The sequence below is a fragment of the Ranitomeya imitator genome, chromosome 7, assembly GCF_032444005.1.
Source record: "Ranitomeya imitator isolate aRanImi1 chromosome 7, aRanImi1.pri, whole genome shotgun sequence".
Taxonomy (NCBI): domain Eukaryota; kingdom Metazoa; phylum Chordata; class Amphibia; order Anura; family Dendrobatidae; genus Ranitomeya; species Ranitomeya imitator.
In genome coordinates, this window is record NC_091288.1 from 7,229,226 (window position 1) to 7,373,404 (window position 144,179).

The following is a 144,179-nucleotide window of genomic DNA, read 5'->3' on the forward strand; positions in this document are numbered from 1 at the left end:
TTGTATGAGTGTGTACAGTGCGCATGTATACGGTATGTATGTGGTAAGTGTGTACAGTGTGTATGTATATTGTATGAGTGTGTACAGTGTGTATGTATATTGTATGAGTGTGTACAGTGTGTATGTATATTGTATGAGTGTGTACAGTGTGTATGTATATTGTATGAGTGTGTACAGTGTGTATGTATTTTGTATGAGTGTGTACAGTGTGTATGTATACGGTATCTATGTATGTATACGGTAAGTCTATACAGTATGTATGTATATTGTATGAGTGTGTACAGTGCGCATGTATACGGTATGTATGTATGTATACGGTAAGTCTGTACAGTATGTATGTATATTGTATGAGTGTGTACAGTGCGCATGTATACAGTATGTATGTATGTATACGGTAAGTCTGTACAGTATGTATGTATATTGTATGAGTGTGTACAGTGTGCATGTATACGGTATGTATGTGGTAAGTGTGTACAGTGTGTATGTATACGGTATGTATGTATGTATACGGTAAGTCTGTACAGTATGTATGTATATTGTATGAGTGTGTACAGTGTGCATGTATACGGTATGTATGTATGTATACGGTAAGTCTGTACAGTATGTATGTATATTGTATGAGTGTGTACAGTATGTATGTATACGGTATGATTGTGTACAGTGTGTACAGTGTGTATGTATACAGTATGTATGTATGTATACGGTAAGTCTGTACAGTATGTATGTATATTGTATGAGTGTGTACAGTGCGCATGTATACGGTATGATTGTGTACAGTGTGTACAGTGTGTATGTATACAGTATGTATGTATGTATACGGTAAGTCTGTACAGTATGTATGTATATTGTATGAGTGTGTACAGTGTGCATGTATACGGTATGTATGTATGTATACGGTAAGTCTGTACAGTATGTATGTATATTGTATGAGTGTGTACAGTGTGCATGTATACGGTATGTATGTGATAAGTGTGTACAGTGTGTATGTATACGGTATCTATGTATGTATACGGTAAGTCTGTACAGTATGTATGTATATTGTATGAGTGTGTACAGTATGTATGTATACGGTATGATTGTGTACAGTGTGTACAGTGTGTATGTATACAGTATGTATGTATGTATACGGTAAGTCTGTACAGTATGTATGTATATTGTATGAGTGTGTACAGTGCGCATGTATACAGTATGTATGTATGTATACGGTAAGTCTGTACAGTATGTATGTATATTGTATGAGTGTGTACAGTGTGCATGTATACGGTATCTATGTATGTATACGGTAAGTCTGTACAGTATGTATGTATATTGTATGAGTGTGTACAGTATGTACAGTGGGGCAAAAAAGTATTTAGTCAGTCAGCAATAGTGCAAGTTCCACCACTTAAAAAGATGAGAGGCGTCTGTAATTTACATCATAGGTAGACCTCAACTATGGGAGACAAACTGAGAAAAAAAAATCCAGAAAATCACATTGTCTGTTTTTTAACATTTTATTTGCATATTATGGTGGAAAATAAGTATTTGGTCAGAAACAAAATTTCATCTCAATACTTTGTAATATATCCTTTGTTGGCAATGACAGAGGTCAAACGTTTTCTGTAAGTCTTCACAAGGTTGCCACACACTGTTGTTGGTATGTTGGCCCATTCCTCCATGCAGATCTCCTCTAGAGCAGTGATGTTTTTGGCTTTTCGCTTGGCAACACGGACTTTCAACTCTCTCCAAAGGTTTTCTATAGGGTTGAGATCTGGAGACTGGCTAGGCCACTCCAGGACCTTGAAATGCTTCTTACGAAGCCACTCCTTCGTTGCCCTGGCAGTGTGCTTTGGATCATTGTCATGTTGAAAGACCCAACCACGTTTCATATTCAATGCCCTTGCTGATGGAAGGAAGTTTGCACTCAAAATCTCACGATACATGGCCCCATTCATTCTTTCATGTACCCGGATCAGTCGTCCTGGCCCCTTTGCAGAGAAACAGCCCCAAAGCATGATGTTTCCACCACCATGCTTTACAGTAGGTATGGTGTTTGATGGATGCAACTCAGTATTCTTTTTCCTCCAAACACGACAAGTTGTGTTTCTACCAAACAGTTCCAGTTTGGTTTCATCAGACCATAGGACATTCTCCCAAAACTCCTCTGGATCATCCAAATGCTCTCTAGCAAACTTCAGACGGGCCCGGACATGTACTGGCTTAAGCAGTGGGACACGCCTGGCACTGCAGGATCTGAGTCCATGGTGGCGTAGTGTGTTACTTATGGTAGGCCTTGTTACATTGGTCCCAGCTCTCTGCAGTTCATTCACTAGGTCCCCCCGTGTGGTTCTGGGATTTTTGCTCACCGTTCTTGTGATCATTCTGACCCCACGGGGTGGGATTTTGCGTGGAGCCCCAGATCGATGGAGATTATCAGTGGTCTTGTATGTCTTCCATTTTCTAATTATTGCTCCCACTGTTGATTTTTTCACTCCAAGCTGGTTGGCTATTGCAGATTCAGTCTTCCCAGCCTGGTGCAGGGCTACAATTTTGTTTCTGGTGTCCTTTGACAGCTCTTTGGTCTTCACCATAGTGGAGTTTGGAGTCAGACTGTTTGAGGGTGTGCACAGGTGTCTTTTTATACTGATATAACAAGTTTAAACAGGTGCCATTACTACAGGTAATGAGTGGAGGACAGAGGAGCCTCTTAAAGAAGAAGTTACAGGTCTGTGAGAGCCAGAAATCTTGATTGTTTGTTTCTGACCAAATACTTATTTTCCACCATAATATGCAAAAAAAATGATAAAAAAACAGACAATGTGATTTTCTGGATTTTTTTTTCTCAGTTTGTCTCCCATAGTTGAGGTCTACCTATGATGTAAATTACAGACGCCTCTCATCTTTTTAAGTGGTGGAACTTGCACTATTGCTGACTGACTAAATACTTTTTTGCCCCACTGTATGTATACGGTATGATTGTGTACAGTGTGTACAGTGTGTATGTATACAGTATGTATGTATGTATACGGTAAGTGTGTACAGTGTGTATGTATATTGTATGAGTGTGTACAGTGCGCATGTATACGGTATGTATGTATATGCGGGTGTGATGCAGTGCAGATGTGTGATGTCTTCCTAGTCGGAGATTTCACTTTTAAGGCTGGATCTGCCGCCTGACGCTCAGAAACCATTAACATTCTCGTCTCGCCGTCATTCACCTGGCGAATATTATCTTGAAATTGCTCCATTTTTGCCATTCAGCTGCTAAATGATTGCCTGGTGCCTTGGGACGGACGCGGCGTTTGTGGCTACGAGACACCTGTTCATTTACTCTCTGGCTGCGAGATGAGTACACGCCGCCGCTCCTCCCAAAATACTTGTCTTTTATTTAAGCTTGTCACTGCTGAGCCGGCGATAGCAAAGATAATTACCCTCATCTGAGAAGTCTGCATTCTGCTCACATCAAAGAAAGACACAAAATATCAAACCCATCCCGATCACTCTCCGGAGAGCAGCGGCGTCAACCCTGAGCGGAGGGAAAGGTCCGGGACCACCGGGATCACACCATCCCCGAGGACATGGGCAGGACATTATGTGGGGCAGGACACGGGATCAGGCGTGGGCAGGAGAGGCGGCACGATGTACAGGGAAGATGAGCGGCGCCACCGGGGCGCTAATCCTAGGAATAGTGAAGGTCCTGTTATTAGTGCACGATCACATCTCAGGGTCATAGAAAATACTCTGCATCTGGAGAGTTCAGCGTCTCCACATACACACAGCGGGTAATGACTCCATCTTGGCTCATCCCTGTATCATTGGCTGAAACATTTTTAAGATATCTGCATACTTACATTGAGTGGAAACATTAATTCTCAACTACCTGTTCCAGTCATGTATCTCTGTATACAGGGAGCTCCCCCTAGTGGTGGCTGCAGACTGGATCTTATCATGTATCTCTGTATACAGGGAGCTTCCCCTAGTGGTGACTGCAGACAGGATCTTACCATGTATCTCTGTATACAGGGAGCTCCCCCTAGTGGTGGCTGCAGACAGGATCTTATCATGTATCTCTGTATACAGGGAGCTCCCCCTAGTGGTGACTGCAGACAGGATCTTATCATGTATCTCTGTATACAGGGAGCTCCCCCTAGTGGTGGCTGCAGACAGGATCTTATGTATCTCTGTATACAGGGAGCTCCCCCTAGTGGTGACTGCAGACAGGATCTTATCATGTATCTCTGTATACAGGGAGCTCCCCCTAGTGGTGGCTGCAGACAGGATCTTATCATGTATCTCTGTATACAGGGAGCTCCCCCTAGTGGTGGCTGCAGACAGGATCTTATCATGTATCTCTGTATACAGGGAGCTCCCCCTAGTGGTGGCTGCAGACAGGATCTTATCATGTATCTCTATATACAGGGAGCTCCCCCTAGTGGTGACTGCAGACAGGATCTTATCATGTATCTCTGTATACAGGGAGCTCCCCCTAGTGGTGACTGCAGACAGGATCTTATCATGTATCTCTATATACAGGGAGCTTCCCCTAGTGGTGGCTGCAGACAGGATCTTATCACGTATCTCTGTATACAGGGAGCTCCCCCTAGTGGTGACTGCAGACAGGATCTTATCATGTATCTCTGTATACAGGGAGCTCCCCCTAGTGGTGGCTGCAGACAGGATCTTATCATGTATCTCTGTATACAGGGAGCTCCCCCTACTGGTGGCTGCAGACAGGATATTATCATGCATCTCTGTATACAGGGAGCTCCCCCTACTGGTGGCTGCAGACAGGATCTTATCATGTATCTCTGTATACAGGGAGCTCCCCCTAGTGATGGCTGCAGACAGGATCTTATCATGTATCTCTGTATACAGGGAGCTCCCCCTAGTGGTGACTGCAGACAGGATCTTATCATGTATCTCTGTATACAGGGAGCTCCCCCTAGTGGTGACTACAGACAGGATCTTATCATGTATCTCTATATACAGGGAGCTCCTCCTAGTGGTGACTGCAGACAGGATCTTATCATGTATCTCTGTATACAGGGAGCTCCCCCTAGTGGTGGCTGCAGACAGGATCTTATCATGTATCTCTGTATACAGGGAGCTCCCCCTAGTGGTGGCTGCAGACAGGATCTTATCATGTATCTCTGTATACAGGGAGCTCCCCCTAGTGGTGGCTGCAGACAGGATCTTATCATGTATCTCTGTATACAGGGAGCTCCGCCTAGTGGTGGCTGCAGATAGGATCTTCTCATGTATCTCTGTATACAGGGAGCTCCCCCTAGTGGTGACTGCAGACAGGATCTTATCATGTATCTCTGTATACAGGGAGCTCCCCTAGTGGTGGCTGCAGACAGGATCTTATCATGTATCTCTGTATACAGGGAGCTCCCCCTAGTGGTGGCTGCAGACAGGATCTTATCATGTATCTCTGTATACAGGGAGCTCCCCCTACTGGTGGCTGCAGACAGGATATTATCATGCATCTCTGTATACAGGGAGCTCCCCCTAGTGGTGACTGCAGAAAGGATCTTATCATGTATCTCTGTATACAGGGAGCTCCCCCTAGTGGTGGCTGCAGACAGGATCTTATCATGTATCTCTGTATACAGGGAGCTCCCCCTAGTGGTGATTGCAGACAGGATCTTATCATGTATCTCTGTATACAGGGAGCTCCGCCTAGTGGTGGCTGCAGATAGGATCTTATCATGTATCTCTGTATACAGGGAGCTCCCCCTAGTCGTGACTGCAGACAGGATCTTATCATGTATCTCTGTATACAGGGAGCTCCCCCTAGTGGTGGCTGCAGACAGGATCTTATCATGTATCTCTGTATACAGGGAGCTCCCCCTAGTGGTGACTGCAGACAGGATCTTATCATGTATCTCTGTATACAGGGAGCTCCCCCTAGTGATGGCTGCAGACAGGATCTTATCATGTATCTCTGTATACCGGGAGCTCCCCCTAGTGGTGGCTGCAGACAGGATCTTATCATGTATCTCTGTATACAGGGAGCTCCCCCTAGTGGTGGCTGCAGACAGGATCTTATCATGCATCTCTGTATACAGGGAGCTCCCCCTAGTGGTGACTGCAGACAGGATCTTATATATCTCTGTATACAAGGAGCTCCCCCTAGTGGTGACTGCAGACAGGATCTTATCATGTATCTCTGTATACAGGGAGCTCCCCCTAGTGGTGGCTGCAGACAGGATCTTATCATGTATCTCTGTATACAGGGAGCTCCCCCTAGTGGTGGCTGCAGACAGAATCTTATCATGTATCTCTGTATACAGGGAGCTCCCCCTAGTGGTGGCTGCAGACAGGATCTTATCATGTATCTCTGTATACAGGGAGCTCCCCCTAGTGGTGACTGCAGACAGGATCTTATCATGTATCTCTGTATACAGGGAGCTCCGCCTAGTGGTGGCTGCAGATAGGATCTTATCATGTATCTCTGTATACAGGGAGCTCCCCCTAGTGGTGACTGCAGACAGGATCTTATCATGTATCTCTGTATACAGGGAGCTCCCCCTAGTGGTGGCTGCAGACAGGATCTTATCATGTATCTCTGTATACAGGGAGCTCCCCCTAGTGGTGACTGCAGACAGGATCTTATCATGTATCTCTGTATACAGGGAGCTCCCCCTAGTGCTGGCTGCAGACAGGATCTTATCATGTATCTCTGTATACAGGGAGCTCCCCCTAGTGGTGGCTGCAGACAGGATCTTATCATGTATCTCTGTATACAGGGAGCTCCCCCTAGTGGTGGCTGCAGACAGGATCTTATCATGTATCTCTGTATACAGGGAGCTCCCCCTAGTGGTGACTGCAGACAGGATCTTATCATGTATCTCTGTATACCGGGAGCTCCCCCTAGTGCTGGCTGCAGACAGGATCTTATCATGTATCTCTGTATACAGGGAGCTCCCCCTAGTGGTGGCTGCAGACAGGATCTTATCATGTATCTCTGTATACAGGGAGCTCCCCCTAGTGGTGGCTGCAGACAGGATCTTATCATGTATCTCTGTATACAGGGAGCTCCCCCTAGTGGTGGCTGCAGACAGGATCTTATCATGTATCTCTGTATACAGGGAGCTCCCCCTAGTGGTGGCTGCAGACAGAATCTTATCATGTATCTCTGTATACAGGGAGCTCCCCCTAGTGGTGGCTGCAGACAGAATCTTATCATGTATCTCTGTATACAGGGAGCTCCCCCTAGTGGTGGCTGCAGACAGGATCTTATCATGTATCTCTGTATACAGGGAGCTCCCCCTAGTGGTGGCTGCAGACAGGATCTTATCATGTATCTCTGTATACAGGGAGCTCCCTCTAGTGGTGGCTGCAGACCGGATCTTATCATGTATCTCTGTATTCAGGGAGCTCCCCCTAGTGGTGGCTGCAGACAGAATCTTATCATGTATCTCTGTATACAGGGAGCTCCCCCTAGTGGTGGCTGCAGACAGAATCTTATCATGTATCTCTGTATACAGGGAGCTCCCCCTAGTGGTGGCTGCAGAAAGGATCTTATCATGTATCTCTGTATACAGGGAGCTCCCCCTAGTGGTGGCTGCAGACAGAATCTTATCATGTATCTCTGTATACAGGGAGCTCCCCCTAGTGGTGGCTGCAGACAGGATCTTATCATTTATCTCTGTATACAGGGAGCTCCCCTAGTGGTGGCTGCAGATAGGATCTTATCATGTATCTCTGTATACAGGGAGCTCCCCCTAGTGATGGCTGCAGATAGGATCTTATCATGTATCTCTGTATACAGGGAGCTCCCCCTAGTGGTGACTGCAGACAGGATCTTATCATGTATCTCTGTATACAGGGAGCTCCCCCTAGTGGTGGCTACAGACAGGACCTTATCATGTATCTCTGTATACAGGGAGCTCCCCCTAGTGGTGGCTGCAGACAGGATATTATCATGCATCTCTGTATTCAGGGAGCTCCCCCTAGTGGTGGCTACAGACAGGACCTTATCATGTATCTCTGTATACAGGGAGCTCCCCCTAGTGGTGGCTGCAGACAGGATCTTATCATGTATCTCTGTATCCAGGGAGCTCCCCCTAGTGGTGACTGCAGACAGGATGTTCTCATGTATCTCTGTATACAGGGAGCTCCCCCTAGTGGTGGCTGCAGACAGGATCTTATCATGTATCTCTTTATACAGGGAGCTCCCCCTAGTGGTGGCTGCAGGCAGGATCTTATCATGTATCTCTGTATACAGGGAGCTCCCCCTAGTGGTGGCTGCAGACAGGATCTTATCATGTATCTCTGTATACAGGGAGCTCCCCCTAGTGGTGACTGCAGACAGGATCTTATCATGTATCTCTGTATACAGGGAGCTCCCCCTAGTGGTGGCTGCAGGCAGGATCTTATCATGTATCTCTGTATACAGGGAGCTCCCCCTAGTGGTGGCTGCAGACAGGATCTTATCATGTATCTCTGTATACAGGGAGCTCCCCCTAGTGGTGGCTGCAGACAGGATCTTATCATGTATCTCTGTATACAGGGAGCTCCCCCTAGTGGTGGCTGCAGACAGGACCTTATGTATCTCTGTATACAGGGAGCTCCCCCTAGTGGTGACTGCAGACAGGATCTTATCATGTATCTCTGTATACAGGGAGCTCCCCCTAGTGGTGGCTGCAGACAGGATCTTATCATGTATCTGTGTATGCAGGGAGCTCCACCTAGTGGTGGCCGCAGGCAGGATCTTATCATGTATCTCTGTATACAGAGAGCTCCCCCTAGTGGTGGCCGCAGACAGGATCTTATCATGTATCTCTGTATACAGGGAGCTCCCCCTAGTGGTGGCTGCAGACAGGATCTTATCATTTATCTCTGTATACAGGGAGCTCCCCCTAGTGGTGACTGCAGACAGGATCTTATCATGTATCTCTGTATACAGGGAGCTCCCCCTAGTGGTGGCTGCAGACAGAATCTTATCATGTATCTCTGTATACAGAGAGCTCCCCCTAGTGGTGGCTGCAGACAGGATCTTATCATTTATCTCTGTATACAGGGAGCTCCCCCTAGTGATGACTGCAGACAGGATCTTATCATGTATCTCTGTATACAGGGAGCTCCCCCTAGTGGTGGCTGCAGACAGAATCTTATCATGTATCTCTGTATACAGAGAGCTCCCCCTAGTGGTGGCTGCAGACAGGATCTTATCATGTATCTCTGTATACAGGGAGCTCCCCCTAGTGATGACTGCAGACAGGATCTTATCATGTATCTCTGTATACAGGGAGCTCCCCCTAGTGGTGGCTGCAGACAGGATCTTATCTATCTGTGTATACAGGGAGCTCCCCCTAGTGGTGGCTGCAGACAGGATCTTATCATGTATCTCTGTATACAGGGAGCTCCCCCTAGTGGTGGCTGCAGACAGGATCTTATCATGTATCTCTGTATACAGGGAGCTCCCCCTAGTGATGACTGCAGACAGAATTTTATCATGTATCTTTGTATACAGGGAGCTCCCCCTAGTGGTGGCTGCAGACAGGATCTTATCATGTATCTATGTATACAGGGAGCTCCCCCTAGTGGTGGCCGCAGGAAGCACAGTACAATATATTAATTCTCTGAGTCTATGCAGATAATTTGTTATTGTATTTAGGAAAAATGGAGCCATGAAGTCTAGAATGATGTGTGAAGTAATTATCTATCCAAAAGATAAATATAATTAGCTTTAATTTGCCATTTTACAAAATACAGAGCTAACAGGTCAGAGCCACTATAAATGGACCTGGCACCTCCATGTTTTATTTGGGCGAGATGAAAATCCAATAGCTCCTTTTAGAACCATAACAGCAAAGCATGAAGGGTCCTAGCAGCTACAGGGATGGGGGTCTCTCTGTAAGACCAGGGACATACATTGGCACAAGATTTCACTGCTCTATGTGGCTTAGTATCTAAATTCCCTGGCCACGGCAGAGGTAGGTCGGTGACCCGCTGGCAGCCCCTGCAGCTTTTGGTCGGGGCACCCCCTGCTCTGCAGCTGCTCCTTAGTGTTTATGTGTATTTACCAATAGTAGAAAATATCTGACACAGTGTAACAAAAGTTCTGATTAGATGATTGTGTGTCTGCTCAGGTCAGGGCTGTGCTGCCACCTAGTGCCCATTCTGGGTCAGGCGATCCTGCACCTGTCAGCTGCCCAACCCCCTCCCTCTGTATTGGCGCAGTACCTGGCAGCTGAAATAAATGAATGGCATTTATCAAAGTCTCTGCGGGAAAATCTGGGGCAAAGAAGGTTTCTGATTTATCAAAGAAAATCCTCTGAATGCAAAGTGTTCTTCATCTTCACGTCTTTGAAGTTCTTGTGTTTCAGCCTTAAGAAAAGTTCTATGAAAGTGAAGATCCTGAGAACGTTGAAATCAGGAAGGGAACGTGATCCAGAAGAAAAGCGAACGTCTGCCGCGCCGAATCCCTGCCGCCGTCTCCTGCCGCTTCCTTGTGTCGGTTGTTTCAGCGTTATTTCTCATTCTGCAGATAATTACGGATCCATAAAAAGAAAGTCACAGAGATAAATAATCCTCGGATCCGACCTTTACAGGCTTCAGGGATTCCTATGGGATGAATGTGGCCACCGTGCGGCATTTGCTGGAGCGCTGCCTGTACTCACAGAAGTGTCACCTGCTCCATAGACTTCTAGGGGGAATGTTTCACCTCGGGGCGAGCACAAGGCTGGTGCACAGAGACACATAGGCCGGCAGGAGAACGAGAAAGCTGGGTCTCTAGAGCCACCTATGGAGTAGCCGCCCTGTATGCCAATGGTGACCCTAAAATGAGCCCAACCTCTGACTCCAACCACAGCAACATCTTCCCCAAAAGGAAACATTCTCCTTTTACAGACAGGTGTTTCGGGTTCTTTCTTCTCATCAGTGCAAAGTAAGAGACTGGATCCATGGAAAAGCATTGGCCCATTATACAAAGAATTAATATAGATCCCGAATTCTAAAGTGTGGACGGCGCCGATGTCACATAGCATTTGCCAATATATTCAGTGGCTGCACCGGACGTTTGCACCGACGGGGCGATCGAGCATTCTGACGGGCGTGCACTGGAGGCGGACGCCCAGACATTGTAGACTGAATTTTAGGGGATATTCCAATATCAGCAAATAAATGTCACATTTTTGGTCAAATTAAAAGTTTTCCAATTTTCCAATAAACATTTCTCAGAGATTCCTCGTGGGCTTCAGGATCTCTGCTTGCTGCCGGTCTATGAGAACCGTTATCGTTTGCTTCCATTCCGCTCCACGATTGATGTCTTTGTGTTACTTTGACTTCAGTTGGAAGCAGAAGTTGTAATAAGAAAGAATAAAATAAAGTGAAACTTCACAAGCTACAAAGCCGCCGTCATGTCAGGAGGTCTAACTTATATTTTAGAAATACTATTTTTCCTTTTATTTATGTTTCCGCTTTCCACTTTTCGCTTACATTGTATCCAGGCCCTTTATTGTTGCTACTTTATATCCATTTTCATCCTCAGTCTTTACGGTGGGTAGCAGGACCCATGTCGGGGCGCGGAAGAGGCACAAGGTCGCTGGCGCTCTCCCCACCTGGCGCACTCATCAATTTTGCTAAATTAAGTTTCTCATTTGCTAAATATTTTGTTTTAATAAAAGAAAACACAGCTAATGACATTTCAGCCATTAGAAAAATAAAACCCTGGCGTTCTTTGTGCTCGGCTTAATGGGTGCGCGGCTTCCGCTGATGGATTTTATTACACTGATTCCGGCTTTCAACCTCCTGCGACTAAGCCAAATTAATTGAGCCCCCTATCAATCCATTTTGCGTTGATTGAATTTTCTGGATTAGCCTGACCTTTCCACGGCGACATTAACGCAGCTCGGAGGAAAGTCACAGCAGAGAAAGTCAGAGACAGCGAGCGAAGTTCCTTCCCAATTTGTATGTAAAATGTATTGAAATGGTTGTAATTCCACTTAGCTGCTGCAAATGTGCTGAGCAAATGCCAGACGCTGGTGCGGAGTCAGCGCTTGTCACACCGAGAACATCAAATGCCGCCTCATAAAGCTCGGGCAACGGCAAGAGCAGCGCGGATGTGACCACGAGCCACGGGCACATTAACCTCTGCAGGCCTGAAGCTCTCACAGGCTGGATGCCAGGCTGACGCCGTGCATCACTGCGCGTAGGGCCGCTCTTACACAAAGTGGGGCCCCAGATCACTGGAGGACACAGATAGAAAGGGGCCCCAGATCACTGTCGGACACAGAAAAGGGCCCCAGATCACTGTCGGACACAGAAAAGGGCACCAGATCACTGGCGGACACAGATAGAAAGGGCCCCAGATCACTGGCGGACACAGATAGAAAAGGGCACCAGATCACTGGAGGACACAGATAGAAGAGGGCCCCAGAACACTGGAGGACACAGATAGAAAGGGGCCTCAGATCACTGTCGGACACAGATAGAAAAGGGCCCCAGATCACTGGAGGACACAGATAGAAAAGGGCCCCAGATCACTGGAGGACACAGATAGAAAAGGGCCCCAGATCACTGGAGGACACAGATAGAAAAGGGCCCCAGATCACTGGAGGACACAGATAGAAAAGGGCCCCAGATCACTGGAGGACACAGATAGAAAGGGGCCTCAGATCACTGTCGGACACAGATAGAAAAGGGCCCCAGATCACTGGAGGACACAGATAGAAAAGGGCCCCAGATCACTGGAGGACACAGATAGAAAAGGGACCCAGATCACTGGAGGACACAGATAGAAAAGGGCCCCAGATCACTGGAGGACACAGATAGAAAAGGGCCCCAGATCACTGGAGGACACAGATAGAAAAGGGCCCCAGATCACTGGAGGACACAGATAGAAAAGGGACCCAGATCACTGGCGGACACAGAAAAGGGCACCAGATCACTGGCGGACACAGATAGAAAAGGGCCCCAGATCACTGGAGGACACAGATAGAAAGGGGCCCCAGATCACTGTCGGACACAGAAAAGGGCCCCAGATCACTGGCGGACACAGAAAAGGGCCCCAGATCACTGGCGGACACAGATAGAAAAGGGCCCCAGATCACTGGCAGACACAGAAAAGGGCACCAGATCACTGGCGAACACAGATAGAAAAGGGCACCAGATCACTGGAGGACACAGATAGAAAGGGGCCCCAGATCACTGGAGGACACAAATAGAAAGGGGCCCCAGATCACTGGAGGACACAGATAGAAAGGGGCCCCAGATCACTGGAGGACACAGAAAAGGGCCCCCGATCACTGGAGGACACAGAAAAGGGCCCCAGATCACTGGAGGACACAGAAAAGGGCCCCAGATCACTGGCGGACACAGATAGAAAGGGCCCCAGATCACTGGAGGACACAGATAGAAGAGACCCCTGTGCAGGAACAGTGTAAGGGCCCTTTGCAGTCCAATGGCTCCTCATAAGGCACAATCCCTCCTGTTTTGGAGGCGGTCGTGGCCCCCAGACTAAAGATGAGTGAACCTGTTCGGAGAACGTTCGCCGATCTCAATCTCGGCAGTGACGTAGCACATACGGATTTGTGTTCGCTGTCACCAGCTAGGATAGTGGTGCTGCATGATGAGCGGTGGGGTCGGGGGGGACGTGTTTGATGAGGGGACGGGGTGGGGAAAGGTGAGAGGAGCGTCTGAAGAGATCACAGGAGCGGAGCGCACTTTTTTCTTCTGGATCGCCCCCATGGGCCGTGGGGTACTCGGTACCGGGTCCTTCGGTTCACAGGGGGATGTCACAGTGGCTGACCCGGTCCGTGGCCCTGGGACGTCCGTGTAAAAGGGAAAGGTAATTAAGGAGAATGTTCGTGACGCCACCTGTGGTATTTGGTCAGGGTGATCGACGCTGCTTTAAGGGGTCCGCTGGGGTGATGTTATGGCAGCTAGATGGTATACCGCCCCACAGGTGAAGTATGTCCCCAGGGCTTCCCGGTGTGTAGGTGCTGAATGATGAATGGCGCAGTGACGAACGAGGACACAAGGTTGCAGTCTCTTTATCTTTACTGAAGACTTCAGCATCCACAGTCCAGGGCACCAGATCACAGGGCAGGCAGAGTGCGGCCGGTTTGGAGGCAAGTCCAGAGTTCCTTTATCCAGGTGGAAATCAGTAGCCTTCCTTTGCGCTGTGTGGTGTAGTCCCTTACTGCCTATGGCTTCACATAAGGGTCCCACAGATGTTGTGTTTCGTTCTCTCTGTCCCCCATATAGAATAGGACAAAACCCGTATGACTGGCGACTTGAGCCTGATTATAGGGTCTCTTAGATAACCTGGCTCTGTAGGTGTCACCGTGCCTCCTGGGTGTAAGTGCGGACAGGTAACCTGCAATTAGCTGTCCTGCCGGTCTCTGGAATAAAGCATAAAGGTCCTTACTCCCTCAGTGTTCCGGCTACCGGGATGTTGCGCCTCAGAAGGAGACAGCTTGAGCGGGGCTGGTCCCCTTCTGGTATCCACTCCTTTGCTTTGCTTTCATTGCATGCTCACTGCAATACAGTTCTGCCTTTCAACGTCTCTTTCTGGGAGCTGCAGCTCTGAGGGCATGCACAGCTCCTTTAGCCATCTATATGTGGGGAGTGACCTAATAGGGTCAGGAGCTCCCCCTGGTGGCCTGGAGTGAGAAATGTGTTGCATGTTTGTGATACCTGGATGCAGCTAACCTTCTCTGCCTCCGAACGTGACATCACCCTCCCCGAGAGGAAAGTAATACCACTGCAATGACCAGGACCCTGGGGCACTGCTCTCTTCCCCCCTCCCCCCCCTGTTAAATCCAGTACTCCCAGACTGGGAGAAGAAAACAACAGCTACAGGTTAGCAAAAGACATACACTTTTTTTGGAATGCTATAAAACCAATTAATATGAACTGATGCTTCCCTTTATGGGAGGTGAGGACTCTTGAACGTTCCGTAACAAAACATTATTACATTATGGGCCCATTTTAATAAGAGTGGAAAACAATTACTAACTTTGAAATACGATTACCCGTATGGGTATACTATCTTAAAACCTTAAAGTGCAAATCAAGCATTTTCCTTTATTCAAGTCACAGTGCAATGTTTCAACAAACCCCTACGGGTTTACTATATCATCTTCAGCTCATCAAAGTACATCATGTTTAATTCGTTCTTGCTCGTTACAGTAACTCACTATCTGCTATGCAAAAATACAATTCTTGTAACTTCTAGGACACTATCACTCTAGAAAAGTGCAGCAAACAAACATTCCCTTTAAGGGTGAACTCAAGTCTCATTTACTGAGGTAGTGCAAAGTATCAATCACGTTAATATTCAAGTCAGCTAAAACTTTAGAAACAGCAGCAACGATGCGAGGGACCCGTCCTTAACCCTCAACGTTGGTCTTGGGTGGGCTACAAGGCGTGTATCCAGACCTGGAATCCTGCCGCGCCAGACGGGCTTTTCTTCAGGTCTCTGGAAATCAAAACTCTTTCAAGCAACATTATAAGCAGTTTCCTTAGAAGCAGCCTCTTTAAAAGCTTCTTTTGTAAAACCAGTAGGAAGCACCTTTAAGAAGGTGCAACTACAGTATTTAAAAGACAGTTTGTGAATCATTCATCGTCCATGATTCCCATGTTCTTTAAGGCAAAAAAGGCAACTTTGTAAACAAAGGATCCCTTTAAACAGGGGACCCCTTTAAATGGAAACCCTGGTCGGGTTCAATAAACGTTAGCAGCAAAAAGGCAACAATTAACTATTTACAGTCACTTTTCAGATTTCTAATTTACTTTAGGAGTTCCGGAGGTAGTACTGGCGGAGTCAGTCCCTCAGGATATGGGCGGCTACCGGGTACTACATAGGGTGCGTGCGCCTGCACTTCTGATGGGGGTTTGGGTGCCTATTGACCTCTGTTCCACAACAGATTGGGTGCAGGTGATGGCTGGTCCTGTAGCGACTGCAGTCTCTGTAGTGGTAATATTGCACACCATAGTCTTTGTAGTGGTTCAGGCAGGGGTGACGGTAGGAGTGGTGGTAGTTGCAGCTGCTTTAGCACAAGGGGGCGCTGTCACTGCATGTGGAGGCACGGCTGGTGTCTTGGAGCTAGACAGTCTTGTGATGGGGTCTCTGTATTTGTGGACGTTGAGAGGGAACCACCCTTTGGCGCCAAAGTGCCTGGTGTAGGTGACGCAATCTCCTGGGTACAGATCCCTATCCCGGTGTCCTTCCCAAAGCCGGGACTCCACATCCCTCCTCTTAACAAAGACTTCGGCATAGAGTCCCTGCTCTTTGATGAAGCCCCAGCCTCCTTTCAGTTTAAAGGTCACCACTATGCCCTGCTTAAGCCGAGCCTGGTTGACAGAGCAGTCCTTGCGGGCCTGGGCGTTGGCCTGCAGATCCTTTTTGTCAAAGGCTCTGCGCTGTGCCTGGTGCTCTTCCTCCTTTTCCTCCCACCTGCAGGCGAGTTGTTGCTGGTACTCGTCCCAGCTCAGGACTTCTAGGGCTTCCCCCTCTCTTCCTCCACCCAGGGAATCCCATGAGATCAGGTCCAGGATTGACCCAGTGATAAATAGTCTTTTCAGCGGATACCTACCCAGGTAAGTTGGTAGGTTGAATTGGGGTCTTTAAGAACTGCTCCATCCCCGTAGGCTGGTCCCATTGCCCCAGGTTTTGGATCCGGCTAGACCCGCAGGGAGGTGGCGCTGCACCGGGGCCTATCAAGAGTTCATCGGCTATCGGGGCAGGGCTGGCATCCTTACCTGCCGCTGCGGTACCTCCGGTGCCGGTCTTCTCCGTCTGTGTTGGAGGCTGTCTGGACACAAGGCTGCAGTCTCTTTACCTTTACTGAAGGCTTCAGCATCCACAGTCCAGAGCAACGGATCACAGGGCAGGCAGAGTCCGGCCAGTTTGGAGGCAAGTCCAGAGTTCCCTTATCCAGGTGGAAATCAGTAGCCTTCCTTTGCGCTGTGGTGGTGTAGTCCCTTACTGCCTATGGCTTCACATAAGGGTCCCACAGATGTTGTGTTTCGTTCTCTCTGTCCCCCATATAGGATAGGACAAAACCCGTATGACTGGTGACTTGAGCCTGTTGATAGGGTCTCTTAGATAACCCGGCTCTGTAGGTGTCACTGTGCCTCCTGGGTGTAGGGCGGACAGGTAACTTGCAATTAGCTGTCCTGCCGGTCTCTGGAATAAAGCATAAAGGTCCTTACTCCCTCAGTGTTCCGGCTACCGGGATGTTGCGCCTCAGAAGGAGACAGCTTGAGAGGGGCTGGTCCCCTTCTGGTATCCACTCCTTTGCTTTCCTTGCACGCTCACTGCAATACAGTTTTGCCTTTCAACGTCTCTTTCTGGGAGCTGCAGCTCTGAGAGCATGCACAGCTCCTTTAGCCTTCCATCCTCCTCAGACTCTGGACTGGAACTCACTAAGGCTACTTTCACACTAGCGTCGGAATCTCCCCGTCGCAATGCGTCGGGCAGAGATTCCGATGCTAGCGTTTGAGGCACTGCACAACGGGTGCAGCGGATGCATTTCTCCGGCGCATCCGCTGCCCCATTGTGAGGTGCGGGGAGGTGGGGGCGGAGTTCCGGCCGCGCATGCGCGGTCGGAAAAAGCGGTCCGTCAGGAGCAAAAAACGTTACATGGAACGTTTTTTGCTCTCGGCGGTCCGCCACAACAGGGCGCAACTGTCGCACGACGGTTGCGACGTGTGGCAAAGCGTCGCAATGCGTCGTTAATGTTAATCTATGGGGCAAAAACGCATCCTACAAATAACTTTGCAGGATGCGTTTTTTGCCATAAACGACGCATTGCGACGTCTGGCAAAAAACGCCAGTGTGAAAGTAGCCTAACTCTCCCTACAGACTACCAGTTATATATATGTGGGGAGTGACCTAATAAATAGGATCAAGAGCTCCCCCTGGTGGCCTGGAGGGTGAAATGTGTTGCCTGTTTGTGATACCTGGATGCAGTTATCCTTCTTTGCCTCCAAACGTAACATCACTATCCCCGAGAGGAAAGTAATACCACTGCGACGACCAGGACCCTGGGGCGCCGCACTTCCTTATCTTTAAGTTTGTTGATTCAGAAAAAACAATCAAGGCACAGAAACCATCCATAACGTCATGACACAAGGTCTTCTGTGATTGGTTGCCAAAGTCACATGTCCCTGGCCGTATAATAAGCGGACATCTTGTTTTGCTGGCACCATTTGCTCAGTGTCACAGAGCAGAGAGGTCGCTCCTGTTTGTGCTGCTGCTGAAAGTGAGCTTGTCCTGTGTGAAATCGATCTTCCAGCATCGAAGCAGAAGGTTGGGAAACAGCGGGGACAGGAGGGGAAGGGAACATACAACATGAGGGGAAAAAGCGAGGTCCTGGTGGAAGGAGGAATAGGCTCGGTGCTCGACGTGTACGTGTTAGGCTACTTTCACACTAGCGTTTTCTGCAATCCGTCACAATGTGTCGTTTTGCAGAAAAAACGCATTCTGCAAAAGTGCTTGCAGGATGCGTTTTTTCCCCATAGACTTGTATTGACGACGCATTTGCGACGGATTGCCACTCGTCGCATCCGTCGAGCGACAGATGCGTCATGCTTTGGCGGACCGTCGGGAGCAAAAAACGCTACATGTAACGTTTTTTGCTCCTGACGGACCGCTTTTTCCGACCGCGCATGCGCGGCCGGAACTCCGCCCCCACCTTACAATGGGGCAGCGGATGCGCTGGAGAAATGCATCCGCTGCCTCCATTGTGCAGTACGTTAAACGCTAGCGTCGGAATCTCTCCCCGACGCATTGCGACGGGGAGATTCCAATGCTAGTGTGAAAGAAGCCTTAGGTGTTAATGTGAATGAAAGCTCAGCTCACATTAACACCTGAGTGACGGGAACATGTAACAAAATATCAGTAAAGGAGGGAGATTTGTGCTACACTGTAACAAGGCCTCAGCTGTGTGAAGGATAAAGTCTATCCAGGTTTTAAAACTTTTTGCCTCATCTACCAGATGCAGAGTTCTGGACGACTGGACATATTGTGACTTTCAGGATACAGCAGAGATCTCTGAGGTTCTTCATAAAAATCATTTATACTTCCACCTATGATGTAAGGAGCGAGCTGCCACCGCCGGCTTATAAATAATACACTGCCAGCTATAAATTACAGGCGGCGGGAGGGAGGAGGCCGAAGGAGCCGCATTCATTACCAGACACGAGAGTCAGGAATATGAAGACAAGTCAGGCACAATCGGTGACAGACTGGCTCAATCAGCGCTTCTGACACCCGAGCAGGAACGGCGGGCACCATTAATAAGAGATCATATGTACAGCGCCGTCTGCTCCGAGTAAGGTCTCATCCTTCACAAGACGATATCAAGTCACCCACCACAAGTCACAGTCACTGCATACATTACATTACTGATCCTGAGTTACCTCCTGTATTATACTCCAGAGCTGCACTCACTATTCTGCTGGTGGAGTCACTGTGTACATACATTACATTACTGATCCTGAGTTACCTCCTGTATTATACTCCAGAGCTGCACTCACTATTCTGCTGGTGCAGTCACTGTGTACATACATTACTGATCCTGAGTTACCTCCTGTATTATACTCCAGAGCTGCACTCACTATTCTGCTGGTGCAGTCACTGTGTACATACATTACATTACTGATCCTGAGTTACCTCCTGTATTATACTCCAGAGCTGCACTCACTATTCTGCTGGTGCAGTCACTGTGTACATACATTACATTACTGATCCTGAGTTACATCCTGTATTATACTCGAGAGCTGCACTCACTATTCTGCTGGTGCAGTCACTGTGTACATACATTACATTACTGGTCCTGAGTTACATCCTGTATTATACTCCAGAGCTGCACTCACTATTCTGCTGGTGCAGTCACTGAGTACATACATTACTGATCCTGAGTTACATCCTGTATTATATTCCAGAGCTGCACTCACTATTCTGCTGGTGCAGTCACTGTGTACATACATTACATTACTGATCCTGAGTTACCTCCTGTATTATATTCCAGAGCTGCACTCACTATTCTGCTGGTGCAGTCACTGTGTACATACATTACATTACTGATCCTGAGTTACATCCTGTATTATGCTCCAGAGCTGCACTCACTATTCTGCTGGTGCAGTCACTGTGTACATACATTACATTACTGATCCTGAGTTACATCCTGTATTATACTCCAGAGCTGCACTCACTATTCTGCTGGTGCAGTCACTGTGTACATACATTACATTACTGATCCTGAGTTACATCCTGTATTATACCCCAGACCTGCACTCACTATTCTGCTGGTGCAGTCACTGCATACATTACATTACTGATCCTGAGTTACCTCCTGTATTATACGCCAGAGCTGCAATCACTATTCTGCTGGTGCAGTCACTGTGTACATACATTACATTACTGATCCTGAGTTACATCCTGTATTATACTCCAGAGCTGCACTCACTATTCTGCTAGTGCAGTCACTGTGTACATACATTACATTACTGATCCTGAGTTACCTCCTGTATTATACGCCAGAGCTGCAATCACTATTCTGCTGGTGCAGTCACTGTGTACATACATTACATTACTGATCCTCAGTTACATCTGTGTGAAGACTTCCATTGAATGAGAACTCACCACCTCTCGTGGCCGCCTGTTCCACTCATTGATCACCCTCACTGTCAAAAAGTTTTTTCTAATATCTAATGTGTCTCCTCCCATTCAGTTTCATCCCATTGCTTCTAGTCTTTCCTTATGCAAATGAGAATAAAGATGATCCTTCTACAATGTGACAGCCCTTGAGATATTTGTAGACGGCTATTAAGTTTCCTCTCAGTCTTCTTTTTTGCAGCTAAACATTCCTAAATCCTGTAACCGTTCCCCATAGGACATGGTTTGCACACCGGTCACCATCCTGGACGCTCTTCTCTGAACTTGCTCCAGTTTGTTGATGTATTTTTTAAAATGTGGAGCCCCAAACTGGACACATTATTCCAGATGAGGTCTGACCAAAGAAGAGTAAAGGGCAATAATGACTTCACGTGATCTAGACTGTATGCTTCTGTTAATACATCCCAAAATTGCATTTGCCTTTTTGCTGCTGCATCACACTGTTGACTCATGTTTAGTCTGTGATCTATTAGTATACCCAAGTCTTTTTCACATGTGCTGTTGCTTAGCCCTATTCCTCCTTTTCTGTATAACCTTTTTTCATTTTTATTGCCCAGATGTAGTACTTTGCATTTTTTCCTGTTACAAACCATTCTGTTAGTTGCTGCCCACTGCTCCAGTTTATTTATATCTTTTTGAATCCTCTCTCTCTTCTCTAGTATTACCTATCCCTCCTAGGTTTGTGTCATCAGCAAATGTAATCAGTGTAACCTAAATTCCTTCATCTAAATCATTGATTAAGATGTTGAACAATACAGGACCCAGAACAGAGCCCTGTGGTACCCCACTTGAGACATTCTTTCAACTTGATGTGCAGCCTTTTACGACCACTCTTTGGGTCCGATCACTAAGCCAGTTATAAATCCACCTAACAGTTACTTTGTCCATTCCATACTTAGCGATTTTTTCAATAAGGATGGTGTGAGATACTTTGTCAAATGCTTTGCTGAAGTCAAAATATACTATATCTATAGCATTTCCCTGATGTACCCAGTCAGTGATTCTGACATAGAAGGAAATTAAGTTAGTCTGCCATTACTTGTTAGTTACAAACCCATGCTGACTCTGGTTATGGTTAATCACTTCATTCTTATCCAGGTACTTACATACATGTCGTTTAATAATTTGTTCAAAGATCTTTCCTGGTATAGACGTCAGACTCACCTGCCTATATCCACCTTCTTCCCCTTTTGAACATAGGAACAACATTTGCTCTTTTCCAGTCTCCTGGGACTTCACCTGATCTCCAAGAATTTTCCAAGATTATGGAGAGTGGTTCAAAAATTTCTTCTGCTATCTCCTTCAGTACTCTGGGGTGTAATTCATCTGAACCTGGAGACTTGAATTTATTTATGTTAGCTAAGTGTTTCCTCACTATCTTTCTGTTTATAGATATCCTGGATTCTTCTATTCACTTAATAGGACAGTCAAAATCAGTTGATGTTACATTTCCTTTCTGAGAGAAAACAGATGCAAAATTGGAATTTAAAAGTTCTGCCTTCTCAACATCCTTTCTTACCATTTCATCATTTTCATCCTGTAAAAATCCTACAGCATCTTTGACTTTTCTTTTGACCTCTCTGGCAAGCCTTAATTCATTGTCAGCTTTAGCTAATCTGATTCGTGCCCTGCAGGTTCTGCAGACAGCATTATATTCTTCTTTAGATATGCCTCCCTCTTTCCATTTGATAAACATTTCTTTCTTCCTTTTTAGCATGAGTTTAAGTTCTGTGTTCATCCATCCTGGTTTCCTTAAATGCTTCCTATTCTTCCCTCTTTTCTGAATTGTTAACGATTGTGCTTTGAGAATCTCATTTTTCAAGATTTCCCATCCTTCCTGGACATTTTTGTCCTTAGGGTTATCCAGCCATTGGATCCCTCCGATTCGCTTTCTGGGTCCCTTAAAATCTGCCTTTCTGAAATCTAACCTTGATGTCTGAGTCTTCACAGGTCTTCCTCCTCTAGTTATCCAAAATTTTAAAATAGCATGGTCGCTACCTCCTAGGGTCCCAGCCACTCTTACCTCCTCAACTATTTCCTCCCTGTTTACAAGGATTAGATCCAAGGCAGCAGATCCCCTTGTTTTCTCTCCTACCTTTTGGAAGATAAAATTGTCAACAAGAGAGGATAAGAATTTGTTAGTTTTGCCTGAGAGAGATTCCCAACAAATGTCTGGATAGCTGAAATCTCCCATGACCACTATGTCATATTTTTCGGAGAACTTGGCCATTTGATGCATAAAGAGTTCATCCATATCTTCAGAGCTGCACTCACTGTTCTGTTTCTCAGTTTGCCCTACAGATTATTTCAGGATTTGCAGACACTTTGTATCCATGCAGTCTGTAATGTAAAGAGTCGTTTCTTTGCCTTTTTTCATTATGTCCCATTTGCAGTTCTCGGCTTCACATTCGCCGTCTCCGCACCTTGAGGATCAGTCTGATGAATATTACAATTAATGGCTTCACATTACGTCCAGATCCATTTCTGCTGCTCTTGGGCCATTAATTCAGCAATGTCAGCGCGCTCTTCCAGTGACATCAGTCCCGATTAGTGAAGAGGACACTGCCACAACTTGGAAGTCACGAGCTCCGATTAGGAAATTACCACTTTACAAAACAATACATTGCACAGCGGCCAAGAACGCGTCAAATGTGCAAAGGTCGACCCCAGAAATCACTGGGAACACAGGCTCCAGCATCTCCAGGGTTAATACACAGATTTACAGATATGTAACTCGTCATGTCCTTGTTCAGCTGATGGGGAAACATAAGCGGAGCGTTCACCAAGAAACACGCGGTGGCCGCCCCTGATGTCACACTTCCTCCATTCATCAAACTCTGCAGAGAAAAAAAGACTCCTGGCTGCACTCGCTCAAAAGGGGCTTCTACTCAATACTGACCAAAGGGGCGGAAGACTTATGGCCATGGGAGATTTGTTTTTCTTTTTTAATAAATTTGCAAAAATTTCTACATTTGTCTTTTTTTTCAGTCAAGATGGGGTGCAGAGTGCACATTAATGAGGAAAAATGAACATGTTTGAATTTACCAAATGGCTGCAAAGATGCAAATAGTGAAAAAATTAAAGGGGTCTGAATACTTTCCGTACCCACTGTAACTATAGGATTAGTAATGGAGAGGTGTCTTACAGACGCCTCTCCATTACTAACCTGTGTGCTTGATGTCACCTGATAATACAAAGGTGACATCAACCTCACAAATATTACCCCGCTTGCCACCGCTACAGGACAAGAGGAAAGAGAGAGGCTAAGTGCCAGAATTGGCGCTTATATAAGATGCGCCATTTCTGGGGCCGCCGAGAGCTGATGTTTTTAGCCTGGGGACAGAATCCATGGCCCCTTCTCAGGCCATTAATATCAGCCCGCAGTTGTCTGCCTAGCATTTGCTGGTTCAATTTTATAGGGGGACCCCATGTAATTTTTGGGGGGGGTTCCCCTGTAAACTAGCCGGTAAAGGTTAAGCAAACAGCTGTGAGCCGATATTAATAGCTTGGGAACCTTTATGGCGATTGACTCATTCCCAGAATATTAGCATCAGCCCTCAGCGGTTATTAAAATTATGCTGGAGTCTATGCAATTTTTTGATTTTTGAAAAATAAACAGATACTGCATTTCACGTAGATTTCTGACAGTTGCTTTTTTGTTACAGCATATGTAGATTAATTATGCCAATGCTCCTACATAGGCCGGTGTGTGTCTTTACTTAATATTAATGGGGGTATCTGGCTGAAGAGATTGAACAAGGAAATTACAACACATTTTTTTAAATATATCTTTATTTAGCTTACAAAAACGCATTAAAAAAACGCATAAAAACGTTTGGATTTTTTAATGCATTTTTCCACCAAGAGATGCAAAAACCTTGCAGAAATTTCTGCAAGCAAATCCGCAATAAGCGCACATAGCCTTATTCTGCTGGTGCAGTCACTGTGTATATACATTACATTACTGATCCTGAGTTACATCCTGTATTATACCCCAGAGCTGCACTCACTATTCTGCTGGTGCAGTCACTGTGTACATACATTACATTACTGATCCTGAGTTACATCCTGTATTATACCCCAGAGCTGCACTCACTATTCTGCTGGTGCAGTCACTGTGTACATACATTACATTACTGATCCTGAGTTACATCCTGTATTATACTCCAGAGCTGCACTCACTATTCTGCTGGTGCAGTCACTGTGTACATACATTACATTACTGATCCTGAGTTACATCCTGTATTATACCCCAGAGCTGCACTCACTATTCTGCTGGTGCAGTCACTGTGTACATACATTACATTACTGATCCTGAGTTACATCCTGTATTATACCCCAGAGCTGCACTCACTATTCTGCTGGTGCAGTCACTGTGTACATACATTACTGATCCTGAGTTACATCCTGTATTATACCCCAGAGCTGCACTCACTATTCTGCTGGTGCAGTCACTGTGTACATACATTACATTACTGATCCTGAGTTACATCCTGTATTATACTCCAGAGCTGCACTCACTATTCTGCTGGTGCAGTCATTGTATACATACATTCAGGGGTGGATTAAGGGTAGCCAGGGCCCAGGGCTGTTCAGACACTGTGGGCCCCCCCGGTCATGTGACGGGGGTCATGTGACGGGGGTCATGTGATGGGGTCATGTGACGGGGGTCATGTGACGGGGGTCATGTGACATACCCGAGCCAGATTATTCCAGAAAAATGGCCGGGCCCTACTCTACTGTAACCTATTAAATATTTGTTAAAATCTGCAATACAATTTAGGTATATCTTGACCAATAATATCACATACAAGGAACAAATACCACCGCGCCATGTCAAGACCACATATTACCACTTGGTGACCAAATAGCACATACAAGGGACAAATACCACAACACCATTTCCAGACCACATATTACCACCACATAGTCACTGAATAGTACAATACTGATCAGTAATAAAAAACAAACAAAAAAAAAACACAATACTATCACCATAAGTGCCAGTATTCACAGGAGATCTGTACTTAGTATGCAGTGTCTGTGTAGAGGTAATACAGAGATCACTGGTGGTATTATACACAGGAGCTCTGTATATAATGTATATGGAATACAGTGATTACTGGTGACATTGTACACAGGACCTCTGTATATAGTATACAGTGTATAGTGTCAGTGTATAGGTAACACTCACTCACCAGTGACGTCTCTAGGTGAAGTCCTTCATCTTTCATCCAGCAAAGACCGCCATCATTTTTTCCAGCCAGGACTCGTTTCTGCAGGAAATAACACAGTTATCTCGAGCTCCGCTTGCAGAACACATTACTTAATTTTTCCCAATTTCAACATTACACCACATGAAGAAAAAAGGCAATATAGTGTCACTCTGCACAGTAACAGGACCGCCCCCCCATTTAAAACAGTATACTCAAAAAAATAAAATAAATACATCACTGCAGTAATAATATCCCTTAATTAGCCCCTATGGTAATAATATTCCCCACCCTGGCCCCGTGTGTCTCATTCCTGGCTCCAGCCATATGTTCTCCCATCCTGCCCTCATGAGTATCCATTCTACACCATATGATCTCCCCATCCGGCCCCATCTGTCTCCATCGTATCCATCCTGCCCCATGATCCAATCCTGCCCCATGTCTTTCATTCTGCTCCGTGTCTCCAATCATGCCACGTGTCTACATTCTGCCCATGCCTCCAGTCCTGCCCCCAGTGTGTCCAGCAATCTGCCCCAGTGTGTCCAGCATATTACCCCCAGTGTGTCCAGCATATTACCCCCAGTGTGTCCAGCAATCTGCCCCAGTATGTCCAGCATTGCCCCCAGACAGTGTGTCCAGCAATCTGTCCCAGTGTCTGACTCCAGCATATTGCCCCCAGTGTGTCCAGCAATCTGCCCCAGTGTCCAGCATTGTCCCAGACAGTGTGTCCAGCAATCTGCCCCAATGTGTCCAGCAATCTGCCCCAGTATGTCCAGCAATCTGCCCCAGTGTGTCCAGCAATCTGCCCCAGTGTGTCCAGCATATTACCCCCAGTGTGTCCAGCAATCTGCCACAGTATGTCCAGCATTGCCCCCAGACAGTGTCCAGCAATCTGCCCCAGTGTGTTCAGCAATCTGCCCCAGTGTGTCCAGCAATCTGCCCCAGTGTGTCCAGCATATTACCCCCAGTGTGTCCAGCATATTACCCCCAGTGTGTCCAGCATATTACCTCCAGTGTGTCCAGCATATTACCCCCAGTGTGTCCAGCATATTACCCCCAGTGTGTCCAGCAATCTGCCCCAGTGTCCAGCATTGCCCCCAGACAGTGTGTCCAGCAATCTGCCCCAGTGTCCAGCATTGCCCCCAGACAGTGTGTCCAGCAATCTGCCCCAGTGTGTCCAGCAATCTGCCCCAGTGTGTCCAGCAATCTGCCCCAGTGTGTCCAGCATATTACCCCCAGTGTATCCAGCAATCTGCCCAAGTGTGTCCAGCAATCTGCCACAGTATGTCCAGCATTGCCCCCAGACAGTGTCCAGCAATCTGCCCCAGTGTGTCCAGCATATTACCCCCAGTGTGTCCAGCAATCTGCCCCAGTGTGTCCAGCATATTACCCCCAGTGTGTCCAGCAATCTGCCCCAATGTGTCCAGCATATTACCCCCAGTGTGTCCAGCATATTACCCCCAGTGTGTCCAGCATATTACCCCCAGTGTGTCCAGCATATTACCCCCAGTGTGTCCAGCAATCTGCCACAGTATGTCCAGCATTGCCCCCAGTGTCCAGCAATCTGCCCCAGTGTGTCCAGCATATTACCCCCAGTGTGTCCAGCATATTACCCCCAGTGTGTCCAGCATATTACCCCCAGTGTGTCCAGCAATCTGCCCCAGTGTCCAGCATTGCCCCCAGACAGTGTGTCCAGCAATCTGCCCCAGTGTCCAGCATTGCCCCCAGACAGTGTGTCCAGCAATCTGCCCCAGTGTGTCCAGCAATCTGCCCCAGTGTGTCCAGCAATCTGCCCCAGTGTGTTCAGCATATTACCCCCAGTGTGTCCAGCAATCTGCCCCAGTGTGTCCAGCATATTACCCCCAGTGTGTCCAGAAATCTGCCCCAGTGTGTCCAGCAATCTGCCACAGTATGTCCAGCATTGCCCCCAGACAGTGTCCAGCAATCTGCCCCAGTGTGTCCAGCATATTACCCCCAGTGTGTCCAGCATATTACCCCCAGTGTGTCCAGCATATTACCCCCAGTGTGTCCAGCATATTACCCCCAGTGTGTCCAGCATTGCCCCCAGAAAGTGTGTCCAGCAATCTGCCCTAGTGTCTCCAGCATTGCCCCAGTGTCTCCAGCAATCTGCCCCAGTGTCTCCAGCAATCTGCCCCAGAGTCTCCAGTATTGCCCCCAGTGTGTCCTCCAGCAATCTGCCCCATTGTCTCCAGTATTGCTCCCAGTGTGTCCTCCAGCAATCTGCCCCAGTGTCTCCAGTATTGCCCCCAGTGTGTCCTCCAGCAATCTGCCCCAGTGTCTCCAGTATTGCCCCCAGTGTGTCCTCCAGCAATCTGCCCCAGTGTCTCCAGTATTGCCCCCAGTGTGTCCTCCAGCAATCTGCCCCAGTGTCTCCAGTATTGCCCCCAGTGTGTCCTCCAGCATTGCCCCAGTGTGTCCTCCAGCATTGCCCCCCAGTGTGTCCACCGTAACCGTTAGCTTATCAAAAAAAAAAAAAAAAATAGTCTCCTCACCTGTCCGCGCTCCAGGCGGCGAGCTCCTTCCAGCAGCGCACACTCGCCGGCGACTGACAATGACGTCAGACGCCGGCGACGTGTGCGCTGTGGCCGACTTCAGCTGCCAGCCTCCAATTGGCTGGCGGCTGTTGTTGTTAACTATTGATGTGCGGGCGCGCGCCTGAACGTCAATAGGAAATCGCCGCAGCGCCGGAAGGGGCACGGTGAGCAGATGAGAAGGGGCCCAATGCGGGCCCCCTCTCTCTGCCCACCGGATCCGGGCGCCCATACATGCCGGCCCGGCGGTTGGCATTCACAGACGATTAGTGGAGGGTCAATCTGTGCGGTAGCCCAGGGCCCCCCCAGACCACTGGGCCCTGGGCTACCGCCCATATTGACCCTCTGATAATCCGCCCCTGCATACATTACATTACTGATCCTGAGTTACATCCTGTATTATACTCCAGAGCTGCACTCACTATTCTGCTGGTGCAGTCACTGTGTACATACATTACATTACTGATCCTGAGTTACCTCCTGTATTATACTCCACAGCTGCACTCACTATTCTGCTGGTGGAGTCACTGTGTACATACATTACATTACTGATCCTGAGTTACATCCTGTATTATACTCCAGAGCTGCACTCACTATTCTGCTGGTGCAGTCACTGTGTACATACATTACATTACTGATCCTGAGTTACATCCTGTATTATACTCCAGAGCTGCACTCACTATTCTGCTGGTGCAGTCACTGTGTACATACATTACATTACTGATCCTGAGTTACCTCCTGTATTATATCCCAGAGCTGCACTCACTATTCTGCTAGTGCAGTCACTGGGTACATACATTACATTACTGATCCTGAGTTACATCCTATATTATACTCCAGAGCTGCCCTCACTATTCTGCTGGTGCAGTCACTGTGTACATACATTACATTACTGATCCTGAGTTACATCCTGTATTATACCCCAGAGCTGCACTCACTATTCTGCTGGTGCAGTCACTGTGTACATACAGTACATTACTGATCCTGAGTTACATCATGTATTATACCGCAGAGCTGCACTCACTATTCTGCTGGTGCAGTCACTGTGTACATACATTACTGATCCTGAGTTACATCCTGTATTATACCCCAGAGCTGCGCTCACTATTCTGCTGGTGCAGTAACTGTGTACATACATTACTGTTATGTTTGCTAATGACAGGTGTTATGAAGGCAATCCAGAAACACAGTGTGCTTAGCGATCAGAGCGCACACAGTGATCTGACAAATACCCAAAAATACAAGAACGAGCTCTGAGACGTGGAAACTCTGTAGACTGCACACCTGATCCTATCCTAAACACAACTAAAAGCGGCTGTGGATTGCGCCTAACAACTACCTAGGCAACTCGGCACAGCCTAAGAAACTAGCTAGCCTGAAGATAGAAAAATAGGCCTGACTTGCCCCAGAGAAATTCCCCAAAGGAAAAGGCAGCCCCCCACATATAATGACTGTGAGTAAGATGAAAAGACAAAACGTAGGGATGAAATAGATTCAGCAAAGTGGGGCCCGATATTCTAGGACAGAGCGAGGACAGTAAAGCGAACTTTGCAGTCTACAAAAAACCCTAAAGCAAAACCACGCAAAGGGGGGCAAAAAAAAACCACCGTGCCGAACTAACGGCACGGCGGTACACCCTTTGCGTCTCAGAGCTTCCAGCAAAACAAAAGACAAGCTGGACAGAAAAAAAGCAACAAAAACCAAAAAGCACTTAGCTATACAGAGCAGCAGGTCACAGGAACAATCAGGAGAAGCTCAGATCCAACACTGAAACATTGACAAGGAGCAAGGATAGCAGCATAAGGCGGAGTTAAGTAATGAAGCAGTTAACGAGCTCACCAGAACACCTGAAGGAGGAAGCTCAGAAGCTGCAGTACCACTTGTGACCACAGGAGTGAATTCAGCCACAGAATTCACAACAGTACCCCCCCCTTGAGGAGGGGTCACCGAACCCTCACCAGAGCCCCCAGGCCGACCAGGATGAGCCGCATGAAAGGCACGAACAAGATCGGAAGCATGAACATCAGAGGCAAAAACCCAGGAATTATCTTCCTGAGCATAACCCTTCCATTTAACCAGATACTGGAGTTTCCGTCTAGAAACACGAGAATCCAAAATCTTCTCCACAATATACTCCAATTCCCCCTCCACCAAAACCGGGGCAGGAGGCTCAACAGATGGAACCATAGGTGCCACGTATCTCCGCAACAACGACCTATGGAATACATTATGTATGGAAAAGGAGTCTGGGAGGGTCAAACGAAAAGACACAGGATTGAGAACCTCAGAAATCCTATACGGACCAATAAAACGAGGTTTAAATTTAGGAGAGGAAACCTTCATAGGAATATGACGAGAAGATAACCAAACCAGATCCCCAACACGAAGTCGGGGACCCACACGGCGTCTGCGATTAGCGAAAAGTTGAGCTTTCTCCTGGGACAAGATCAAATTGTCCACTACCTGAGTCCAGATCTGCTGCAACCTATCCACCACAGAATCCACACCAGGACAGTCCGAAGACTCAACCTGTCCTGAAGAGAAACGAGGATGGAACCCAGAATTGCAAAAAAATGGAGAAACCAAGGTAGCCGAGCTGGCCCGATTATTAAGGGCGAACTCAGCCAACGGCAAAAAGGACACCCAATCATCCTGGTCTGCAGAAACAAAACATCTCAGATATGTTTCCAAGGTCTGATTGGTTCGTTCGGTCTGGCCATTAGTCTGAGGATGGAAAGCCGAGGAAAAGGATAGGTCAATGCCCATCCTACCACAAAAGGCTCGCCAAAACCTTGAAACAAACTGGGAACCTCTGTCAGAAACAATATTCTCAGGAATGCCATGCAACCGAACCACATGCTGAAAGAACAAAGGTACCAAATCAGAGGAGGAAGGCAATTTAGCCAAGGGCACCAGATGGACCATTTTAGAAAAGCGATCACAGACCACCCAAATGACTGACATCTTTTGAGAAACGGGAAGGTCAGAAATGAAATCCATCGAAATATGTGTCCAAGGCCTCTTTGGGACCGGCAAGGGCAAATGCAACCCACTAGCACGAGAACAGCAGGGCTTAGCCCTAGCACAAATCCCACAGGACTGCACAAAAGTACGTACATCCCGTGACAGAGATGGCCACCAGAAGGATCTAGCCACTAACTCTCTGGTACCAAAGATTCCAGGATGACCAGCCAACACCGAACAATGAAGTTCAGAGATAAGTTTATTAGTCCACCTATCAGGGACGAACAGTTTCTCTGCTGGACAACGATCAGGTTTATTCGCCTGAAATTTTTGCAGCACCCGCCGCAAATCAGGGGAGATGGCAGACACAATGACTCCTTCCTTGAGGATACCCGCTGGCTCAGATAAACCCGGAGAGTCGGGCACAAAACTCCTAGACAGAGCATCCGCCTTCACATTTTTAGAGCCCGGAAGGTACGAAATCACAAAGTCGAAGCGGGCAAAAAATAACGACCAACGGGCCTGTCTAGGATTCAAGCGCTTGGCAGACTCGAGATAAGTCAAGTTCTTATGATCAGTCAATACCACCACGCGATGCTTAGCTCCTTCAAGCCAATGACGCCACTCCTCGAATGCCCACTTCATGGCCAGCAACTCTCGATTGCCCACATCATAATTACACTCAGCGGGCGAAAACTTCCTGGAAAAGAAAGCACATTGTTTCATCACTGAGCAATCAGAACCTCTCTGTGACAAAACCGCCCCTGCTCCAATCTCAGAAGCATCAACCTCGACCTGGAACGGAAGAGAAACATCTGGCTGACACAACACAGGGGCAGAATAAAAACGACGCTTCAACTCCTGAAAAGCTTCCACAGCAGCAGAAGACCAATTAACCAAATCAGCACCCTTCTTGGTCAAATCGGTCAATGGTTTGGCAATGCTAGAAAAATTACAGATGAAGCGACGATAAAAATTAGCAAAGCCCAGGAACTTTTGCAGACTTTTCAGAGATGTCGGCTGAATCCAATCCTGGATGACTTGGACCTTAACTGGATCCATCTCGATAGTAGAAGGGGTAAAGATGAACCCCAAAAATGAAACTTTCTGCACACCGAAGAGACACTTTGATCCCTTCACAAACAAAGAGTTAGCACGCAGGACCTGAAAAACCATTCTGACCTGCTTCACATGAGACTCCCAATCATCTGAGAAGATCAAAATGTCATCCAAGTAAACAATCAGGAATTTATCCAGATACTCACGGAAGATGTCATGCATAAAAGACTGAAACACAGATGGAGCATTGGCAAGTCCGAACGGCATCACTAGATACTCAAAATGACCCTCGGGCGTATTGAATGCAGTTTTCCATTCATCTCCTTGCCTGATTCTCACCAGATTATACGCACCACGAAGATCTATCTTAGTGAACCAACTAGCCCCCTTAATCCGAGCAAACAAGTCAGATAACAATGGCAAGGGATACTGAAATTTCACAGTGATCTTATTAAGAAGGCGGTAATCAATACACGGTCTCAGCGAACCATCCTTCTTGGCTACAAAGAAGAACCCTGCTCCCAGTGGTGATGACGATGGGCGAATATGTCCCTTCTCCAGGGATTCCTTCACATAACTGCGCATAGCGGCGTGTTCGGGCACGGATAAATTAAATAATCGACCTTTAGGGAATTTACTACCAGGAATCAAATTGATAGCACAATCACAATCCCTATGCGGAGGTAGAGCATCGGACTTGGGCTCTTCAAATACATCCTGATAATCAGACAAGAACTCTGGGACCTCAGAAGGGGTGGATGACGAAATCGACAAAAATGGAACATCACCATGTACCCCCTGACAACCCCAGCTGGATACCGACATAGAGTTCCAATCCAATACTGGATTATGGGTTTGTAGCCATGGCAACCCCAACACGACCACATCATGCAGATTATGCAACACCAGAAAGCGAATAACTTCCTGATGTGCAGGAGCCATGCACATGGTCAGCTGGGCCCAGTATTGAGGTTTATTCTTGGCCAAAGGTGTAGCATCAATTCCTCTCAATGGAATAGGACACCGCAAAGGCTCCAAGAAAAACCCACAACGTTTAGCATAATCCAAATCCATCAGATTCAGGGCAGCGCCCGAATCCACAAACGCCATGACAGAAAACGACGACAAAGAGCATATCAAGGTAATGGACAGAAGGAATTTGGACTGTACAGTACCAATGACGGCAGACCTATCGAACCGCTTAGTGCGCTTAGGACAATCAGAAATAGCATGAGTGGAATCACCACAGTAGAAACACAGCCCATTCAGACGTCTGTATTCCTGCCGTTCAACTCTAGTCATAGTCCTATCGCACTGCATAGGCTCAGGTTTAACCTCAGGCAGTACCGCCAAATGGTGCACAGATTTACGCTCGCGCAAGCGTCGACCGATCTGAATGGCCAAAGACAAAGACTCATTCAAACCAGCAGGCATAGGAAATCCCACCATGACATCCTTAAGAGCCTCAGAGAGACCCTTTCTGAACAAAGCTGCCAGCGCAGATTCATTCCACTGAGTGAGTACTGACCATTTCCTAAATTTCTGACAATATACTTCTATATCATCCTGACCCTGGCACAAAGCCAGCAAATTTTTCTCAGCCTGATCCACTGAATTAGGCTCATCGTACAGCAATCCGAGCGCCAGGAAAAACGCATCGACACTACTCAATGCAGGGTCTCCTGGCGCAAGAGAAAATGCCCAGTCTTGAGGGTCGCCGCGCAAAAAAGAAATAATAATCAAAACCTGTTGAATAGGATTACCAGAAGAATGAGGTTTCAAGGCCAGAAATAGCTTACAATTATTTTTGAAACTTAGAAACTTAGTTCTATCTCCAAAAAACAAATCAGGAATAGGAATTCTTGATTCTAACATAGATTTCTGATCAATAGTATCTTGAATTTTTTGTACATTTATAACAAGATTATCCATTGAAGAGCACAGACCCTGAATATCCATGTCCACACCTGTGTCCAGAATCACCCAAATGTCTAGGGGAAAAAAAAAAAAGTGAACACAGAGCAGAAAAAAAAAAAAAAAAAAATGATGTCAGAACTTTTTCTTTCCCTCTATTGAGAATCATTAGTAGGACTCCTTGTACTGTTATGTTTGCTAATGACAGGTGTTATGAAGGCAATCCAGAAACACAGTGTGCTTAGCGATCAGAGCGCACACAGTGATCTGACAAATACCCAAAAATACAAGAACGAGCTCTGAGACGTGGAAACTCTGTAGACTGCACACCTGATCCTATCCTAAACACAACTAAAAGCGGCTGTGGATTGCGCCTAACAACTACCTAGGCAACTCGGCACAGCCTAAGAAACTAGCTAGCCTGAAGATAGAAAAATAGGCCTGACTTGCCCCAGAGAAATTCCCCAAAGGAAAAGGCAGCCCCCCACATATAATGACTGTGAGTAAGATGAAAAGACAAAACGTAGGGATGAAATAGATTCAGCAAAGTGGGGCCCGATATTCTAGGACAGAGCGAGGACAGTAAAGCGAACTTTACAGTCTACAAAAAACCCTAAAGCAAAACCACGCAAAGGGGGGCAAAAAAACCCCCACCGTGCCGAACTAACGGCACGGCGGTACACCCTTTGCGTCTCAGAGCTTCCAGCAAAACAAAAGACAAGCTGGACAGAAAAAAAGCAACAAAAAGCAAAAAGCACTTAGCTATACAGAGCAGCAGGTCACAGGAACAATCAGGAGAAGCTCAGATCCAACACTGAAACATTGACAAGGAGCAAGGATAGCAGCATCAGGCGGAGTTAAGTAATGAAGCAGTTAACGAGCTCACCAGAACACCTGAGGGAGGAAGCTCAGAAGCTGCAGTACCACTTGTGACCACAGGAGTGAATTCAGCCACAGAATTCACAACACATTACATTACTGATCCTGAGTTACATCCTGTATTATACCCCAGAGCTGCACTCACTATTCTGCTGGTGCAGTCACTGTGTACATACATTACTGATCCTGAGTTACATCCTGTATTATACCCCAGAGCTACACTCACTATTCTGCTGGTGCAGTCACTGTGTACATACATACATTGCTGATCCTGAGTTACATCCTGTATTATACCCCAGAGCTGCGCTCACTATTCTGCTGGTGCAGTCACTGTGTACATACATTACATTACTGATCCTGAGTTACATCCTGTATTATACCCCAGAGCTGCGCTCACTATTCTGCTGGTGCAGTCACTGTGTACATACATTACATTACTGATCCTGAGTTACATCCTGTATTATACCCCAGAGCTGCGCTCACTATTCTGCTGGTGCAGTCACTGTGTACATACATTACATTACTGATCCTGAGTTACATCCTGTATTATACCCCAGAGCTGCGCTCACTATTCTGCTGGTGCAGTCACTGTGTACATACATTACATTACTGATCTTGAGTTACATCCTGTATTATCCTCCAGAGCTGCGCTCACTATTCTGCTGTTGCAGTCACTGTGTTTCCCTCTGCAGTCGGAGTGCAGGGTATTGCAGGAAACAACATTTTCACTGACACCGTTTTGCTGCTATCAGGGGCCACATTGTGCAGGAATTTTTTACTTACGGTAATTATATGCAGATTAGACAGGCAAGTGCAATGCTGGGTGTATCGGTGCTGCGCTCCTCGGCTCCTCTCACCCCACTCTGGTAAAATGATGTTCATGTAAATGTTGTATACCGCCCGTGCTGCACTACCTCTGCGAGCGCGGGCACACATTACTTATAATTAACCTTCGTAGGGTAAACGCTGCGGTGTCAGTGACGTCGGAGGACAAGGAGTTGGGATCCGCGACCACACTGTTCACACAATGCACAGTAATCTGCACTGGTCCTGGCTGCTCGCATTTAACCTAGAACTACATAGTGAAGTTGATGAGGTCGGCGTCCCTTTAAGAAGAGGCGATGCAGCAGAGTTTATGATTATTGTGTCTGGTTTTCATGCAAAACAGAATGAAAAAAAAAAAAAAATGATGCAGCAAAAAACAGTGAAATCCATTAGATGTCTGTGTGTTGTGAAAGTGTCACTGGAGGGCAGCATTAACCCATTGTGCTGCAAAATACCATTACAGAATAAATCATATATTTCACAGGTAGAGACTTAATATTAAATGGGGGGAACATAAACCGTTCCCCCACAGAGAGGAGAAGCCCCCACCATAGAAGCGACTCCCCTCTCCCAGCAGGAAATCCCAGCACAACCTCAAATAATCCAGCGTAGCCAATCAGAAGACGGCTATTAAAGACATTTGGAAAACACTGGCAGGAAATAAATCCTTAATACCTAAAAAGTGCAGTGATCCATTTGATTGTTTCTCCACTAAGTAACAATTTTGCAGATTCTAACTTTTAATGTTTTTTTTCCTGCAATCCCTCCACTTGACCATTCACAAGAAACTGCAGGATTTTTCCTCGGCTTCTACTGAGAATCCGGAGCAGGAGTCTAGGACTCAGGGTGGTACAGACTGGGGGGCTTCTGGAACCAGGCTGTCATGTAAACATTTTAGCAACTTTCTCATAAATGTTCAGCTTAACGTCAGTGAGCAAAGTAACAAAACATTCATGGAACTGGAGTGAAAAAGTCGCTTTACAGGGATATTCTCATGTTATTAAATTGCATTAATTAGACAGCATGAAATAAAGTAGGATTACCATTGTCTTACTTTTTTCTATCTGCTGCTCTTCTCCTGCAATGAAAGCTTTTATCTTACATAGTGTACAGCTCGCTTCCATGGAGCTCGGCCACCAGGCTCTGATAGTACCCAGTAGTTGCATTCAACCAGATGAGGTCATTTCTAACATCCCAGCCTCCTCTTTGCAGCCTATTGATTTCTACACAGCTGTTATCTGCTCTACACCCCCCCAGCTCCTGACAAGATGCTGATGTGCATCTTGCAAAATCACCAGTCTGCAGCATCAGCTTTTCCCAGAGCAGATAATCTTCTCACCTCTAACTTTCCTGAGCTGTTGCTTGTTGTAATGCGTTGTCTCTTTGTCTAAATCCAGTGGTAGCAGTGTAGACTCAGAACTATTGATAGCTGACTGTGTGACAGCAGAAGTGTTGCTGAGCTTTATAGTTCTTCTGACACTACATCTCTGCTAGTCACCAGAGCTGCCATTCAAGGAGGAGAGTCGCCCCCCAGAAACCAGGAGGTGAGGAGACCGCAGAGCTGAGAACTGCTCAAGAGACAGGATCTTATCATGTATTTCTTTATACAGGGAGCTTCCCCTAGTGGAGACTGCAGACAGGATCTTATGTATCTGTATACAGGGAGCTCCCCCTAGTGGTGGCTGCAGACAGGATCTTATCATGTATCTCTGTATACAGGGAGCTCCCCCTAGTGGTGGCTGCAGACTGGATCTTATGTATCTGTATACAGGGAGCTCCCCCTAGTGGTGGCTGCAGACAGGATCTTATCATATATCTCTATATACAGGGAGCTCCCCCTAGTGGTGGCTGCAGACAGGATCTTATCATGTATCTCTATATACAGGGAGCTCCCCTGTCATGATAAGGTAATTCAATACCACAATGGACATTGAGGTCAGAGCACATATAGTGACCTGACAATAACCCAAAAACATAGAACGAGCTCTGAGACGTGGGAACTCTGTTGACCGCAATCCCTAATCCTCTCCAACACACTAAAGGCAGCCGTGGATTGCGCCTAACGCTCCCTATGCAACTCGGCACAGCCTGAGAAACTAGCTAGCCTGAAGATAGAAAATAAGCCTACCTTGCCTCAGAGAAATACCCCAAAGGAAAAGGCAGCCCCCACATATAATGACTGTGAGTTAAGAAGAAAAGACAAACGTAGAGATGAAATAGATTTAGCAAAGTGAGGCCCGACTTTCTGAACAGAGCGAGGATAGGAAAGGTAACTTTGCGGTCAACACAAAACCCTACAAAAACCACGCAAAGGGGGCAAAAAGACCCTCCGTACCGAACTAACGGCACGGAGGTACACCCTCTGCGTCCCAGAGCTCCCAGCAAGCAGGAAAAAACAAAATAGACAAGCTGGACAGAAAAAAACAGCAAACAAAATAGCAAAGCGGAACTTAGCTATGCAGAGCAGCAGGCCACAGGAACTATCCAGGAGGAAACAGGTCCAATACTAGAACATTGACTGGAGGCCAGGATCAAAGCACAAGGTGGAGTTAAATAGAGCAGCACCTAACGACTTCACCACATCACCTGAGGAAGGAAACTCAGAAGCCGCAGTACCACTTTCCTCCACCAACGGAAGCTCACAGAGAGAATCAGCCGAAGTACCACTTGTGACCACAGGAGGGAGCTCTGCCACAGAATTCACAACACTCCCCCTAGTGGTGGCTGCAGACAGGATCTTATCATGTATCTCTATATACAGGGAGCTCCCCCTAGTGGTGACTGCAGACAGGATCTTATCATGTATCTCTGTATACAGGGAGCTCCCCCTAGTGGTGGCTGCAGACAGGATCTTATCATGTATCTCTGTATACAGGGAGCTCCCCTAGTGGTGGCTGCAGACAGGATCTTATCATGTATCTCTGTATACAGGGAGCTCCCCCTAGTGGTGGCTGCAGACAGGATCTTATCATGTATCTCTGTATACAGGGAGCTCCCCCTAGTGGTGGCTGCAGACAGGATCTTGTCATGTATCTCTGTATACAGGGAGCTCCCCCTAGTGGTGGCTGCAGACAGGATCTTATCATGTATCTCTGTATACAGGGAGCACCCCTAGTGGTGGCTGCAGACAGGATCTTATCAGGGCAGCACGGTGGCGCAGTGGTTAGCACAGCAGCCTTGCAGCGCTGGGGTCCTGGGTTCTAATCCCACCCAGGACAACATCTGCAAAGAGTTTGTATGTTCTCTCCGTGTTTGCGTGGGTTTCCTCCGGGCACTCCGGTTTCCTCCCACATTCCAAAGACATACTGATAGGAATTCTAGATTGTGAGCCCAATCGGGGACAGTGATGATAATGTGTGCAAACTGTAAAGCGCTGCGGAATGTTAGCGCTATATAAAAAATAAAGATTATTATTATTATGTATCTCTGTATACAGGGAGCTCCCCCTAGTGGTGGCTGCAGACAGGATCTTATCATGTATCTCTATATACAGGGAGCTCCCCCTAGTGGTGGCTGCAGACAGGATCTTATCATGTATCTCTATATACAGGGAGCTCCCCCTAGTGGTGACTGCAGACAGGATCTTATCATGTATCTCTGTATACAGGGAGCTCCCCCTAGTGGTGGCTGCAGACAGGATCTTGTCATGTATCTCTGTATACAGGGAGCTCCCCCTAGTGGTGGCTGCAGACAGGATCTTATCATGTATCTCTGTATACAGGAGCTCCCCCTAGTGGTGGCTGCAGACAGGATCTTATCATATATCTCTGTATACAGGGATCTCCCCCTAGTGGTGGCTGCAGACAGGATCTTATCATATATCTCTGTATACAGGGAGCTCCCCCTAGTGGTGGCCGCAGACAGGATCTTGTCATGTATCTCTGTATACAGGGAGCTCCCCCTAGTGGTGACTGCAGACAGGATCTTATCATGTATCTCTGTATACAGGGAGCTCCCCCTAGTGGTGGCTGCAGACAGGATCTTGTCATATATCTCTGTATACAGGGAGCTCCCCCTAGTGGTGGCTGCAGACAGGATATTGTCATGTATCTCTGTATACAGGGAGCTCCCCCTAGTGGTGACTGCAGACAGGATCTTATCATGTATCTCTGTATACAGGGAGCTCCCCCTAGTGGTGGCTGCAGACAGGATCTTGTCATGTATCTCTGTATACAGGGAGCTCCCCCTAGTGGTGACTGCAGACAGGATCTTATCATGTATCTCAGTATACAGGGAGCTCTCCCTAGTGGTGGCTGCAGACAGGATCTTATCATGTATCTCTATATACAGGGAGCTCCCCCTAGTGGTGACTGCAGACAGGATCTTATCATGTATCTCAGTATACAGGGAGCTCCCCCTAGTGGTGGCTGCAGACAGGATCTTATCATGTATCTCTATATACAGGGAGCTCCCCCTAGTGGTGACTGCAGACAGGATCTTATCATGTATCTCTATATACAGGGAGCTCCCCCTAGTGGTGGCTGCAGACAGGATCTTATCATGTATCTCTATATACAGGAGCTCCCCCTAGTGGTGGCTGCAGCCAGGATCTTATCATGTATCTCTGTATATAGGGAGCTCCCCCTACTGGTGGCTGCAGACAGGATCTTATCATGTGTCTGTATACAGGGAGCTCCCCCTAGTGGTGACTGCAGCCAGGATCTTATCATGTATCTCTATATACAGGAGCTCCCCCTAGTGGTGCCTGCAGACAGGATCTCATATCTCTGTATACAGGGAGCTCCCCCTAGTGGAGGCCTGCAGACAGGATCTTATCATGTATCTCTGTATACAGGGAGCTCCCCCTAGTGGTGACTGCAGACAGAATCTTATCATGTATCTCTATATACAGGAGCTCCCCCTAGTGGTGGCTGCAGACAGGATCTTATGTATCTCTGTATACAGGGAGCTCCCCCTAGTGGTGGCTGCAGACATGATCTTATGTATCTCTGTATACAGGGAGCTCCCCCTAGTGGTGGCTGCAGACAGGATCTTATGTATCTCTGTATACAGGGAGCTCCCCCTAGTGGTGACTGCAGACAGGATCTTATGTGTCTGTATACAGGGAGCTCCCCCTAGTGGTGGCTGCAGACAGGATCTTATCATGTATCTCTGTATATAGGAAGCTCCCCCTACTGGTGGCTGCAGCCAGGATCTTATCATGTGTCTGTATACAGGGAGCTCCACCTAGTGAATTTTACACCTATTTTGATGAAAGGCAAATAATATTGTGTTTTGTACACATCATTGCATCTGGTCTCCCTGAAACAATACTAGTGCTTATCATTACATCTGAGTGCTTTGGGGTGATCGATGGATTTCGGGGTCATCGTCCTGTCGGTTGTCAGACATTTTCAGCACGCTGATGACCCCCGAGATGTACGAGCCGATGATCTTTTGGGCAATTTGAATTTTTCTGTCTCGTTGATTTGTGCGGAGATAAGGACAGGACATGCAGGAATACAAATGAAGACGGTGCAACATTTCAGGGTAAAAATCTAATCAGATGGTGGATTCACCGTCTGTAGTAAATTATTAGCTCGTGGCGTAAAACCCCAGCACACCCCAGAGCTCAATCTATTCTTCATGTCGCCAACCACTGAGCTTCCATAAAAGAGGAGAATATTGTACAGTTTCATCTCAATGACCATCTGTCTCCAGTTAAAGCAAACCTCAGAAGAAGGGAAGATCTTCCTCGCCTTAATGACTCCCATGAACAGGAAAATGAGCGAGTATTTTACAAAGATGAACTTATTGTACAGACAATTAATTCAGCTGAGCAATGAGGAATCTTCATTATGGAAATGCTGCAGTCACGATATAGAGAGGGGCACGCTGCCCCCTACTGGCAGAACTGTGTGTGTGCGGAGAGGACATGCGGAGGATTAGAGGATGAGCGCAGATTCCCAGCATTCTGCATCATCTGCAGTCCAGTGCAATGCACGTGACCTTACACTTCTCACAGCTGAGGGTTTGCTACAAGAGTAAGGACGATACGACCGCCGATCAGTAAACCGCACTTAACGCTCATTCACGATTATCTGTCAGTCTTAATGAAGCTCAAGTCTGGTGGATTCTCAGGGAGTCTCACACTGATACATTGTAGCGTAGTTCATTGCTGTTCTTCAAGAATGAACATATTGTTTGCTATTCTGGAAAAATCCACATCTAAAAACAGCAACTAAAAGATGCTTTTTGACGTGGGATTCATAATTATATCACTGCCGCTATAGTCAGTTTTTTGTGTCATTTTTGTAGAAAAAAAAAACTGCCAAAAACTGGAGCAAAAGGTCGCCGTGTTACTGTGATTTACGTGGGGAAAATAAAGCATTAACAAGATGCTTTTTCTAAGGGAATATTCTACTCTTTTTACAATGTTTTTGAGTCAAATTTCACATTTTAAAAAGCTTTAATCTGCTCGCAATAAGGTTCCCATTGAATAAGAACCTGCACAAACGTTAAAAAAGCATAATATGAATTACTTGGAAAGTCTGCAGCACGTAAATCCATGCAAAGTGCACATTTTTGTTCAGTTTTTGCAGTGAAAAATGGGCCCAAAACATATTATGATTAATATGGAGTTAAAATCCATGCTAAAGAAAACCAACAAGAAAAAGCACCAAAAACACGTCTTTCAGAGATAGCGTTTTTTGTGGATTTTCCGCTAGAAATATCTAAAAAAAAGCCTAAAATGCACTTTAAAAAAAGAAAAAAAAAAGGCTACATGTGCACACTGCACAATACACACACATCGTGGCTGTCAGACCCCGAGTGACACTGCACAATACACACACATCGTGGCTGTCAGACCCCGACTGACACTGCACAATACACACATATCGTGGCTGTCAGACCCCGACTGACACTGCACAATACACACACATCGTGGCTGTCAGACCCCGACTGACACTGCACAATACACACACATCGTGGCTGTCAGACCCCGACTGACACTGTACAATACACACATATCATGGCTGTCAGACCCCGAGTGACACTGCACAATACACACACATCATGGCTGTCAGACCCCGACTGACACTGCACAATACACACATATCGTGGCTGTCAGACCCCGACTGACACTGCACAATACACACACATCATGGCTGTCAGACCCCGACTGACACTGCACAATACACACACATCGTGGCTGTCAGACCCCGACTGACACTGTACAATACACACATATCATGGCTGTCAGACCCCGAGTGACACTGTACAATACACACACATCATGGCTGTCAGACCCCGACTGACACTGCACAATACACACATATCATGGCTGTCAGACCCCGACTGACACTGTACAATACACACACACATCGTGGCTGTCAGACCCCGAGTGACACTGCACAATACACACACATATCATGGCTGTCAGACCCCGACTGACACTGCACAATACACACACATATCATGGCTGTCAGACCCCGACTGACACTGCACAATACACACACATATCATGGCTGTCAGACCCCGACTGACACTGCACAATACACACACGGCTGTCAGACCCCAACTAACACTGCACAATACACACACATCATGGTTGAAGCTGATGTGTTCATTGACACCGTAACTATATGAAACATTGCATGGTACTTTCACCACGGGCCAAACATGCGATATTCTGGGTGATCATCGCCACGGTCTATAACAGCTTCAGATCAATACTTCGCTCTGTGTTATATTCGGACCATTAAACTACAAAATGACCAGGACTGTCAGCTTCACAGCAGGCAGTAAAACAAGATGCTGCTCATGTAGCTGCTCTGCTGACATCTAGTGGCCAAAGTGACAATGACAAGTTCAATCATCAGGACCAGAGAAGATAAAATAAATCCAAATGTAGAGACATCAAATCCTGATCAGACGCTGCTCAGAGACCGTGTTTGAGACATTGCCCCAACTGATAACTGGCTCTGCTCCTGACATTACTGTTGTGCTTACCCTGGTACTTTGCCAGTCCCTGTCAGCAGTGCCCACCACAGGACGGCAGATCACAGAGGTCATATCTGGATCCTGCTGATTGGGGGAATTTATGGGAAGTCCCAGATTGTAGTAATGTCCTTCCGAATACTGGGTCAGAACCTTCAGTCTAAGAGTGATGGATGGAAGGGTTAAAATATTCTGGTTCCCGATCTTTGGAAGTCATCAATTAAAAGGTTCAGTCACTAACGAAGAAATGGCGGGAAGCCAAGAAAGCACTTAACAAATTCCCCTCGTTTTTTTGTGTATTCCCAGGCGTCAAAATTGATCGTCGCAGTCACTTCAGGGGCAACAAAAGAGCCAGAGATTTATCAGCGGGCGGAGGGGCGCAGCGGTGTCCGAGAGCTCAGATAGACGAAATCACACTGCTCCGGACCAGAGAACAGAACGGGAAGAACCAGGAGATGCAAGGACTGTCACACCTAAAAAGTGTATGTATGAATGTACAGTCATGGCCAAAAGTATTGACACCCCTGCAATTCTGTCAGATAATACTCAGTCTCTTCCTGAAAATGATTGCAATCACAAATTCTTTGGTATTATCTTCATTTAATTTGTCTTAAATAAAAAAACACAAAAGAGAATGAAGCAAAAAATTGATAATTTCACACAAAACTCCAAAAATGGGCCAGACAAAAGTATTGGCACCCTCAGCCTAATACTTGGTTGCACAACCTTTAGCCAAAATAACTGCGACCAACCGCTTCCGGTAACCATCAATGAGTTTCTTACGATGCTCTGCTGGAATTTTAGACCATTCTTCTTTGGCAAACTGCTCCGGGTCCCTGATAATTGAAGGCGCCTTCTCCAAACTGCCATTTTTAGATCTCTCCACAGGTGTTCTATGGGATTCAGGTCTGGACTCATTGCTGGCCACCTTAGAAGTCTCCAGTGCTTTCGCTCAAACCATTTTCTAGTGCTTTTTGAAGTGTGTTTTGGGTCATTGTCCTGCTGGAAGACCCATGACCTCTGAGGGAGACCCAGCTTTCTCATACTGGGCCCTACATTATGCTGCAAAATGTGTTGGTAGTCTTCAGACTTCATAATGCCATGCACATGGTCAAGCAGTCCAGTGCCAGAGGCAGCAAAGCAACCCCAAAACATCAGGGAACCTCCGCCATGTTTGACTGTAGGGACTGTGTTCTTTTCTTTGAATGGCTCTTTTTTTCTCCTGTAAACTCTATGTTGATGCCTTTGCCCAAAAAGCTCTACTTTTGTCTCATCTGACCAGAGAACATTCTTCCAAAATGTTTTAGGCTTTTTTCAGGTAAGTTTTGGCAAACTCCAGCCTGGCTTTATGTATCGGGGTAAGAAGTGGGGTCTTCCTGGGTCTCCTACCATACAGTCCCTTTTCATTCAGACGCCGACGGATAGTACGGGTTGACACTGTTGTACCCTCGGACTGCAGGGCAGTTTGAACTTGTTTGTATGTTAGTCGAGGTTCTTTATCCAACATCCGCACAACCTTGCGTTGAAATCTCTTGTCAATTTTTCTTCTCCGTCCACATCTAGGGAGGTTAGCCACAGTGCCATGGGCTTTACACTTCTTGATGACACTGCGCACGGTACACACAGGAACATTCAGGTCTTTGGAGATGGACTTGTAGCCTTGAGATTGCTCATGCTTCCTCACAATTTGGTTTCTCAAGTCCTCAGACAGTTCTTTGGTCTTCTTTCTTTTCTCCATGCTCAATGTGGTCACACAAGGACACAGGACAGAGGTTGAGTCAACTTTAATCCATGTCAACTGGCTGCAAGTGTGATTTAGTTACTGCCAACACCTGTTAGGTGCCACAGGTAAGTTAAAGGTGCTGTTAATTACACTAATTAGGGAAGCATCACATGATTTTTCGAACAGTGTCAATACTTTTGTGCACCCGCTTTTTTATGTTTGGTGTGGAATTATATCGAATTTGGCTTTAGGACAATTCTTTTTGTGTTTTTTTTATTTAAGACAAATTAAATGAAGATAATAATAGCAAACAATTTGTGTTTGCAATCATTTTCAGGACGAAACTGAGTATTATCTGACAGAATTGCAGGGGTGTCAATACTTTTGGCCATGACTGACTGACTGTCTCTGTCTGTCTGTCATTATATATATATATATATATATATATATATATATATATATATATATATATATATATATATATATACACACACACATACATACATACATACATACACACACATACATACATACATACACACACACATTATATACACTGCTCAAAAAAATAAAGGGAACACTAAAATCCCACATCCTAGTGGAAATGAAGCTCAGTAGTTGCATTGTCCTGCATTAGGAGGAACCCAGGGCCAACCGCACAAGCATATGGTCTCACAAGGGGTCTGAGGATCTCATCTCAGTACCTAATGGCAGTCAGGCTACCTCTGGCGAGCACATGGAGGTCTGTGCGGCCCTCCAAAGAAATGCCACCCCACACCATTACTGACCCACTGCCAAACCGGTCATGCTGAAGGATGTTGCAGGCAGATCGCTCTCCACGGCGTCTCCAGACTCTGTCACATCTGTCACATGTGCTCAGTGTGAACCTGCTTTCATCTGTGAAGAGCACAGGGCGCCAGTGGCGAATTTGCCAATCCTGGTGTTCTGTGGCAAATGCCAAGCGTCCTGCACTCACACAATCCTCATGGAGTCGGTTTCTAACCGTTTATGCAGACATATGCACATGTGTGGCCTGCTGGAGGTCATTTTGCAGGGCTCTGGCAATGCTCCTCTTGTTCCTCCTTGCACAAAGGTCCTGCTGCTGGGTTGTTGCTCTCCTATGGCCCATCCACGTCTCCTGGTGTACTGGCCTGTCTCCTGGTAGCACCTCCAGCCTCTGGACACTACGCTGACAGACACAGCAAACCTTCTTGCCACAGCTCGCATTGATGTGCCTTCCTGGATGAGCTGCACTACCTGAGCCACTTGTGTGGGTTGTAGAGTCCGTCTCATGCTACCACGAGTGTGAAAGAACAACCAACATTCAAAAGTGACCATAACATCAGCCAGAAAGCATTGGTACTGAGATGTGGTCTGTGGTCCCCACCTGCAGAACCACTCCATTATTGGGGGGAGTCTTGATAATTGCCAATAATTTCCATCTGTTGTCTATTCCATTTGCACAACAGCATGTGAAATTGATTGTCAATCAGTGTTGCTTCCTAAATGGACAGTTTGATTTCACAGAGGTTTGATGTACTGGGAGTTATATTCTGGTGTTTAAGTGTTCCCTTCATTTTTTTGAGCAATATATATATATATATATATATATATCATACATTGTAAAACAGTACACTCTGCTCCCACATACCCATGTTAGGTTGGGGGTTCTCCAGGTTGAGGACTAACGGGTTGCATTGGCCAATGGTATCACAGGGCTTGCGGACTTTTGTACGGGAGAGTGTCATCCTAGTGAGTAGGGATTTACCCTGTGAGTCCTGTTTTCTTGAGGCTGTGCTTGGTCTATACCCCCAATCTTCACCAGTGTTCCACCCAACCCACTGACGACAATATGTGATAAGTTCCAAAAAAGCTTGTAACTGCTTAGGTCCTTTTGGTAGAGGAATGGTCTTTATAGCAAGTTTCCTTTCATCCGTTAGGTGTTTCAATTTTGGAGAGAGACAATGGCCTAAAAACACGACTTTAGGCTGACACCACTGGACTTTGTTGAGGGACACCTTACAGTTTTGTTGTGCAAGATGAAGAAGAAGACGGAGACTTGACTCTTCAGCGATCGCCTGATTAGGACAGCATAGTAGGAGATCATCCACATATTGAAGGAGAATCTCCACGGCTGTAGACAAGTGGCAAGGGCCTGAGAGAAATGACTTGGTGAGTTCTGTGCTCCTTGTGGTAAGACCGTCCAGATATATTGTGATCCTCTGTAAGTGAAAGCAAACAGGTACCAATCTTCTGGATGCAGTGGTATGCTGAAGAAAGCATTGGCCAGGTCTATGACAGTGAAACGTTCTGCATCTGATGGTATTTCCGACAGCAATGTTTGTGGATTGGGCACAATGGGACTTTCTAGTACAGTTGCTGCGTTAACAGCCCGGAGATCTTGAACCATACGATACTTTGGGGCTTCTCCTTTTAATATCCTCTTCTTTACCTGAAACAAAGGCGTGTTACAGGGAGAGTTACATTTGACTAGTGCCCCGTTCTCCAAGAGAGTCTTGATTTGAGTGGCCAAAGACTCTTCCTGGACAGATTTGAGTGGGTATTGGGGCACCCTAGGAAGTTGAGCTCCAGGTTTAAGAATGACCCGTACCAGGGGCACAGCAAGACGTCCAATATTTTCAGGGCCAGTAGACCATAGAGTAGATGGAACTTGTGACATCACTTCTGGCGGAACACTCGAGCCTGTGTTAGCAGCTTCACCCATCATCATAAGCAGAGGTGCAGCTTGAAGTTGACACTCTTCGTTCGGATCGAGCAGGTCAGTGATGGTGATGGTGAGACCATCTGATGAATAGGCAATGCTTGCTCTCAGCTTTTGGAGAAGGTCTGCTCCCAGAAGGTTGGTAGGACAAGTGGGGGACACCACTAGAGGCATAAACACATCTTCGTATGGTCCAACCTGTATCTTACGGGTGAGCTTGTTAGAAGTAGACTTGCCATCCACTCCCACACATGTCACGGCTTCAGAGGATATCAGATCGGGAAAAGGCAGGTCTTGTAATCTGATAACACTTCTGGCTGCACCTGTATCCACAAGAAACGGTAAGGGTTTGCCTTGAATGTTGATAGAAGCCAAAGTAAGAACAGATACCACTGATGCATATCTTAGAAAAGAGTACTGGGAGTATATACCCTATACATTTGGACACTATCAGAATCACAAGGACACTCCGCAACTTTATATCCTACAACAAACTATGGAGTAAACAGTCCCATAAAAGAGTGGTAAAAATGTAACAATAAATTTTATTGACAATCAATTAAATAAGAAAGATAGATACAGGCTGACATAAGATCCAGGCATGGTACATGTACAGGGGACACAAACTACTGTAATCACGACATGGGCTCAACGAGTGGATCACTGAGTAATGCATATAATATAGCATACATCAAAAAAAGTGCTTAGTGCAAGATAAAGTGCCAGAGTATATGCGGATCAATCCCTACAAGTAAGTAAATCTCCATGTGGTCTATACCATACATATAGTCAAAGGGAGAAAAGTGATATGGAACCGCTCATCTTACCCATCAATGTATGCTAGTGTGTGTCTGGCAGCCCCGACGCTTTAATTTAATCGATTGTCAATAAAATTTATTGTTACATTTTTACCACTCTTTTATGGGACGGTTTACTCCATAGTTTGTTGTAGGATATATAGAAGCCAAAGTAGTGGACACAGGCTTGCCCTTGTCCGATCGGGTACTTAGATCCATCAGAGCTGCAGTGTGATTGACATCTGGATGCATCTGAGCTTGTGCTGGTCATTCGTAGTATTGGTCATTGTAACGAGGATAGTTGAAATCGGCGATTATCCTCGTTGTAATTCCCGAACCTGCGTCTTGAAAAAGGGGCCCTACAATCCCGTTTTCGGTGACCTGGGTTGCCACAATTGAAACAGACATCTTTGCTACAAGGTGATAGAAGTTTCTGGTTTTGATATTGCACATCAGTCCACAGAATATGAGTCTTTTTGTTCGAGGTTATCGATTTCTCAGGGAGTGTTTTTTCGAATCCCTTAGCTATTGTTAAAACATCCTTAGGATCCAATGTAGTATATTCATGTCTGATTGCTTGAAATTGCTTCCTCAAGGCTTTCCGAAGGCCTTCAACAAAAGAGGAGACGAGCAGTGTCTGTTGAACTTTTATTTGGTTACTGAAGCCAAGGTCATTAAACCTTTGGGCTAAACGAGCATGATATCTCTCCACCGATGCCCCTGGTTCCTGCGTGATATCCTTGAAAGATGTTGACTGATCAGCCAACTTATCCGAGGCCCAGGTCTTAATTTGTTGGCAGAACAAAATACCAGAGTCCCATGTGGTGTCACTGGCAAGTGAGGCATCATTGAATGCGATCTCCATAACAGGCCAATATGCATCGCCCGCTTTAAGATTTGCCAGGGACATGAGATCTTGCCACGTGGCTGAGTAATTCCTTTGGATTTGAAGCATGCTTCTGTAGAAAGGCATCGGCTGTTTTTCTGGATCTGGAGCTTAGTTCAACAGAGTAGCAGCTTGCTGGGGTGTAAACTTGACGTAGAGGATGGGCTCCTCAGACATGAGCATTGGCACTGTTGGTGGTGGCACCTGAGGCGGGAGTAGAGATGGCACCAGGAGTACAGATGTAATCCCTTGTGTATGAGGAGCAGGAGGAGGTAACCGTCCTGGAATGAGGGGCTCTATTTGGGCAGCTCCAGTATCATGGTGTGGGGTCTAGGTGACGCAGGCAGTCTTAAAAGCTTTAACAGTCCTGTCCTCATTACTAATTAACCTGATTTCAGAGAGGCAGCAAATGCTTAGGGGGCTACACTTGTTTATTATAATTCCAACGATTTCCCTTGTACATGCATGAACAGGGAAACGAAAAATGCAAACACCAATGGCAGGAATTGTCAAGGTCTCAATCTGCTCACTAAGGTTTGCATACTCTAAAATGCGAGTTATTGCTTAACGAAGTTGTTGAGCACGAACGTCTGGATGAATAGGGTCAAAAGTAGGGGTCACAGCGTGTATGATCATTCTACACGGAAGATTGCCAGCTTTAGTCACCGCTATGTCCCCAACAGCTATCTGACCACGTGACTCAACAATGATTTGACTGTCAGCTTGGATAGTCGCCCCTCTTACTTACACTATAGCTCTAGCTACACCTTCATTGTGCTCTAACCAAGAATTGGCAGCATTAACAATAGCGTCTGTCTCCATTGTTGTTATGTCACCCTTTCCCACCACTAACAAGGGTCCCTCAGGAAGTTCTTTTTCAAAAATAGGTTGCAAACATTCCCTCCCCTTTGTGCTTCCTGTGCTATTGGTACCCCCCCTCGCAGATTGAGCCCCCCTTGATACAGTTGCCACCGTCCCATACAGGTGTGCACTTGGCTGCGAGAGAGCCTGTGAGGTACCGGGTATAGGGTTAGGTAGACTGCGTGAGATTGCTGTCGTAGTGGAAGCATTGGGAGGAGAGGCCGTTGCTTGGAGCATCTCATGTGGGTGTGCGGCTAAATTGGCAGTGGAAGTGACAATAGAAAGGGTCGGTGCCGTGGATGATCCAGGTGGGAGGATTGCTGCATTGGAAGCCACTGAGACGGGAAACATGGGTAAAGCTTGTTCACTTCCCGAAGGAATATAGTATTGGCCGTTAGTGGTCATTACTGGATAACAAGGATTTAGTGATGTGGTGTGTAGCCTTAATCTGAGATGTTCACCACCAGGAGCAGCACATTTGCCATCCACAAAATGGCTGCCGTTAGAACTAACACTTTTGCCATCCACAAAATGGCTATTAGAATTAGCACATGGCCCATCCACAAAATGGCTGCCGCCAGAATTACATTTGCCATCCACAAAATGGCTGCTGCTAGAATTAGCACATGGCCCATCCACAAAATGGCTGCTGCCAGAATTAGCACATGGCTCTGGGCCACCATTATACGGTGGTGGCCGCTCACAAGATATATTTTTGTAATACACAACTCAAAACTCTACCCTTTTTGTTCCTTTCCTCTTCTACCCAATTTTCTCTATACAAACTTTCAAAGACTCTTTCCCATGCCCTAGCAGTAGACAACAATCCATCATCTTCTTGGATACCTTTCCTTTCTTTCAAGACAATCTTCCACTCCAGCGGCTGTAACCTCCCCCCTTCTGGCATTCCACACAACTTCATGAGCTTTTTACATTGTTTAACATGACTCTTCCCTTCACGAGTCGCTACTAATGTACACGAGTCTATCTTGCCATCTGAATTTGGCTTCGTGCCAATATGGCAGAACTGCAATAATTTCTCCATCTTTCTATAGATATCTATATCTCTATCAAGATAACAAACACCAAACAAACAATAAGACGGGGGAGAGGACTCAAACCTGAGATTCTAAAGAGAACTGAGTCTGCAGCACTCAGTTCCTATTCCTTCTTGTCACGTGGCCCCTGTCTGACTTCCGTGTTCCATACTTTGCAACCAATTATTCCCTACTTAATCAAATTATTCCTAAATTACCAGGCCCCGTGCTAAGTCATTTCACTCGAAGTCACAAGACAAAACTACATTTATTTATTTGGCTCGAACTGAGTCATCTCAGTCCAAGTTTAACGGGCCCCTCCCAAGCCGAATCAATTCACTCCAGGTCCTAGTCTCTCCTATATAGAACTGAAAATCGTATCACAGGTGACAAACCATGTACTGTACCATAGACAATATATATTTTATTCAAAAACGCTGAAAAATCCACTTGCTTCTTAACTACCAGTCATCTCCCCTCTTCACAACACGTAACAGGCAGTAGGCAACTAAAACATGTGGCGGTTCTTGCAATTAAATGACCAGCAGCGGAGAGACCCTTCTGCAGTCTTACAGATACCGCGAAAACCGGACACGGTCAGGCAATCTGCACAGGATACCCCGAAGGACACAGGTGAAGACTACAGATTATAAAAATCAGCAGACTTACAGTGTTCTGATAAGGAGGTGATCAGTCTCCAGGTTCGGGGGTATTCAGCGCGTCCTGCTGTTCCACTCGCCGATCCTCAGGGTTCAGGGCTCTTCCTCTGCTGGCCCCATGTTGGGCGCCAAATATGTTAGGTTGAACAATTAATAAAATGTTCACTTCAGTTGCCTACTCCTGGCCTAATGGGTATTGATCAGGTGTACACTAAAGAAATAACATATGACACACACAGTCAGATGTAAATTCTCCTTGATCAATCTATGGCTCAGCTGCAAGAAGATTTAGGCAGAACAGATTTATATAACCCTTGTAAGGGGGCTCGGTTAGCTCTAAAATGGGAGTGATCAGATGTATTCCATTGGTTAGTGGATTGGGCATAGAGCAGGTCCGTGGGTGGATCCATGAGGTCATCAGGGTGGGTTGGTCCATGAGGTCATCAAGGTGGGCGTCACTGTGGGTGGATCCATGAGGTCATCAGGGTGGGCGTCATCTTGGATACCAGCACATGGTATGCTGAGACAGGAAATGGCAGCCATCTTTAGGGTCTCACTTTTGATCTGAGAAAGCTTATGTAAGGTTAAACAATACATGTTATGGGTTGCTTCTCTCAATCTTTTACGTCTTGAGGTTAAGTATTTGATCTTATGGCTCTCCTCAACACCCATATATATGTTTTAGGCAAAAAGCCGTCAGTGATTATTCTATGCAGCACCCATGCGTAGATTTGAGGGCCTACAATCCAATGTTCCCAGAATTATGAGCACAGCTCAGGAGGCAGATTACGATGCAGGCGATCCCAGGGCAGAGGCTGTGCCTCCCCAATATGCCGCCTCGCACGGACGCTCCCCGTCCTCAGAGATGTGGAAACCTCAGCCACGTTCTGCTTTCCATCAGATGTGTAATTGCTGGATTGTACGCCGCTCCGGGGTCGCTCCTAATTGTAGGACGATGAAGCATTATTTTAATGACTATGTTTGTGCTTTTTATGCGTCTCGCAGATTTCTGCTCCAGTTACACAGAAGGCGAATGACAATGAATTTAAAAGAGTCCGCACTACCCCTATATACCCTCCGCAGGCGGCCTTTATGTGCAGATATCCCAATAGCTAAATTAGTAGGACAAGCGAAATCTGTCATCTGCCAGAGACTGATCGGACAAGAAGAAAGATCTGCCCCAATGATGGAGAATATGAACGACGACCACATTATATAAAAGCTCAGAACGGACGACGATTCTCCTAATATCCATGGGTGGAAATGACGGACGCAGAGCAACATTCTCTGAGCGTGGTCAGACATCGGTGTGCCCCCATGTGGGCCCAGCATGCACCCATTTAACCCATTACCACCTGTAGATGCTGCCTGTAAATAAAAGGAAGACTTAATTAATCAAATATATAAAGCAGAGTCCAAACCGGCCAGTAGGGGGCAGACCGCGCACAGTGCCGGCTTACAGTTTCGCTCTTTTTCAGGGCAGGGGTCTCATTAATACACATTCTCCCTACGAGTTTGGTGCCATTATGCATCATTGCTAAACCCCACACCTGGGGAAACCATCAGCATGTCGTCCACGAGGAAAGTAACCGAACTTCACAGTAAGCAAGAACTCTGGCACTCAGGACAGAGAAGGGAAACAAATAACATCTACATTTGCCTCCAGTACCAGTGTCGCCCCTCCTCTGCGCTTTGCTGACCCCAAACCCCCATCAAAATCCAGCAAGGACACATCATGTGACTGCTGCAGACAATCAGTGATTGACTGCAGCTTTCACCTTCTGAGTGGAAAATGCCGGATGTCTATGCCGGTAAAAGGGTTTTTTCTTACACAAATTTGGGCTTCAGAACAGTGACGTATAGTGCTGGTGAACCCCTTAAATTACCATAACCAGGCGCCGGCCCTTTATTTTGTTCCACTCACACTTCTCAGAGCGCCCAAGGTAAGAAGGTCGCAGTGAAGAGCAGGAGATAATCGGACTTTATTGCACTTTGGTTTTTTTCCAGTTAGAAAAATAAACACTGATTTAACCCTTGCAGTGATGGAGGACGGGGGCTGCGCCGGCCCACGAGGGTCTTTATTGCTTCACAGTCAAAAAGGAGAAAGAAACACGGCAGCAATATCTGGTCCTTGAGTGAGAAGAGGCAGTGATTGGAGGCGGCCGCTGAGGACGATCCCTTCCAGACAAGGTGCCGGGGTAGGATCAGAGCGATCCGCTTGGTCATTGTGATCTAGTGCAAAACAGACGCAGGAGGGAAGCGTCAGCTCCGGGGATCAGTCATCGCTGTCACTGCCGGACTCGCTCAGCTGCAGGTCATTCCCTGAAAAACAATGCGGAAATGAGAGAAATCACATTCATCAGATCAGGGAAGAGCAGCTGCAGTGAAAAGCACAGACGAGCAATTAGAAGGGAACTCATTGGGCCCATAATGGGCCCCTCCACAAGAGACTCAGTGCTAAGCGCTGGTGCAATAATCTGATATAAAGGCAGCAGCAGGTCTGAGGTGTGAAAGGGGTGAGCCCGAATCTGGGGCAGGCAACCCTCCGCTGCAGGGTGCGGCCATTACCACCGCGCTGGAGATTAGGTGACAAATGGTAATGACACGGCAGGAAACTGCGCCGACCGATCTCACAGCATCTGATACATTTATACAGAGGTCCAAGAGGCCCAGAGAAGACACCAAGGACCGGAGCGTAGCACAAACCGAACCAGAGAGTCAGATAAGAGAGAAATAGAGCGCAGGCAGCCCAAAGCAGGAGATCAGCACAAAAACAGTAATAATCGAGGTCAGTGAGACCACCCCTCTATACAGGGGAGCTCATCACGCCCCGGGGGGCTATACCGGCCCCCAATAATGGACGGTAAATCACTCTCGACCACAGGCAGAGCGCGGCAATGAAGACAAACGCAGAAAGTGCGCAAAAAGGTGGAGAACAGGAAGCAACTCAGGATGCAAAACCTTTCACATCGGCCATTACATTGGGAGACCGAGCGGCCGAGCTGCAAAAATACAGGGAACAACCTGAACCCAGCCCAAAAAAGGGGCAGCGGTCCCTGGTGAGGAGCCTGGCACCCCACTATAGACCACCGACATGCACTCTCCATATCTGTGCACTGACCACTATGGCTCCCGACCCCCGGACGGGCCCCTGGCTTCTATCCATGATCACAGGATTGGGTGCTAATGATTCACTATGCTGGACCCTCTTTCCTCTAACACCATCTGTCGGAAGACCCCATACAGCTAAAGGTCCATTGATACAAGCGGATGACTGGACATATGGAGACGAGCCTCTTGCTACTCATCGTCCCATATTGACATCCCGGCGACGTCCCGACGAGCAAACACTCATTCATCGAGTTATAGATGATTTGTAGTGGAATAAAAAAGTCCCTGTTCTCGGCAGCACATTGCTGCGAATAAACCGGATGTGCTGCCGATAACCTGAAGCCACAGGTGACAATCATTGTATCAGTAGCCGCTCTGTTCCCAGCACTTTCGGGAGGCAAATGACCAGTATGGAACCAATGGGCGAATCCTGCCACTAATGTGTCCATGGAGAGTATGTGGGGGGCTCCCACCTCCGGGATGTGCGGCTCTGCCCCGACACCCCCAGTGGGCATTAGATCGTCCATGGCTCTCCCTCCCCGTGTATCATGCACTACCAGGAAGCCCTTCTGCTTGTGTGACCAGGAGGCACTCGCCCACATATTGATGCCGGTGACACGTACTCAGGGTGCTCAACAGCTGCTTGCTGCCATCCTGAGGATCATTACTCCCACTCTCCACGCTGGACTGCGGCACTTGGGGGGCCGAGTGTGAAGATTTGTTCTCCTCGTCGTCGCTGGAGCTGTCCTCACTGCTGGAGGACGACGAACTCTTGGACTCGGATGAACTGTCGGAGCTGCTCATCTGCTCGATGACACTGGCCTCCGCCATCAGCTCTGCAGAAAGACAGAAAGTAACATGAAACGTTCCTGCTCCGCCTGGACCAATAAGGCGGCAGCAGTCAGGACGGGACCCTTCCCCGCGGTCCCTCGAATTGTATGAAAAGCACTGAACGGGTGGTCCGAAGTCCGAAGTAATTTTCCTCCTAAATCTCTATTTTCTAATATAATTGCATTAATTATTCCCGATCTTTCCCTAATGACTATTATTCTATTTTTTCCCCTACTTCCTTTTTGATGACGCTTCGTTTGAGAATCCCCAGTGCATGCTGGGATACTCAAACGACGTGTCATCGGTTGGTAGAGGCTGCGGTCACTGCCCCTGCGCTCTTCCTAAAAGATGCATCATCAGTGACCTCTGGGGCTGGTCGAGTCCCTGCATGCTGTGCACAATGACAGTGCGCTCTCTGCTGCTTGCTCAGATATGCAGTAACAAGCCGACACCAGAGCGCACTGTCAGTGTGTGTTTTAAGTCTACCCAGCTCACAAGGACCAGTGTCGACCCCAGAAGTGACGTCATTGGTCTCTGCACACTAGGTGTTCTGACACTGCTCTAGTGCCGGCTCATTATTGCTCATCTGAGCAGACAACAGAGAGCGCACTGTCATTGTGCACATCACCAAGCTCACAGGCACTCACCCAAGATCCTGAATGAGCTGCACCGAGACACAGATTTATTAATTCAGGTATATTACAAAAATAATTTAGCTTTTGGCATTTAAATTAGGGGGATTTATGAGGCAAATTAATTTGGACTTTATAGCTACACAAAAGGTTGTATATTTGTGGAGACACGGGGTTCAGCTAGCCACAACCGCATGTACCAGGGATCGTCCCACCGAACGCCCGATCTCCTTTGATCATGGGTTTAACACTACTCAGAACCACAAAACAGGCAGATAACACGGAGAACAATCCCAGCAAAATACCCAAAGATGGTGCAAAATTACAGGGTCTCACCCTCCCGCTGACTCGCCGGGATAATGGCAGATGTTTTAGAAAACACCAGTGATTGTCTTACTGCTGTCTCTAACATCATGTCCTCCCTCTATCTGAAAATGAACCTGTCAAAAACTGAACTCCTCGTGTTCTCTCCCTCTACTAACCTACCTTTGCCTGACATTGCCATCTCCGTGTGTGGTTCCACCATTACTCCCCTGCAACATGCCCGCTGCCTTGGGGTCATACTTGATTCCTAGCTTTCATTCACCCCCCACATCCGATCACTGGCTCGCTCTTCTTATCTGCATCTCAAAAATACTTCTAGAATTCGCCCTTTTCTTACTTTTGACTCTGCAAAACCTCTTACTGTTTCACTTATTCATTCTCGTCTGGACTGATGTAATTCTCTACTAACCGGCCTCCCTCTTACCAAACTCTCCCCGCACCAATCTGTCCTGAATGCTGCAGCCAGGATCATATTCCTCACCAACCGTTACACCGATGCCTCTACCTTGTGCCAGTCATTACACTGGTTACCCATCCACTCCAGAATCCAGTACAAAACTACTACCCTCATCCACAAAGCGCTCCATGGCTCAGCACCACCCTACATCTCCTCTCTGGTCTCAGTCTACCACCCTACTCGTGCCCTCCATGGCTCAGCACCACCCTACATCTCCTCCCTGGTCTCAGCCTACCACCCTACCCGTGCCCTGCATGGCTCAGCACCACCCTACATCTCCTCCCTGGTCTCAGTCTACCACCCTACCCGTGCCCTCCATGGCTCAGCACCACCCTACATCTCCCTGGTCTCAGTCTACCACCCTACCCGTGCCCTCCATGGCTCAGCACCACCCTACATCTCCTCCCTGGTCTCAGTCTACCACCCTACCCGTGCCCTCCGCTCCGCTAATGACCTCAGGTTAGCATCCTCAATAATCAGAACCTCCCACTCCCGTCTCCAAGACTTTACACGTGCTGCGCCGATTCTTTAGAATGCACTACCCAGGATAATACGATTAATCCCCACAGCTTTAAACGCGCTAAAAACGCATTTGTTCAGACTGGCCTACCGCCTCAACGCATTAACCTAACTATCCCTGTGTGGCCCATTCAAAATTTTTACCATAATCAGGTTCCTCACATGTTCTCATACACTTTATGCAGTTATTAGCCCTCTGTGTTTGTCCTGCTACATACTTGGGCCGATAACCGCTTCATGCAGCTTTACATGAACACCCGAGCCTTACACTATGGCTGGTCCAAACAGCGAATGCAATTGTTACTATCCACCTCTCGTGTCTCCCCTTTTCCTCATAGTCTGTAGCTTGCGAGCAGCCGGACCCTCACTCCTCTTGTATATGTTTTGATCTATGTGATTATTGTTATGCTGTAATGTCTATTGTCTGTACAAGTCCCCTCTAAATTGTAAACTGCTGCGGAATATGTCGGCGCTATATAAATAATTATAATATTTTTATCTGTTACTTCAGAGCTCCCAGGGCAGACTGCCCCACTAGTGGCACGCACACAGAGAGGAGGTAACGACAAGCGTAGGGAGATGACAGTCCATTCAGGTACAAGGCCAGGTGACCAGAAGGACACAACCTGGCTTCTCCAACCATCTCCATGGAGCCAAGCAGGTCCCACTCCTGGCCCCCACAAACATATCCATGGTACTCAGGTGACCAGTGGGTCCAAATCCTGACTACCCCAAACATATCCAAGGATTTGCGATGATCAATGGAGCAGATCTGTATTCTTTCAGCCGGGGCCGTGGTCAACAAAGCTGGCATCCTGTAGCATGTCAAATCTGTGCCCCTCATGATGGAGCCTGTTGTGAATTCTGTGGCAGAGCTCCCTCCTGTGGTCACAAGTGGTACTTCGGCTGGTTCTCTCTGTGAGCTTCCGTTGGTGGAGGAAAGTGGTACTGCGGCTTCTGAGTTTCCTTCCTCAGGTGATGTGGTGAAGTCGTTAGGTGCTGCTCTATTTAACTCCACCTAGTGCTTTGATCCTGGCCTCCAGTCAATGTTCTAGTATTGGACCTGTTTCCTCCTGGATCGTTCCTGTGGCCTGCTGCTCTGCATAGCTAAGTTCCTCTTTGCTATTTGTTTGCTGTTTTTTTCTGTCCAGCTTGTCAATTTGTTTTTTACTGCTTGCTGGAAGCTCTGGGACGCAGAGGGTGTACCTCCGTGCCGTTAGTTCGGTACGGAGGGTCTTTTTGCCCCCTTTGCGTGGTTTTTGTAGGGTTTTGTGTTGACTGCAAAGTTACCTTTCCTATCCTCGCTCTGTTCAGAAAGTTGGGCCTCACTTTGCTAAATCTATTTCATCTCTACGTTTGTCTTTTCATCTTAACTCACAGTCATTATATGTGGGGGCTGCCTTTTCCTTTGGGGTATTTCTCTGAGGCAAGGTAGGCTTATTTTCTATCTTCAGGCTAGTTAGTTTCTCAGGCCGTGCCGAGTTGCATAGGGAGCGTTAGGCGCAATCCACGGCTGCCTTTAGTGTGGTTGGAGAGGATTAGGGATTGCGGTCAACAGAGTTCCCACGTCTCAGAGCTCGTTCTTGTTTTTTGGGTTATTGCCAGGTCACTGTATGTGCGCTGACCTCTATGTCCATTGTGGTACTGAATTACCTTTCATAACAGTACTGGAGGCCAAAAGTACTAATGATTCCCAATAGAGGGAAAAAAGAAGTTCTGAGACCATTTTTTTTTCTTTGCACTGTGTTTTGCCTTTTTTTTCCCCTAGACATTTGGGTGGTTCAGGACACAGGTGTAGCAATGGACATTAAAGGTCTGTCTTCATGTGTGGATCAGCTCACGGCAAGAGTACAAAGTATTCAAGACTTTGTGGTTCAGAATTCTATGTTAGAACCGAGAATTCCTATTCCTGATTTGTTTTTTTGGAGATAGAACTAAATTTCTGAGTTTCAAAAATAATTGTAAACTATTTCTGGCTTTGAAACCTTGCTCCTCTGGTGACCCAGTTCAACAAGTTAGGATCGTTATTTCTTTTTTGCGTGGCGACCCTCAGGACTGGGCATTTTCTCTTGCGTCAGAAGATCCTGCATTAAGTAATATCGATGCATTTTTCCTGGCGCTCGGATTGCTGTACGATGAGCCTAATTCTGTGGATCAGGCAGAGAAGAATTTGCTGGCTCTGTGTCAGGGTCAGGATGAGATAGAGGTATATTGTCAGAAATTTAGAAAGTGGTCCGTACTCACTCAGTGGAATGAAGGTGCGCTCGCAGCTATTTTCAGAAAAGGTCTCATTGAAGCCCTTAAGGATGTCATGGTGGGATTTCCTATGCCTGCTGGTCTGAATGAGTCTATGTCTTTGGCCATTCAGATCGGTCGACGCTTGCGCGAGCGTAAATCTGTGCACCATTTGGCGGTATTACCGGAGCTTAAACCTGAGCCTATGCAGTGTGATAGGACTTTGACCAGAGGTGAACGGCAAGAACACAGACGTCTGAATGGGCTGTGTTTCTACTGTGGTGATTCCACTCATGCTATTTCTGATTGTCCTAAGCGCACTAAGCGGTTCGCTAGGTCTGCCACCATTGGTACGGTACAGTCAAAATTCCTTCTGTCCGTTACCTTGATCTGCTCTTTGTCATCGTATTCTGTCATGGCATTTGTGGACTCAGGCGCTGCTCTGAATTTGATGGACTTGGAGTATGCCAGGCGTTGTGGGTTTTTCTTGGAGCCCTTGCAGTGTCCTATTCCATTGAGAGGAATTGATGCTACGCCTTTGGCCAAGAATAAGCCTCAGTACTGGACCCAGCTGACCATGTGCATGGCTCCTGCACATCAGGAGGTTATTCGCTTTCTGGTGTTGCATAATCTGCATGATGTGGTCGTGTTGGGGTTGCCATGGCTACAAGCCCATAATCCAGTATTAGATCGGAAATCCATGTCTGTGTCCAGCTGGGGTTGTCAGGGGGTACATGGTGATGTTCCATTTCTGTCAATTTCGTCATCCACCCCTTCTGAGGTTCCTGAGTTCTTGTCTGATTACCGGGATTTATTTGATGAGCCCAAGTCCGATACCCTACCTCCGCATAGGGATTGTGATTGTGCTATCGATTTGATTCCTGGTAGTAAATTCCCAAAAGGTCGACTGTTTAATTTATCCGTGCCCGAACACGCCGCTATGCGCAGTTATGTGAAGGAGTCTTTGGAGAAGGGGCATATTCGCCCGTCATCGTCGCCATTAGGAGCAGGGTTCTTTTTGTAGCCAAGAAGGATGGTTCACTGACACCTTGTATAGATTACCGCCTTCTAAATAAGATCACGGTTAAATTTCAGTACCCCTTGCCATTATCTGATTTGTTTGCTCGGATTAAGGGGGCTAGTTGGTTAACCAAGATAGATCTTCGTGGTGCGTATAATCTTGTGCGTATTAAGCGAGGCGATGAGTGGAAAACTGCATTTAATACGCCCGAGGGCCATTTTGAGTATCTAGTAATGCCATTCGGACTTGCCAATGCTCCATCAGTGTTTCAGTCCTTTATGCATGACATCTTCCGAGAGTACCTGGATAAATTCCTGATTGTGTACTTGGATGACATTTTGATCTTCTCGGATGATTGGGAGTCTCATGTGAAACAGGTCAGAACGGTGTTTCAGGTCCTGCGTGCTAATTCGTTGTTTGTGAAGGGATCAAAGTGTCTCTTTGGTGTCCAGAAGGTTTCATTTTTGGGGTTCATCTTTTCCCCTTCTACTATCGAGATGGACCCTGTTAAGGTCCAAGCCATCCATAACTGGACTCAGCCGACATCTCTGAAAAGTCTGCAAAAGTTCCTGGGCTTTGCTAATTTTTATCGTCGCTTCATCTGTAATTTTTCTAGTATTGCTAAACCATTGACCGATTTGACCAAGAAGGGTGCTGATTTGGTCAATTGGTCTTCTGCTGCGGTGGAAGCTTTTTAAGAGTTGAAGCGTCGTTTTTCTTCTGCCCGTGTTGTGTCAACCAGATGTTTCTCTTCCGTTCCAGGTCGAGGTTGATGCTTCTGAGATTGGAGCAGGGGCTGTTTTGTCGCAGAGAAGTTCTGATTGCTCGGTGATGAAACCATGCGCCTTCTTTTCCAGGAAGTTTTCGCCTGCTGAGCGAAATTATGATGTGGGCAATCGAGAGTTGCTGGCCGTGAAGTGGGCATTCGAGGAGTGGCGTCATTGGCTTGAAGGCGCTAAGCATCGCGTGGTGGTCTTGACAGATCATAAGAACTTGACTTATCTCGAGTCTGCCAAGCGCTTGAATCCTAGACAGGCCCGTTGGTCGTTATTTTTTGCCCGTTTTGACTTTGTGATTTCATACCTTCCGGGCTCTAAAAATGTGAAGGCGGATGCTCTGTCTAGGAGTTTTGTGCCCGACTCTCCGGGTGTATCTGAGCCGGCGGGTATCCTCAAAGAGGGAGTAATTGTGTCTGCCATCTCTCCTGATTTGCGGCGGGTGCTGCAAAAATTTCAGGCTAATAAACCTGATCGTTGCCCAGCGGAGAAACTGTTTGTCCCTGATAGGTGGACGAATAAAGTTATCTCTGAGGTTCATTGTTGGGTGTTGGCTGGTCATCCTGGCATCTTTGGTACCAGAGAGTTAGTGGCTAGATCCTTTTGGTGGCCATCTCTGTCGCGGGATGTGCGTACTTTTGTGCAGTCCTGTGGGATTTGTGCTCGGGCTAAGCCCTGCTGTTCTCGTGCCAGTGGGTTGCTTTTGCCCTTGCCGGTCCCGAAGAGGCCTTGGACACATATCTCTATGGATTTTATTTCAGATCTTCCCGTCTCTCAAAAGATGTCAGTCATTTGGGTGGTCTGTGATCGCTTCTCTAAGATGGTCCATTTGGTACCCTTGTCTAAATTGCCTTCCTCCTCTGATTTGGTGCCATTGTTTTTCCAGCATGTGGTTCGTTTAAATGGCATTCCAGAGAATATCGTTTCTGACAGAGGTTCCCAGTTTGTTTCGAGGTTTTGGCGAGCCTTTTGTGGTAGGATGGGCATTGACTTGTCTTTTTCCTCGGCTTTCCATCCTCAGACTAATGGCCAGACCGAACGAACCAATCAGACCTTGGAAACATATCTGTGATGCTTTGTTTCTGCTGATCAGGATGACTGGGTGTCCTTTTTGCCTTTGGCTGAGTTCGCCTTTAATAATCGGGCCAGCTCGGCTACCTTGGTTTCACCGTTTTTCTGCAACTCTGGTTTCCATCCTCGTTTCTCTTCAGGGCAGGTTGAGTCTTCGGACTGTCCTGGTGTGGATACTGTGGTGGACAGGTTGCAGCAGATTTGCACTCATGTAGTGGACAATTTGACTTTGTCCCAGGAGAAGGCTCAACGTTTCGCTAATCGCAGACGCTGTGTGGGTCCCCGACTTCGGGTTGGGGACTTGGTTTGGTTATCTTCTCGTCATATTCCTATGAAGGTTTCCTCTCCTAAGTTTAAACCTCGTTTTATTGGTCCGTATAGGATTTCTGAGGTTCTTAATCCTGTGTCTTTTCGTCTGACCCTTCCAGATTCTTTTTCCATACATAACGTATTCCATAGGTCATTGTTGCGGAGATACGTGGCACCTGTGGTTCCATCTGTTGATCCTCCTGCCCCGGTTTTGGTGGAGGGGGAGTTGGAGTATATTGTGGAGAAGATTTTGGATTCTCGTGTTTCAAGGCGGAAACTCCAGTATCTGGTTAAGTGGAAGGGTTATGCTCAGGAAGATAATTCCTGGGTCTTTGCCTCTGATGTCCATGCTCCCGATCTTGTTCGTGCCTTTCATATGGCTCATCCTGGTCGTCCTGGGAGCTCTGGTGAGGGTTCGGTGACCCCTCCTCAAGGGGGGGGTACTGTTGTGAATTCTGTGGCAGAGCTCCCTCCTGTGGTCACAAGTGGTACTTCGGCTGGTTCTCTCTGTGAGCTTCCGTTGGTGGAGGAAAGTGGTACTGCGGCTTCTGAGTTTCCTTCCTCAGGTGATGTGGTGAAGTCGTTAGGTGCTGCTCTATTTAACTCCACCTAGTGCTTTGATCCTGGCCTCCAGTCAATGTTCTAGTATTGGACCTGTTTCCTCCTGGATCGTTCCTGTGGCCTGCTGCTCTGCATAGCTAAGTTCCTCTTTGCTATTTGTTTGCTGTTTTTTCTGTCCAGCTTGTCAATTTGTTTTTTACTGCTTGCTGGAAGCTCTGGGACGCAGAGGGTGTACCTCCGTGCCGTTAGTTCGGTACGGAGGGTCTTTTTGCCCCCTTTGCGTGGGTTTTGTGTTGACCGCAAAGTTACCTTTCCTATCCTCGCTCTGTTCAGAAAGTTGGGCCTCACTTTGCTAAATCTATTTCATCTCTACGTTTGTCTTTTCATCTTAACTCACAGTCATTATATGTGGGGGCTGCCTTTTCCTTTGGGGTATTTCTCTGAGGCAAGGTAGGCTTATTTTCTATCTTCAGGCTAGCTAGTTTCTCAGGCCGTGCCGAGTTGCATAGGGAGCGTTAGGCGCAATCCACGGCTGCCTTTAGTGTGGTTGGAGAGGATTAGGGATTGCGGTCAACAGAGTTCCCACGTCTCAGAGCTCGTTCTTGTTTTTTGGGTTATTGCCAGGTCACTGTATGTGCGCTGCTGACCTCTATGTCCATTGTGGTACTGAATTACCTTTCATAACAGGAGCCATGATGTCTTGGCTGCTGTCCTGTAGAGTCTCTGGTTCTTTGAATATTTGGATGTACATCTGTCTCATGTTACAGAGGCATACAACCTCTTTTTATAGCTAACAAGTGTCCTCCAAGTCAGCATCACAAGTAAAGGGGAATAATGGTGACGAGATCAACTCGCATTACTAAATGATTTAATCTATTCGCAAGTCAACAAGCTAGCTGGCCTGGACAATGTGTAATCAACATATCAGCAACCATCTGGGTTCAATGACCATGTATCACTAATCATCTAATTAAAAAATATCAATTTAACTTACAAGAAGAGTCAACATTTCAGACTCTTGACCAACAAGAAAGAAACAAATTTAAAAGTTAAGATATACGCAAGTCTATTCCTCTTGGCTTGCAGAAAATAGATGTCTGGTTAATTAAGATAAAATGCTGTGTTGTCACCATATTAATTCACATTGAGACTCTAAAAGCATATACAGAACGAATACCATACCCAATAAACAAGCAAACACTGACTGCAGAGCAGAACATGGCCTGAAAGTCATTGTCACTGTCTGTCCCTAATCGCCATTATGGAGAGCTCCCTGCATGCAGATCCTTACAACTCACATTGAGATCAGCTATTAAATGTATGCAGGGAGCTCCCCCTAGTGGTGACTGCAGACAGGATCTTATCATGCATCTCTGTATACAGGGAGCTCCCCCTAGTGGTGACTGCAGACAGGATCTTATCATGTATCTCTGTATACAGGGAGCTCCCCCTAGTGGTGACTGCAGACAGGATCTTATCATGTATCTCTGTATACAGGGAGCTTCCCCTAGTGGTGACTGCAGACAGGATCTTATGTATCTCTGTATACAGGGAGCTCCCCCTAGTGGTGGCTGCAGACAGGATCTTATCATGTATCTCTATATACAGGGAGCTCCCCCTAGTGGTGACTGCAGACAGGATCTTATCATGTATCTCTGTATACAGGGAGCTCCCCCTAGTGGTGACTGCAGACAGGATCTTATCATGTATCTCTGTATACAGGGAGCTCCCCCTAGTGGTGGCTGCAGACAGGATCTTATCATGTATCTCTGTATACAGGGAGCTCCCCCTAGTGGAGGCTGCAGACAGGATCTTATCATGTATCTCTGTATACAGGGAGCTCCCCCTAGTGGTGACTGCAGGCAGGATCTTATCATGTATCTCTGTATACAGGGAGCTTCCCTCTAGTGGTGGCTGCAGACAGGATCTTATCATGTATCTCTGTATACAGGGAGCTCCCCCTAGTGGTGGCTGCAGACTTTAAGAACTTTTAATATAACTCAGTTTATAAAGTTACTGATGCTGGATGTGCAGTGTTACAGAATATTAAGAAGTACAGATTTACAGGGGCACGGTACCTCGTTCTATGTCATCTATTGGAGATGTGGGGGACAGTTTTCCTAGAGGGGAGGAGGTTTTGCCGCTGGTTGGAGTCTTGCTTGCATTTCTCATCTGTTGCTGCTGTTGTTCGATGCGAGACTGGATCTTACTACTTCCTTCAGCTCTGCAATCAAAGACCAAATATAAGATGGAGGTTGCATATTCAAACAAATACTAATAATGTGAATTGCAGCACATATCATGTCTTAGGGATCCCCTTATTATTGAAGTGATATCTCTAAGAGACGCAGACTTTACAGCAATCAGAGGAGCTCGGCTGAAACATAGAAAGAAAACAAGAACATTGACATCACCACAAACTGCAGAAAGGAACAAAGTTACTGTTTAAGGCCAATCAATAATCCAGAAAAGGCGATAATGCAGCAACTACAAGATCCCACCGACACCAGAATGTCATCTGTCAGCAGCGGACGAGGGGGAAATACAGAAAACACAAAGATCTGACACCACACCTGATCTTCTTCACACTGATATTACTGTTCAGCTTCTCTAAGCGGCACTCGCCAGTGTCATGATTTACTATCAGGATACATTCCCGCAGGTACGGACGCTTCGAGCCTTTAAATACTGTAAAAGGAGTGGTGGATCCCTGAAAACAAGGACGAAACATCAGGAACAAACAAATATCATCAGCACTGGACAAAACTGCTCTAATACTAGCCCCTATACACAAGAATATAACTACTATAATACCGCCCCTATACACAAGAATATAACTACTATAATACCGCCCCTATACACAAGAATATAACTACTATAATACTGCCCCTATGTACAAGAATATAACTACTATAATACTTCTCCTATGTACAAGAATATAACTACTATAATACTGCCCCTATGTACAATAATATAACTGCTATAATACTGTTCCTATGTACAAGAATATAACTACTATAATACTGCCCCTATGTACAAGAGTATAACTACTATAATACTGCTCCTATGTACAATAATATAACTACTATAATACTGCCCCTATGCACAAGAATATAACTACTATAATACTGCTCCTATGTACAAGAATATAACTACTATAATACTGCCCCTATGTACAAGAATATAACTACTATAATACTGCCTCCTATGTACAAGAATATAACTACTATAATACTGCCTCCTATGTACAAGAATATAACTACTATAATACTGCTCCTATGTACAAGAGTATAACTACTATAATACTGCTCCTATGTACAAGAATATAACTACTATAATACTGCTCCTATGTACAAGAGTATAACTACTATAATACTGCTCCTATGTACAGGAATATAACTACTATAATACTGCTCCTATGTACAAGAATATAACTACTATAATACTGCTCCTATGTACAAGAATATAACTACTATAATACTGCCCCTATGTACAAGAATATAACTACTATAATACTGCCCCCTATGTACAAGAATATAACTACTATAATACTGCTCCTATGTACAGGAATATAACTACTATAATACTGCTCCTATGTACAAGAGTATAACTACTATAATACTGCTCCTATGTACAAGAGTATAACTACTATAATACTGCTCCTATGTACAAGAATATAACTACTATAATACTGCCCCCTATGTACAAGAATATAACTACTATAATACTGCTCCTATGTACAGGAATATAACTACTATAATACTGCTCCTATGTACAAGAGTATAACTACTATAATACTGCTCCAATGTACAAGAATATAACTACTATAATACTGCTCCTATGTACAAGAATATAACTACTATAATACTGCTCCTATGTACAAGAGTATAACTACTATAATACTGCTCCTATGTACAAGAATATAACTACTATAATACTGCTCCTATGTACAGGAATATAACTACTATAATACTGCTCCTATGTACAAGAGTATAACTACTATAATACTGCTCCTATGTACAAGAATATAACTACTATAATACTGCCCCTAATTACAAGAATATAACTACTATAATACTGCTCCTATGTACAAGAATATAACTACTATAATACTGCTCCTATGTACAAGAATATAACTACTATAATACTGCCCCTATATACAAGAATATAACTACTATAATACTGCCCCTAATTACAAGAATATAACTACTATAATACTGCTCCTATGTACAAGAATATAACTACTATAATACTGCTCCTATGTACAAGAATATAACTACTATAATACTGCCCCTAATTACAAGAATATAACTACTATAATACTGCTCCTATGTACAAGAATATAACTACTATAATACTGCTCCTATGTACAAGAATATAACTACTATAATACTGCCCCTATATACAAGAATATAACTACTATAATACTGCCCCTATGTACAAGAATATAACTACTATAATACTGCTCCTATGTACAAGAATATAACTACTATAATACTGCCCCTATGTACAAGAATATAACTACTATAATACTGCCCCCTGTATATATATGACCGTATCTGGCGCGTTGCTGGACATTTACCTCCAGATTGGGGAGGGTTATGGTCACCTGCTCCCCTTTCCCCACCACCAGGTCTCCTTCGCAGGACGTATCGATGGAGGCCGGCTTGAAATCATCTGGAGAAGATGAGCAGATGTCAGTGTGCAGTGGGCGGCAGCAGAGGCTTCGGGGAGGTCGCAGTGCACAGAGGCCACAGTCCGCTGATGTCAGAGCGTTTTCAGTCGGGGAAATGTCGGTGGTCGGTCAATGTGCACTGGAGTCACAGTAACGCTGCGTCCACTCTGATGTCCCAGTCCTGCTCACACTGCTGAGTGTCCGCTACAATGTGTCAGTGCAGGAGGCATATTGTGGTGTTGCATTTAGCTGGTGTAGACTGATACACTGTAACAAGCTCTCTGCTGTGAGCTGTCAGTGGCTGCCGACAGCTATTTCAGGGGCTGTCAGGTGCTGGCAACACATGACTGGGCGCACAGCTGCTTCCTGGGCGCTGTCACAGTGGGGCCCGCGGGTCTCAGAGGCCGTCAGTGACCGGGGACTCATTTCCTGCACCATTTATTAACCTAAAGCGCTGAAGAAAAATATCTGAACGTTTTTAATTATTTACTTATCAGAAAACCTGTGGAAAATGACCAGCACCAACAGTCCCGGACCCCCTGCCCGCCCCCAACAGTCCCGGACCCCCTGCCCGCCCCCAACAGTCCCGGACCCCCTGCCCGCCCCCAACAGTCCCGGACCCCTCCTGGCACCAACAGTCCCGGACCCCTCCTGGCACCAACAGTCCCGGACCCCTCCTGGCACCAACAGTCCCGGACCCCTCCTGGCACCAACAGTCCCGGTCCCCAGGCCCGCCCCCTCCTCGCTTGGCGACAACAGACCAGGGGCCCCCTCCTCGCTTGGCGACAACAGTCCAGGGGCCCCCTCCCCGCTTGGCGACAACAGTCCAGGGGCCCCCTCCCCGCTTGGCGACAACAGACCAGGGGCCCCCTCCCCGCTTGGCGACTACAGTCCAGGGGCCCCCTCCCCGCTTGGCGACAACAGACCAGGGGCCCCCTCCCCGCTTGGTTACAACAGTCCAGGGGCCCCCTCCTCGCTTGGCGACAACAGACCAGGGGCCCCCTCCCCGCTTGGCGACAACAGTCCAGGGGCCCCCTCCCCGCTTGGCGACAACAGACCAGGGGCCCCCTCCCCGCTTGGCGACAACAGTCCAGGGGCCCCCTCCCCGCTTGGCGACAACAGACCAGGGGCCCCCTCCCCGCTTGGCGACAACAGACCAGGGGCCCCCTCCCCGCTTGGCGACTACAGTCCAGGGGCCCCCTCCCCGCTTGGTGACAACAGTCCAGGGGCCCCCTCCCCGCTTGGCGACAACAGTCCAGGGGCCCCCTCCCCGCTTGGTTACAACAGTCCAGGGGCCCCCTCCCCGCTTGGTTACAACAGTCCAGGGGCCCCCTCCCCGCTTGGTTACAACAGTCCAGGGGCCCCCTCCCCGCTTGGTTACAACAGTCCAGGGGCCCCCTCCCCGCTTGGTTACAACAGTCCAGGGGCCCCCTCCCCGCTTGGTTACAACAGTCCAGGGGCCCCCTCCCCGCTTGGTGACGACAACAGACCAGTGGCCCCCTCCCTCCCAGTGGCCCCCTCCCTCCCAGTGGCCCCCTCCCTCCCAGTGGCCCCCGTCCGGTGACAAGCTCCCCTCCCCCCCAGCAGCTGTCAGCGCCCCTCACATCTGATGGTGTGGAATCCGCAGCGCGGCTGCTTCTCGAAGGTTTCCCCGAGCTTCAGCACTCGCTCCTTGACGGCACCGTTCATGGTCGCGGACACCCGGCACCAATCATCCGCCCTCAGACAGCCGGTTATTACACCGCAAGCCTTGAAGCCAGACACCGCGGGGTGGAGCCTGTCCGCACACAACGCTCATTGGTCCCTCAGCAGCGAAGGATAACCTGATTCGCTGTAATGTTGTGACGTCAAGTGTTAACTGCGCCTCTCTATTGGCTCCAGAAAATGAGATATAGAAAACAAAGAGGATAAACATGTCCAATAAACGTGTCCTCAGAGCCGCCGCCATCTTTCTGATTACCACACACAGACTAGCAGCGGTTGTGCCTCCAGCAAAATGGCCGCTGCATGTGTAGCGCTACAGAAAGCGACGCCCTCTGTCGGTAAGTTCAGTCACCAGCTCAGTGACAGCCAATCACTTAATTTCCCAGGATGCAGCGCGGCTGAGGCCTAGCTAAGAGTGCCTCCTCCTGACTGGAGTTGTATCCGGTTGCTTAGCAACGGGATAAAATTCATCTTAGGCTGTCGTGAGGACAGAGCTGCTGCCCCGTGAGTGCGGGCCGGGGCTGCGGGGACGGATCCTGCGCCCCGGAGGGGAGGGCGGCGGCCATTACTGCTGCTATTAACCCTTTGAAGTCGTCCCTTCACCAGTGGGCAGTCTTTGCTCTGGTTTGATTCTCGCGGCTGCCGGGGTTTTATCCTTCTGATTCCTCCTCGATATAAGGTTTTTTTTTTAATCTAGTGTAGAGGTTAATGGTCTTTGCCAAGGGGGCGTGGCATCAGCTGCTTAGAATAATGGCAGGACGACAAGAAAAAATTAGCGGAAAATGAAAAACCGTTTGTGACTTTTCCCCGCCACCTTTGCTGTGTGCGGCATCACGTCGGCGACTCCGGACCTGTGAGAACATCGATCCCGCCATTGTTAGAGACGTGCGGAGACTGACGGCGTCGTTCTGTTAACATTTGTGTATATTGCGGTTTATGGCACCGATCACGGCCGACTATGGAGCCGTCAGCGGGACCCTGGCTGCCATGGCAACCCATCGGCACCGCGGCGTCACCTGCCATCATGTGATCGCGGTCATCAGCTGCTTTTATGAGACGTTCTGCCACTTTCTTACTTTGCAGAGGTCTTGGTAAATTATTATGTGAAAAAAACAAATACTTCTCACAGCTGAGGGTTTGTTACAGTTGTGTCTGTTCAGGTTCACTGAGGATTGTGCAGATTGTAACAAACTGGCAGCACAGGCCGCAGGATCATAAAGTATCGGGCCGACAGCAAGCAGAGATCCTGACAATGGTGGGAACACTTGGTTGTGTGCGATGGCCGTCGTGCCGAGATAATCTGTGCCGTCTTGTCTCACACAGGAGATGAGTGCCGAGCAGAGCGTGGACCCCCGGATCCTGGAGCTGGCGGCTAAGCTGACGGAGAGCAGCACCGGCTCCGACCCGGTCCTGCTGCTGAACCTGAGAGGTGAGCCATGAGCGCCGGGGCCCGCCATTACTGACGCCTTCTCTTCTCAGCCGCTTCATAGTGTCTCTGTCTCCAGATATACTGAGTGCGGCATCTGGACGTGAAGAGCTGCGGAAGCTCAAGGAGGATTCCTATAGCTACGGCCTGGTCCAGTATTGTGTTCTGGTTCTGAAGCAGGATTACAGCCGGGTCGATGGTGGCTGGACGACGGCCGCTGCTCTGGCGGAGGTCCTGAGGTAATGGAGACTGAAGTGCACGAGCGCTCCGCTGTATCCTAGAAGGACCGCAGGCTTCTGCGGATGAGTTACTAGAATATCTTCTAGGATCAGCTCGGCTTCTCCTCAGTCGGCCCTTCTTCTCCTCAAGTCGGGCCCTTCTTCTCCTCAAGTCGGGCCCTTCTTCTCCTCAGTCGGGCCCTTCTTCTCCTCAGTCGGGCCCTTCTTCTCCTCAGTCGGGCCCTTCTTCTCCTCAGTCGGGCCCTTCTTCTCCTCAGTCGGGCCCTTCTTCTCCTCAAGTCGTCCCCTTCTTCTCCTCAAGTCGGGCCCTTCTTCTCCTCAGTCGGGCCCTTCTTCTCCTCAGTCGGGCCCTTCTTCTCCTCAGTCGGGCCCTTCTTCTCCTCAGTCGGGCCCTTCTTCTCCTCAGTCGGGCCCTTCTTCTCCTCAGTCGGGCCCTTCTTCTCCTCAGTCGGGCCCTTCTTCTCCTCAGTCGAGCCCTTCTTCTCCTCAGTCGGGCCCTTCTTCTCCTCAGTCGGGCCCTTCTTCTCCTCAAGTCGTCCCCTTCTTCTCCTCAAGTCGGGCCCTTCTTCTCCTCAAGTCGTCCCCTTCTTCTCCTCAAGTCGGGCCCTTCTTCTCCTCAAGTCGGGCCCTTCTTCTCCTCAGTCGGGCCCTTCTTCTCCTCAAGTCGGGCCCTTCTTCTCCTCAAGTCGGGCCCTTCTTCTCCTCAAGTCGGGCCCTTCTTCTCCTCAGTCGGGCCCTTCTTCTCCTCAAGTCGTCCCCTTCTTCTCCTCAAGTCGGGCCCTTCTTCTCCTCAGTCGGGCCCTTCTTCTCCTCAGTCGGGCCCTTCTTCTCCTCAGTCGGGCCCTTCTTCTCCTCAAGTCGGGCCCTTCTTCTCCTCAAGTCGGGCCCTTCTTCTCCTCAGTCGGGCCCTTCTTCTCCTCAAGTCGTCCCCTTCTTCTCCTCAAGTCGGGCCCTTCTTCTCCTCAGTCGGGCCCTTCTTCTCCTCAAGTCGGGCCCTTCTTCTCCTCAAGTCGGGCCCTTCTTCTCCTCAGTCGGGCCCTTCTTCTCCTCAAGTCGTCCCCTTCTTCTCCTCAAGTCGGGCCCTTCTTCTCCTCAGTCAGGCCCTTCTTCTCCTCAGTCGGGCCCTTCTTCTCCTCAGTCGGGCCCTTCTTCTCCTCAGTCGGGCCCTTCTTCTCCTCAGTCGGGCCCTTCTTCTCCTCAGTCGGGCCCTTCTTCTCCTCAGTCGGGCCCTTCTTCTCCTCAGTCGGGCCCTTCTTCTCCTCAGTCGGGCCCTTCTTCTCCTCAGTCGGGCCCTTCTTCTCCTCAGTCGGGCCCTTCTTCTCCTCAAGTCGGGCCCTTCTTCTCCTCAAGTCGTCCCCTTCTTCTCCTCAGTCGGGCCCTTCTTCTCCTCAGTCGGGCCCTTCTCCTCAAGTTGTCCCCTTCTTCTCCTCAAGTCGGGCCCTTCTTCTCCTCAAGTTGTCCCCTTCTTCTCCTCAAGTCGGGCCCTTCTTCTCCTCAGTTTGGCCCTTCTCCTTAGTTTGGCCCTTCTTCTCCTCAGTCGGGCCCCTCTTGTCTCTTTGTTGCATCTGGATCAGATCAGTCGATGTGGGTAATTGCCTCTCCTGTACGGTCGTGTAATTAACCCTTTCCTTCATCTTTTAGTAAGTGCTGTGGTGGTTTGGATCCTAAGATTGATGCTGATGACTTTTACTCGAAGTTGCTGCCGTCTGCCGCCCTGAACATGTTAGTGCTCGGAAGACGGATCCAAGCGAGACTTGTGCGCTGTGTCAAGGTAGATCTGACCATCCCCAGACAGCGCTGGGTGAAGGCTTGTTTGGGACATCACATGCTGCCCAGCGCTATTTAGTGCAGCCCTTAGGGTATGTGCACACGTTGCGGATTGGCCGCTGCGGATCTGCAGCAGTTTTCCATGCGTGGTACAGTACCATGTAAACGTATGGAAAACAAAATCCGCAGTGCACATGCTGCGTAAAAAAACATGCAGGAACGTAACGTTATTTATTCCACAGCATGTGAATTCTTTGTGCGGATTCCGCAGCGGTTTATAACTGCTCCATAATAGGAATCCGCAGGTGGAATCCGCACAAAAAACGCAAAAAACCCACGGTAATTCCGCAGGTAATCCTCAGTGCGGTTTACCTGCGCATTTACCAAAATCAGTCCTGAAAAATCCGCACCACTTTCTGCAACGTGTGCACGTGGCCTGAATCTTCTGGACAGGCTTGTAGGTGTGCGGGGTGGGGGGGATGCTGGCATTTTAGCTTGTGTCAGGGAGGTGTGCAGTGGCCTGTAAGGCTGAGCGAGTACTAACAGTCCACTCCGTGGTTACGTGGAGGGGATGGGGTCCGCAGACCCTAGGTTAGGAGTAGATGAGGTGCAGTGTCATCTGTGTGCGGCTTCCTCCCTCCTTAATTTGAGGTTTGTCCAATTCTTCTTTGGGTCACATGCATGGTCTCCTCCTCTGTAAAGTGCCAAATGGGTGAGGTGGGGGGGGAGGGGTGACCCCAATTATTGTGATAGCTAGAATTCGGTGAAAGCCGATGTGAGAGTAATAACCCTTTTTGGTGCCTTTGACTGACACTGTGGCCCTCAGACCAAAGAAAGGTTGTTCACACCAGATTTTCGGAAAGAAATGACTGACCCTCGATGAAGAGACCAATTCATGTTGTGCATCTGTAGGAGGCGGTTTGTACATTGCCCCCATAGATCGCGCTGTCTGGACGTGTACACCGTGTACTGTGTGCTCGGGATATGTGACGTCATGTAATATGTCTTTCCCTGGAAGGAGGAAGAGAGCGGGGAGCTGCTGCGGGGCTTCAGGCTGGTGATGGAGTCCTTGTGTTGGTTGTTCAGTGGGCACGTGCAGTTGGCGGAGCTCGGTAAGTGGCACATGGCCGGTTTCAGAAGGCTGGTGCCAAATCCTTGATTTACGTCAGGTGCCTGTAGAGATGTAGATGCCGCCTGTTGCTGCTTCCATTGGTTTGCATGATTTTCTATATTGCCATTTATCAGACCTCTGCTCGTACACGCATGGTCCTTGTCCTCTTCCCCTCTGGTGAGAACTGAATCCCTTGCATATATCCACAGTTTTCAGACAGGAGCATTTCTTGCAGCTTCTGATGACGGATGATGTGGAGAGCGGCACAGCTGTCATGTCTGTCCTGCAGGCCATCCTTCGTGCCAACAGGTAAAGCAACTAATTCTGCGCAAGGTTAGAAATCCAAGGAAAACGCTTAATTATATCAACCTGGTGACTGTGGAGATCCGATACGAGCAGGGAGAGCACAGAAGGCCTGACCGTGGACGCGTGACTGACAATGAATGAGGGACTGACCGTGGACAAGGGACTGACCGTGGACTAGGGACTGACCGTGGACTAGGGACTGACCGTGGACTAGGGACTGACCGTGGACTAGGGACTGACCGTGGACTAGGGACTGACCGTGAACTAGGGACTGACCGTGGACGCGTGACTGACAATGGATGAGGGACTGACCGTGGACTAGGGACTGACCGTGGACTAGGGACTGACAATGGACGAGGGACTGACAATGGACGAGGGACTGACCGTGAACTAGGGACTGACCATGGACAAGGGACTGACCCTGGACGAGGGACTGACCGTGGATGCGTAACTGACCATGGATGAGGGACTGACCGTGGATGAGGGACTGACCATGGATGAGGGACTGACCATGGACGAGGGACTGACCGTGGACGAGGGACAGACATGTTAATGCCCTTGTACACATTAGACTGCTGAACCAGCCGGTGGTCTAATGAGGGGGAGGGGCACTGGCCATTTGATCATAGGGAGTGATGTTCATTCTGCTTGGCCACTTTCGGGCTGCTGATTGCATTGTTACCCCAGAGATGAACGGCTTGTTGACATGTTTCTCATAGAGAACACAGAAATGCTCGACCCGCAAACACTCCTGTGAATGGGAGAGATGACGTATTGATGATGGTTGAATGACCAAAGCAACATTCAGCTGACGGCGTCCCATGTGTATGTCCAGTGTTGTTTTTTTCTTCACAGCCACATGCGTTATCAGGATCAGCTCTACCCACAAAATGATATCTGCCGTGCATCACAGCCAAGGTGTAGGGCCACAGCCAAGGTGTAGGGCCACAGCCAAGGTGTGGGGCCACAGCCAAGTTGTAGGGCCACAGCCAAGGTGTAGGGCCACAGCCAAGTTGTGGGGCCACAGCCAAGTTGTAGGGCCACAGCCAAGTTGTGGGGCCACAGCCAAGTTGTAGGGCCACAGCCAAGTTGTGGGGCCACAGCCAAGTTGTAGGGCCACAGCCAAGTTGTGGGGCCACAGCCAAGTTGTGGGGCCACAGCCAAGTTGTGGGGCCACACAGAGCATCACAGCTTTCTGTGAAGCAGCAGACCAGTTCCCATGCAGTTCAATGCTGACAGTGCTTATCATGGGCACATAAGCATCAGACCTGGACCATGGAGTGATGGAAGAAGCCCGTCTAGTCTCATGAATCCCGTGGGGGTTTAGTTTTTTCTCCTCATGTGGGCGCCGGGTGCGTCACTTACCAGGAGGTAAAAAGCTCCAGGCGGCACTTTTGGAAATCTGGCAGAGGCAGTGTGACGGGGCGAAGTTCTGGTGTCATCATGTGGATGTGACACATAGCACTTACCTATAACATTGTCCATTGCCCCCTCACCCAGATCGATCGTCTGTGGGATCCGTGGAGGCTGCTCCTCCCGCACGACTCCTGCAGAGGGGTGGGAAGTCCAGGGCTCGCCAGGGTGGATGAACAATGTTCTTCCGGTGGTTTCACTATATAAATAAGAATAATCCCTTGGTTTAGGTGGGGAGGGAGATGATTGGGCAGATCCCGGGGACAAGGTTGGCATCTGGAGAGTTGGGCAGCGTTCCCTCTGGAGGAAGGACCTGGTGTGGGATTAGTGAGGAGTTGTGTGTAGCCCATACGTGACGATGGCCGTCTCTCCTAGGACCTGACGGGGCTTCATCTGTCTCTTGTCATTGGCAGCTCCTTCCTCCGTCAGATTCCAGAGGAGACGCTGCACCCGATCCTGGATGAACTGGTTTATAAACTTTCTGCCACCTCCAATCCCGTCACTGGCAGTTCGGCAACTCGGTCGCTGCTTCAGATGGTGGAGTCCAGTCCTCCTACTGCGCAGATGGTGTGCACACGATATAAAGGTGGGATATGGAGACTACAGGGGCCGTACAGGCCACATTACCAGGATGTACAGTGCCACCATTGTCTACAGGATGTATCTGGTATTGCAGCCCTGCATCAGCCACCCTTCAGGTCAAACTGAGCTGCAGTACCACACGCAACCTGTAGTCAGGAGTGGTGCTGTCATGGCCAGAATGGTCCGACATTTCTCTAAGCCTGCACAGTCCTATTAATATAAGCTGCATGCGGGCAGAAGACGTATGTTACATATATAAGCAGCGCTATTGCTTTCCTCTGGCGCTACAGTGTTTCTGCCCTGAGGACACTTCTCAGGATGCGGCAGTGTAAATTATGTATGGATTGTAGGAGAGCACACCGCTCTGCAGTCTGGTGGAAGGAGGCGTCTAAGCCCATCGCAGGCTCCGTATATTCTCAATATCTGCTGCCCGGACGCCCCCAATATACAGTGCTCTGCGTACAGGATTCATTACCACCCAGGGACTGCGGGGAAAAATGAGCTCAGATCATCCTCTGTCCGATATGGCGTCATGTTGGAAGGAGGACAATCCCCCATTACTTTGTGTTTTCTTACCAGCGATACCGCATCTGTGGTAATGCAAGAGGCGCCGCAAGCGGTGCGGGAAAAGTTATGTATGTACACAGTGACTGCACCAGCAGAATAGTGAGCGCAGCTCTGGAGTATTATACAGGATGTAACTCAGGATCAGTAATGTATGTACACAGTGACTGCACCAGCAGAATAGTGAGTGCAGCTCTGGAGTATAATACAGGAGGTAGCTCAGGATCAGTAATGTAATGTATGTACACAGTGACTGCACCAGCAGAATAGTGAGTGCAGCTCTGGAGTATAATACAGGATGTAACTCAGGATCAGTAATGTAATGTATGTACACAGTGACTGCACCAGCAGAATAGTGAGTGCAGCTCTGGGGTATAATACAGGATGTAACTCAGGATCAGTAATGTAATGTATGTACACAGTGACTGCACCAGCAGAATAGTGAGTGCAGCTCTGGAGTATAATACAGGATGTAACTCAGGATCAGTAATGTATGTGCCCAGTGACTGCACCAGCAGAATAGTGAGTGCAGCTCTGGAGTATAATACAGGAGGTAACTCAGGATCAGTAATGTAATGTATGTACACAGTGACTGCACCAGCAGAATAGTGAGTGCAGCTCTGAGGTATAATACAGGATGTAACTCAGGATCAGTAATGTATGTGCACAGTGACTGCACCAGCAGAATAGTGAGTGCAGCTCTGGAGTATAATACAGGAGGTAACTCAGGATCAGTAATGTAATGTATGTACACAGTGACTGCACCAGCAGAATAGTGAGTGCAGCTCTGGGGTATAATACAGGATGTAACTCAGGATCAGTAATGTAATGTATGTACACAGTGACTGCACCAGCAGAATAATGAGTGCAGCTCTGGGGTATAATACAGGATGTAACTCAGGATCAGTAATGTAATGTATATACACAATGACTGCACCAGCAGAATAATGAGTGCAGCTCTGGAGTATAATACAGGATGTAACTCAGTATCAGTAATGTAATGTATGTACACAGTGACTGCACCAGCAGAATAGTGAGTGCAAGGGGCGTGGCTATGTAAGCCAAGAGAGAAGACGCACCTTTTGGAGGCTCCCATTATCCTGATCTGAATCCGGCCATTTATCCCCCTGAACTGCAGCTGCACCGGCTGAGGCGGTGCTCTGAAAGCTCGGGAGACCGGCGACCCCCCCGGGTGGCGGCGGTGGAACGCTGGAGAGCCGATATCTGTGGCGGTCTGGAGGAGCGGCGAGGTCCCTGGGCTGCGGCGGCCATCTTTAAGCGCGGCTCCGACGGGCGGGACGCAGTGCCGGCGGCGGCTGAAGCCGGGTGGATCCCCCGGGGAGCACGGCAGGCACTTACATACAGCGGGGACGCTGTGGAACATCGAGGAGCAGGAGACAGGTGCCGGGTCTGGAGCGGCGGGCGGGCCCTGGGAGACGGCGGCCATTACCACAGCGCACTCTCCAGCAGCAAGGAGAGAGGCGCTATATAGCAAGACTGCGGTGCATTCAGGAGGTGAGCTACCGGCCTGAAACACTAAAAGGGGCAGAGCGGTGTGCGCCCTGGAAAATTGGGCCCTGCACTCCCCTTATCAAAACCCCTGCTTGCACCATTACTTTGGAGGGATCGTTCCCCCCTCCCTGCTGTTCTTCCTGGGGAACTGTGGCTGCTCTGGGACACAGTGCCTGGGCAAACTCCTAAATTGATACATTTGCAGATATCTGAGACTCTTTGCTTGGTTTGCTGCCTCTCGGGGGTGCATCCCGGTGTTTGGCCCTGTCCGGTCTGCTAGTGGAGAATAGACTGCCATAATAATAAATTTGGTCATTTGGTGGGGATCTTCTGCCAATCACCATGCATCATCCTAAAGGAGCGGGGGCTGCTGACAAGTTGAGGAGATATGCCAGAGAAGATGCCCCAGATAATACACGCTCTCTCAGAAATAATCCCACGCAGAGTCAACGCAAAAATCGTCTTTCTGACAGCAATGAGGAGGGAGAACAAGACGAACTGACTCTTAAACAAGCATCTGAGCAGTTGATGCAGGCTATATCTCTCACCAGGTCCTCTCTCACTGAGAAAATAGAAGACGTGCATACTGAAGTGGGCCGTCTGCGACAAGATATACAAACTATGAGAGGGCGTATTTCAGAGGTTGAAACAAGGGTGTCTCAGATAGAGGACACCATTGCCCCAATGGAGGCTAAGTTATCAAAGGCCACTGGCTCTGTGAATGCCTGGAAGCAAAAGGCAGATGACCTGGAAAACAGGCTGCGCCGTAATAATATCCGAATTATTGGCCTACCAGAACGCTCGGAGGGTCAGCAACCTGAGCAATTTCTAGAGGACTGGCTTAAAACCTCCCTGGGAGACGGATTCTCCTCAACATTTTCTGTGGAAAGGGCCCATAGGGTCCCAACGAGACCTCTTCCTCCTGGAACTCCGCCCCGACCCTTTCTGGCACGTCTCCTTAACTGCAGAGACAGGGATGCAATTCTTCGCTTGGCAAGGCAGAAGGCCCCTATTAAGTTCAATAACGCCACTATATCAATCTTCCCGGACTTCTCTATGGAACTTCAAAAGCAGCGAGTTCGATTTATGGAAGTCAAAAAGCAGCTCAGGGATAAAAACATCATTTACTCCATGCTTTATCCAGCTCGACTCCGTATTGTTCATGAAGGCTCCTCCCTGTTCTTCACTGACCCGGCGGAGGCGGTCGAATGGTTACGGTCATACAAGGGGCCTAGTACCCCGGACTCTTGAGTAGCTCTTTCTATCTGATGGCAACACAATCTAGAGCTCTCTATGTGGGTGCTGAGTTTGTCAACTATACCGGACGCTGATTCCAGTGAGGGTATCCCCTATTCTACTCAACTATAGGAGTGTAGGATTACACTCCTCCACTGTTCAAATGTTGTTTGGTTTGGTATTTTACACCAGTTTCAATTTCAATTGTTTGTTATGTTTATTAGTCGCCAGTGATAACCTTATGCTCTGTATGATGTTCCTGATTCCCGCCCAGGCTGTGGTGTATGTTATGCCTTTTCCCGAACGTAGATATGGGATCTGAGATTGTATGTATGACGTGGAACATACGGGGTATTAAGACTCCTCGAAAGAAAATTAAGGTATTTTCACAAATTAAAAGGTATCATCCACATATTGTAGCACTTGTGGAGACGCATTTGACCAGAGACACAGCTAAGTGTACGCAAAAGCCGTGGGTGCAGTGGTCCCTTCACGCATTTCACACCAGTTACTCCAGAGGGGTCTCCCTGTTGGTACATAGGAATGTCAGGTGGGAGGCTAGAGAGTCACGACGCGATCCCGAGGGTCGCTTTGTTTTTGTTCATGCCTTTATTAATATGAAGGAATATGTGATATTATGTGTTTATAACCCACCCCCGGCCGGCATATCGGTTCTCCGCATGGCACTGGGTTTCTCCCTAAATTATCCTAATGCTAGTGTTATCTGTATGGGAGACTTTAATTTAGTCATGGATAATCTTAAAGACAGACTGAGACTAGACGGCGAGATGTCAAGGGGGTCCCTTTCTCAATCTCCCTCTCAATTGGCATCATTTATGAACGGTAGCGGATGGTTAGACCTATGGAGAATACGTCACCCTGAGATAAAGGAATATACTTGTCATTCTTCAACTAGACAGTCTCTATCCCGTATAGATTACATATTTGGATCTAGCGACCTAGCGCTGTGGGTGAATAGTGTCGAACATGGTAACAGGGGGATATCAGATCACAGCCCAATTGTTCTCAAACTTAAATACGGTCAGTCAAATAATAATATACCTTGGAAATTGAATCCCTTCTGGCTGAAACTAATAGATGCTAGTGATAGAACGGTTGATCAGTTAAACTGCTTTGTCTCTACTCACCCAGACCCCTCGAATCTCAATCTGTTCTGGGACACTCTAAAGGCATATTTGAGGGGATGTCTGTCCTCTACAATCTCCTATATAAAGAGGGTGACGGCGGGGGAAGATGACGAGATTGAGCGACGGCTGAAGGACTCGGAAGCCGCCTATGTGGCCAATCAAACTAACGGCAACAGGGTGGAGTGGCTCACTTCCCAAAGATTATACACCCAAAATATAGACACTAAATCAAAACGTAAATTATTTTTTACCCGTCAGTCTTATTTTGAAATGGGGAATCAGGCCAGTAAACTCCTAGCTTTTTTGGTACGTCAGCATAACACCTCCAACACGGTACTACAGATTCGGACACTCGATGGTTCGTTGGTATCCTCCACCGAGGAAATTCTTCAAAGTTTTTGTAATTACTATAAGTCACTGTACAAATCGGGTAGTGGTCTTGGGGTCCCTGAATGTATAGACTATCTATCAGACATGGCATTCCCCTTACTGAGCCCAACCCAGCAAGCTTTTATGGAAGCCGAGTTTACTCTGGAGGAGGTGGAACAGGCTATAATGGATATGGCCACCGGGAAGGCCCCTGGACCTGACGGGTTTCCCGTTGAGTTCTATAAAAAATATCGGGACCACCTGGCACCACTCTTATTGAAGGTGCTTCAGAATATATGGGAGGGAGAAATTATGCCTGAAACATTTTATGATGCAAATATCATTGTACTTAAGAAGGAGGGAAAGGACCCCTTGGAATGTGGATCATATCGCCCCATATCATTGGTGAACGTAGATTATAAAATCTTCACTAAAATATTGGCCACTAGACTAAATACAATCATATTAGATCTTATACACCCAGATCAAACAGGCTTTATGCCTGGGAAAAGTACCTCTATTAATATTCGGCGGGTCCAATCAGTGATTCAATATAGCTCCCTAGAATTGGATAATAACTGGGCTCTGGCATCCCTAGACACAGCTAAAGCGTTTGACTCCCTTGAATGGCCTTTTCTTTCTGCATGTCTGCAGAAATACGGTTTTGGAGATAAATTTATTAGAGGGATAGATACACTATATAGGAATCCTAGGGCACGGGTAATTGTGAATAATTCTATCTCTGATTCTTTTACTTTACATAGGGGAACCCGTCAGGGATGTCCTCTGTCCCCGGCCCTCTTTGCCCTCGCGATAGAAGCATTGGCAATACGCATAAGGTCTTCCACGGATATCAAGGGAATAAGTATTGCGGATCGTGTAGACACCATCGGTTTATATGCTGATGATATGATCATATTTATGGATAAAACAGAAGAAACACTACCGCGAGTAATAACGACTATAGATAATTTTAGCAAATTCTCTGGTCTCTATATCAATTGGGATAAGTCTGCTCTGATGCCTCTGTCTCATGCGCCGATGCCCCGTCTTGAAAATCTCTCGTCACTACCTGTAGTCTCCAATTTCAAATATCTAGGAATACATATGTCTCAATATAGTCAGCTGGACCTACGACTTAATATTTATCCACTATTGGACCTGGCCAAATCTAAATTCATAGCTTGGAGCAAACTCCCTCTCTCCGTTGCAGGTCGCATTAATTTAGTTAAGATGATATTGCTCCCCAAATTTAATTATTGTCTCCAACATAGTACTGTGCCAATACCCAAATCTTTTTTTGCAAACTTAAACTCCCTGACCACGTCCTTTATATGGGGGAAGACTAGACCCAAACTCAAGCTATCTACTCTACAGAGACCGACAAGGGGGGGAGGGGCAGCCTTACCAGACTTTTATCTATATTATCTTGCTGGGCAGGCTAGGGCGATAAGCAAATGGATGCCTAGCAACTCCCTACCTAATTCAGAAAGCCATATAATCCATTCTGCCCGTATTGACTGTCCACTGGGTTTTTTGGAAATGGAGAAAGTCAGTGCTCCCCGTTTGCTGCCATTGCTTCGACAAGCGAGATTAATATGGAGACAAATTAAAAAAGTTATTAAATATACAGATATAATAGCCGAAATGCCACTGTGGTATAATAGTTATTTTCCAGAATTACTAAATCACCCGTCTACTGAGTTCTGGATCTCATGTGGTGTTCTCTCGGTAGGTAATTTGTATAACCAAGATGTTTTTGTGTCCTTTGAACAATTGCGGGATACCTGCAATATCCCAAGATCTCAATTCTTCCGTTATTTACAGCTGAGGTCAGCTTTCCAGTCACATATGCGAAATGCAGGTGCAGGTCGAGCAATTTCATCTTTACCCCTTATAGGCATTCTCAAATCACAGGGTCCTCAGGGGCTCATTTCCTCTTTATACACATACCTATTATCCGTGGGAGATGGGCTCACTATTAACACCTTAAAAAAGAAATGGGAGGGACTCCTTCCCGATACACTGGGAGAGGAGTGGGAAGATATTTTGGAATCTCCAACTAAAGTTTCTCCCTCAGTTAACAATAGGATGACCCAGCTATATATTACATATCAGACTTATCTGACTCCGACACGACTTTTTAAAATGGGCCGCCTTCAGACGTCAGACTGCTTACGGTGTCACGCACATGATGCGGATTTTACCCACATGATATGGCGGTGCCCGGTAATCCTTCATTATTGGAAAGAAGTCACGACATTGTTAACGTCTTTATTGTTAATCCCTGTCCCACTTGAACCATTGACTTGCCTATTTGGGGTGTGGGATACAGAGACCTGGGATCACCATACTGGGATCTTCCTTCGAGAAACGCTCTTCTTAGCACGAAAGGTACTGGCATTAAGGTGGATGGGTAGCTCCTCCCCGTCTCTCAGAGCTTGGATTGACCTGGTGAACTCGGTTATCCCATATGAAAGAACACTGTACCATAATAGAGGATGCCCAGGTAAATTCGAAAAAATTTGGGGTAGATGGAACTCATCTCATCATACTCTGTAGTCTGCGTGGATTAGATATATGCACGGGGAGGAGGGCATGGGGTTTGGGGACATCGTTGCAGAGCAAACTTGAATCTGTTTTCTTTTGGCGACTTATTACTAAAGGTTAAAGTTGTTTAAGTTGTATAGTAGGTATTTTGTAGGTACTAGTGATTCAACATGCACAGTCTATTGCCTCTGAACTTTGGATGCGATGATGTTTGTAATCATTTGTATCTGATGGTATGTTTAATAATGATAAATGTAATATGTGCAATGTTTGTCTATTCTGAAATTAATAAACGAATTTAAAAAAAAAAAAAAAAAAAAAAGAATAGTGAGTGCAGCTCTGGAGTATAATACAGGATGTAACTCAGGATCAGTAATGTAATGTATGTACATAGTGACTGCACCAGCAGAATAGTGAGTGCAGCTCTGGGGTATAATACAGGATGTAACTCAGGATCAGTAATGTAATGTATGTACACAGTGACTGCACCAGCAGAATAGTGAGTGCAGCTCTGGGGTATAATACAGGATGTAACTCAGGATCAGTAATGTAATGTATGTACATAGTGACTGCACCAGCAGAATAGTGAGTGCAGCTCTGGGGTATAATACAGGATGTAACTCAGGATCAGTAATGTAATGTATGTACACAGTGACTGCACCAGCAGAATAATGAGTGCAGCTCTGGGGTATAATACAGGATGTAACTCAGGATCAGTAATGTAATGTATGTACACAGTGACTGCACCAGCAGAATAGTGAGTGCAGCTCTGGAGTATAATACAGGAGGTAACTCAGGATCAGTAATGTAATGTATGTACACAGTGACTGCACCAGCAGAATAGTGAGTGCAGCTCTGGGGTATAATACAGGATGTAACTCAGGATCAGTAATGTAATGTATGTACACAGTGACTGCACCAGCAGAATAGTGAGTGCAGCTCTGGAGTATAATACAGGATGTAACTCAGGATCAGTAATGTATGTACACAGTGACTGCACCAGCAGAATAGTGAGTGCAGCTCTGGAGTATAATACAGGATGTAACTCAGGATCAGTAATGTAATGTATGTACACAGTGACTGCACCAGCAGAATAGTGAGTGCAGCTCTGGAGTATAATACAGGAGGTAACTCAGGATCAGTAATGTAATGTATGTACACAGTGACTGCACCAGCAGAATAGTGAGTGCAGCTCTGGGGTATAATACAGGATGTAACTCAGGATCAGTAATGTAATGTACAGTTGTCGCCAAAAGTATTGACACCCCTGCAATTCTGTCAGATAATACTCAGATTCTTCCTGAAAATGATTGCAAACACATTCTTTGGTATTATCTTCATTTAATTTGTCTTAATCTGGGTCCTGCAGGGAGCAGTGCATGTCAGATCGCTGATCTGATATTGAAATGCACTAAGTGTCAGATCAGCGATCTGACCTTAGAACATGATGCTCCCTCCCTCCCCCGGGGCAATATTATAAAGTAAAAAAAAATATTTAGATGGTTAAAAAATAACCCCTTCAGTGAACACAGTAAAAAAAAAAAAAAAAAAAAAAAGGCAAAAAACAACGCTTTATTCTCATACCGCCGAACAAAACCTGGAATAACACGCGATCAAAAACAGATATAAATAACCATGGTACCGCTGAAAACGTCATCTTGTCCCGCAAAAATCGAGCCGCCATAAAGCATCATCAGTGAAAAAATAAAAAAGTCATAGTCCTGAGAATAAAGCGATGCAAAAATAATTATTTTTTCTATAAAATAGTTTTTATCATATAAAAGCGCCAAAACATAAAAAAAATGATATAAATGAGGTGTCGCTGTAATCGTACTGACCCGAAGAATAAAACTGCTTTATCAATTTTACCAAACGCGGAACGGTATAAACGCCCCCCCCCCCAAAAAGAAATTCATGAATAGCTGGTTTTTGGTAATTCTGCCTCACAAAAATCGGAATAAAAAGCGAACAAAAAATGTCATCTGCCCAAAAATGTTACCAATAAAAATGTCAACTTGTCCCGCAAAAAACAAGACCTCACATGACTCTGTGGACCAAAATATGGATAAATGATAGCTCTCAAAATGTGGTAACGCAAAAAATATTTTTTGCAATAAAAAGCGTCTTTCAGTGTGTGACGGCTGCCAACCCTAAAAATCCGCTAAAAAACCCACTATAAAAGTAAATCAAACCCCCCTTCATCACCCCCTTAGTTAGGGAAAAATTAAAAAAATGTATTTATTTCCATTTTCCCATTAGGGTTGGGGCTAAAGTTACAGTTACAGTTAGGGTTTGGATTACATTTACAGTTGGGAATAGGGTTGGGATTAGGGTTAGGGGTGTGTCAGGGTTAGAGGTGTGGTTAGGGTTACCGTTGGGATTAGGATTAGGGGTGTGTTTGGATTAGGGTTTCAGTTATAATTGGGGGGTTTCCACTGTTTAGGCACATCAGAGGTTCTCCAAACGCAACATGGCGTCCGATCTCAATTCCAGCCAATTTTGCATTGAAAAGTCAAATGGCGCTCCTTCCCTTCCGAGCTCTCCCGTGCGCCCAAACAGTGGTTTACCCCCACATATGGGGTATCAGCATACTCCGGACAAATTTTACAACAACTTTTGGGGTCCATTTTCTCCTGTTACCCTTGGTAAAATAAAACAAATTCGAGCTGAAGTAAAAATTTTTGTGAAAAAAAAAAAAAATTAAAATGTTAATTTTTTTTTTAAACATTCCAAAAATTCCTGCGAAACACCAGAAGGGTTAATAAACTTCTTGAATGTGGTTTTGAGCACCTTGAGGGGTGCAGTTTTTAGAATGGTGTCACACTTGGGCATTTTCTATCATATAGACCCCTCAAAATGACTTCAAATGAGATGTGGTCCCTAAAATAAAATGGTGTTGTAAAAATGAGAAATTGCTGGTCAACTTTTAACCCTTATAACTCCCTAACAAAAAAAAATTTGTTTCCAAAATTGTGCTGATGTAAAGGAGACATGTGGGAAATGTTACTTATTAAGTATTTTGTGTGACATATCTCTGTGATTTAAAGGGCATAAAAATTCAAAGTTGGAAAATTGCGAAATTTTCAAAATTTTCGCCAAATTTCCGTTTTTTTCACAAATAAACGCAAGTAATATCAAATAAATTTTACCACTATCATGAAGTACAATATCTCACGAGAAAACAATGTCAGAATTGCCAAGATCCGTTGAAGCGTTCCAGAGTTATAACCTCATAAAGGGTCAGTGGTCAGAATTGTAAAAATTGGCCCGGTCATTAACGTGCAAACCACCCTCGGGGCTTAAGGGGTTAATGACGTATGACGGGTCTTATTCCTCGCACACATTATTAATTATGTATTTACACGCAGGTCTCAGGTCTCTTTTGAGCAAGCAATGGACCGGGAAGGGCTTTGGCCGGGAGCTGAGCCGCCTCTTGGACATTCTGTATTCCGGCTCCTACCAGCAGGAGGAGCTGCAGGTACAGTGGTCATCGGCGCCTCTGCAGGATCCCGTGTGAACACGCGCATGTTACCGTGAATCTGCAGGATCCCGTGTGAACAGGCGCATGTTACCGTGAATGTCACCATTAAATGCTGAAAGGGGGGAAACCTGTGAAAATCCACGTCAGGCCGTGTTCACATGTTCACTTTTTTTTCTACAGCCAACAACTTGATCTCTTGGCCGTTAGGAAGCTGCAGACAAAAAGCAGTGGTTTTTTTTTCATTACAGCATTTTTTTAAACTGCAGCCTGTCACTTCTTTCAGCATTTTTGTAGTGTTTTTTCACCCGTAGAGACCAATGTTTTTGCACATACTCAATGCTATTAGTTTTTACAGTGTTTTTAGTGAACAAAAAAAAAAAGAAACAGCAACAGCAGGATGTGAAACTCATTTGTTTTCATGATTCTCCCAAGTTCAAACCATAATCACTGTGTCCTCCTATGAGCAGGGATGTTAGCGTTACTACAGTAAACTAAGCCCAACAGTTCTGTAAGAAGTCAGCCGTGCAATGTGTTAGGTAGTCCATGCTTCTTCTTGTTGTTTTTACATTTACAGTTGTGTACCTTTTCATTAACTTTTTTGTCCAGAATAGTCACTATTTTTTTTTTATAGGCAAAACTTTTTCTGATACATAATTTGGTGAAATTGCTCTTTTTTTACCTAATGTTTTAGGCTGCCGTCACACTATCAGTATTTGGTCAGTATTTTACATCAGTATTTGTAGCCAAAACCAGGAGCGGAACAATCAGTGGAAAAGTATAATAGAAACATCTGCACCACTTCTGTATTTATCACCCACTCCTGGTTTTGGCTACAATTACTGATGTAAAATACTGACCAAATACTGCTAGTGTGACGGCAGCCTTATAGTTTCACATACGTCTTGTGTTTTCGGACTAACACCTTGTATTGTCCATACTTGTATGGTGGAAGCAATGCTGAACTTTGGGATCCTGAATAGAAGCAAAAAAAAAAATAAGCCAGCAAAACCTGATTTTTGACTGCAACTTTTTTTACGGAGACCACGGTTTGGCTGCAGAAAAAAAGACAACGTATGTGAAAATCATAGTCTTATCATAAACGAACTGGGCTGCACCCGCCGTACTGAGAAATCGCACTTAACGCTCCCCGACAACGTAGTATAATATTTTGGAGCATGTCAGGATCTTAACCCGCTCCACACAGTGCAGATCCCGGCTATATTACACAGCTGGCTGCATCACTACTGTTAACCTCTTAAATGCCGCTGTCCATCATGGAGAGCAGAATTTAATTGCCACATTTGGGTGCCCATCGAGCCCACACACCCTTGCAATGCAATGGTAGGCAGTTGAAGGGCTGTTATGACAGCATGGGGTCTGCTGAAGGCCACAGGCCGGCGTCATTAGAGACCCTGACTTTACAATATAGAGCAATACAATGGAACGAGTGTTCAGACATTCGCAGGTTCAAGTTCCCTAAGGGGACTAATACAAAGTAAAGTAAGTTTTTATAAAAGAAAAAATTAAAGCGATTCCACTTCCACTCCACTTTACCCAGTTAAAAATAATAATAAAAAAAGTTTGAGCTACCAAAATATAACATTTTACAGCGTTAACCAATCTGGCTAAAGAGGGAAATGTCAGCATTGTGGATGTTCTTTTTTTTTTTTTTTTCACCATTTCAGGCCAGTCTCACACGTCCAGATAATTCCGGTACCGGAGAAAACGGTACCGGAGTTATCCGTGTCCGTGTGCTCACGTAGGCCGTCCGTGTGGGATCCGTGTGATGTTCGTGAGTACGTTTTTAGGGTCCGTGTGCTGTACGTGTGCTGTACGTGTGTGCGTGTATTGCAACAATTTTTACAATTTTAACCCTATGACAGGAAAAACACACATGGATGGCACACGGACAGCATCCGTGTGCGGTACATGTTTACACGGACCCATTGACTTTAATGGGTCCGTGCGCTCCCACGAACACTGACATGTCTCCGTGTTTTGCAAAGACACTGACATGTGCAGAGACACATTTATTTCAATGTGTCTACGTGTGTCAGTGTCTCCGGTACGTGAGGAAACTGTCACCTCACATACCGGAGCCACTGACGTGTGAAACCGGCCTCAGTCACTGGGAATTTTGCCTTTTCCTTATGTGAAAAAAATACATACACCTATGTAGTTACTTTCATAGATAACGCACCAAAATACTAGAACAATATTTAGTTAGAGCCAAAGATCAGCTTTATTCACAAAAAGGTATTTAAAAATGTTTAAAAAGTTAAAGCAGCACAGACAAAGGCGTGTGATCCTGGACGCCAACATAAGCCACAACATATTGTATAAGGCAGCACATCGATCAAATGTGTAACAGAAAGTGACAGCAAAGATATCATCCATATTATAGCAGCAAAATAATGATAAATAAACATAAATAGTCAGCAAGTGCATTTAGGAAGGTAAGTATCCATAGACTAAGCATTTCATTGGGAGACGCGCGTCGAGATGGTGGGTGCCTGGATAAATTCTTACCTGCAGGTTTGCAGGTTATATTACTTAGGCCTCTTTCACACTTGCGTTGTCTGGCATCCGTCGCAATCCGTCGTTTGGACAAAAAACTGATCCTGCAAATGTGCTCACAGGATGCGTTTTTTGCCCATAGACTTGTATTGCCGACGGATGGCCACACATCGTGTCCGTCGTGCACTGGATCCGTTGTGTTTTGGTGGACCGTCGACACAAAAAATGTTCAATGTAACGTTTTTTTTGTACATTGCATCTGCCATTTCCGACCGCACATGCGCGGCCGGAATTCCGCCCCCTCCTCCCTGGGACATAGACTGGGCAGCGGATGCATTGAAAAACTGCATCCGCTGCCCACATTGGGCACAATTTTCACAAGTGTGAAAGAAGCCTTTAGCTTCACTATATGGTCAGAGACATATCAGCTACTTATTTATAATGTTTCATACTTTCCTAAATGCGCTTGCTGACTATATGTGTTTATTTATAATTATTTTGCTGTGATGGACGATATCTCACTTTCTGTTACACATTTGATCGATGCCTTATACAATATGTTGTGGCTTACGGTGGCGTCCAGGATCACCCGCCTTTGTCTATCTGTGCTGCTTTACCTTTTGAAATATCTTTTTGTGACTAAAGCTGATCTTTTATTCTAACAAAATATTGTTCTAGCATTTTGGTGTTTTCTCATTTGGCAAAATTGATGTTGCCTTTGAAAGCTGCACCTTGTCTCACTGAAATGAACGCCGTCTTGCAGCTATAAAAAAGAAGGAAGGGAGAAAATGAAATTGCAAACACAACATTTTTCTGTATTCCTAAATGGTTAACCCTCGTATGAGTTTTCAGTTCCAGAATTTCTGTCTAAAACTGTGAACTTTGTGTCGGCAGAGACTGCACCGCGCTGCGCGCACCGTCCAGGCCGTGTGGAGGGGATTCCGGACACGGAGGAGGATACGGAAGCTGCCCGCAGCCGTGACGGCCTTACAGCGGAGCTTTAGGTACTTGGATGTGCTGCGACTATTCGGATTCCATAAATGTCGAATTAAATTTAAAAAAATTCCAAGTTGTCTGGAATAGAAAGACGACTTCTTCCTAAATGTAGAGCCAAACGTGACCAAGAGATGAAGCAGCTGCAGAGACAGAAGGAAGAAGAGGAGCTGAGGGAGCGGCTGAAGCTGCGGAGGCTCCGGGCCATGAGGGAGTTCAGAGAGAAGCAGCTGATGCTGCTGGAAGTCGTCCGTGCAGGTAACTGTGGGCTCGGAGGAAGGAGCGGGCGTGTGAGGCCTCAGCCACAGCTCAGGGTCTTCCATCAGTGTTTTATGCCAAAGCCAGGAGAGGAACCTGCAGAGATAAGCCATCATTGAAAGATGGATTCCGATACTCTCCTGGATTTGGCATAGAAATACTGACATGTGAATAAAGCCTAAAGGTGGCAGGGGTGGGTTACTTATTCATTTAGAATAGTCATATAAGTGTTGTATGGGGGCAGATCAGACCCCAAAAAACAACTTTATTATATATGTAGATCAGCGTCAGCTAAAGACAGCCAGGAAAGATGTTCTGCAGTTTCTGTTCATCTTTATGCACAAAAACCAAAGTTCTAACAGAAATATCCCTCACCTCTATCGTCTACAGGACAAATGGACAAACACATCCAGGAAACCCAGACGACGTCTGCGCTAATAATCCAGAAACACTGGCGGGGCTGCAGAGACAGAAGACGAGTCCTGCTGCAGAAACAAACCCTGAAACGGTACAAGGCTGCGGTCACCATCCAGAGGGCGGTGCGTCTGCAACAGGCCAAACTCCGTGAAATGCTGCCGTGTCATAGGGTCATGAAGAAAGGTCATTGTTCTGGGGGTTTGTTTTTCTTAATTCCACAGGCACTAAGATTTTTAAAGAAACGTAGAAGGATCCGGGAATCGTTATCACCTTGGAAGAAACCCCAAGATCTCTCAGACGAGGAACGAAAGAGGCTTCAGCAGAAAGTGGACGCTCGCCTCCAGCTGCACCCGGTCAGACTTGTCTATACCACTGTTGTGATGGGATAAACTGTCACGCTTCGGCCAGGGTCACACCGGCAGATATTCTCATCCTAGAAGATCAGGATGATAAAGCTGATCACACGCAGATCAAACTTTCATCATTGTCTGATCCAATTCTCTTGAATGAGGAGCCGATGGAGAGAAAAAAAAATAAATTCTCCATTTTATCAGTCTGTGTAAATTGGATTCCACTCAGATGTCATCTGAGTGCAGTCCGATGTTTTCCACAGACTCATTGACTTGCATGGCGAAGTTTGATACGAGAGGGAAAAAATATATATATTCTAGACCGTGTCTGTCCGAGGAAAGAATGAGGTATGTCCTCAGCCCCATAGAATAACATTGGGCTAGGTACTTTCTGATGTTTTGTTGGATCATGCTTGGACTGATAATATGGTCGTCTGCACGAGCCCTTAGACGTGGGAGACGTGTCCTATCATAACTGCAATCCTGTAATTACTGCTCTTATAGAGAGACAAACCTCTATACAGCATCTGGGGGTATTATAGTCTGAATCACTAACGTGTGACTATAAGGACTCGTGCAAAACCATCCAAGTGGGAACTGAGCGTGACTTTATCAACCCAAGCGTCACAGCCTCTGAGATATACAGGGGCTTCTCACTAAATCAGAATATCATCAAAAAGTGAATTTATTTCAGATCTTCAATACAAAAAGTGAATCTCCTATATTCTATTGAGTCATCACACACAGAGTGATCTAATTCACGTGTTTATTTCTGTTAATGTTGATGATTATGGCTGACAGCCAATGAAAACCCAAAGGTCATTATCTCAGGAAATAATAATTTTACAAAAAACACCCAGAAAGGCTCCTAAGTGTTTATAAAGGTCCCTTAGACTGTTTCAGTAGCGCCACAATCATGGGGAAGACTCTGACACACTCCACAAGGAGCAGAAGCCACAAAAGGTCATCGGTAAAGAAGCCGCTGTTCACACAGTGCTGTATCCAAGGATATTAATGGAGTGTGGTAGAAAAAGCTGCACAAGCAGCCGGGATAACCGCAGCCTGGAAAGGATTGTTAAGAAAAGGCCATTCAGTAATGTGGGGGAGATTCACAAGGAGCGGACGCTGCTGGAGTCATTGCTTCACCACACACAGACGTGTCCGGGACATGGGCGACAAGTGTCACATTCCTTGTGTCCGGCCACTCATGACCAATAGACAAGGCCAGAAGCCTCTTACCTGGGCCAAGGAGGAAAAGAACCGGACTGTGGTCAGTGGTCCAAGGTCCCAGAGTCTGGAGGAAGAGTGGAGAGGCCACAATCCAAGCTGCTGGAGGTCTGGTGTGAGGTCTCCACAATCAGTGATGGTTTGGGGGCCATGTCATCTGCTGGTGTAGGTCCACTGGGTTTTATCAAGATCAAAGTCAGCGCAGCCGTCTACCAGGACATTGTAGAGCTCTTCATGCTTCCCTCTGCCGACAAGATTTTTGGAGATGGAAACGTCATTCTCCAGCAGGACTTGGCACCTGTCCACACGACCAAAAGTGCCAATACCTGGTGTAAAAACAACAGTATCACTGGGCTTGATTGGCAGTAAACTCACCTGACCTTAACCCTATAGAGAATCTATGGAGCATTGTCAAGAGGAAGATGAGACACCAGACCCAACAATGCAGACGACCATATAATATATAATATGAGTTTCACTTTTTGTACTGAAGAACTGAAATAAATTAACTTTTTGATGATATAAAAATAAAGATTGTGATATTCTAATTTTGGTAGAAGCACCTGTACATGGCGCTGTCCCACTCGGATCAGGAGACCTGCGACCGGTCCGTGTGCTGCCATCAATGCTCAGACCTCTTATCACAGACGTCTGCATGAACCTGAAGAGATGCAAGTGCTGCATCCATGGGGTCAGTGTGACAATGATGGTGTCATCCCTCTTAGGCCCAGCAGATGTCACTAGCGGAGAGCCAGGAGCTGCACGGGGAGGTGCAGGACAGACTTGGCCAATTCCTGCTGTCCAGAAAGCAGCAGCAGCGACAGGAGCAACGCAGGGAGGCACTGCTCGCTCAGATCAACACCGACCTCGGCATGCTCATGGGTATGGCCTGTGCTTTGTAGTCTCCACCGACAAGTCTCAGGATTCCTGCACTCCTTCTCACTGTGCGCTGCATATTCCTTTGTTTTGTAGCTGCCCCGAGTCTGAGAGATGCGACTGAGAAGGACGTCGACTTCTTCAGCAGCCGATCCGTCCCAGTCGCCCTTAAAGCCAAGCAAAGCCACAGCACAATGCTGAAACGCAGCCGCTGGCCTTGGTGGAAGCGGCTGAGTGATGAGTTTGTAGGGGAAGATGAAGGTTTTCTGGGAGACATCGGTGACCTGGAGCATGGCATCATCTTCATGGCTGGAAGCAAACAGCCGTAATGTACCCCGACCCTGCACCGACCTGCATCGGGGTCGCCTTCCTCCAAATCCCGTTACTGGTTCTTACATGGTTCAATGCATTTTGTCATCCAAGATGTTCACCACAAATTAAGGCACCGATAGTCTGCACCCCCCATGCCATGCAATAGTGATGCCCACCAAGCAGGAGCGCCACGGCCATCACCTGCCAATCTGGCCACGGCAGTCACCTGCCAATCTGTGGCCACGGCCGTCACCTGCCAATCTGTGGCCATGGCCGTCACCCGCCAATCTGGCCACGGCTGTCACCTGCTAATCTGTGGCCACGGCTGTCGCCCACTATTCTGTGGCCACAACCGTCACCCGCTGATATGTGGCCACGGCCGTCACCGGCTCATCTGTGACTACGGCCGTCACCCGCTATTCCACAGCCGTCACCAGCTGATATGTGGCCACGGCCGTCACAGGCTCATCTGTGGCCAAGGGATGTACATTTCTGTTTGTTGTAATTTCCTGTTTGTAGTTTTCTTTTTTCCCACTAATGTTAAACCGTCTGCTCTTGTGCAATCTCCACCTCCACATGGTGTCGGCTCCAGTTATTGTCGCTTAATAAATGGCGACCTGATCTCCAAAGTAGGGTGAAGGCAGGTGGTGCGACGAAATACCGGGGGTCTGCAGAAGGCAGAGTGGGCTCCATAAGTGACCGTGGGATTCACGACCTACTGACATATTGCTGAAAAATGCCGTATATAGTGCCGTATATTGCAGTGCTCGTACATTGCAGTCCTGTGTATTGTAGTGCCCGTACATTGTAGAACATTGCAGTGCCAGTACATTGCAGTGCCAAATATTGTAGTGCCTGTACATTGTAGTGCTATATATTGTAGTGCCGTATATTGCAGTGCCTGTACATTGTAGTGCTATATATTGTAGTGCCCGTACATTGCAGTGCCCGTACATTGTAGTGCCCGTACATTGCAGTGGCGTGTATTGCAGTTCCTTTACATTGCAGTGCTCGTACATTGCAGTGCCGTATATTGCAGTGCTATATATTGTAGTGCCTGTACATTGCAGTGCCGTATATTGGAGTGTCATATTGCAGTGCCCCTACATTGTAGTGCCCGTACATTGCAGTGGCGTGTATTGCAGTTCCTGTATATTGCAGTGCCTGTACATTGTAGTGCTATATATTGTAGTGCTCGTACATTGCAGTCCCGTGTATTGTAGTGCCCGTACATTGTAGAACATTGCAGTTCCGTACATTGCAGTGCTATATATTGTAGTGCCCGTACATTGCAGTGCCGTATATTGGAGTGTCATATTGCAGTGCCCCTACATTGTAGTGCCCGTACATTGCAGTGCTCGTACATTGCAGTTCCTGTATATTGCAGTGCCTGTACATTGCAGTGCTATATATTGTAGTGCCCGTACATTGCAGTGCTCGTACATTGCAGTCCCGTGTATTGCAGTGCCCCTACATTGTAGTGCCCGTACATTGCAGTGGCGTGTATTGCAGTTCCTGTATATTGCAGTGCCTGTACATTGTAGTGCTATATATTGTAGTGCCCGTACATTGCAGTGCTCGTACATTGCAGTCCCGTGTATTGTAGTGCCCGTACATTGTAGAACATTGCAGTTCCGTACATTGCAGTGCTATATATTGTAGTGCCCGTACATTGCAGTGCCGTATATTGGAGTGTCATATTGCAGTGCCCCTACATTGTAGTGCCCGTACATTGCAGTGGCGTGTATTGTAGTGCCCGTACATTGTAGAACATTGCAGTTCCGTACATTGCAGTGCCGTATATTGCAGTGCTATATATTGTAGTGCCCGTACATTGCAGTGCCGTATATTGGAGTGTCATATTGCAGTGCCCCTACATTGTAGTGCCCGTACATTGCAGTGGCGTGTATTGCAGTTCCTGTATATTGCAGTGCCTGTACATTTCAGTGCCCGTATATTCTAGTTTACCCAAAAAACAATTCAATGAAAAAAAACATTATGGAAAATATTTGATTTTATTGTAAATTAAGAATATATGATTAGACACAAATACCTAAAAATACATTATATTACAGTAAAATTGATGTAGGAGCCTTTATTAAAAATTGATGACATAAAAGGCAATATCATAATCAGTGTGCGACAGGGACACAATGTCAGACGGACAATAAAAATGTTTTATATCTGAGAAAGACTCACTGAAATATTATAAAATTGATATGGTACAAAATAAAGATAATACCAAAAGCAACTCCATCAAAAACATAAAAGGTGATTATAATAATGTATAATAGATAAAAATATAAAATACCAAGCGGTAACTATTGTGAGTAAAAAAAAAAAAGTGCACCCACAGCCATAATCCTACAATTCATGAAGTGAAATGTATATAATAAATCAATCAATAATAAGTATGACCATAAAGTGAGGCAGTGCAATTAATAAAAAATAACTGAAGTGCGCATATTACAGTGGCCAGAAGTGAATATAATGGAGGTCACATTCCACGCAGTCTGACACTCTGTCCCCTGCACACCCCACGCCAACGCGCGTTTTGCTTCCGCTTCGTTATTGCAGTGCCCGGACCACGAGGCGCTGCGCTGCACATCTACTGCCGTAGTGGGAAGGGTTAAGCCACAAGAATTAAAGAAAATCAAATTAAAACTAGGCAAGTTTGGTGTCTGGGATCGCACCTACAGCACAATGGACACTAAAGAAACTATGGAATACGACTTTTTATTCTTCCATTTCACTTTGCTTGGAATTTTTTTTTTTCCACATGATAAAGTGAATGGTGTCATTGAAAACTTTAAGGCGCTGTGCACACGTTGCGGATTAGGCTTAGGAATTTCTGGTGCAGATTCTGCCTCTCCTGGCAGAAAACGCACCTGCGGATTTGTCACGTTTTTTGTGCTGTTCCGCAGCATTTTTTGTGCGTTTTTGCTGCGGTTTTCTTGCAGATTTGCTGCGTTTTTTACCCCTGCGGTTTTCTATAATGGAATGGGTACAAAAACGCTGCAGATTCACAAAAAAGAAGCGACCATGCTACCTCTTTTAAACCGCAGCGGATTTTCCACAAAGTGTACACAGCATTTTTTTTCTCATTGATTTACATTGTACTGTAAATCAATTGCAGATCTGCAGCGTTTCTGCACCTCAAAAAACGCTGCGGATCCGCAGAGAATCCGCAACGTGTGCACATAGCCTTACTCTTCCTGCCCCTTCCGCATCCAAACAAGGTCTGATCCAGGAAAATACAGAAAGGTATGGCAAAAAGAAGCAAAAAAGTTAGTTCAGGAGCCTCAGAAATGTCATGGAGAAAGATCAGAGGGAGGAGCAGCTGCTAGAAACTCTACAGGGATGATGATGATGAGGCCTCGATGAAGGGTTTAATGAGTTGTAGTCGGAGGAGGACGTGCACCCAGCCCGATACACGAACAAGTCTCCTCTTGTCCAGAAAAAGGGAAAATTGAAGAAGAAATCAGAGGAAGGGAAGCGGAGACCAGTGCTACCCGTGGTGTTCTTGGGGTGATGAGCTGTGTTGTTTTGGTGCTAGACATAGCGTATACCTTAGTGCCCAAATAGTTCAATCTTGGTCTCCCCTGACCACAGCACCTTCCTCCATACAGTTGCGGAGTCTCTCACATGAGTTTTGGCAAACACAAAAGAGTTTTACAATTTTTGTGTGTAAGTAAAGGCTTTTTTTTCTGCCCACGCTTCCATAAAGGCTGCCTCTCTGGAGTGTACGGCTTATTGTGGCCTTATGGTCTTAGTCTGAGCTTGGGAACTCTGCAGCTCCTACAGGGCTACCGTCGGTCTCTGTCCTGCCTCTCTGAATAATGCCCTCCTCGCCCGGGCTCAGAGTTTTGGTGAGCGCCCGCCCTTAACATGTTTGTTCTGACACCATGTTCCTTGCATTTCATGATAATGGATTTGATGGTTCTCTGGGGATCATCAGAGATTGGGAGAGATTTTTATTTTATAACCCAACCCTGACTTGTACTTCTCAACAACTTTGTCCCTGCTTTATGGCCAAAGTGAACATGCGTTTATGTGCCGCACGTATACCAACTTAAACCAAGCTCAATTTTTTTTTTCTTTGTATTTTTGTACTGCTATTTTTGCAAGTTTTCGCACCTACAAAGAATGGAGAGGGCTGTAATTTTTATCGAAGGTACACTTCACCTGTGAGAGACACATTCTAAAAATTAAAACCAGAAAATTACATTGTATGATTTTTAAATAACTAACCCTTTCACGTCATGCGCCGTACTAGTACTGCGCATGTCGTGTCACCTCCTTTGATGTGGGCTCCGGCTGTTTTGAACAGCTGACATGTGCCTGGAACAGCCGCGAGTGGAATCGCAATCCACCCACGGCTATTAACCCATTAAATGCGGCTGTCAAACTCTGTCAGTGGCATTTTAACATGCGCTTCTGGCAAGCACACCGGAAATCCCGCCATCGGTGACCCCCGTCACGTGATTGTGGGTCACCGATGGGTCAGCATGACAACCAGAGTTCTGGAGACCTCTATGGTTGTGGATGCCGGACTGCTATGAGCGCCGCCTGGTGGTCGGCAATTCTGCTGCATACAGGTGATCTGACCATCGCCCCTATGTAGCAGAGCCGATCCAGCCATGGCAGCTTCTAGTCTCTCATGGAGGCTATTGAAGCATGCCAAAAGTAAAAAAAAAATGTTTTTACAAATAAAACAATAAATAAAATAAACACACACATATTTGGTATCGCTGCATTCAGGATCACCCGATCTATCAATCTAAAAAAGAATTAACCCAATCGCTAAACAGCATAACAAGAAAAAAATTAAACCCAGAATTCCGTCTTTTTTGGTCGCCGTAACATTGCATTTTAATGCAATAACTGGCGATCAAAAAAACATATCTGCACCAAAATGGTATCAATAAAAACGTCAGCTCGGCACGCAAAAAACTAACCCTGACCAAACCCGAGATCGTCAAGAATGTAACATAGTAACATAGTTAGTAAGGCCGAAAAAAGACATTTGTCCATCCAGTTCAGCCTATATTCCATCATAATAAATCCCCAGATCTACGTCCTTCTACAGAACCTAATAATTGTATGATACAATATTGTTCTGCTCCAGGAAGACATCCAGGCCTCTCTTGAACCCCTCGACTGAGTTCGCCATCACCACCTCCTCAGGCAAGCAATTCCAGATTCTCACTGCCCTAACAGTAAAGAATCCTCTTCTATGTTGGTGGAAAAACCTTCTCTCCTCCAGACGCAAAGAATGCCCCCTTGTGCCCGTCACCTTCCTTGGTATAAACAGATCCTCAGCGAGATATTTGTATTGTCCCCTTATATACTTATACATGGTTATTAGATCGCCCCTCAGTCGTCTTTTTTCTAGACTAAATAATCCTAATTTCGCTAATCTATCTGGGTATTGTAGTTCTCCCATCCCCTTTATTAATTTTGTTGCCCTCCTTTGTACTCTCTCTAGTTCCATTATATCCTTCCTGAGCACCGGTGCCCAAAACTGGACACAGTACTCCATGTGCGGTCTAACTAGGGATTTGTACAGAGGCAGTATAATGCTCTCATCATGTGTATCCAGACCTCTTTTAATGCACCCCATGATCCTGTTTGCCTTGGCAGCTGCTGCCTGGCACTGGCTGCTCCAGGTAAGTTTATCATTAACTAGGATCCCCAAGTCCTTCTCCCTGTCAGATTTACCCAGTGGTTTCCCGTTCAGTGTGTAATGGTGATATTGATTCCCTCTTCCCATGTGTATAACCTTACATTTATCATTGTTAAACCTCATCTGCCACCTTTCAGCCCAAGTTTCCAACTTATCCAGATCCATCTGTAGCAGAATACTATCTTCTCTTGTATTAACTGCTTTACATAGTTTTGTATCATCTGCAAATATCGATATTTTACTGTGTAAACCTTCTACCAGATCATTAATGAATATGTTGAAGAGAACAGGTCCCAATACTGACCCCTGCGGTACCCCACTGGTCACAGCGACCCAGTTAGAGACTATACCATTTATAACCACCCTCTGCTTTCTATCACTAAGCCAGTTACTAACCCATTTACACACATTTTCCCCCAGACCAAGCATTCTCATTTTGTGTACCAACCTCTTGTGCGGCACGGTATCAAACGCTTTGGAAAAATCGAGATATACCACGTCCAATGACTCACCGTGGTCCAGCCTATAGCTTACCTCTTCATAAAAACTGATTAGATTGGTTTGACAGGAGCGATTTCTCATAAACCCATGCTGATATGGAGTTAAACAGTTATTCTCATTGAGATAATCCAGAATAACATCCCTCAGAAACCCTTCAAATATTTTACCAACAATAGAGGTTAGACTTACTGGCCTATAATTTCCAGGTTCACTTTTAGAGCCCTTTTTGAATATTGGCACCACATTTGCTATGCGCCAATCCTGCGGAACAGACCCTGGAATGGAGATGCTACCATTCTCGGAAAATGATGCATTTTTTTTTTAAACAAATTTTGTATTTTTTTTTTTTTTACCATTTAAGTAAAAAAAGAACCTAGACATGTTGTTTGATGTCTATGAACTCGTAATGACCTGGACAATCATAATGGCAGATGAGTTTTAGAAATTTCACCGCACTTGGAATTTTTTTCCCACTTTTAGTACACGGTATGGTAAAACCAATGGTGTTGTTCAAAAGTACAACTCGTCCCGCAAAAAACAAGCCCTCACATGGCCGTAGTGACGAAAAAATAAAAAAAGTTATGACTCTGAGAAGAAGGATAGTGAAAAACAAACGCAAAAACAAAAAAGGGCAAGGTCTTGAAGAAGTTAATATTTGGTCCAGAAAGCTTTTATTTGCAATTACAGAGGTCAGGTGTTTTCTGCAGTTCTTGACCAGGTTTGCACACAGTACATCAAAGTAAACGGCTGCCCACTCTCCCCAGTCCCACAAGGTCACTGCCTCGGGGTAATCCCGAATCTGATCTCTCCTTCAAACCAAGCCCTTTCTACTTCCTGCCAACTCCAGTTCATAAATATCTCCGAATTTGTGCATTCCTCAACCAAGAATCTGCAAAAACCCTAGTCCATGCCCTCATCATCTCCCGCCTCGTCTACTGCAACCTCCTGCTCTGTGGCCTCCCCTCTAACACTCTCGCACCTGTTACCGCAACAAAGAGGAGCCAGAAGACCGCAGCGTCTGATTGCTCCTACTCCTGCGCTGAAAAGAAACATTTCACCTTCTTTTTAAATGTGTTAATTTCTTTTGGCAGAACAGGGGTTAATCGGCCATGTCGAGAGCTCTGGGAGTCTGATCTGAGCTTGGTTAGCCACTTCTATCCCCTTTATAATCACATGTCAGAGCTAGCTTATGCTGCATGGCTTGGAGGTGAGGTGTTTATATGAGAAGGAGTTTGGAGAAGTTTTCTGAGACTGTTGCGTGGGTGATTAAGGCCGGAGTCACACTAGACCGTAATACGGACGAGTGCAATGCGATTAAAAAAAAATTAAAAATCACATAGCACTCGGCCCAATGTTAATCTATGGGGCAGCTCCTATTATCCGTTTTCTCGGTCGTATTCAGGATCCGAGTGAAATCGCAGCATGCTGCGATTGTCAGCGTATCTCGGCCGAGAATGACCAATGCAAGTCTATGGGTGCGAGAAAAAACGGATTACACACGGACCATCAGTGTGACTTGCGAGAAATACGCACCGGTGTTCTATAGAAAAGCCGGTAATTCAGTGCGGTGTACAGTAACATCACACTGACAGGTTAGAATAGAATAGCTAAGATAAATGTCTACACATAGTATATGTATATATATATATATATATGTGTATATATATATATATATATATATAATTATATTACAGACCAAAAGACACACCTCATTTAAATATTTTTTTGTATTTTCATGACTATGAAAATTGTACATTCACACTGAAGGCATCAAAACTATGAATTAACACATGTGGAATTTTATACTTACCAAAAAGTGTGAAACAACTGAAATTATGTCTTATATTCTAGGTTCTTCAAAGTAGCCACCTTTTGCTTTGATGACTGCTTTGCACACTCTTGGCATTCTCTTGATGAGCTTCAAGAGGTAGTCACCGGGAATGGTCTTCCAACAATCTTGAAGGATTCCCAGAGATGCTTAGCACTTGTTGGCCCTTTTGCCTTCACTCTGCGGTCCAGCTCACCCCAAACCATCTCGATTGAGTTCTGGTCTGGTGACTGTGGAGGCCAGGTCATCTGGCGTAGCACCCCATCACTCTCCTTCTTGGTCAAATAGCCCTTACACAGCCTGGAGGTGTTTGGGGTCATTGTCCTGTTCAAAAATAAATAATGGTCCAACTAAACGCAAACCGGATGGAATAGCATGCCGCTGCAAGATGCTGTGGTAGTCATGCTGGTTCAGTATGTCTTAAATTTTGAATAAATCCCCAACAGTGTCACCAGCAAAGCCCCCCCACACCATCACACCTCCTCCTCCATGCTTCACGGTGGGAACCAGGCATGTAGAGTCCATCCGTTCACCTTGTCTGCGTCGCACAAAGACTCGGTGGTTGGAACCAAAGATCTCAAATTTGGACTCATCAGACCAAAGCACAGATTTCCACTGGTCTAATGTCCATTCCTTGTGTTCTTTAGCCCAAACAAGTCTCTTCTGCTTGTTGCCTGTCCTTAGCAGTGGTTTCCTAGCAGCTGTTTTACCATGAAGGCCTGCTGCACAAAGTCTCCTCTTAACAGTTGTTGTAGAGATGTGTCTGCTGCTAGAACTCTGTGTGGCATTGAACTGGTCTCTAATCTGAGCTGCTGTTATCCTGCGATTTCTGAGGCTGGTGACTCGGATAAACTTATCCTCAGAAGCAGAGGTGACTCTTGGTCTTCCTTTCCTGGGGCGGTCCTCATGTGAGCCAGTTTCTTTGTAGCGCTTGATGGTTTTTGCCACTACACTTGGGGACACTTTCAATGTTTTCCCAATTTTTCAGACTGACTGACCTTCATTTCTTAAAGTAATGATGGCCACTCGTATTTCTTTACTTAGCTGCTTTTTTCTTGCCATAATACAAGTTCTAACAGTCTATTCAGTAGGACTATCAGCTGTGTATCCACCAGACTTCTGCACAACACAACTGATGGTCCCAGCCCCATTTATAAGGCAAGAAATCCCACTTATTAAACCTGACAGGGCACACCTGTGAAGTGAAAACCATTCCCGGTGACTACCTCTTGAAGCTCATCAAGAGAATGCCAAGAGTGTGTAAAGCAGTCATCAAAGCAAAAGGTGGCTACTTTGAAGAACCTAGAATATAAGACAATTTCAGTTGTTTCAAACTTTTTTGTTAAGTATATAATTCCACATGTGTTAATTCATAGCGTGAGAAAATATTCAGAAAAAATCCCACACTCGAGTTCATACGAGTTTATACCAGCAGGGGGCGCAGCACCGCAAGTCTAGGTAACAACCAAAAAAATGTAATTCTGGCATTGTGACTTTTTTCTCACTATGCTATTTAGTGATCAGGATAATCCTTTTTTTATTGATAGATCAGGCGATTCTGAACGCGGCGATACTACATATGTGTATGCTTGTTTTTTTTTTTAATTGTTTTATTTTGATTGGGGCAAAAGGGGGTGATTTAAACTTTTATTTTTTAATATTTTTAAAAACATTTTTTTCACTTTTGCCATGCTTCAATAGCTTCCATGGGAGACTAGAAGCTGCCATAACGCGATCGGCTCTGCTACATAGAGGCGATGATCAGATCACCTATATGTAGCAGAATAACTCACTTGCTACGAGGACCGACCACCGGACGGCGCTCATAGCAATACAGCAGTGACAACCATAGAGGTCTCCAGGATACCTCTGGTTGTAATGCCAACCCATCGGTGACCTGCGGTCACGTGACGGGGGGTCACCAATGGGCTGATTTCTGGCCTGACGGCCAAATGCGCATATTAAATGCCGCTGTCAGTTTGACAGCAGCATTTAGCGGGTTAATAGCCGCGGGTGGATCACGATTCCACCTGCGGCTGTTCCGGGCACATATCAGCTGTACTAGTATGGTGCAGGTCGCGAAGGGGTTAAGTTCTGTTTTTCCTATTGTATCAAATACTTATTTCATGCAGTAAAGTGCAAATTAATTATATAACAATCCTACAATGAATCAGGACTAAGGAAGTGGACCCTCTGGTCACGGCTTCAGAGCCCCTGAGGACGAGTGAACCAGATGATGCCACCCCCTGTACAGGGAGAGTTAGGGACAGGCCCAAGGAGGGTGAAGCCGCAACTACCGGAGCCAAAGGGACGTATGAAGATGGAACAAAGAGAGAACGGAGGACGGTGGGAAGACAAAGCTAAGAATGGCGGACGCACAGGACAGATAGAGGCAGCAAAGACTAAGTACTGACCGGTAAGATGGAAGCACACGTTAGACGGAAACCACGGAGACTCAAGACTGGCAGGAACGGCAGGCAAGCGGACTGGAAGGTATGGCAGGCACACAGGACCGGCAGGCTACGGCAGGAATACAGGACCGGCAGGCTACGGCAGGAATACAGGACCGGCAGGAACACAGGACTGGCAGGGTATGGCAGGAACACAGGACTGGCAGGGTATGGCAGGAACACAGGACTGGCAGGATACAGCAGGAACACAGGACTGGCAGGGTATGGCAGGAACACAGGACTGGCAGGGTATGGCAGGAACACAGGACTGGCAGGAACACAGGACTGGCAGAATACAGCAGGAACACAGGACTGGCAGGGTATGGCAGGAACACAGGACTGGCAGGATACAGCAGGAACACAGGACTGGCAGGGTACAGCAGGAACACAGGACTGGCAGGAACACAGGACTGGCAGGATACAGCAGGAACACAGGACTGGCAGGGTATGGCAGGAACACAGGACTGGCAGGAACACAGGACTGGCAGAATACAGCAGGAACACAGGACTGGCAGGGTATGGCAGGAACACAGGACTGGCAGGATACAGCAGGAACACAGGACTGGCAGGGTACAGCAGGAACACAGGACTGGCAGGAACACAGGACTGGCAGGATACAGCAGGAACACAGGACTGGCAGGGTATGGCAGGAACTCAGGACTGGCAGGCACACAGGTCTGGAAGGTTACGGCAGGAACACAGTATCGTCAGGATACAGCAGGAACACAGGACTGGCAGGGTACAGCAGGAACACAGGACTGGCAGGATACAGCAGCAACACAGGACTGGCAGGAACTCAGGACTGGCAGGCACACAGGACTGGAAGGTATGGCAGGAACACAGGATCGGCAGGATACAGCAGGAACACAGGACTGGCAGGAACTCAGGACTGGCAGGCACACAGGACTGGAAGGTACGGCAGGAACACAAGACTGGCAGGGTCAGCAGTCAGTCACAGCAAAGATGCAAGGAACGGAGTCTAGGAACCTAAGGAGATGCTGGCAGTAAGCCAGCGAACGCAATAGACGCAAAGGCGTCTGAGCAGGGCAGGCGCTGTAAAGAAGTACCCGACGGGTGCCGCCATATTGGAGGTGGAGCCGCCGGGTCACGACCTCCCAGAAGGCCCAGCGACGAAAGGAGCGCATCTGCGCATGCGCGGAGCGCAGAATGGATGAGCGCCGGAGAAGCTGGAAGACGGAGAGCAGGAGGGAGCATCGGGAGCGCGCCGGCCGGACAGGTAAGTATGAGGAAGCCGCGTAACACAATGTGACTTTCTGTTTTTCATTTTCATATTCTGTCTCTCACAGGTGAAGTCTACGATAACAATTACAGATCTCTCCATTCTTTGTAGGGGGAAAACTTGCAAAATCGGCAGAATATTAGATACTTATTTTCCCCACTGTATATCCAGTTGAAACCAGAAGTTTCTATCCACTATACAGTTACATCCATATATATTTGGACAGAGACAACATTTTTCTAATTTTGGTTATAGACATTACCACAATGAATTTTAAACAAAACAATTCAGATGCAGTTGAAGTTCAGACTTTCAGCTTTCATTTGAGGGTATCCACATTAAAATTGGATGAAAGGTTTAGGAGTTTCAGCTCCTTAACATGTGCCACCCTGTTTTTAAAGGGACCAAAAGTAATTGGACAGATTCAATAATTTTAAATAAAATGTTCATTTCTAGTACTTGGATGAAAACCCTTTGTTGGCAATGACTGCCTGAAGTCTTGGACTCATGGACATCACCAGACGCCGTGTTTCCTCCTTTTTGAGGCTCGGCCTTCACTGCGGTGGTTTTCAGTTGCTGTTTGTTTGTGGCCTTTCTGTCTGAAGTTTAGTCTTTAACAAGTGAAATGCTCGATTGGGTTGAGATCAGGTGACTGACTTGGCCATTCCAGAATATTCCACTTCTTTGCTTTAATAAACTCCTGGGTTGCTTTGACTTTATGTTTTGGGCCATTGTCCATCTGTAGTATGTAGTTTGGCTGCATGCGACTGGATCTGAGCACACAGTATGGCGGCTCTGAAGACCTCAATTCATTCTTCTGTCCTGTGTCCCATCATCCATAAACACTAGTGACCCAGTGCTACTGGCAGCCATGCATGCCCGCGCCATCACACTGCCTCCGCCGGGTTTATGCATGCCCGCGCCATCACACTGCCTCCGCCGGGTTTATGCATGCCCACGCCATCACACTGCCTCCGCCGTGTTTATGCATGCCCGCGCCATCACACTGCCTCCACCGGGTGTTACAGATGATGTGGTATGCTTTGGATCCTGAGCTGGACCACGCCTTCACCATACTTTTCTCTTTCCATCATTCTGGTAGAGGTTGATCTTGGTTTCATCTGTCCATAGAATGTTCTTCCAGAACTGTGCGGCTTTTTTAGATGTTTTTTAGCCTTTTTATCCTTGATGCTTATGAGTGGCTGCACCGTGCAGTGAACCCTCTGTAGTTACTTTCATGCAGTCTTCTCTTTATGGCAGATTTGGATATTGATCCGCCGACCTCCTGGAGAGTGTTGGTCACTTGGTTGGCTGTTGTGAAGGGGTTTCTCTTCATCATGGAGATTATTCTGCGATCATCCACCACTGTTGTCTTCCGTGGGCGCCCGGGTCTATTTGCATTGATGAGATCACCAGTGCTTTCTTTCTTTCTCAGGATGGACCAAACTGTAGATTTTGCCTCTCCTAATATTGTAGCAATTTCTCGGATGGGTTTTTTCTGTTTTTGCAGCTTAAGGATGGCTTGTTTCACCTGCATGGAGAGCTCCTTTACCGCATGTTTACTTCACAGCAAAACCTTCTAAATGCAGCACCACACCTCAAATCAACTCCAGGCCTTTTATGTCACGATCCATGTTTGGATCTGTGGCAGATCTGGTTCCCTCAGATATAAACTATTTTCCTTTCTGGTCATTGGGGGTTAATGCAGTTTACTCCCCCTGGTGGCCGCTGGTGTTATTGCATTGCTGCTGGGTCAGCTGATGTTTGTGACCACTCCCACCTTCCTTTATAAGGTCACCTGGTGCATCAGCTGACTGTTGGTTATACAGGTCCTTTGGATACCAACCTTGCTGGAATAGGAGCTTGCTGAGTGTTGTTGTTCTTCAGCTAAATACTCATTCCGGGTGCCTTACTCTGCTGTGCGGTGCTTTGCAGCAGAGAAAGCTAAGTGTGGTGTTATTGTTTCTTTGTCCCTTTGTAGTTTGTGCATTCACCTTTTGGTATCATGTTCCCCTCACTCTCATATTGTTTGTTTGCTTTGTGGTGCTGTTTTCTCTGTTCACCCCCTGGGGTGGGGGTTGGGGGTTTAGTTCAGGGTTTAACAGGAGACAGGGACAGGTCGGTGACTTGGGCCTCCCTACCTTCAAGGGTACCCCCAAGTTAAGGAAAGACAGGGCTTTCCCCAGCCTGAGGGGCAGTTCAGGGGCCCAGATTCCTCATCTCCTGTTTTCCTATTTCTGCATCGTGACATTATAACCAACCGTCCCATTGTTTGTTTGTTTTTTCTGGTGAGCTATGGCTCAAATGCAGGCCTTTGCCCAACTGCTTCAGACCCTCACTTTTGAGTTTAAGGTGCTGCGTGGTGAGGTGGTGCAGCAGCTGCAGCAGTTGGTGGGGTTTTGGGCTTCGGCCCAGGTAAATGCTCAACCAGAGCCCCGGATATCTCTTCCTGACAGGTTCTCTGGAGGGAGAGATACATTTTTGGCTTTTCAGGAGGCTTGTAAGCCCTACTTCAGGCTCCGCCCTCGTTCATCAGGGAGTGAGGAGCAGTGTGTGGGGATTATAACCTCCCTTCTTAAGGGTGATCCCCAATCCTGGCCTTTCTCCCTGCCGGCCGGTTCTCCATCTTTACGGTCAGTGGACGAGTTTTTTGCGACCTTGGCGCTTGTGTATGGGGACCCTGATGGCATCTCCCTGGCAGAATCCGGACTGCGTAAAATCAAGCAGGGGGCTCGGCTGGCTGAGGATTACTGCTCGGAGTTTAGGAGATGGGCCACTGACACACAGTGGAATGACCCTGCCCTTAGGAGCCATTTTAGGCAGGGTCTGTCTCCAAGGTTGCAGGATGCTCTTGTGCAGTATGCCGCCCCCAGGTCATTGGAGGCTGCCATGTCCCTTGCCATCTGGGTAGATAGACGTTTGAGGGAGAGACATACACCTAATGTGCCCCCCGGTAGTCCTTGCTAGGGAGGTGGACACACCTGAGCAAGTGGAGGAACCCATGCAGGTGCGAGGAGTTGTTTCTCAGACGGGGTTGTCTGCGGTTCGCCGTGGTGTGGGGGCATGTTTTTACTGTGGGCAGACTGGTCATTTTATCGGTGTCTGCCCGGATCGCGCCAAAATACCTGTAATACCTAAGAAGCCGCGTCCCCCTGGTTGTGTGGAGGGAGGCGACCAGGGAGTGTATATTTCCTCCATATCTTCTCCTCAGTGTACCCTGTCAGCTGTAGTGGTTGGCGGGGTCACTGAGTGTATACCGGTGCTTGTGGACAGTGGAGCAGGTGTCAATCTGGTTGATGCTCATTTTGTCCAGACCCATGGCCTGAGGTGTAGAACACTAACTAAACCCCTAAGTGTCCAGGCCATTGACTCCGTACCACTCAGCCAGGGGTGGGTGCCCCAAGTCGTGGATGATATACACCTGCGTATAGGGACTCATCATGAGGAGTACCTGTCGTGCTACATCTTGGGGGGAATACCAACACCCATCGTTTTAGGACTCCCTTGGTTGAAAAAACACAACCCGGTCATAGATCGGCGGTCAAGGGAAGTGGTCAGCTGGGATCAGTCGTGTGAGGGCTGCTGCCCAGGGGCAACTGTCTCTGCCGTCCTCCTACAACCTACCCCTTCCCCTCCAGTGGGGGCAGCAGAGATGCTGCCAGAGAGTAGGGGCAAGACACTACCCTCACTACATAGTAACCCGGTGGGTCAGAGACCTCTTAGGAGGAGGGGGCAGAGGAGGGTGGTGGTTCCCTCTGAGCATAATGGGGGTGTGAGTTTGGTGACACAGGGGGACGCCTCTGTTGTCAATTCCTCTAGAAATTCACCACCATGTTGTGGCAGACTCATGCATGGATATAAATGTTCAGGTCCGGACCTGTGTGAATGAGTATGTATGGGTTTCCACCAAAAACATCAGGTGGCAGTGTGCAACTGGGTCCTGGAGGTCCAGGGTGATTGGGCCATATCGGGTGTCGGCCATTCTCAGCCCAGGGACTTATCAGTTGGAGTTACCCCCAGTTATGCATGTACACAACTCATTCCCCAGGTCGGCGCTCTGGAGATTTGTGGCGCCTCCGGAGCCCTCACTGGTGGCATTTTCATCAGGCCACGTTTGCCGTAAACCTGAGAGTCAGGTGACTGCCGAGGTGAACGTTGGTGGATCGAGGCGTCCTCACCATAGGTTGTTATGTGGTGTCATTGAAAGGGGGGTACTGTCACGATCCATGTTTGGATCTGTGGCAGATCTGATTTCCCTCAGATATAAACTATTTTCCTTTCTGGTCATTGGGGGTTAATGCAGTTTACTCCCCCCGGTGGCCGCTGGTGATATTGCACTGCATTGCTGCTGGGTCAGCTGATGTTTGTGACCACTCCCACCATCCTTTATAAGGTCACCTGGTGCATCAGCTGACTGTTGGTTATACAGGTCCTTTGGATACCAACCTTGCTGGAAGAGGAGTTTGCTGAGTGCTGTTGTTCTTCAGCTAAATACTCATTCCTGGTGCCTTACTCTGCTGTGCGGTGCATTGCAGCAGAGAAAGCTAAGTGTGGTGTTATTGTTACTTTGTAGTTTGTGCATTCACCTTTTGGTATCTTGTTCCCCTCACTCTCATATTGTTTATTTGCTTTGTGGTTCTGTTTTCTCTGTTCACCCCCTGGGGTGGGGGTTGGGGGTTTAGTTCAGGGTTTAACAGGAGACAGGGACAGGTCGGTGACTTGGGCCTCCCTACCTTCAAGGGTACCCCCAAGTTAAGGAAAGACAGGGCTTCCCCTAGCCTGAGGGGCAGTTCAGGGGCCCAGATTCCTCATCTCCTGTTTTCTTATTTCTGCCCCGTGACATTTTATCTGCTTAATTGGGAATGACATAACGAAGGGATTGCCCACACTTGTCTATGAAATAGCCTTGGAGTCAATTGTCCAATTACTTTTGGTCCCTTTAAAAACAGGGTGGCACGTGTTAAGGAGCTGAAACTCCTAAACCCTTCATCCAATTTTAATGTGGATCCCCTCAAATGAAAGCTGAAAGTCTGAACTTCAACTGCATCTGAATTGTTTTGTTTAAAATTCATTGTGGTAATGTCTATAACCAAAATTAGAAAAATGTTGTCTCTGTCCAAATATATATGGATTTAACTGTATATAAAGACACATCTGCAGGTTTTTCTCAATATCTGACATGAAATCAGAATAAACCTTTCTGGTTTTAGGTGAATTAGGATTACCATAATTATTAATATTTGCCAAATGCCAGAATAATGAGTGACAGAATGTTTTAAGGCATTTGTATTACTTTCTGCAAAGTCAAAAGTTCCCATACATTTCATTAGTATTTGGTACCGTTGCCCTTACACTGAATCACTTGGGTTAGACGTTGGGGATCTCCTTCCACAAACTTCTCACAATAGTTGGTCGGATTTTGGGCCTACTCCTCCTGACACTGGTGTCACTGGTCCAGGTTTGTATACTCCCCTGGTCCAGCATGGCTGCCTCCTGTCCTCCCTCCTCCACGGTAGATTGTTAGCTTTTGAGTCCAGGATTTTCTCTTTGAATACTTGAGGATTTTCTGTCTTGTACAGCACCACAGACCATGCTGGTGTTACAGAATGTTACCATCGTCGTCCCTAATAATGGGCGAGGACCCCCACCTGTCCCTAGACCCCAGTCCATACATCTGGGCTGTGCAGTCCGCACGGTCCTTGCTGCAGTGATGATGCGGTACAGTCATTCATGGCAGCTCATGTGACGGCCCGGGTACCCCGCCATGGTTCCCGGCCCCCGTTTCCATGACCACCAATGAAACCAAAAGGGCTGCCAGTGTAGCTGGACCCTCTCTGGAAGATGAGCGAGTGAGGGAGGCAGAGCTGATTCATAGGGACAGAGCAAAGAGGGAGGAGGAGGAGGGGAGTGAGCAGTGATGGAGGAGGAGGAGGAGGCAGCTCCAGGCTGATTGTCAATGCAAAGCCAGCTTCTGCAGAGCCCGCACACAAAGAAGCGGCCGGGAGCCTGACACACACAATATCCAGGTAGAGGCAGCACACCTGCACCCTGCACCCTGCCCCGCACCCTGCCCCGCACCCTGCCTCGCACCTGCACCCTGCCCCGCACCTTGCCCCGCACCTGCACCCTGCCCCAATGTACACCCCACCTATAGGAACAGACATCCGCAGGAGTCACAGGGACCCCGACACACACCCTGACTACACACCCACCGCCGCACAGTCATTGTGAGGTACAGCACAGAGACCCCCAGCAGGTACCACCATCTGCAGAACAATGCTCCCCGCATCCCGGAATATGCAGAATCCCCAGCCGGACTGCGAGATGATGGGGGCAACACCGCACAATGACCGGAACACACGGCTCTTCTGAGAATGGTAAGCAGGGGGTGTGAACACATCCGCACTGGGCCCTATTTTATGGTGAGACCCCCGGGACATTGGTGACAATCACATGATGCCATTGTGCGGTGACCCTGGGGAAACCCAACTCTGCAGGGTCGGGACGTCGCTGTGACCCGGGGGCCCTGGGGCTTGTGGATACCTAACAATGCTGGAGACGTATGCCCCAAGCACGCAAAGGGTTAATGCCGGGGCGTTGGGTGCTCCTGTCATTATTGGGAACAAGGATTTTGTGGTTTTATTTTCTCCTAAGGTTCTTTTTGTGACAAAGGATCATAAAAAATGGGAAGAATTAGTTTTTTCGTTTTGCCAGAGGGGATCATTGTGCGCCGGAGACAAAGCGATTATGAATTTACCGCCCGTCAATAGTTATAATTTACGGTGACGCTGTTCAGTACGTGACAGGAGCGGAGCTGCGAGCGAGATGTCGCCTGCGTCCCGCTGCCGGTGATCGGATGTAGCTGGGCTCGCAGCCACAGGCGACTCCGTTATTCTGCTCCTGGAAACTTTGCAGCCGCTCGGAGGCTTTTATAATGTTGCAGATGAAGACTTGGTAAAGTGTCGCCGCAATGGGCCAGTGATCCAGTCCGAGGCTACTTGCCCTTTAAATGACTGCAGGCATTGTCTAGGAGATATTGACACTGGAGCCGTCATTGTCTCGCTGCCTCGTGTTACATGAAAACAATGGCTAATGTTACCGTCCTCACAATGCAGCGGCGCAGACACGGACCACCAATGTTCAGCCGGTAGTGATGGATATAGGTACACACTGAGCTTGTCATGGCGGTGCACCCGGTAATGGCCGTCTGACCGCTGCCGGTGTGGTGCACCGTCTGGACTGTAAGACACAGGTATATACAATGTATACAGGGCTCAGAGCAGCTGCGTCGCTTCAAACTCATGGGCCCCAATGCAAAGGCTCCAACAGGGCCCCCAATTACTACAAGTCCTTAATAGTATTGGTCTATTCATCTAGGCCATAGAGCGTTTTGGGGTCCCAGGGCCCGGCTGTGATTGCTACCCCTGCACTTATTGTAGTTACGCCTGGGGCCCCGCACTGCACAGTACGCACCGGCCCAGGGGGAATTAGCCCCGCTGCCCGTTTCCAGTCCTTTGCTCATTTTGAGGCTGCAGAGTTTGTGATTTGCCTTTCTTGTCTGTTTGGATGGATGTGATTATTAGTCGGTAAACTCAGGCTGTGTGACCGCGGCGTCTTGTGACCCAGACAAACCTGGCGCAGAAAACTCTCCAGGAAACTCTGGCGCTTTTTTCCTGATACGTCTTTTATGTTGTCTTTTCGGTGCTTTCCGGAGTGTTTATTGGACGGCTCTGGCCTCCAGCTCCTTTTTGAAGGGTCTCCCCATGGATTTTGTGACATCTTTTTTACTGTTGTTTTTCGGTATTTTTTTAATTCCATTGAATAGTGAAGAAACCGCAACATATCAAAACCATAAAAGACATCCGAGCGTCTTCTGTGCATTTTTTAAGCTTTTCCATTGACTTGTATCATAACGAAATCTCTTAGACACCTGAAGTGTGAAGACGTCCAGAAGCCCGAACATGTGAACAACCAGTGGTTTATCCATAGAAATGTTCATTCTTAGCATTTTCTGTTTTTTTTCTGGCAGTTTTCTCCCCAGAATCCACCTGGTAAAGCCGCAGTGTGCACGGAGCCTAAGCAGCTCTATATGGAGGTTGGTAAATGGACGGTGAGCGATGGGACTTTGTATATATTTAAAAAGGAGCAGATGATGATTTGTGGGTGCAGCTGCAGGTGCGGTGCAATGTGAACGCGCAGAGCTGCAGGTGCGGTGCAATGTGAACGCACAGAGCTGCAGGTGCGGTGCAACGTGAACGCGCAGAGCTGCAGGTGCGGTGCAATGTGAACGCGCAGAGCTGCAGGTGCGGTGCAATGTGAACGCGCAGAGCTGCAGGTGCGGTGCAATGTGAACGCGCAGAGCTGCAGGTGCGGTGCAATGTGAACGCGCAGAGCTGCAGGTGCGGTGCAACGTGAACGCGCAGAGCTGCAGGTGCGGTGCAACGTGAACGCGCAGAGCTGCAGGTGCGGTGCAACGTGAACGCGCAGAGCTGCAGGTGCGGTGCAATGTGAACGCGCAGAGCTGCAGGTGCGGTGCAACGTGAACGCGCAGAGCTGCAGGTGCGGTGCAACGTGTACGCGCAGAGCTGCAGGTGCGGTGCAACGTGAACGCGCAGAGCTGCAGGTGCGGTGCAATGTGAACGTGCAGAATTCTGTGCTGGCTCCAGTGCTCGCTGATGTCACGTCTGCGCTGAGTTCTTACAGGGGCCCGCGCTGTGTCTATGGGTGATTCGCGCTCTTGTGATGTGTGATGAGGATCATCCTCAAACTTAAATGTAAAGAGTGCGGCGTTTCCTCCCTATGACACAACTTCCCGCCTCCACTTATTATCTGCGCTTCATCCTGGCCTGTTGCTTCCTTATAGAAGTGACTGGGGCCCCGGAGCGAGGATGAGGGATGAAATCTCCCGACCCAGCACAACCCGAAGCGGCAGCGGGCCCGGTACACTGCCGCCATCATTATATATGGAGAAACAATGATAACTTACTTTAATACAAATTCCTTTAAAACATGACAGGTGCCAGATTATCAAACATTCTGGATTATAAAACATGACTAAAAGCCAGGGAATTTACTACGTCAGCGTCTGAGCATTTCAGTGAGACATTTCACTTATGGCCGGGGTCACACGTGCGAGTCTCTGGCCTCAATACCCGGCACTGCTGACGGTGGTCCGGAGCGTTCAGCTGCATAGAAATACGTGTAACCACAGGCGCCGGTCCTGAGTGCCGGGTATTGATGAGAGACTCGCACGTGTGACCCCGGCCTTATATTGCGGATCTGTGCCGGATTATCAGATCTTCTGTAGGCGAAGGGTTAATAGTGAGATTCCATGGGACCACACCTCACAGACCAGCGCAGTCCGTCCCGTGCGTCCATTCTGCATTGTTATGGATGGTCCAGAATCTGCTGTAATTATATGGTAGATGTGGCTGAAATCATGGCGAGATACATGTGAGGGTGTAGAGGTGACAGGTCGGGGGGACGCCGTGCCATTATATAGTGAGCTAAGCCTAGAAGATGTCACCACCCGCTGCCGTGCCGGGGTCTGCGCCCACATAGCGAGAAATGAGGCTGTAAATCCACACTGGACCTAGCTGAGGAGTGAGGGGCTACGTGCCCCCCTGTTCTGTCAGGAGACCACTGTACACAGCTATCAGCAGTAAATACTCTGCATGGAGAAAAGTACAGGGCCGCCCATCCCAATCCATCAGCTCTAACCTCGCCTTCAGTCCTATTACCCCCAGTGTATAACCTCGGGCCCCCGCACCCAGTGCATAACCTCGGGCCCCCCCGCACCCAGTACATAACCTCGGGCCCCCCCCGCACCCAGTACATAACCTCAGGCCCCCCGCACCCAGTGCATAACCTCAGGCCCCCCGCACCCAGTGTATAACCTCGGGCCCCCCCCGCACCCAGTGTATAACCTCGGGCCCCCCGCACCCAGTGTATAACCTCGGGCCCCCGCACCCAGTGCATAACCTCGGGCCCCCCCGCACCCAGTGCATGACCTCGGGCCCCCCCGCACCCAGTGTATGACCTCGGGCCCCCGCACCCAGTGCATAACCTCGGGCCCCCCCGCACCCAGTACATAACCTCGGGCCCCCCGCACCCAGTGCATAACCTCAGGCCCCCCGCACCCAGTGTATAACCTCGAGCCCCCCCACACCCAGTGTATAACCTCGAGCCCCCCCACACCCAGTGTATAACCTCAGGCCCCCCGCACCCAGTGTATAACCTCAGGCCCCCCGCACCCAGTGCATAACCTCAGGCCCCCCGCACCCAGTGTATAACCTCGGGCCCCCGCACCCAGTGTATAACCTCGGGCCCCCGCACCCAGTGCATAACCTCAGGCCCCCCGCACCCAGTGTATAACCTCAGGCCCCCGCACCCAGTGTATAACCTCAGGCCTCCCGCACCCAGTGTATAACCTCAGGCCCCCCGCACCCAGTGTATAACCTCAGGCCCCCTGCACCCAGTGTATAACCTCAGCCCCCCCGCACCCAGTGTATAACCTCAGCCCCCCCGCACCCAGTGTATAACCTCAGCCCCCCACACCCAGTGTATAACCTCAGGCCCCCCGCACCCAGTGTATAACCCTCGGGCCCCCCGCACCCAGTGTATAACCTCAGCCCCCCGCACCCAGTGTATAACCTCAGGCCTCCCGCACCCAGTGTATAACCTCAGGCCCCCTGCACCCAGTGTATAACCTCAGGCCCCCCGCACCCATTGTATAACCTCAGGCCTCCCGCACCCAGTGTATAACCTCAGGCCCCCCGCACCCAGTGTATAACCTCAGGCCCCCCGCACCCAGTGTATAACCTCAGCCCCCCCGCACCCAGTGTATAACCTCAGGCCCCCCGCACCCAGTGTATAACCTCAGGCCTCCCGCACCCAGTGTATAACCTCAGGCCCCCCGCACCCAGTGTATAACCTCAGGCCCCCACGCCGCCATTACTACCATGTGGCAGAGCAGCTACATGCAGCCGTACGTCACCAAGCACAATGCCGAGCGTCGGATGGAGCGGTGTAAAGCCGCCATCACTGGACTCTGGAGGAGACGTGTTCTGTACAGTGACAGATCGCACTTCTCTATCCGCGTCTGATGGAGGGGTCTGGGTTTGGTGACTCCAGGAGGATACAGTACAGGTGGTGGAGGAGGATAATGCTATGTTCTGTTATCAGGGGGCGGCTTTGGACCCTCAGCTCCAGCAATGGAAACTCTTGATCTTCAGGACAAGACATTGTGGACAGTCGTAGCTTCCAGGTTTGTGGGAACAGTTTGAGGAAGACCCTTATCTGCCCCCCACGACTGTGCACAAGGTCCATACAGATATGGAGGAGAACATGAGCGGCCGCCCAGAGCCCGGACCCCAGACCCATCCTATAATGGAGATTGTGACCGCAGCCTCCCCCCAACATCAGGAACTGACCCCACAAATGCTCTTCTGGATGAAGAGACAAAAATTCCACAGATGTCTCCAAACCTTTACAGGAATCCCAGAAGAGCAGGAGCCGTTCTATCTGCAGAGGGGCGACGCCATATTAATGTTTATGGATGTAGATGGAGGTCAGAAGAGATCCTGGCGTGGAAGGAGGGGAAAAATCCAGAAACCTGAGAAAGAGCTACACAATAAAGGAGAGACAGCATCCAAATGTATAAAAGTATATTGTTACATTTCATGTAAACACAAACAAGACAATGATAAACGCCGGAAACTTCAGAGGACGGAGCCGTACAAATAGGTACAAGACCCCAGAGAGACCTGTAACAACGAAAATATCCGCGGAAAGCCCACCGATGATGATCTGCTGAAAACTATCATGATATATCAAGTGCATGAAATGAACTGATGCCTATTAAATGCAGGATAATAAATCCGATAGAATAAATTGTGGTAAAGATAAATGGTAACTTATTAGGGAAATAGCGCTTTTTGCACATGACAGGTCCCTTCAGATTTCCGGGCTTTTCCTCACAGACTTAAAGAACAGAAAATTACAATCTCAGCTCTGGTCTATGCTGACAAGCTGCAGCGGTGACTACAGTCCACATGATTGCTGCAGTCAATCACTGGGCTTAATAGTGACGCTGATGCAGATGGCCAGCTCAGTGATTGTTATTTTCTACATCCACCAGCCTATGGGGACATGAAGGATCGTCCCCACATCTCCTATTACATCCTAGATTCAAACCTGATACATTGTAACAAACTCCCAGGAAGCAGAGAGGTGGCTGCTGCAGATGGTGGCCTAGGCTGGATACAATTGTAACAATCGAGGTCACCACTGGTTACAAGGATGATGGTAAGATGCAGAGTTCCTAAAAATGGGAACAAAACGGAAAGAAATTAGCACAAAGTTTATTAGAAAGTTGTAGAACTTGTTGTTCTCTGGTGATTGAGCTTTATTTCTACGATGTAGGAGGCGCTGGCGAGAATAGAGCCTCGGTGCCCCATGGATGAGGACGATGTGGGGCCCAGGTCTCCGTCTGCATCGCCGCCTCTGGATAAGCAGATTAGTGGGTGCAGACGCCGAGACGTAATCCCTCCGCAGTGACCCCCAGGACATGGTGGCAGCAGGGACATGTGTCCTTCACTGCCATCCCCGGGGCTCATCTGCTAAACAGTCACCAATCCGGGAGAAGGCGGCATCAACATCACCCCCGATAATCACAACATGAGCGACTGTAATCCGGGAGAAGGCGGCATCAACATCACCCCCGATAATTACAACATGAGCGACTGTAATCCGGGAGAAGGCGGCATCAACATCGCCCCCGATAATCACAACATGGGCGACTAATCCGGGATGTGACATCACAGGGACGACTGAAGAACAAAGGGGTTATAGGTCATCAGTCCCCAGAGCGTGTCCTACCCAGAGCCGGGGTGATGGACAGGACTGACACTTATAACGCTCCAGTACTGATATAACCCCAGACATTACACTATGTGACTGATATCAGCCTCTCTTATAACGCTCCAGTACTGATATAACCCCAGACATTACACTATGTGACTGATATCAGCCTCTCTTATAACGCTCCAGTACTGATATAACCCCCAGACATTACACCATATGTGACTGATATCAGCTTCTCTTATAACGCTCCAGTACTGATATAACCTCCAGACATTACACCATATGTGACTGATATCAGCCTCTTATAACGCTCCAGTACTGATATAACCTCAAGACATTACACCATATGTGACTGATATCAGCCCCTCTTATAACGCTCCAGTACTGATATAACCCCAGACATTACACCGTATGTGACTGATATCAGCCTCTTATAACGCTCCAGTACTGATATAACCTCCAGACATTACACCATATGTGACTGATATCAGCCCCCCTTATAACGCTCCAGTACTGATATAACCTCCAGACATTACACCATATGTGACTGATATCAGCCTCTTATAACGCTCCAGTACTGATATAACCCCCAGACATTGCACCATATGTGACTGATATCTGCCCCTCTTATAACGCTCCAGTACTGATATAACCCCAGACATTACACCATATGTGACTGATATCAGCCCCTCTTATAACGCTCCAGTACTGATATAACCCCCAGACATTACACCATATGTGACTGATATCAGCCTCTTATAACGCTCCAGTACTGATATAACCTCCAGACATTACACCATATGTGACTGATATCAGCCTCTTATAACGCTCCAGTACTGATATAACCTCCAGACATTACATCATATGTGACTGATATCAGCCCCCCTTATAACGCTCCAGTACTGATATAACCTCCAGACATTACACCATATGTGACTGATATCAGCCCCTCTTATAACGCTCCAGTACTGATATAACCCCAGACATTACACCATATGTGACTGATATCAGCCCCTCTTATAACGCTCCAGTACTGATATAACCCCCAGACATTACACCATATGTGACTGATATCAGCCCCTCTTATAACGCTCCAGTACTGATATAACCCCAGACATTACACCATATGTGACTGATATCAGCCCCTCTTATAACGCTCCAGTACTGATATAACCCCCAGACATTACACCATATGTGACTGATATCAGCCCCTCTTACAATGCTCCAGTACTGATATAACCCCCAGATATTACACCATATGTGACTGATATCAGCCCCTCTTATAACGCTCCAGTACTGATATAACCCCCAGACATTACATCATATGTGACTGATATCAGCCTCTTATAACGCTCCAGTACTGATATAACCCCCAGACATTACACCATATGTGACTGATATCAGCCCCTCTTATAACGCTCCAGTACTGATATAACCCCCAGACATTACACCATATGTGACTGATATCAGCCCCTCTTATAATGCTCCAGTACTGATATAACCCCCAGACATTACACCATATGTGACTGATATCAGCCCCTCTTATAATGCTCCAGTTCTGATATAACCCCCAGACATTACACCATATGTGACTGATATCAGCCCCTCTTATAACGCTCCAGTACTGATATAACCCCCAGACATTACACCATATGTGACTGATATCAGCCCCTCTTATAATGCTCCAGTACTGATATAACCCCCAGATATTACACCATATGTGACTGATATCAGCCCCTCTTATAACGCTCCAGTACTGATATAACCCCCAGACATTACATCATATGTGACTGATATCAGCCTCTTATAACGCTCCAGTACTGATATAACCCCCAGACATTACACCATATGTGACTGATATCAGCCCCTCTTATAACGCTCCAGTACTGATATAACCCCCAGACATTACACCATATGTGACTGATATCAGCCTCTCTTATAACGCTCCAGTACTGATATAACCCCAGACATTACACCATATGTGACTGATATCAGCCCCTCTTATAACGCTCCAGTACTGATATAACCCCCAGACATTACACCATATGTGACTGATATCAGCCTCTTATAACGCTCCAGTACTGATATAACCTCCAGACATTACACCATATGTGACTGATATCAGCCCCTCTTATAACGCTCCAGTACTGATATAACCCCAGACATTACACCATATGTGACTGATATCAGCCTCTTATAACGCTCCAGTACTGATATAACCTCCAGATATTACATCATATGTGACTGATATCAGCCCCTCTTATAACGCTCCAGTACTGATATAACCCCCAGACATTACACCATATGTGACTGATATCAGCCTCTTATAACGCTCCAGTACTGATATAACCCCCAGACATTATACCATATGTGACTGATATCAGCCTCTTATAACGCTCCAGTACTGATATAACCCCCAGACATTACACCATATGTGACTGATATCAGCCCCTCTTATAACGCTCCAGTGCTGATATAACCCCCAGACATTACACCATATGTGACTGATATCAGCCCCTCTTATAATGCTCCAGTACTGATATAACCCCCAGACATTACACCATATGTGACTGATATCAGCCCCTCTTACAATGCTCCAGTACTGATATAACCCCCAGATATTACACCATATGTGACTGATATCAGCCCCTCTTATAACGCTCCAGTACTGATATAACCCCCAGACATTACATCATATGTGACTGATATCAGCCTCTTATAACGCTCCAGTACTGATATAACCCCCAGACATTACACCATATGTGACTGATATCAGCCCCTCTTATAACGCTCCAGTACTGATATAACCCCCAGACATTACACCATATGTGACTGATATCAGCCCCTCTTATAATGCTCCAGTACTGATATAACCCCCAGACATTACACCATATGTGACTGATATCAGCCCCTCTTATAACGCTCCAGTGCTGATATAACCTCCAGACATTACATCATATGTGACTGATATCAGCCCCTCTTATAATGCTCCAGTTCTGATATAACCCCCAGACATTACACCATATGTGACTGATATCAGCCTCTTATAACGCTCCAGTACTGATATAACCCCCAGACATTACACCATATGTGACTGATATCAGCCCCTCTTATAACGCTCCAGTACTGATATAACCCCCAGACATTACATCATATGTGACTGATATCAGCCTCTTATAACGCTCCAGTACTGATATAACCCCCAGACATTACACCATATGTGACTGATATCAGCCCCTCTTATAACGCTCCAGTACTGATATAACCTCCAGACATTACACCATATGTGACTGATATCAGCCCCTCTTATAACGCTCCAGTACTGATATAACCCCAGACATTACACTATGTGACTGATATCAGCCTCTCTTATAACGCTCCAGTACTGATATAACCCCAGACATTACACTATGTGACTGATATCAGCCTCTCTTATAACGCTCCAGTACTGATATAACCCCCAGACATTACACCATATGTGACTGATATCAGCTTCTCTTATAACGCTCCAGTACTGATATAACCTCCAGACATTACACCATATGTGACTGATATCAGCCTCTTATAACGCTCCAGTACTGATATAACCTCAAGACATTACACCATATGTGACTGATATCAGCCCCTCTTATAACGCTCCAGTACTGATATAACCCCAGACATTACACCGTATGTGACTGATATCAGCCTCTTATAACGCTCCAGTACTGATATAACCTCCAGACATTACACCATATGTGACTGATATCAGCCCCCCTTATAACGCTCCAGTACTGATATAACCTCCAGACATTACACCATATGTGACTGATATCAGCCTCTTATAACGCTCCAGTACTGATATAACCCCCAGACATTGCACCATATGTGACTGATATCTGCCCCTCTTATAACGCTCCAGTACTGATATAACCCCAGACATTACACCATATGTGACTGATATCAGCCCCTCTTATAACGCTCCAGTACTGATATAACCCCCAGACATTACACCATATGTGACTGATATCAGCCTCTTATAACGCTCCAGTACTGATATAACCTCCAGACATTACACCATATGTGACTGATATCAGCCTCTTATAACGCTCCAGTACTGATATAACCTCCAGACATTACATCATATGTGACTGATATCAGCCCCCCTTATAACGCTCCAGTACTGATATAACCTCCAGACATTACACCATATGTGACTGATATCAGCCCCTCTTATAACGCTCCAGTACTGATATAACCCCAGACATTACACCATATGTGACTGATATCAGCCCCTCTTATAACGCTCCAGTACTGATATAACCCCCAGACATTACACCATATGTGACTGATATCAGCCCCTCTTATAACGCTCCAGTACTGATATAACCCCAGACATTACACCATATGTGACTGATATCAGCCCCTCTTATAACGCTCCAGTACTGATATAACCCCCAGACATTACACCATATGTGACTGATATCAGCCCCTCTTACAATGCTCCAGTACTGATATAACCCCCAGATATTACACCATATGTGACTGATATCAGCCCCTCTTATAACGCTCCAGTACTGATATAACCCCCAGACATTACATCATATGTGACTGATATCAGCCTCTTATAACGCTCCAGTACTGATATAACCCCCAGACATTACACCATATGTGACTGATATCAGCCCCTCTTATAACGCTCCAGTACTGATATAACCCCCAGACATTACACCATATGTGACTGATATCAGCCCCTCTTATAATGCTCCAGTACTGATATAACCCCCAGACATTACACCATATGTGACTGATATCAGCCCCTCTTATAATGCTCCAGTTCTGATATAACCCCCAGACATTACACCATATGTGACTGATATCAGCCCCTCTTATAACGCTCCAGTACTGATATAACCCCCAGACATTACACCATATGTGACTGATATCAGCCCCTCTTATAATGCTCCAGTACTGATATAACCCCCAGATATTACACCATATGTGACTGATATCAGCCCCTCTTATAACGCTCCAGTACTGATATAACCCCCAGACATTACATCATATGTGACTGATATCAGCCTCTTATAACGCTCCAGTACTGATATAACCCCCAGACATTACACCATATGTGACTGATATCAGCCCCTCTTATAACGCTCCAGTACTGATATAACCCCCAGACATTACACCATATGTGACTGATATCAGCCTCTCTTATAACGCTCCAGTACTGATATAACCCCAGACATTACACCATATGTGACTGATATCAGCCCCTCTTATAACGCTCCAGTACTGATATAACCCCCAGACATTACACCATATGTGACTGATATCAGCCTCTTATAACGCTCCAGTACTGATATAACCTCCAGACATTACACCATATGTGACTGATATCAGCCCCTCTTATAACGCTCCAGTACTGATATAACCCCAGACATTACACCATATGTGACTGATATCAGCCTCTTATAACGCTCCAGTACTGATATAACCTCCAGATATTACATCATATGTGACTGATATCAGCCCCTCTTATAACGCTCCAGTACTGATATAACCCCCAGACATTACACCATATGTGACTGATATCAGCCTCTTATAACGCTCCAGTACTGATATAACCCCCAGACATTATACCATATGTGACTGATATCAGCCTCTTATAACGCTCCAGTACTGATATAACCCCCAGACATTACACCATATGTGACTGATATCAGCCCCTCTTATAACGCTCCAGTGCTGATATAACCCCCAGACATTACACCATATGTGACTGATATCAGCCCCTCTTATAATGCTCCAGTACTGATATAACCCCCAGACATTACACCATATGTGACTGATATCAGCCCCTCTTACAATGCTCCAGTACTGATATAACCCCCAGATATTACACCATATGTGACTGATATCAGCCCCTCTTATAACGCTCCAGTACTGATATAACCCCCAGACATTACATCATATGTGACTGATATCAGCCTCTTATAACGCTCCAGTACTGATATAACCCCCAGACATTACACCATATGTGACTGATATCAGCCCCTCTTATAACGCTCCAGTACTGATATAACCCCCAGACATTACACCATATGTGACTGATATCAGCCCCTCTTATAATGCTCCAGTACTGATATAACCCCCAGACATTACACCATATGTGACTGATATCAGCCCCTCTTATAACGCTCCAGTGCTGATATAACCTCCAGACATTACATCATATGTGACTGATATCAGCCCCTCTTATAATGCTCCAGTTCTGATATAACCCCCAGACATTACACCATATGTGACTGATATCAGCCTCTTATAACGCTCCAGTACTGATATAACCCCCAGACATTACACCATATGTGACTGATATCAGCCCCTCTTATAACGCTCCAGTACTGATATAACCCCCAGACATTACATCATATGTGACTGATATCAGCCTCTTATAACGCTCCAGTACTGATATAACCCCCAGACATTACACCATATGTGACTGATATCAGCCCCTCTTATAACGCTCCAGTACTGATATAACCTCCAGACATTACACCATATGTGACTGATATCAGCCCCTCTTATAACGCTCCAGTACCGATATAACCCCCAGACATTACACCATATGTGACTGATATCAGCCCCTCTTATAACGCTCCAGTACTGATATAACCCCCAGACATTACACCATATGTGACTGATATCAGCCCCTCTTATAACCCTCCAGTACTGATATAACCCCCAGACATTACACCATATGTGACTGATATCAGCCCCTCTTATAACGCTCCAGTACTGATATAACCTCCAGACATTACACCATATGTGACTGATATCAGCCCCTCTTATAACGCTCCAGTACTGATATAACCCCCAGACATTACACCATATGTAAACAGGAACACATGGGCTACTTGCACAGTGAACAAGTCTGTATGATCATGTTCACACACCACCAAGAAACCTGAAGACACAAAAGAGAATAGTAAAACCAAAAACACTCAGTTTGAAAAAATGTTGCAGTAATCCGCAAGTGCTAGTAAAAGATGTGAAAAACAGGGTATTTGGTTGATACGTTTTTTGCAAAAAATGTATACTAAGCTGCTCTACCAATCTTCACGGTATACCCTTATCAGAGCAGTCCTAACTAATGTATGCAATCCCTATCTGATGTATTTAAAAACCTGATCATCTGTATATAAACTGTGTGAACAGGGTTCAGAGAGGAAAAATCCATGTGTGCATACAGGGTAGAACAGCTTAGTATACATTTTTTGCAAAAAACGTATCAACCAAATACCCTGTTTTTCACATCTTTTACTAGCACTTGCGGATTACTGCAACATTTTTTCAAACTGAGTGTTTTTGGTTTTACTATTCTCTTTTGTGTCTTCATTACATCATATGTGACTGATATCAGCCCCTCTTATACATAGTAACATAGTAACATAGTTAGTAAGGCCGAAAAAAGACATTTGTCCATCCAGTTCAGCCTATATTCCATCATAATAAATCCCCAGATCTACGTCCTTCTACAGAACCTAATAACTGTATGATACAATATTGTTCTGCTCCAGGAAGACATCCAGGCCTCTCTTGAACCCCTCGACTGAGTTCTCCATCACCACCTCCTCAGGCAAGCAATTCCAGATTCTCACTGCCCTAACAGTAAAGAATCCTCTTCTATGTTGGTGGAAAAACCTTCTCTCCTCCAGACGCAAAGAATGCCCCCTTGTGCCCGTCACCTTCCTTGGTATAAACAGATCCTCAGCGAGATATTTGTATTGTCCCCTTATATACTTATACATGGTTATTAGATCGCCCCTCAGTCGTCTTTTTTCTAGACTAAATAATCCTAATTTCGCTAATCTATCTGGGTATTGTAGTTCTCCCATTCCCTTTATTAATTTTGTTGCCCTCCTTTGTACTCTCTCTAGTTCCATTATATCCTTCCTGAGCACCGGTGCCCAAAACTGGACACAGTACTCCATGTGCGGTCTAACTAGGGATTTGTACAGAGGCAGTATGATGCTCTCATCATGTGTATCCAGACCTCTTTTAATGCACCCCATGATCTTGTTTGCCTTGGCAGCTGCTGCCTGGCACTGGCTGCTCCAGGTAAGTTTATCATTAACTAGGATCCCCAAGTCCTTCTCCCTGTCAGATTTACCCAGTGGTTTCCCGTTCAGTGTGTAATGGTGATATTGATTCCCTCTTCCCATGTGTATAACCTTACATTTATCATTGTTAAACCTCATCTGCCACCTTTCAGCCCAAGTTTCCAACTTATCCAGATCCATCTGTAGCAGAATACTATCTTCTCTTGTATTAACTGCTTTACATAGTTTTGTATCATCTGCAAATATCGATGTTTTACTGTGTAAACCTTCTACCAGATCATTAATGAATATGTTGAAGAGAACAGGTCCCAATACTGACCCCTGCGGTACCCCACTGGTCACAGCGACCCAGTTAGAGACTATACCATTTATAACCACCCTCTGCTTTCTATCACTAAGCCAGTTACTAACCCATTTACACACATTTTCCCCCAGACCAAGCATTCTCATTTTGTGTACCAACCTCTTGTGCGGCACGGTATCAAACGCTTTGGAAAAAATCGAGAAATACCACGTCCAATGACTCACCGTGGTCCAGCCTATAGCTTACCTCTTCATAAAAACTGATTAGATTGGTTTGACAGGAGCGATTTCTCATAAACCCATGCTGATATGGAGTTAAACAGTTATTCTCATTGAGATAATCCAGAATAACATCCCTCAGAAACCCTTCAAATATTTTACCAACAATAGAGGTTAGACTTACTGGCCTATAATTTCCAGGTTCACTTTTAGAGCCCTTTTTGAATATTGGCACCACATTTGCTATGCGCCAATCCTGCGGAACAGACCCTGTCGCTATAGAGTCCCTAAAAATAAGAAATAATGGTTTATCTATTACATTACTTAGTTCTCTTAGTACTCGTGGGTGTATGCCATCCGGACCCGGACATTTATCTATTTTAATCTTATTTAGCCGGTTTCGCACCTCTTCTTGGGTTAGATTGGTGACCCTTAATATAGGGTTTTTTATAACCCTCCAGTACTGATATAACCCCCAGACATTACACCATATGTGACTGATATCAGCCTCTTATAACGCTCCAGTATTGATATAACCTCCAGACATTACACCATATGTGACTGATATCAGCCTCTTATAACGCTCTAGTACTGATATAACCTCCAGACATTACACCATATGTGACTGATATCAACCCCTCTTATAACGCTCCAGTACTGATATAACCTCCAGACATTACACCATATGTGACTGATATCAGCCTCTTATAACGCTCCAGTACTGATATAACCCCCAGACATTACACCATATGTGACTGATATCAACCCCTCTTATAACGCTCCAGTACTGATATAACCTCCAGACATTACATCATATGTGACTGATATCAGCCCCTCTTATAACGCTCCAGTACTGATATAACCCCCAGACATTACACCATATGTGACTGATATCAGCCCCTCTTATAACGCTCCAGTACTGATATAACCTCCAGACATTACACCATATGTGACTGATATCAACCCCTCTTATAACGCTCCAGTACTGATATAACCTCCAGACATTACATCATATGTGACTGATATCAGCCCCTCTTATAACGCTCCAGTACTGATATAACCCCCAGACATTACACCATATGTGACTGATATCAGCCCCTCTTATAACGCTCCAGTGCTGATATAACCTCCAGACATTACACCATATGTGACTGATATCAGCCCCTCTTATAACGCTCCAGTACTGATATAACCCCCAGACATTACATCATATGTGACTGATATCAGCCTCTTATAACGCTCCAGCACTGATATAACCTCCAGACATTACACCATATGTGACTGATATCGGCCCCTCTTATAACGCTCCAGTACTGATCTAACCCCCAGACATTACACCATATGTGACTGATATCAGCCCCTCTTATAACGCTCCAGTACTGATATAACCTCCAGACATTACACCATATGTGACTGATATCAGCCCCTCTTATAACGCTCCAGTACTGATATAACCCCCAGACATTACATCATATGTGACTGATATCAGCCCCTCTTATAACGCTCCAGTACTGATATAACCTCCAGACATTACACCATATGTGACTGATATCAGCCCCTCTTATAACGCTCCAGTGCTGATATAACCCCAGACATTACAGCATATGTGACTGATATCAGCCCCTCTTATAACGCTCCAGTACTGATATAACCCCAGACATTACAGCATATGTGACTGATATCAGCCCCTCTTATAACGCTCCAGTACTGATATAATCCCCAGACATTACACCATATGTGACTGATATCAGCCTCTTATAACGCTCCAGTACTGATATAACCCCCAGACATTACATCATATGTGACTGATATCAGCCTCTTATAACGCTCCAGTACTGATATAACCCCCAGACATTACACCATATGTGACTGATATCAGCCTCTTATAACGCTCCAGTACTGATATAACCCCCAGACATTACACCATATGTGACTGATATCAGCCTCTTATAACGCTCCAGTACTGATATAACCCCAGACATTACACCATATGTGACTGATATCAGCCTCTTATAACGCTCCAGTACTGATATAACCCCCAGACATTACACCATATGTGACTGATATCAGCCTCTTATAACGCTCCAGTACTGATATAACCCCCAGACATTACACCATATGTGACTGATATCAGCCTCTTATAACGCTCCAGTACTGATATAACCTCCAGACATTACACCATATGTGACTGATATCAGCCTCTTATAACGCTCCAGTACTGATATAACCTCCAGACATTACACCATATGTGACTGATATCAGCCTCTTATAACGCTCCAGTACTGATATAACCTCCAGACATTACACCATATGTGACTGATATCAGCCTCTTATAACGCTCCAGTACTGATATAACCTCCAGACATTACACCATATGTGACTGATATCAGCCCCTCTTATAACGCTCCAGTACTGATATAACCCCCAGACATTACACCATATGTGACTGATATCGGCCCCTCTTATAACGCTCCAGCACTGATATAACCCCCAGACATTACACCATATGTGACTGATATCGGCCCCTCTTATAACGCTCCAGTACTGATATAACCTCCAGACATTACACCATATGTGACTGATATCAGCCTCTTATAACGCTCCAGTACTGATATAACCCCCAGACATTACACCATATGTGACTGATATCAGCCTCTTATAACGCTCCAGTACTGATATAACCTCCAGACATTAAACCATATGTGACTGATATCAGCCTCTTATAACGCTCCAGTACTGATATAACCTCCAGACATTACACCATATGTGACTGATATCAGCCTCTTATAACGCTCCAGTACTGATATAACCTCCAGACATTACACCATATGTGACTGATATCAGCCTCTTATAACGCTCCAGTACTGATATAACCCCCAGACATTACACCATATGTGACTGATATCAGCCCCTCTTATAACGCTCCAGTACTGATATAACCCCCAGACATTACACCATATGTGACTGATATCAGCCCCTCTTATAACCCTCCAGTACTGATATAACCCCCAGACATTACACCATATGTGACTGATATCAGCCCCTCTTATAACCCTCCAGTACTGATATAACCCCCAGACATTACACCATATGTAAACAGGAACACATGGGCTACTTGCACAGTGAACAAGTCTGTATGATCATGTTCACACACCACCAAGAAACCTGAAGACACAAAAGAGAATAGTAAAACCAAAAACACTCAGTTTGAAAAAATGTTGCAGTAATCCGCAAGTGCTAGTAAAAGATGTGAAAAACAGGGTATTTGGTTGATACGTTTTTTGCAAAAAATGTATACTAAGCTGCTCTACCAATCTTCACGGTATACCCTTATCAGAGCAGTCCTAACTAATGTATGCAATCCCTATCTGATGTATTTAAAAACCTGATCATCTGTATATAAACTGTGTGAACAGGGTTCAGAGAGGAAAAATCCATGTGTGCATACAGGGTAGAGCAGCTTAGTATACATTTTTTGCAAAAAACGTATCAACCAAATACCCTGTTTTTCACATCTTTTACTAGCACTTGCGGATTACTGCAACATTTTTTCAAACTGAGTGTTTTTGGTTTTACTATTCTCTTTTGTGTCTTCAGGTTTCTTGGTGGTGTGTGAACATGATCATACAGACTTGTTCACTGTGCAAGTAGCCCATGTGTTCCTGTTTCCATAATTGTTCTCTTGTGTCTACAAGACTGGGGAGTTCCACCACTCCTCTTGGGCTATCTGCACAAAAGCTGTTCTACCCTGTATGCACACATGGATTTTTCCTCTCTGAACCCTGTTCACACAGTTTATATACAGATGATCAGGTTTTTAAATACATCAGATAGGGATTGCATACATTAGTTAGGACTGCTCTGATAAGGGTATACCGTGAAGATTGGTAGAGCAGCTTAGTATACATTTTTTGCAAAAAACGTATCAACCAAATACCCTGTTTTTCACATCTTTTACTAGCACTTGCGGATTACTGCAACATTTTTTCAAACTGAGTGTTTTTGGTTTTACTATTCTCTTTTGTGTCTTCATTACACCATATGTGACTGATATCAGCCCCTCTTATACATAGTAACATAGTAACATAGTTAGTAAGGCCGAAAAAAAGACATTTGTCCATCCAGTTCAGCCTATATTCCATCATAATAAATCCCCAGATCTACGTCCTTCTACAGAACCTAATAACTGTTTGATACAATATTGTTCTGCTCCAGGAAGACATCCAGGCCTCTCTTGAACCCCTCGACTGAGTTCGCCATCACCACCTCCTCAGGCAAGCAATTCCAGATTCTCACTGCCCTAACAGTAAAGAATCCTCTTCTATGTTGGTGGAAAAACCTTCTCTCCTCCAGACGCAAAGAATGCCCCCTTGTGCCCGTCACCTTCCTTGGTATAAACAGATCCTCAGCGAGATATTTGTATTGTCCCCTTATATACTTATACATGGTTATTAGATCGCCCCTCAGTCGTCTTTTTTCTAGACTAAATAATCCTAATTTCGCTAATCTATCTGGGTATTGTAGTTCTCCCATTCCCTTTATTAATTTTGTTGCCCTCCTTTGTACTCTCTCTAGTTCCATTATATCCTTCCTGAGCACCGGTGCCCAAAACTGGACACAGTACTCCATGTGCGGTCTAACTAGGGATTTGTACAGAGGCAGTATAATGCTCTCATCATGTGTATCCAGACCTCTTTTAATGCACCCCATGATCCTGTTTGCCTTGGCAGCTGCTGCCTGGCACTGGCTGCTCCAGGTAAGTTTATCATTAACTAGGATCCCCAAGTCCTTCTCCCTGTCAGATTTACCCAGTGGTTTCCCGTTCAGTGTGTAATGGTGATATTGATTCCCTCTTCCCATGTGTATAACCTTACATTTATCATTGTTAAACCTCATCTGCCACCTTTCAGCCCAAGTTTCCAACTTATCCAGATCCATCTGTAGCAGAATACTATCTTCTCTTGTATTAACTGCTTTACATAGTTTTGTATCATCTGCAAATATCGATATTTTACTGTGTAAACCTTCTACCAGATCATTAATGAATATGTTGAAGAGAACAGGTCCCAATACTGACCCCTGCGGTACCCCACTGGTCACAGCGACCCAGTTAGAGACTATACCATTTATAACCACCCTCTGCTTTCTATCACTAAGCCAGTTACTAACCCATTTACACACATTTTCCCCCAGACCAAGCATTCTCATTTTGTGTACCAACCTCTTGTGCGGCACGGTATCAAACGCTTTGGAAAAATCGAGATATACCACGTCCAATGACTCACCGTGGTCCAGTCTATAGCTTACCTCTTCATAAAAACTGATTAGATTGGTTTGACAGGAGCGATTTCTCATAAACCCATGCTGATATGGAGTTAAACAGTTATTCTCATTGAGATAATCCAGAATAACATCCCTCAGAAACCCTTCAAATATTTTACCAACAATAGAGGTTAGACTTACTGGCCTATAATTTCCAGGTTCACTTTTAGAGCCCTTTTTGAATATTGGCACCACATTTGCTATGCGCCAGTCCTGCGGAACAGATCCTGTCGCTATAGAGTCCCTAAAAATAAGAAATAATGGTTTATCTATTACATTACTTAGTTCTCTTAGTACTCGTGGGTGTATGCAATCCGGACCCGGAGATTTATCTATTTTAATCTTATTTAGCCGGTTTTGCACCTCTTCTTGGGTTAGATTGGTGACCCTTAATATAGGGTTTTTTATAACCCTCCAGTACTGATATAAACCCCAGACATTACACCATATGTGACTGATATCAGCCCCTCTTATAACGCTCCAGTACTGATATAACCTCCAGACATTACACCATATGTGACTGATATCAGCCCCTCTTATAACGCTCCAGTACTGATATAACCCCCAGACATTACACCATATGTGACTGATATCAGCCCCTCTTATAACGCTCCAGTACTAATATAACCTCCAGACATTACACCATATGTTACTGATATCAGCCTCTTATAACGCTCCAGTACTAATATAACCTCCAGACATTACACCATATGTGACTGATATCAGCCTCTTATAACGCTCTAGTACTGATATAACCCCCAGACATTACACCATATGTGACTGATATCAACCCCTCTTATAACGCTCCAGTACTGATATAACCTCCAGACATTACACCATATGTGACTGATATCAGCCTCTTATAACGCTCCAGTACTGATATAACCCCCAGACATTACACCATATGTGACTGATATCAACCCCTCTTATAACGCTCCAGTACTGATATAACCCCCAGACATTACACCATATGTGACTGATATCAGCCTCTTATAACGCTCCAGTACTGATATAACCTCCAGACATTACACCATATGTGACTGATATCAACCCCTCTTATAACGCTCCAGTACTGATATAACCTCCAGACATTACATCATATGTGACTGATATCAGCCCCTCTTATAACGCTCCAGTACTGATATAACCCCCAGACATTACACCATATGTGACTGATATCAGCCCCTCTTATAATGCTCCAGTGCTGATATAACCTCCAGACATTACACCATATGTGACTGATATCAGCCCCTCTTATAACGCTCCAGTACTGATATAACCCCCAGACATTACATCATATGTGACTGATATCAGCCTCTTATAACGCTCCAGCACTGATATAACCCCAGACATTACACCATATGTGACTGATATCAGCCCCTCTTATAACGCTCCAGTACTGATATAACCTCCAGACATTACACCATATGTGACTGATATCGGCCCCTCTTATAACGCTTCAGTACTGATATAACCCCCAGACATTACACCATATGTGACTGATATCAGCCCCTCTTATAACGCTCCAGTACTGATATAACCTCCAGACATTACACCATATGTGACTGATATCAGCCCCTCTTATAACGCTCCAGTACTGATATAACCCCCAGACATTACATCATATGTGACTGATATCAGCCCCTCTTATAACGCTCCAGTACTGATATAACCTCCAGACATTACACCATATGTGACTGATATCAGCCCCTCTTATAACGCTCCAGTGCTGATATAACCCCAGACATTACAGCATATGTGACTGATATCAGCCCCTCTTATAACGCTCCAGTACTGATATAATCCCCAGACATTACACCATATGTGACTGATATCAGCCTCTTATAACGCTCCAGTACTGATATAACCCCCAGACATTACATCATATGTGACTGATATCAGCCTCTTATAACGCTCCAGTACTGATATAACCCCCAGACATTACACCATATGTGACTGATATCAGCCTCTTATAACGCTCCAGTACTGATATAACCCCAGACATTACACCATATGTGACTGATATCAGCCTCTTATAACGCTCCAGTACTGATATAACCCCCAGACATTACACCATATGTGACTGATATCAGCCTCTTATAACGCTCCAGTACTGATATAACCCCCAGACATTACACCATATGTGACTGATATCAGCCTCTTATAACGCTCCAGTACTGATATAACCTCCAGACATTACACCATATGTGACTGATATCAGCCTCTTATAACGCTCCAGTACTGATATAACCTCCAGACATTACACCATATGTGACTGATATCAGCCTCTTATAACGCTCCAGTACTGATATAACCTCCAGACATTACACCATATGTGACTGATATCAGCCTCTTATAACGCTCCAGTACTGATATAACCTCCAGACATTACACCATATGTGACTGATATCAGCCCCTCTTATAACGCTCCAGTACTGATATAACCCCCAGACATTACACCATATGTGACTGATATCGGCCCCTCTTATAACGCTCCAGCACTGATATAACCCCCAGACATTACACCATATGTGACTGATATCGGCCCCTCTTATAACGCTCCAGTACTGATATAACCTCCAGACATTACACCATATGTGACTGATATCAGCCTCTTATAACGCTCCAGTACTGATATAACCCCCAGACATTACACCATATGTGACTGATATCAGCCTCTTATAACGCTCCAGTACTGATATAACCTCCAGACATTACACCATATGTGACTGATATCAGCCTCTTATAACGCTCCAGTACTGATATAACCTCCAGACATTACACCATATGTGACTGATATCAGCCTCTTATAACGCTCCAGTACTGATATAACCTCCAGACATTACACCATATGTGACTGATATCAGCCTCTTATAACGCTCCAGTACTGATATAACCTCCAGACATTACACCATATGTGACTGATATCAGCCCCTCTTATAACGCTCCAGTACTGATATAACCCCCAGACATTACACCATATGTGACTGATATCAGCCTCTTATAACGCTCCAGTACTGATATAACCTCCAGACATTACACCATATGTGACTGATATCAGCCCCTCTTATAACGCTCCAGCACTGATATAACCCCCAGACATTACACCATATGTGACTGATATCAGCCCCTCTTATAACGCTCCAGTACTGATATAACCTCCAGACATTACACCATATGTGACTGATATCAGCCCCTCTTATAACGCTCCAGTGCTGATATAACCTCCAGACATTACACCATATGTGACTGATATCAGCCCCTCTTATAACGCTCCAGTACTGATATAACCCCCAGACATTACATCATATGTGACTGATATCAGCCCCTCTTATAACGCTCCAGTACTGATATAACCTCCAGACATTACACCATATGTGACTGATATCAGCCCCTCTTATAACGCTCCAGTGCTGATATAACCTCCAGACATTACACCATATGTGACTGATATCAGCCCCTCTTATAACGCTCCAGTACTGATATAACCTCCAGACATTACATCATATGTGACTGATATCAGCCCCTCTTATAACGCTCCAGTACTGATATAACCTCCAGACATTACATCATATGTGACTGATATCAGCCCCTCTTATAACGCTCCAGTACTGATATAACCCCCAGATATTACACCATATGTGACTGATATCAGCCCCTCTTATAACGCTCCAGTACTGATATAACCCCCAGACATTACATCATATGTGACTGATATCAGCCTCTTATAACGCTCCAGTACTGATATAACCCCCAGACATTACACCATATGTGACTGATATCAGCCCCTCTTATAACGCTCCAGTACTGATATAACCTCCAGACATTACATCATATGTGACTGATATCAGCCCCTCTTATAACGCTCCAGTACCGATATAACCCCCAGACATTACACCATATGTGACTGATATCAGCCTCTTATAACGCTCCAGTACTGATATAACCTCCAGACATTACACCATATGTGACTGATATCAGCCCCTCTTATAACGCTCCAGTACTGATATAACCCCCAGACATTACACCATATGTGACTGATATCAGCCCCTCTTATAACGCTCCAGTACTGATATAACCCCAGACATTACACCATATGTGACTGATATCAGCCCCTCTTATAACGCTCCAGCACTGATATAACCCCCAGACATTACACCATATGTGACTGATATCAGCCCCTCTTATAACGCTCCAGTACTGATATAACCCCAGACATTACACCATATGTGACTGATATCAGCCCCTCTTATAACGCTCCAGCACTGATATAACCCCAGACATTACACCATATGTGACTGATATCAGCCTCTCTTATAATGCTCCAGTACTGATATAACCTCCAGACATTACACCATATGTGACTGATATCAGCCCCTCTTATAACGCTCCAGTACTGATATAACCTCCAGACATTACACCATATGTGACTGATATCAGCCTCTTATAACGCTCCAGTACCGATATAACCCCCAGACATTACACCATATGTGACTGATATCAGCCCCTCTTATAACGCTCCAGTACTGATATAACCCCAGACATTACAGCATATGTGACTGATATCAGCCCCTCTTATAACGCTCCAGTACTGATATAACCCCCAGACATTACACCATATGTGACTGATATCAGCCCCTCTTATAACGCTCCAGTACTGATATAACCCCAGACATTACAGCATATGTGACTGATATCAGCCCCTCTTATATTGCTCCAGTACTGATATAACCCCAGACATTACACCATATGTGACTGATATCAGCCCCTCTTATAACGCTCCAGTACTGATATAACCCCCAGACATTACATCATATGTGACTGATATCAGCCTCTTATAACGCTCCAGTACTGATATAACCTCCAGACATTACACCATATGTGACTGATATCAGCCCCTCTTATAACGCTCCAGTACTGATATAACCCCCAGACATTACACCATATGTGACTGATATCAGCCCCTCTTATAACGCTCCAGTACTGATATAACCCCAGACATTACAGCATATGTGACTGATATCAGCCCCTCTTATATTGCTCCAGTACTGATATAACCCCCAGACATTACACCATATGTGACTGATATCAGCCCCTCTTATAACCCTCCAGTACTGATATAACCCCCAGACATTACACCATATGTGACTGATATCAGCCCCTCTTATAACGCTCCAGTGCTGATATAACCCCAGACATTACAGCATATGTGACTGATATCAGCCCCTCTTATAACGCTCCAGTACTGATATAACCCCAGACATTACAGCATATGTGACTGATATCAGCCCCTCTTATAACGCTCCAGTACTGATATAATCCCCAGACATTACACCATATGTGACTGATATCAGCCTCTTATAACGCTCCAGTACTGATATAACCCCCAGACATTACATCATATGTGACTGATATCAGCCTCTTATAACGCTCCAGTACTGATATAACCCCCAGACATTACACCATATGTGACTGATATCAGCCTCTTATAACGCTCCAGTACTGATATAACCCCCAGACATTACACCATATGTGACTGATATCAGCCTCTTATAACGCTCCAGTACTGATATAACCCCAGACATTACACCATATGTGACTGATATCAGCCTCTTATAACGCTCCAGTACTGATATAACCCCCAGACATTACACCATATGTGACTGATATCAGCCTCTTATAACGCTCCAGTACTGATATAACCTCCAGACATTACACCATATGTGACTGATATCAGCCTCTTATAACGCTCCAGTACTGATATAACCTCCAGACATTACACCATATGTGACTGATATCAGCCTCTTATAACGCTCCAGTACTGATATAACCTCCAGACATTACACCATATGTGACTGATATCAGCCTCTTATAACGCTCCAGTACTGATATAACCTCCAGACATTACAGCATATGTGACTGATATCAGCCCCTCTTATAACGCTCCAGTACTGATATAACCCCCAGACATTACACCATATGTGACTGATATCGGCCCCTCTTATAACGCTCCAGCACTGATATAACCCCCAGACATTACACCATATGTGACTGATATCGGCCCCTCTTATAACGCTCCAGTACTGATATAACCTCCAGACATTACACCATATGTGACTGATATCAGCCTCTTATAACGCTCCAGTACTGATATAACCCCCAGACATTACACCATATGTGACTGATATCAGCCTCTTATAACGCTCCAGTACTGATATAACCTCCAGACATTACACCATATGTGACTGATATCAGCCTCTTATAATGCTCCAGTACTGATATAACCTCCAGACATTACACCATATGTGACTGATATCAGCCTCTTATAACGCTCCAGTACTGATATAACCTCCAGACATTACACCATATGTGACTGATATCAGCCCCTCTTATAACGCTCCAGTACTGATATAACCCCCAGACATTACACCATATGTGACTGATATCAGCCCCTCTTATAACGCTCCAGCACTGATATAACCCCCAGACATTACACCATATGTGACTGATATCAGCCCCTCTTATAACGCTCCAGTACTGATATAACCTCCAGACATTACACCATATGTGACTGATATCAGCCTCTTATAACGCTCCAGTACTGATATAACCCCAGACATTACACCATATGTGACTGATATCAGCCCCTCTTATAACGCTCCAGTACTGATATAACCCCCAGACATTACACCATATGTGATATCAGCCCCTCTTATAACGCTCCAGTACTGATATAACCCCAGACATTACACCATATGTGACTGCTATCAGCCCCTCTTATAACGCTCCAGTACTGATATAACCCCAGACATTACACCATATGTGACTGATATCAGCCTCTTATAATGCTCCAGTACTGATATAACCCCCAGACATTACACCATATGTGACTGATATCAGCCCCTCTTATAACGCTCCAGTACTGATATAACCCCCAGACATTACACCATATGTGACTGATATCAGCCCCTCTTATAACGCTCCAGTACTGATATAACCCCCAGACATTACACCATATGTGACTGATATCGGCCCCTCTTATAACGCTCCAGTACTGATATAACCCCCAGACATTACACCATATGTGACTGATATCAGCCTCTTATAACGCTCCAGTACTGATATAACCTCCAGACATTACACCATATGTGACTGATATCAGCCCCTCTTATAACGCTCCAGTACTGATATAACCCCCAGACATTACACCATATGTGACTGATATCAGCCCCTCTTATAACGCTCCAGTACTGATATAACCCCCAGACATTACACCATATGTGACTGATATCAGCCCCTCTTATAACGCTCCAGTACTGATATAACCCCCAGACATTACACCATATGTGACTGATATCGGCCCCTCTTATAACGCTCCAGTACTGATATAACCCCCAGACATTACACCATATGTGACTGATATCAGCCTCTTATAACGCTCCAGTACTGATATAACCCCCAGACATTACACCATATGTGACTGATATCAGCCCCTCTTATAACGCTCCAGTACTGATATAACCCCCAGACATTACACCATATGTGACTGATATCAGCCCCTCTTATAACGCTCCAGTACTGATATAACCCCCAGACATTACACCATATGTGACTGATATCAGCCTCTTATAACGCTCCAGTACTGATATAACCCCCAGACATTACACCATATGTGACTGATATCAGCCTCTTATAACGCTCCAGTACTGATATAACCCCCAGACATTACATCATATGTGACTGATATCAGCCTCTTATAACGCTCCAGTACTGATATAACCCCCAGACATTACATCATATGTGACTGATATCAGCCTCTTATAACGCTCCAGTACTGATATAACCCCCAGACATTACATCATATGTGACTGATATCAGCCTCTTATAACGCTCCAGTACTGATATAACCCCCAGACATTACACCATATGTGACTGATATCAGCCCCTCTTATAATGCTCCAGTACTGATATGTGTGTGTGATTATTCGGGTGCACTGGGGCCTTTAGGGCTACGGACGATGAGCGGGGGGCCCCATTACGTCAGCACACTAGGGTGCCGACCTCCGCTGGTGAATCTAGGGTTAACCTGGGGCGGGATCGGCCCTAGTGCCGTTATAATATTTCCCCTTTTATTCATTTTCAGTTTTTTGCCCCTTTCTGTTTGATTTTGCTTTTTAATTCTAATGAAGGTTCATTTTTCGAGGTCTCTGGTTTTCTGGTGACCGCGGATCGCGAGCTCTTGGGACCGGCCGTGGAACGTCCCAGTAATGGCAGGAGGCCTTTCCCTGGTCTCGGGCGACTTCTCCCGCACAATGGCGGCTCTTCGTCCCTCCTGTCTGCACGGTGACATTTAGTCAATGACGCAGGGGCTCGGCCACAGTCTGGACACGTGCGGGCGGCCATTGTGACAGCTGAATGTAACCGCTGCCCACGTGTGAGCCGTCATGTGCGGGGGATGGGGGCGCCAGAGGGCAATCGTTCTATATTTATCTACCCCCTGTCTCTGGGGCGAGCGCTGCGCCCCGGGGTCACACCGCAATGTCAGACCCCAGGATTTCAGCGCTGTGCTCGCCCCACATCGCTCGGTAAGGGGTCGATACGGACTTTTAGGATTGCTACGTCCAGTAGGTGGCGCTAGCGTTCCTGTCCTCCTCCGCGGCAAGATAGACACCAGAAGACAACAGCGCAGAGACCAGAGACCCCGCTCCACAGGCATCCAGGGCCCCTCCGGGTACACGGCTCAGCAGAGCGTATCACACAGGAGAGGATTAGATACACTGCTCAGCAGATGGTATCACACAGGAGAGGATTAGATACACGGCTCAGCAGACCGTACCACACAGGAGAGGATTAGATACACGGCTCAGCAGAGCGTATCACACAGGAGAGGATTAGATACACGGCTCAGCAGACAGTATCACACAGGAGAGGATTAGATACACAGCTCAGCAGTCAGTATCACACAGGAGAGGATTAGATACACGGCTCAGCAGAGCGTATCACACAGGAGAGGATTAGATACACTGCTCAGCAGACAGTATCACACAGGAGAGGATTAGATACACGGCTCAGCAGAGGGTATCACACAGAAGAGGATTAGATACACTGCTCAGCAGACAGTATCACACAGGAGAGGATTAGATACACGGCTCAGCAGAGGGTATCACACAGAAGAGGATTAGATACACGGCTCAGCAGAGGGTATCACACAGGAGAGGATTAGATACACGGCTCAGCAGAGGGTATCACACAGGAGAGGATTAGATACACGGCTCAGCAGAGCGTATCACACAGGAGAGGATTAGATACACTGCTCAGCAGACCGTACCACACAGGAGAGGATTAGATACACGGCTCAGCAGAGCGTATCACACAGGAGAGGATTAGATACACGGCTCAGCAGAGGGTATCACACAGGAGAGGATTAGATACACGGCTCAGCAGAGGGTATCACACAGGATAGGATTAGATACACGGCTCAGCAGAGCGTATCACACAGGAGAGGATTAGATACACGGCTCAGCAGAGCGTATCACACAGGAGAGGATTAGATACACGGCTCAGCAGAGCGTATCACACAGGAGAGGATTAGATACACGGCTCAGCAGAGCGTATCACACAGGATAGGATTAGATACACGGCTCAGCAGTCAGTATCACACAGGATAGGATTAGATACACGGCTCAGCAGACAGTATCACACAGGACAGGATTAGATACACGGCTCAGCAGACAGTATCACACAGGATAGGATTAGATACACGGCTCAGCAGTCAGTATCACACAGGATAGGATTAGATACACAGCTCAGCAGACCGTATCACACAGGAGAGGATTAGATACACGGCTCAGCAGACAGTATCACACAGGATAGGATTAGATACACGGCTCAGCAGTCCGTATCACACAGGATAGGATTAGATACACAGCTCAGCAGACAGTATCACACAGGACAGGATTAGATACACGGCTCAGCAGTCAGTATCACACAGGATAGGATTAGATACACGGCTCAGCAGACAGTATCACACAGGATAGGATTAGATACACGGCTCAGCAGTCAGTATCACACAGGATAGGATTAGATACACAGCTCAGCAGACAGTATCACACAGGACAGGATTAGATACACG

The 144,179-nt window shown here is 46.6% G+C and overlaps 2 protein-coding genes across 3 annotated transcripts; one reads left to right on the forward strand and one right to left on the reverse strand.

The window, feature by feature from the left end:
• Positions 1–54,612: 54,612 nt before the first annotated feature.
• On the reverse strand, positions 54,613–70,966 carry EAF2 (ELL associated factor 2). Its single transcript, XM_069732628.1, has 6 exons — positions 70,776–70,966; positions 69,079–69,173; positions 67,070–67,206; positions 66,575–66,720; positions 56,384–56,596; positions 54,613–54,971 (listed from the first exon to the last, which is right to left on the reverse strand). Exons 1-6 carry the CDS (start codon positions 70,858–70,860, stop codon positions 54,925–54,927), a joined length of 723 nt encoding a protein of 240 aa, XP_069588729.1. The 5' UTR covers positions 70,861–70,966; the 3' UTR covers positions 54,613–54,924.
• Positions 70,967–71,255: 289 nt separating this feature from the next.
• Positions 71,256–96,104, forward strand: IQCB1 (IQ motif containing B1). 2 transcript variants are annotated; one of them, XM_069732630.1, is made up of 14 exons: positions 71,256–71,379; positions 72,199–72,304; positions 72,381–72,540; positions 74,182–74,311; positions 75,326–75,419; positions 75,628–75,727; positions 77,551–77,723; positions 88,467–88,576; positions 91,991–92,100; positions 92,205–92,347; positions 92,738–92,886; positions 92,986–93,117; positions 95,067–95,223; positions 95,314–96,104. In XM_069732630.1, exons 2-14 carry the CDS (start codon positions 72,202–72,204, stop codon positions 95,544–95,546), a joined length of 1,794 nt encoding a protein of 597 aa, XP_069588731.1. In that variant the 5' UTR covers positions 71,256–71,379; positions 72,199–72,201; the 3' UTR covers positions 95,547–96,104. The 2 variants fall into 2 exon arrangements, with proteins under 2 accessions (XP_069588731.1, XP_069588732.1); XM_069732631.1 differs by having other exon boundaries at positions 71,335–71,554.
• Positions 96,105–144,179: the final 48,075 nt, after the last annotated feature.

Coding starts and splice junctions, on each gene's coding strand:
- IQCB1 (XM_069732630.1), top strand. CDS start 72,202: ATGAGTGCCGAGCAGAGCGTGGACCCCCGGATCCTGGAGCTGGCGGCT. Junction 74,312..75,325: donor GACTTGTGCGCTGTGTCAAG/GTAGATCTGACC, acceptor TTTCCCTGGAAG/GAGGAAGAGAGCGGGGAGCT. Junction 92,101..92,204: donor GCCTTACAGCGGAGCTTTAG/GTACTTGGATGT, acceptor TCCTAAATGTAG/AGCCAAACGTGACCAAGAGA.
- EAF2 (XM_069732628.1), bottom strand. CDS start 70,860: ATGAACGGTGCCGTCAAGGAGCGAGTGCTGAAGCTCGGGGAAACCTTC. Junction 66,721..67,069: donor ATCAGTGTGAAGAAGATCAG/GTGTGGTGTCAG, acceptor CTTTGATTGCAG/AGCTGAAGGAAGTAGTAAGA. Junction 56,597..66,574: donor AATAGATGACATAGAACGAG/GTACCGTGCCCC, acceptor GTCTTTCTGCAG/AGCTGATGGCGGAGGCCAGT.